The sequence below is a fragment of the Simochromis diagramma genome, unplaced genomic scaffold, assembly GCF_900408965.1.
Source record: "Simochromis diagramma unplaced genomic scaffold, fSimDia1.1 OVJJ01000323.1, whole genome shotgun sequence".
In the NCBI taxonomy this organism is placed as follows: Eukaryota; Metazoa; Chordata; class Actinopteri; order Cichliformes; family Cichlidae; genus Simochromis; species Simochromis diagramma.
Genome location: NW_024386770.1, coordinates 904790 through 1047475, shown reverse-complemented (window position 1 = coordinate 1047475; position 142686 = coordinate 904790). Strand labels below are relative to the sequence as shown.

The 142686-nt window shown below is 44.6% G+C and overlaps 9 protein-coding genes and 3 long non-coding RNA genes across 16 annotated transcripts; 7 read left to right on the top strand and 5 right to left on the bottom strand.

Moving 5' to 3' along the window:
• Positions 1–7542: 7542 nt before the first annotated feature.
• LOC120738049 (odorant receptor 131-2-like) lies at positions 7543–8782 on the bottom strand. Its single transcript, XM_040039083.1, has one exon. The coding sequence runs from the start codon at positions 8524–8526 to the stop codon at positions 7543–7545; it is 984 nt and encodes a 327-aa protein (XP_039895017.1). The 5' UTR covers positions 8527–8782.
• A 13054-nt stretch (positions 8783–21836) lies between these two features.
• Positions 21837–22730, top strand: LOC120737297 (odorant receptor 131-2-like). The gene has a single exon (XM_040037914.1). It carries the CDS (start codon positions 21854–21856, stop codon positions 22688–22690), a length of 837 nt encoding a protein of 278 aa, XP_039893848.1. The 5' UTR covers positions 21837–21853; the 3' UTR covers positions 22691–22730.
• Positions 22731–26078: 3348 nt separating this feature from the next.
• On the top strand, positions 26079–32013 carry LOC120737934. Its single transcript, XR_005696876.1, has 3 exons — positions 26079–26825; positions 30942–31476; positions 31967–32013. It is a non-coding gene; the product is annotated as an uncharacterized LOC120737934 (long non-coding RNA).
• A 4251-nt stretch (positions 32014–36264) lies between these two features.
• Positions 36265–37340, top strand: LOC120738038 (odorant receptor 131-2-like). The gene is made up of 2 exons (XM_040039061.1): positions 36265–36280; positions 36406–37340. Exons 1-2 carry the CDS (start codon positions 36265–36267, stop codon positions 37128–37130), a joined length of 741 nt encoding a protein of 246 aa, XP_039894995.1. The 3' UTR covers positions 37131–37340.
• Positions 37341–43555: 6215 nt separating this feature from the next.
• LOC120737290 (odorant receptor 131-2-like) lies at positions 43556–44551 on the top strand. Its single transcript, XM_040037906.1, has one exon. The coding sequence runs from the start codon at positions 43599–43601 to the stop codon at positions 44535–44537; it is 939 nt and encodes a 312-aa protein (XP_039893840.1). The 5' UTR covers positions 43556–43598; the 3' UTR covers positions 44538–44551.
• A 6354-nt stretch (positions 44552–50905) lies between these two features.
• LOC120738028 (odorant receptor 131-2-like) lies at positions 50906–52016 on the top strand. The gene has a single exon (XM_040039050.1). The coding sequence runs from the start codon at positions 51033–51035 to the stop codon at positions 52014–52016; it is 984 nt and encodes a 327-aa protein (XP_039894984.1). The 5' UTR covers positions 50906–51032.
• Positions 52017–52719: 703 nt separating this feature from the next.
• On the bottom strand, positions 52720–55049 carry LOC120737931. Its single transcript, XR_005696875.1, has 2 exons — positions 54995–55049; positions 52720–53174 (listed from the first exon to the last, which is right to left on the bottom strand). It is a non-coding gene; the product is annotated as an uncharacterized LOC120737931 (long non-coding RNA).
• Positions 55050–57966: 2917 nt separating this feature from the next.
• Positions 57967–59148, top strand: LOC120738021 (odorant receptor 131-2-like). The gene has a single exon (XM_040039037.1). The coding sequence runs from the start codon at positions 58189–58191 to the stop codon at positions 59146–59148; it is 960 nt and encodes a 319-aa protein (XP_039894971.1). The 5' UTR covers positions 57967–58188.
• An 8131-nt stretch (positions 59149–67279) lies between these two features.
• Positions 67280–90699, top strand: nup98 (nucleoporin 98 and 96 precursor). Of its 5 annotated transcripts, none has more exons than XM_040038830.1 (35): positions 67280–67449; positions 70053–70161; positions 70545–70640; positions 70946–71131; positions 71339–71481; positions 71583–71690; positions 71785–71965; positions 72052–72218; positions 73698–73835; positions 74767–74899; positions 74985–75077; positions 75196–75333; positions 75509–75642; positions 78358–78545; positions 78630–78746; positions 78891–79083; positions 79432–79531; positions 79620–79733; positions 79848–79986; positions 80754–80931; positions 81138–81299; positions 82767–83006; positions 83313–83445; positions 83556–83803; positions 84008–84192; positions 84438–84700; positions 84773–85042; positions 85166–85323; positions 85664–85804; positions 85969–86105; positions 87490–87711; positions 87986–88227; positions 88474–88628; positions 89058–89169; positions 89374–90699. In XM_040038830.1, the coding sequence occupies exons 2-35, from the start codon at positions 70083–70085 to the stop codon at positions 89568–89570; spliced, it is 5490 nt and encodes a 1829-aa protein (XP_039894764.1). In that variant the 5' UTR covers positions 67280–67449; positions 70053–70082; the 3' UTR covers positions 89571–90699. The 5 variants fall into 5 exon arrangements, with proteins under 5 accessions (XP_039894764.1, XP_039894757.1, XP_039894748.1 ...); XM_040038823.1 differs by having other exon boundaries at positions 74764–74899; positions 75199–75333; XM_040038814.1 differs by having other exon boundaries at positions 74764–74899.
• Positions 90700–91596: 897 nt separating this feature from the next.
• LOC120737924 lies at positions 91597–104054 on the bottom strand. The gene is made up of 6 exons (XM_040038863.1): positions 103910–104054; positions 96519–96807; positions 95745–95804; positions 93314–93342; positions 92017–92109; positions 91597–91911 (listed from the first exon to the last, which is right to left on the bottom strand). Exons 1-6 carry the CDS (start codon positions 103916–103918, stop codon positions 91654–91656), a joined length of 738 nt encoding a protein of 245 aa, XP_039894797.1. The 5' UTR covers positions 103919–104054; the 3' UTR covers positions 91597–91653.
• A 12735-nt stretch (positions 104055–116789) lies between these two features.
• LOC120737657 lies at positions 116790–134863 on the bottom strand. Its single transcript, XM_040038496.1, has 9 exons — positions 134569–134863; positions 128702–128990; positions 127928–127987; positions 123573–123601; positions 122281–122373; positions 119424–119444; positions 118902–119327; positions 117835–118065; positions 116790–117367 (listed from the first exon to the last, which is right to left on the bottom strand). Exons 2-9 carry the CDS (start codon positions 128988–128990, stop codon positions 117107–117109), a joined length of 1410 nt encoding a protein of 469 aa, XP_039894430.1. The 5' UTR covers positions 134569–134863; the 3' UTR covers positions 116790–117106.
• An 846-nt stretch (positions 134864–135709) lies between these two features.
• Positions 135710–136927, bottom strand: LOC120737875. The gene is made up of 2 exons (XR_005696860.1): positions 136825–136927; positions 135710–136456 (listed from the first exon to the last, which is right to left on the bottom strand). It is a non-coding gene; the product is annotated as an uncharacterized LOC120737875 (long non-coding RNA).
• Positions 136928–142686: the final 5759 nt, after the last annotated feature.

The following is a 142686-nucleotide window of genomic DNA, read 5'->3' as shown; positions in this document are numbered from 1 at the left end:
CTTCTCTGAGCTTCTCCCTCCTGACTGTGCCTTCTTTAGCTCACCTAGGCTCACTGGTAGAGGTGGTGGCTTAGCCTCGGTTTTTAAAAATAAACATGAAGCACGGCTGCTACCCTCCCCAACCTATTCCAGCTTTGAAGCTCCGCTATTGGAATTGACTGGCTCTCGGACTACTCTGTGTGTTGTGGCTTATCGTCCGCCTAAATATCATAAGATGTTTATCTCTGAATTTGCTGACTTTTTGGGATCCATTCTTTTTAAATATGATTCTGTTATTATTTCTGGTGATTTTAACATTCATGTCTGCTGTATGGATGACCAATTGGCTAAAGATTTTCTTGCACTGACTGACTCTTTTAATCTTATTCAGTGGGTGAATGAGCCTACCCATGTTAAAGGCCACACCCTTGATTTGGTTTTTTCATTTAATGTGGATATTTGCATTAAGGAAATTAGAAATGCTGGACTTTCTGATCATTCCCCAGTTATCTTCGATGTTGACCTGGGCAACACTGGACAATACTTAGAGGCTCCTCTTTACCCTACGCGTACTATTAATGCTGATACTGTGGTCAACTTTTCTACGTCTTTTGTGAACTCCCCATTTATTACGCTGGATTGTTTTACTCCACACACGCTTGAGAATTTTACTAATACTCTTTTAACTACCTGTTCCTCGATTCTTAGCATTGTTGAACCTATCAAAATGAAACGCCCCAGAACTTACTCACAATGTTGGTTAAATGATTCTGTTCGTGCTTTACGATGTATATGTCGGCGGGATGAGAGGAAGTGGAGGAATGATAGACCCCAGTCATCATATGACATTTTACGTATTAGCCGCTCGAAGTTCCAAACTGCTGCCAGAATGGCTAAAGCAGCTTTTCTCTCTAAAATTATTACCACTAATGGTGATAACCCTCGAATTCTATTTAAAATTTTTAACTCTGTGGTGAACCCCTGCCCCTCTATGCCACTGCCGTGCTCCCCGGGTCTTTGTGAAAAATTTTCAAACTATTTTTTAGATAAAGTTTTATCTCTTAAATCTACTCTTCCTTTGGTGACTGATAGTATGTCTATTCCTGATTGTTCTGCTACTCTTTATCAATTTGAACCCGTTTCACTCTCTACTCTGAAGCGTCTAATTGATAAACTGAACAATACTAATTCTGTACATGATGTTCTTCCATCCCGTATAGTCAAGGATTGTTTTAATGCAATTGGACCTTGTTTATTGTCCATATTGAACTTTTCCTTGCTTTCTGGCTATGTACCTTCAGCTCTCAAACATATATAATTCAACCTGTTCTAAAAAAAAGGAACCTTGATCATAGTGATTTTGCCAACTATAGTCCGATTTCTAAGCTTCCCTTCCTGGCTAAAATTCTTGAGAAGGTGGTTCTGCTTCAACTGCAGACCTTCCTGGATGAGAATAATATAAATGATAAATTTCAATCGGCCTTCAAACAACATCACAGCACTGAATCAGCGCTGCTTCGTGTTTTCAATGATCTTTTACTAATGGCTGACAATGGACGCCCCTCTGTCCTAGTGCTATTGGATCTTTCATCGGCATTTGACATGGTTGACCATAACATCCTATTGGCGAGACTAGAGCACACTGTAGGCATTAAGGGCGCTGCCTTGGATTGGTTTAAATCTTACCTCTCCAATCGGCTCTCTTCAGTACATTTGGCCACATCCTCTTCTTCGGCTGTACCTGTTTGCTGTGGTGTCCCCCAGGGATCTGTGTTAGGCCCTACCCTTTTCTCATTGTACATGCTTCCCTTAAGTGCTATCTTTGAGAAATACCACATTGCTTTTCACTATTATGCGGATGATATCCAGATCTATTTTGAGTTAAACGATGATCTTGCTCTGTCTTTGAATAGCTTTCGAGAATGCATGTGTGAGGTCAAGAAATGGCTTTTGGCAAATACTCTTATCCTTAATGATAAGAAAACTGAAATTATGATTTTTGGTAGTAATGCTCTTCGTGCCAAACTTCGGGATGCCTTTGGTTTTCTCACTAGTTCTTTCTCTGACACTGTTAGGAATCTGAGTGTCTTATTTGACAGCTCATTTAAACTTGATAAACAAGTGTCTGCTGTTGTCAGATCCAGTTTTTACCAGCTTCGCCTTATTTCTAAGGCCAGGCACTATATCCCGTATAAAGACCTAGAAAAGCTCATCCACGCCTTTGTAACGTCAAGGCTTGATTACTGTAATTCACTTTATTGTGGTCTCCACTCTTCCCTTTTACATAGATTACAGACAGTTCAGAATGCTGCAGCACGCATTCTAACTAAAACCAAGAAGTTTGCCCACATTACTCCTGTCCTTGCTGATCTGCACTGGTTGCCTGTCAAATATCGTATTCAATTTAAAATTTTGTTGTTTACTTTTAAAATTACCAATAACACTGCACCAAGCTATCTTAAGGAACTTTTAAACCCATATGCTCCTGCTAGGGCTTTAAGGTCATCCTCACAGTTACTGTTGGTTCAGCCCAGATCTCGACTGAAATCTAGAGGTGATCGATCGTTTGCTCTAGTTGCACCGGAGCTGTGGAACAATCTCCCGATTGGCATCCGGGCGTCTGATTCTATTCATTCTTTTAAATCACGGCTAAAAACATATCTTTTTAAACTTGCCTTTTCTACCAGTTAAATGCTGGCTTGCTTGCAGTGACCTATTGACCTATTGTATTGTATTGTATTAAATTCTCTGCTATCTTTCCATTATTGGTGTCTTTTATCATGGTGGTACAGTCTTACCTTGCTATAACCTATGTGCTGCAGTTTACTCTTATTGGTGGCTTTTATCTGTGAACATAATCCGTTACTTTTATGTATTTGATGTTAATGTGTGAACTGTTTTATTTTTTATTGTTTTATGTAAAGCACTTTGGTATGCCCAAGGCTTTTAAATGTGCTCTATAAATAAAGATTGTTGTTGTTGTTGTTGTTATTCTGGCGTTTCGGGCAAAATAAATGTATATTTAAAAAACGATTCAGGATTGTAATGAATCAATATTACGTTATCCAAGCTAGAATCGATTTTAATTGATGAATCAATCATCAAAACCCACCCCTAGTCTCCACCACACAAACGGTCACATAAAAGTGGCCTCATACCACAACAAGTTACTTTTATATACAAAATTCAGTAAAGCAAGCGTACCAGTGACCACCCACAGGTTTTTTGGGTTTTTTTGCTCACAGGTGGAGAGTGCTCTCGAGCGTTTTCCTTCCTTTTTACCGTTTCTTCCTGCAGTAAATATAAACAACGACAGTATTCAGGAAGAAAACCAAACATTGCAGATATTTTTATCATAACTCTGGTTTTACGTGGCCGATCAACACAATTTAAAAACTGGTATAAAGTCCACACTTTTTCCGTCAGTTGTTCCGTCTGTCCTGCTCACATCTCCAATGGTTGTACACGTTGTCATTAACGTGGCTTCACTCCACATCAGCTGCTTTGCTCACTAAAACACCGGTGTCGGCACATAAGGACGCTGTCATAGCCTGACAACGACGTTGATTAGCTGCGTATATATGAATGTGAATCACATCATTGGTTGGACTATGGGATAAGGTGGCATCGTTCTGATCCCATATGGGAGCAGCCAGTCACTGACTAACACTGCAAAACAGAATTGTTAAAGTTTTAATTTTAATTTCAATTCAGGTTAGATTTTTTTTGTGCGCAACACAGATTTTCTGTGCGCAGTGACTGTGCCAGCAGTGCGCAATTGCGCACGCGCGCAGCTTAGAGGGAACATTACTCAGCACCCCACAGTGTTATTGCCATCACCTGGCCAACAACACTCACAAGTGACCTAACCAAAGTAGCCAAATCCTCCACAACACTAAAGGTCACAGCACAAAACATTCACCTCATGAGGACCTCATTTGGCATCCACTAACATTGATATTTTAACAGTGCACATATGGTGTACACCCTATGCCATCTGTCAAGGGATTTCTTTAAATCAACCCGTAGTTCTTCAGCTAAGACACCTGAGTTAGAAAACACAAACACTGCAGTTGCCTTTACACGCGTGGGCAGTCACTCTGAGACCTGCGTCTCATCACTCTGCGCTCTTTATTTATACATGTCTGTATGTCTGTGTGTGTGTGTGTGTGTAAATAGCTTCTTATTCTAAGAACTGAGCTGAGGTTCCCCTTTTTCTAATTCTGTATGCTCTTACAAAAAGAGGAAGCTATCAGTTGTTTATCACACAAAAGTACATGTCAAAAGTCACGTAGACGTTTGCCTAGTGATTAAATAAAAGAATACATTTCATGAAGCTGATCACATTATATAAAAACAATATTCTTTTGACACCAACTTAAAAAGGCCTTCCTGCCTCAGCCATAAGACCATAATTCACAAATGGCCTCAAACCTCCTGTCAAGTGTGGTGCCACTGATTTACTGGTATGCAATTAAACTTTACCTACCTACTTTTCGGTGGCGTGCCAGGCTCAGGGGCACCTTTAAACGCCAAATCAAGAGTAGACAGCAGACCAGAGATACAGTCTCCTATCACACTCTGAAGCGTACCCCCACCCAGGATAACCACCAAACGCAACAAATTAAAACAACAAAGCAAAGCAACAAACAAGTGCTTCGAAGGAAGGGCAGCACAGCCACCCAGCTGAAAACACACTTACTAAAGGTGTCATGGTCCGCGGCCCGGTGTCCGAGGAGCTGATGGGATGCCCACGCCCACGGGTGTGGCAGTTAACTCCACACCTGCATCTCAGGCGATTATCAGGTGGACTATTTGATCCAGCCCAGCCAGCTGCTCCACGCCAGTCCGTTAGTCGTCTCACAGCGGTAACAGCTCGGCGTGTTTTTGAGCCACCTGCCTGTCTGGAGTTTGGATCGCCTCCGGTACCAATCACCTCTACTTTCCTGGTGCTCCCCCGCGGACCCTCACCCCTCCCTCCGGCTCCCACGGCCCCGCTTTGACTCCTCCCACAGTCCCGATTACTGCGTTCCTGCGTAACTCATCCCCGGTCCCTTGGTTTTTCTAGTTTCTCGCGTGTTTTCCTTTGACCCTTCCGGGACACCTTTAGTTGAAATAAAGTTTATTTTTCGTACTCCTGTGCGTGTTGTCTCTGCTTCTGGGTCCAGCTTGTGTACTGTACTTCGGTTCATGACAAAAGGGAGTTTGCCCAATTACAGTGAACACCATCACTCACCCACTTAAAAGTAAAACAAAAACTGATATTTAGTCTTCACAAAAATGTCCAAATGATCCTGGACGAGTCCCCACTTATATTACCACCTGGCTCAAAAGCCTCATCATAAATAAGGAGATGAACACCAGAATTTAGGTGAGAAGAGGTTTTAATCTTAAAATTCATTGCAAGTTGGTTAAAATGGCTGGTATTACCAAAGCAAGGGCTAGTGAGTCTCCCTAAAAGCCTGCCTCAGGTATCCTTTTATGCACACCCGACTAGGTGTGGTCAATTTGCAATAGCTGAACCCACTGGAGAGATTAGGGGCTGCAGAGGAACGTAACACCAGGATTTACTCTAACATGTTTTACTCAACAGTCCAGCAACAAGAAGCTCAGAGCCCCTGCCTGAAGTAGTGGGTGGGAAAACAGGATGATGAGTCACAGATGCATGATTAGTTTTAGGTGCATGGGCCAAAGGCGCGAGCCCGCAGTGCGCTCCACCCAGGCGGAGCAATGCAGGAGAGAGAGAGAGAGAGAGAAAGAGGAAAAAAGTCTGTCTGGGTCTTTGGTTGCTTATTAGGCTGGTGTGAAAAATTGCCACCACACCACTGTTTGTTTGTCAAACTTAGATTCAGGAGGAACAATGCGGTTTTTGTCTTGGGTCTAGATGCTGAGACCAGAGAGTTTCTCTCTGAGCTTTTTAGATTCAGAGAAGGCATTTTACTGCATCCCTCAGGGGATCCTTTGACGTGTCTTTTGGAAATATTGGGTATTAAAGCTGTTTTAGGTTATTAGCTCCCTAGAGAACCACAATGAGACCTTAGTTTGCATTGCTGGCAATAAGTCAGATTCATTCCTGGTGGGTATCAGCCAGTGCTGTCCCGTTGTGATTGTCATTCTGTTAATTATTTCCTTGTCTAGAATCCGGCCCAGGGGTAAATGGTGTTTAGCTTTGCGACCTCAGGATTTTGTCTCTGCTTTTTGCAGGTTGTTGACTTTCTTAAGCATGACCTCCAGTTTTATCTAGGGCAATTTCAAGCCAATGTAAAGCAGCTGGAATAGGAATTGGCACCTCTGGGTCTGAGGTCATGGTTCTCATTTGAAAAAGAGTAGAGTGTGTACTTTGTGATGGGAATGAGTTTCTATAGGACAGGGTTGTCCAATCCCAGTCCTCAAGAGCTACCTTCCTGCAGCTTTTAGATGTATCCTTGTTCCGATTCACCTGAATCAAATGAATGGCTTGTTATCAGGCCTTTGCCAAACTTGATGGCATGCTGAAGAGATAATTTGATTCAGCTGTGTTGGAGTAGGGATGCATCTTAAAGCTGCAGAATTGTAGCTCTCGAGGACTGGGATTGGACACCCCCACTCAGTTTTATTTAGGCACTACCAAATGACAACAACAGTTGGCTCAAGGCAATTCATATTGTAAGGTAAAGGCCTGACAATGATACAGTGAAAACATAAAAAGACGGGACTCTCCTCAGCTCTTTCTGGGACAGTGGCGCGGCTGCCCCTCTGTTAGTCTTCCTTGGTCTCTTGTGTTCTGGGGGCCTCTGGATGTCTGGAGTTTTGATCTCCTCCATACCTGCTTCATGCCCTGGAGGACGGGGCTGTGGCCCCCCCACACCCTCTAGGTGTGTAACCTGTAAGGCTGGGTTATTTAAGGTATGCTCACATGTTGACGCTATAATCTATGCCATTTTGCCAGCTGTAAATAAACAAAGTACAGCTATATATATATCACAAAGTCACAAAAATCACCTCAAGGCGATTTATGTAATGGGGTGAATACCATACAATATACAAAAAGTCTGTGATCAAACTATTTAAGACCTTTTGTTGATTGAAAATTCACCAAATTATTCAAGACTGATAGCAGAGAACAACTTTACCAACACAAAGCACCTTTAGTTTTCCAAAGTGCTGAATTTATTTGCACAACTTGGAACTGAAAGAAAACCCTCTAGGACACCTGCAGTAATTCCAAGGCTAAACTGCGGGTTTAGAAGTAGGACAGATGTAGGCCAATTACATCTAATTAAAAATTGCTGCAATTTCTTTGCCTGAGCAGTGCTTGAGATAGAGTGGCTGTACACAGATTACGGGGTTACACAAATGTGACGCTCTTTCCTGTTTTACCAAAGCATGTAATCATTTGAGAGAATTATAAAGAATTATGTTCCTTTAGTAAACAGCAGCAAACAATTCCTCACGTGTGTCATTTGACAACTGTATGGTTTTCAATAAAAATTCAAAAGTCAAGTCAGTAACAGAAGGAGTTATCCAGAATTGCAGTACGGTACTTTGAGGTTTGTATGCTTGCAAGCGTGGTGTATACTCTGACTAACACTCTACTTCGATCGCAGCCTTCAGTCTCGGCTGTATGACTGAGTATTTCAGTCGACAGCAAAGATAATATATGAGCACAGGTCTGATGCTTTGATCTCTGATACCATAAATCAGTGAACTCAGACATCTGGGGAAAAGGAAAATACAAACATAAAAAACATTCTGGATGCGCACAAACACTATCCTTGTTAAAACTCTTGCAAGTGCTGTGAGTAGTGGGTTACAAATGGTTGAAGAAAGACTGAGACCCAGCTGCACCAGATGTAGCAGCAGTGTGTTACAAGCCTTACGGGCTGAAGCTTTATCTGTGGAGGCCGACCTGGCTGCTACTATAACACCAATATAAGAGCATGTGATTGCCACACTTGCTGAAATAAACAGAACACATGTGAAGGCTTTGTCGTAATCATCAGACATAGACCCACCAGACATTGCTATTTCAGAGCAAAAGTCTTTCATCTGCAGACTATCAAGGGCTTCAAAAGGAAACTCTAACAGCAGAAGAACTCGAGTCAAGATATTTAGTGAACCGATGGCCCAGATCACAATGATGGCCACACCTGTGTTGGTGATAGTGATGATGCTAGCATGCCTCAGTGGGTAGCACACAGCGACATATCTCTCCAGAGACATCACCACCAACGTGACAGGAGAGACCACAGTCGTAAGATTGGCAAGCATGGTGAGAAAACCACATACAGGATATGTTAGTGTTATCCTACAAGCAGCAATAATATACAATAACTGACTCAGTGCCATCTGTACTGTGTCTGCAAACAGAAGGTTATACAGGAGAATGTATCGTGACGTCTCACAGAACAAAGCTTTGCTCCTTAAAGTAAAAAGCATGATTCCATTAATGCAGAGAAATAAACAACATGGCAGTGTAGTCAGAGTGGAAAATAAAACTCTTTCCAAAACCCCTTGATATTGCTGGTTAGCAGTAACATTGGTCAGAGACAGATTTGCAAGTAACATTTCAATAAAGAAATTCAGTTTTTAACATCTTCAGTGGAAATAAAACACAAAAAAGTATTCCAACATTTAAAACAGAAAGATCCACAGAGCTCTTTTCAGGTCATCCTCCTCCTGCAGGAAATTAATAGGTTAGAGGGCTGTGGCTGCTTTCAGCTAAACGGCACTGGACAGCAAGATTTTCTTACCCACACATTGTGTATATACGCTCTGTAGTCACACCTTTTCATGTGACTATCACATGTCTGCATTATTTTTTTCCAGTTTACTTACAACCCCCCCCCCCCCCCCCCCCCCGCCCCAAGGACATGATAACGTGAACATTATAGTATAGGAGTAATATATTAATAGCCTGTTAAGTTGATTCCATATTGTTTAAAGCATTTTCTTCTGACATTGCCATGAACATATTGAGCATGAGCATATTTGCACTGCACAAGACACTAAATAATGTGGATTGCACAACACTGGACATTATATCTCTTCATTTCCATTTAATACTTGTACAGCTGCTGTTATTGTGTGTATATTATATATATACATATACATACAGTGGGGCAAAAAAGTATTTAGTCAGCCACCGATTGTGCAAGTTCCCCCACTTAAAATGATGACAGAGGTCAGTAATTTGCACCAGAGGTACACTTCAACTGTGAGAGACAGAATGTGAAAAAAAAATCCATGAATCCACATGGTAGGATTTGTAAAGAATTTATTCGTAAATCAGGGTGGAAAATAAGTATTTGGTCAATAACAAAAATACAACTCAATACTTTGTAACATAACCTTTGTTGGCAATAACAGAGGTCAAACGTTTACTATAGGTCTTTACCAGGTTTGCACACACAGTAGCTGGTATTTTGGCCCATTCCTCCATGCAGATCTTCTCGAGAGCAGTGATGTTTTGGGGCTGTCGCCGAGCAACACGGACTTTCAACTCCCGCCACAGATTTTCTATGGGGTTGAGGTCTGGAGACTGGCTAGGCCACTCCAGGACTTTCAAATGCTTCTTACGGAGCCACTCCTTCGTTGCCCGGGCGGTGTGTTTCGGATCATTGTCAAGTTGGAAGACCCAGCCTCGTTTCATCTTCAAAGTTCTCACTGATGGAAGGAGGTTTTGGCTCAAAATCTCACGATACATGGCCCCATTCATTCTGTCCTTAACACGGATCAGTCGTCCTGTCCCCTTGGCAGAAAAACAGCCCCATAGCATGATGTTTCCACCCCCATGCTTCACAGTAGGTATGGTGTTCTTGGGATGCAACTCAGTATTCTTCTTCCTCCAAACACGACGAGTTGAGTTTATACCAAAAAGTTCTACTTTGGTTTCATCTGACCACGTGACATTCTCCCAATCCTCTGCTGTATCATCCATGTGCTCTCTGGCAAACTTCAGACGGGCCTGGACATGCACTGGCTTCAGCAGCGGAACACGTCTGGCACTGCGGGATTTGATTCCCTGCCGTTGTAGTGTGTTACTGATGGTGACCTTTGTTACTTTGGTCCCAGCTCTCTGCAGGTCATTCACCAGGTCCCCCCGTGTGGTTCTGGGATCTTTGCTCACCGTTCTCATGATCATTTTGACCCCACGGGATGAGATCTTGCGTGGAGCCCCAGATCGAGGGAGATTATCAGTGGTCTTGTATGTCTTCCATTTTCTGATGATTGCTCCCACAGTTCACACATCTCAACTCTGTGAAGTATCAGAAACTTATACTGTAAGATCGAGACTGATGAGATTGTGTTTACAGCCAACATTTTATTTATTTTATCGGTTATAGAGAGTAGCTTTTGTAACAGGCATTGGTGGTAATTGAGGTTTTTTAATGTCATCATATCTATTGAGAAAAGGATAGAGCACAGTTTTGGAAAAAGGATTACATTACTCACTGCCGTCTAATTGGCTTACTACACTTACATGTGATGCTGTCATGTGAATGGTGTGCGAGGACTGAGTTCTTAAAATGCATGTGGACGTGAGTAAATCCTGCAGAAGACTCCTGAGCAGATGGAACCAAGCACTGCTTGTTACCTGCTAACCACTGACAAAGCAGAACGTTTCTCTTTGGAATGTGAACTTATGTGACTGCGTACCAACATCCAAGCCGCTGCCCCTTTTTTCCATTCCCCGGATCCATCCGTGAAATCTAGCACCTAGTCATAGCACTCAGAGTTTCATGTTCACAGTTTGGCCTCACAGTTCTCAGTTCATAGCTTCCACAGTTCATAGCTTCCACAGTTCATAGCATTCATAGTTTCCTGCTTTGTAAGTTCACTAGGCACTGTAAATAAAGCACTGTGTTCACGCCCGTTGTGCCTCCCTCTGTGTCTGCATTTGAGTCCACACCCACAGCCTGGCCCTCTCGGCCGTACAGTAAGATCTGGCCACAATATGGACTCAGCAGACGCAGAGCGGACAGCCATTCAGAAACAAGGTGCCATCCTAGGTCACCACGAGCAATCCATTCAATATCTCCTGGCTTCACAGAAAGACCTTGGTGAGGGACAGGCTAAGATCTTTGCTGCCGTAGAGGCTCTACAAGCTAACCTCGCTCCCGTGCCGCGTCCTCCGTGCCGCGTCCTGCCCCCGAACCCGCGGCCCCCGCACAAAACACACAGCCATCCACTTTGACCCCCGCCTCGGCTTCCGTGCTCCAAAGTGGGCCGATTTTTCGCAACGCATCATCCCCGGAGCCCGAACCTTTTTCTGGGGATCCGGGGAGCTGCACGGAGTTCCTACTTCAGTGCGATCTGGTATTTGGCCGCTCACCACGCACCTTCATTGACGACGCCGCTCGGATTTCCTATTTCATAGGGAAATTACGGGATCGTGCTCTAAGATGGGCAGAAGCATACCTGTCAAGCCATCCCTTGCGAACCTGCTCTTATGATGACTTCCTGGGTGAGTTTAAAAAGACATTCGCTCATCCTGTCTCTGAGGGCAGTTCGGCCCGTAAGTTGTTAAAGCTGCGCCAGGGTCGCCGTAGTGTTGCTGATTACCTCATAGACTTTCGAACGGCCGCCGCGGAGACGGGGTGGCCGGATCACGCGTTGCAGGGAATATTTCTACAGTCCCTGAATGATAACATGAAAGATCAGCTTGCTTCACGGGATGAGCCCGCTACGTTTGAGGAGTTAGTCTCCCTTTCTCTCCGTATTGACAACAGGCTGAGAGAGAGGGAGAGGAACTACAAACTCCAACGTTCCCTCCTCCGTCCACTTCCGTGTTCGTTTGCGCCAGCTCCACCCATAATGCAGTCGCCTGTGTCAGTCGCCTCTCCCTCCGTCGTAGACGCGGCGCCGGAACCGATGCAGATTGGCTGCGCTCAGCTGCCTCCGGAAGAGAGGGAGCGTCGCTTTCGTGCACGCGCGTGTTTTTATTGCAGGTCAACAGAACATTTAATCGCAGCATGTCCTAAGAGAGGAAAAGGGCCAGCCCGCCAGTAGATTCGGGGATACGGGTGGGCGGTTCTCATAGTGATGATAAACCCCGTTTGCTTCTCACAGTCAGTTTAGTTGTCAACCGTGCCACGAACTCCTGTCAGGCCCTGGTCGACTCCGGTTCAGAGCAAAACCTAATCAGTTTTGACCACGCCACACGGTTAGGATTGCACCTTGTGCCGTTAGACCCGCCTATTTCAGCGAGAGCACTTAATAACCAGGTTTTTGCACAAATAACTCACCACACAGAGCCAGTGACTAATCACTTCAGGAAATCATAGGGAGGAGCTCACTTTCTTCGCCCTCTCATCGCCTGACACTCCCCTCACATTTGGCTACCCTTGGTTAAAGCTACACAATCCACACTTGGATTGGTCTGGACAAAAGATAATAAGCTGGAGTGTATTCTGCCATTCTAACTGTTTGATGTCGGCGTGTCCCCCGGGCCCCGAGGAGCCCTATGCGTTGGAAGAAACAACCCCCAATCTCACTGGTGTGCCCATGGAATATCACGATTTCAAAGAGATTTTTAGTAAGAGTAAGGCACAATCTTTGCCGCCTCACAGACCATATGACTGTGCCATAGACCTTCTCCCCGGTGCTCCTTTGCCCTCCAGTCGATTATACAACATATAGGCGACCGTGGCTCAGGGGGTTGGGAATCGCATCTGTAACCGGAAGGTCGCCGGTTCGATCCCTGGGCTCTCTGTCCTGGTCGTTGTGTCCCTGGGCAAGACACTTTACCCTACTTGCCTACTGGTGTTGGCCAGAGGGGCCGATGGCGCGATATGGCAGCCTCGCTTCTGTCAGTCTGCCCCAGGGCAGCTGTGGCTACAACCGTAGCTGCCTCCACCAGTGTATGAATGTGAGAGTGAATGAATAGTGGCATTGTAAAGCGCTTTGGGTGCCTTGAAAAGCGCTATATAGATCCAATCCATTATTATCTAAACCAGAACGTGTTGCTATGGAGAAGTACATCAGAGAGTCACTTGCTGCTGGAATAATTCGACCGTCGTCTTCACCTGTTGCTGCCGGATTCTTCTTTGTGGGTAAGAAGGATGGGTCGCTATGACCATGTATCGATTTCCGTGGCCTCAATGACATAACTATAAAGAATAAATACCCATTGCCACTCATCAGTTCTGTGTCAGAGTCCCTGCAAGGCGCCACTATCTTCACAAAGCTGGATCTTCGTAATGCTTATCATTTGGTACGCATTAGGCAAGGAGATGAGTGGAAGACGGCCTTTAACACGCCACTGGGCCACTTCGAGTACTTGGTCATGCCCTTTGGACTAACGAACGCCCCAGCCGTATTTCAAGCGTTGGTGAATGATGTTCTCAGGGACTTTCTGAACAGATTTGTGTTCATATATCTGGATGACATACTCGTCTTTTTCAGATCACTCCAGGAACATCACGCTCATGTCCGTGCTGTCATCCAGCGCTTATTGGAGAACAAACTGTACATAAAAGCAGAAAAGTGTGAGTTTCATGCATCGTCAGTCTCTTTTCTTGGTTATATCTTGGCAGGGGGGCAGCTGAAGACTGATCCAGCAAAGGTCAAGGCAGTCACAGAGTGGCCGGTACCCACATCCCGTAAGCTTCTCCAAAGATTCCTGGGCTTTGCCAACTTCTACAGGCGATTCGTCAGGAACTACAGTCAGGTAGCTGCACCTCTGACACGCCTCACGTCTACCAAGCACCCATTCACATGGTCTGCCGAAGCCGATAAAGCTTTCAACAAGCTAAAACAACTGTTTGCAACAGCTCCCGTGCTAATTCAGCCCGACACCAGCAAGCCCTTCATTGTAGAGGTAGATGCATCAGATGTTGGAGTGGGGGCAGTGTTGTCTCAACATACTAGTCCATCAGCAAAGTTACAACCCTGCGCTTTCTTCTCTCGTCGCTTGTCTCCGGCAGAGAGAAATTACGATGTTGGGGACCGTGAGCTGCTTGCTGTGAAACTGGCATTGGAGGAGTGGCGGCACCTGCTGGAGGGGGCTGAGCACCCATTCATAGTCTGGACAGACCATAAAAATTTAACATACCTACGGAATGCAAAGAGACTAAATACACGCCAAGCCCGTTGGTCACTGTTTTTTGCCCGTTTCAACTTTTCTATCTCATATCGCCCAGGTACCCGGAATGTTAAGCCAGATGCTCTCTCCCACCAGTTCGAAGCTGCCTCGGAGCAGTCAGGGGTACCCTCTATACTCCCTGCCAGCTGTCGTGTAGGGGCTGTCACATGGGAAGTAGACTCCGTCATTCAGCGGGCTCTACAAGCAGAACCTGATCCGGGCACCGGTCCAGCTAACAAGCGCTATGTACCCACAGCAGCCCGCTCCAAGGTTTTGGAATGGGTTCACACGGCCAAGTTCACAGGTCACCCGGGCCGAGGTAGGACAGCTATGCTACTGAAGAGACACTTTTGGTGGGAGACGTTGGATAGGGATGTACGTGAATACGTAGCTGCTTGCACAGTTTGTGCTCGTAATAAGTCCAGAAATCACCGCCCTTACGGACTGCTTCAACCACTAACCACTCCACACCGGCCATGGTCACATATTGCGTTGGATTTTGTTACAGGACTCCCAGACTCAGCAGGAAAGACTACCATACTTACCATAGTTGACAGATTTTCCAAGGCAGCACATTTCATAGCTCTAGATAAACTGCCCACTGCTTCAGAAACAGCTAAACTGTTGGTTGAACATGTTTTCAGACTCCATGGGATCCCTATGGAAATAGTGTCTGACAGGGGTCCCCAGTTTGCTTCTCAGGCCTGGGGAGCCTTTTGTACAGCCCTGGGGGCCAAGCCCTGTTTGAGCTCAGGCTACCATCCACAGACCAATGGCCAAACTGAGCGCCTAAACCAAGAACTCGAGACCACTCTTCGCTGCGTTACTGCCCATAATCCAGCCTCTTGGTCCACATTCTTACCGTGGGTTGAATATGCACATAACACACTCACCACCTCAGCCACAGGTCTTTCACCTTTTGAAGCATGCTTAGGTTACCAGCCACCTCTGTTCCCTGAGCAAGAAGCTGAGCTTGCTGTGCCTTCTGTCCAGCATCATCTGCAGCGTTGCCGCCGGGCCTGGACGCAGACTCGTGAGGTGCTGTTGCGTGCTGTGTCTCGCCAATGCCACTACGTCAACCAGCGGCGCACGGCGGCACCTACTTACTCTCCGGGGCAAAAGGTGTGGCTGGCGGCTAAGGACATCCCGCTCCAGGGAACCTCCCGCAAACTGTCTCCGCGCTATATTGGGCCTTTCAAGATTGACAGGCTAATCGGCCCTGCGGCAGTCAGGCTCACATTACCTGCATCGTTGCGGATCCATCCAGTGTCCCATGTTTCGCAGGTCAAGCCAGTGTTGTCTAGTCCTCTGTGCCCTCCTTCCAACCCCCCTCCTCCCGCCCAGCTCATCGATGGTTATCCTGCCTACTCGGTGCGGCGTATCCTGGACGTGCGGCGGAGGGGCAGGGGCCGGCAGTTTTTGGTGGACTGGGAGGGGTACGGGCCTGAGGAGCGTTCGTGGGTGTCTCCGTCTCTGATCTTGGACCCGGCGCTTGTTTCTGATTTTTACAGGTCTCGTCGCGTGTCCGGGTCGGCTCGGTCGCCGGGGGGGCGATCCTTGAGGAGGGGGTACTGTCATGGTCCGGGTGAGTACGGGGTTTTTCCACTCCGCTGGGCTCCACCTTCAGGCAGAGACTCCAATCAGCTTCCACACCTGGTTCCAATCAAGTCACCAGCATATAAGACCAGCATTCACAACAGACCTCTGCCAGATCTGACAAAACTATTCACAGCTTAAAGGCTTCTAATTTTGGTAAAAAGAAAAACAAAATCAGCCTATGATCAAAATGAGATTGCACTGTGTAGCAAAACTTTAACCACGCTTTTCTTAGCCACAGTTGCACTCCTTAGCTGAAGACTTTTGTTAAATGAAACTTTATAAGTGTCTGTGAAGGTTCTCAGTCATCCAGGTCATCGTAGTCAAAGGAGCTTGCAAAGAAAAGCGTCTGGACTTCTTTAAGTTACTTGAAGACGTTTCACCTCTCATCCGAGAAGCTTCTTCAGTTCTAAGGTCAAATGGTGGAGAGTCCCAGATATAAACCTAGTGGGAGTTTCCCCCCACAGAGGGACAAAAGGACCCCCTGATGATCCTCTAATCGCCTGAGCCAAGGTGTGAAACTGGGTGTGGGTCACAATCAGCCAGAGTTTCGGGTGAGTTCATTGTGAAACCTGACCCCACCTTATCATGCGAATTCCTGAGATCAGATGGCCCAGGATGTGAGTGGGCGTTAACGCGTCTGGGGAGGGATCTCAAAACTGGATTATAGATGGCAGAGAGTTGGTGTCGTAAACCACCGCCTCTGTTCAAAGATGGTCGCTCACAGTGGACATAGATGCTTCTTTCACTCCTCAGGCGTATTTAATGCTTCATTATAAGCCAGATTAGTCTTTAATAGGACTTTAAAATCAACATGAAATTGAAGAGACAAACACTGTAGTACTGAAGTATTATGTTCATTTTTTTTGATGTCCCTTAAAATCAGGTAAGGACATTCTTAATTGTCAGAAACCTTTTAAGAGCGCTCTGAACAAAGAACATGGCAAGGCAGGCAAAAATAATATGATGTATGACTTTCTGTAAATTCTGTAGCAGACAAGAATGATTACGTGAGCATCACTGCTGACAGTCACTACATGGTTACTGTCATACTGCTTAGCTTTTTTGCTCAATGATGGTGCCACCACAGCCACATTGCACTGAAGGAGGATTTCTCTAACCCAGATCTTAAACTACTGTGGTGGATGCATTTTAGCAAACAATTACTTTGGCTAGAGCGTCACATATGAGTCTTATGGTATCATAGTCATAATGTGTATTCATATTAATTTTAGGCACTTTAACTGCTGTGTCGCTTGAACTTCTGCAGTATTTAACTTTAAGGTGTTTCATAGAAAACTACACTATACATCAGCGGTCTCCAACCTTTTTTGCGCCACGCACCGGTTTATGCCCGACAATATTTTCACGGACCGGCCTTTGAGGTGTCGCGGATAAATACAACAAAATAAAACTAGTACCGGTACCGGAAAAAAGAAAATTTATTCATAACACACGTGAAAAGACCCAGGAAAACCGAGTAAACGATAAAAACGATAACAAAATAACGCTGAAAACCGATAAAAACCCTGAAAACTATACATTTCACACCTGAGCCTCAACTCTCGCGCCCCGGTACCAAACGACTCATGGACCGGTACCGGTCCAAGGCCCGGGGGTTGGGGACCGCTGCTATACATTACTTAATAATAAAATATACTGTAAGTATCCAAGCTTTTCATTTTTTTGCAAACTGTATTATAAATTAAGATCTTTAACATTTATTTATTTACTTCAAATTATTTATTATTGTTAACAAGTTCAGATCTTTAAGATGTAGGGAAAGTCTTCAGGAAAAGCAGTGAAGACTAAAGTTTTCTCCATTCGTACTTGTTTGTGCTTGTTAAACTTACACTTTGTCCTTAGGGATACACACAACACTCACTTCATTAAGCTTAATGATGCCAACGGGAGGCGTTATTACACCATTATTTACTGCCAACCTTAAAAAAGCAATTAAATAATTAATGTGCTTAAATGACTAATCAGGGGACTTTTATACCTCTGAGTATTTCATCAAGCTCAAAACAAAGTTTACAGAAGGAAAAAACAACATAATTATTTGGAAAGTTTAGTTGGAATCAAAGATTTACTCACAACTCTTACTCTCCATACTTGTTCCTTTCTTTTGTTAATATTGGTGTTTATAACCCTTTAGAATAAAACCTGAACATGTAACCTAACAAACAACACAACAACACTGCATAAAATATCTTGATCCACGCTCAATCGTCCATGTAAGCAAGTCCAAAAAGGTGGATTCCATTGATGTCGACGTAAACGCTACATTCAGATCAACAGAATCCACCTTTTGGGACTGCATAAAACAGATTTTGGAACATGTGGCATCCAGAGTTTAAAACTTATTAACTTACTTTACTTACTTTAGTCCAAAATATAAACCTTTCAAGAATAAAGTAAGGAATTAAAAATTGGTCAATTCAAACTGTCTCAGGTGTAACACTGTCTGTGAAGCTGAATTTAATATTAAAGTTTTAGAGCATGTTTAGTGTCACCTTCTGCCAGCACAGAGCATCAGCTAACTAGTGACAGAACCCATAAGTCAGGGGAAAATGAGGACACTAAATGTATTATTATTATTATTATTGTTATTATTATTATCAGGAAGTCCTAAAAACTCCCTGAAAAGCCTTCAGTTAATCCAAAATGCTGCAGCAAGAGTCCTGACAGGGACTAGAAAGAGAGAGCAGATTTCTCCTGTTTTGGCTTCCTGTTAAATCCAGAATTCAAAATCCTGCTCCTCACATACAAGTGTCACGGCGGGGTGCGCCGGTGTGTTTTTTGAAACAGGACCCAAAAGCAGATGTGGACGAGGTGTTGCAGGTTTAAACAGAAAGCGATCCTTTATTTGGATGATTGCAGGGGTTAAACAAGGAACCCTAAGCAAACTAAAAAAACACTAAGAAACAAATACTACAAAGTTCTATGACTATGACAATGGTGGGGATAACAGACGACCCAACAATGACATTCAGAAAACAGAGGACTTAAATACACACATGAGGTGATCAGGGGAAGTGGAGACACATGAGGAAACAGCTGACTAGGATAAACATAATGATGCACAGGCAAGAGTAAAACTAACCACATGAACACAGAACACAAGACCCTTTTCAAAATAAAACAGGAAACATGCAGACTTAGACACGACAACACAACTTAACAGGCCTAACACACATGACAGACTAGACAAGGAACCAAACATAACCACACAGACATGACGCATGAACCAGGGAAACTTAGTACAGGGGAGATGACACAACTAAGAAACAGGACTACACAGTAATCTAGAAATTAACTAGGTGAACTAAGCTAAGGCACAAATAAATACAAAAGATACATAAACTCAAACACTGGGTCGCTCGACCCAGGACCATGACAACAAGGTCTTAAATAATCAGGCCCCATCTTATCTCAATGACCTTGTAGTACCATATCACCCTGTTAGAGCACACTGCAGGCCTACAGTGGGGCAAAAAAGTATTTAGTCAGCCACCGATTGTGCAAGTTCCCCCACTTAAAATGATGACAGAGGTCAGTAATTTGCACCAGAGGTACACTTCAACTGTGAGAGACAGAATGTGAAAAAAAAATCCATGAATCCACATGGTAGGATTTGTAAAGAATTTATTCGTAAATCAGGGTGGAAAATAAGTATTTGGTCACCTCAAACAAGGAAAATCTCTGGCTCTCACAGACCTGTAACGTCTTCTGTAAGAAGCTTTTCTGTCCCCCACTCGTTACCTGTATGAATGGCACCTGTTTGAACTCATCATCTGTATAAAAGACACCTGTCCACAGCCTCAAACAGTCAGACTCCAAACTCCGCCATGGCCAAGACCAAAGAGCTTTCGAAGGACACCAGGAAAAGTATTGTAGACCTGCACCAGACTGGGAAGAGTGAATCTACAATAGGCAAGCAGCTTGGTGTGAAAAAATCAACTGTGGGAGCAATCATCAGAAAATGGAAGACATACAAGACCACTGATAATCTCCCTCGATCTGGGGCTCCACGCAAGATCTCATCCCGTGGGGTCAAAATGATCATGAGAACGGTGAGCAAAGATCCCAGAACCACACGGGGGGACCTGGTGAATGACCTGCAGAGAGCTGGGACCAAAGTAACAAAGGTCACCATCAGTAACACACTACAACGGCAGGGAATCAAATCCCGCAGTGCCAGACGTGTTCCGCTGCTGAAGCCAGTGCATGTCCAGGCCCGTCTGAAGTTTGCCAGAGAGCACATGGATGATACAGCAGAGGATTGGGAGAATGTCATGTGGTCAGATGAAACCAAAGTAGAACTTTTTGGTATAAACTCAACTCGTCGTGTTTGGAGGAAGAAGAATACTGAGTTGCATCCCAAGAACACCATACCTACTGTGAAGCATGGGGGTGGAAACATCATGCTATGGGGCTGTTTTTCTGCCAAGGGGACAGGACGACTGATCCGTGTTAAGGACAGAATGAATGGGGCCATGTATCGTGAGATTTTGAGCCAAAACCTCCTTCCATCAGTGAGAACTTTGAAGATGAAACGAGGCTGGGTCTTCCAACATGACAATGATCCAAAACACACCGCCCGGGCAACGAAGGAGTGGCTCCGTAAGAAGCACTTGAAAGTCCTGGAGTGGCCTAGCCAGTCTCCAGACCTCAACCCCATAGAAAATCTGTGGCGGGAGTTGAAAGTCCGTGTTGCTCGGCGACAGCCCCAAAACATCACTGCTCTCGAGAAGATCTGCATGGAGGAATGGGCCAAAATACCAGCTACTGTGTGTGCAAACCTGGTAAAGACCTATAGTAAACGTTTGACCTCTGTTATTGCCAACAAAGGTTATGTTACAAAGTATTGAGTTGTATTTTTGTTATTGACCAAATACTTATTTTCCACCCTGATTTACAAATAAATTCTTTACAAATCCTACCATGTGGATTCATGGATTTTTTTTTTTTCACATTCTGTCTCTCACAGTTGAAGTGTACCTCTGGTGCAAATTACTGACCTCTGTCATCATTTTAGGTGGGGGAACTTGCACAATCGGTGGCTGACTAAATACTTTTTTGCCCCACTGTACTTGTTGTTCCTAGAGTATTTCAAGGCCCTAAAAATTACCCAAAGTTGATGAACAGTATCCTGTTTAATTGAGAAATAGGTCATTTCAATTTTTTTACTTTGCTTTCATGGGGCATTGTGTATTGAATTTTGAGGTGGAAAAAAAAGAATTTAATCCTCTTTGGGATAAGGTGGTAACATGATACAATGTGGAACAAGTGAGACACCGTGAATACTGTACTATAACTTCCAGCTGTTGTGCATGAATCTACAAATTCCATAAAATGTAACAAAATAGCAATCACACAATAAATAAATAAAACTGCATATGGCATTTATTTTGAATTTCAAGTGAATGTCTACACTTATAAAAGAAAAAAAAACATCTAATAGTAATGTCATGTATACTCACGTTCTTCACAGTTTGCAGTAATGCTAGGAACCCTGGACTCTCAACTATCATTTGAATCACCATCTCAACTCTGTGAAGTATCAGAAACTTATACTGTAAGATCGAGACTGATGAGATTGTGTTTACAGCCAACATTTTATTTATTTTATCGGTTATAGAGAGTAGCTTTTGTAACAGGCATTGGTGGTAATTGAGGTCTTTTAATGTCATCATATCTATTGAGAAAAGGATAGATCACAGTTTTGGAAAAAGGATTACATTACTCACTGCCGTCTAATTGGCTTACTACACTTACATGTGATGCTGTCATGTGAATGGTGTGCGAGGACTGAGTTCTTAAAATGCATGTGGACGTGAGTAAATCCTGCAGAAGACTCCTGAGCAGATGGAACCAAGCACTGCTTGTTACCTGCTAACCACTGACAAAGCAGAACGTTTCTCTTTGGAATGTGAACTTAAAACTTATTGTTTCTTTGGGTTATAGCTGCAACAAAAAAACTTTTTTGTGTGTTAACTGACTTTTAGTTGAGAACGACTACATATCTAGATAAAATCCTTGGTCAGATCTTTAGGACTGTCATGTAAATGTGTGTCTAACATGTCCTACATCACTCCATCTAAGACTAACTTCACTGTTGGACTGCAGTACCGAGGGATACTGGAAGTCTTGTTATTTTCTGCTCCAATTACAACATCTTGCTGTGTGTTGCTCTTCATCAATGGGACCATGCTACACATCTTGAGGAGTAAAGCAGTGTTTCGTGAGACAGCCTGTTATGTTCTTCTTTATAATTTACTTTTTGCAGACACCATACAGATGGTCCTGAGTCAGTTATTGTACTTACTATCTGCTTGTAGAATCAGACTGACATATCCTGTTTGTGGCTTTCTTGTCATGCTTGCCAATCTCACAACTGGGATCTCTCCTCTCACACTGGTGGTGATGTCTCTGGAGAGATATGTAGCTGTGTGCTACCCTCTAAGGCATGCTAGCATCATCACCATCAGGAACACAGCACTAGCGATCATCATAGTTTGGGCCGTCAGTTCACTAAATGTTTTTATTCGACTGATTTTGCTGTTAAATTTTCAATTTGAAGACTTAGAGAGTCTCCAAATGAAAGACTTTTGCTCTAACACCCCTTTGTTGCTTGGCCCCATGTCTGATCATTATGACAAAGCTTACACTTGGGTTATTTTTGTATCTTCTGGTGTTGCAGTTACTTGCTCCTATATTGGTGTTATGATAGCAGCCAGGTCGGCCTCCACAGATAAAGCTTCAGCCCGTAAGGTTCGTAGCACACTGCTGCTGCACCTGATACAGTTAGGCCTCAGTCTGTCCTCAACTATTCATGACCCTTTGGTTACAGAGATCTCAAAAGTCCTTGACAGAGTAACATTTTTACGCATCTGTAGTATAATTTATGTGTCTATGATCCTTTCCCCCAGATGTTTGAGCCCACTTATCTATGGCATTAGAGACCAAACGATCAGAGGCATCCTCATGTACCATCTGTGCTGTCAAGTAAAACTGCCCAACAGTATAAAATTACTCAAACATTAAATTAATGTAATTTGGAATAATACTGTATATGTTGTTCTAAAGAAAAGCAGACTCTAGTGTATAAACAAAGCTAATGTTGAAGACAACCAAGCTGACATCATATTTCTGCTTTATACTATACTGTAAGTCTTTTCTTATTATTGCATAATAGTAATAAAAGCAAGGCAATGAAGCTGCTTTCTAAATTATGTCTGTTGTGTACATTCTGGACAACTAATATACAGTGGCTTGCAAAAGTATTCGGCCCCCTTGAACTTTTCCACATTTTGTCACATTACAGCCACAAACATGAATCAATGTTATTGGAATTCCAGGTGAAAGACCAACACAAAGTGGTGCACACGTGAGAAGTGGAACCAAAATCATACATGATTCCATACATGATTTTTTTCTACAAATAAATAACTGCAAAGTGGGGTGTGCGTAATTATTCAGCCCCCTGAGTCGATACTTTGTAGAACCACCTTTTGCTGCAGTTCCAGCTGCCAGTCTTTTAGGGTCTGTCTCTACCAGCTTTGCACATCTACAGACTGAAATCTTTGCCCGTTCTTCTTTGAATCAGCTCCAGCTCAGTCAGATTAGATGGGCAGCGTTTGTGAACAGCAGTTTTCACATCTTGCCACAGATTCAAGGTTTCAAGGTTTCAAGGTTCTTTATTTGTCACATGCATAGTTATACAAGTATAACACACAGTGAAATGTAGCCTGACACGCTCCTCGACATGTGCAAAAAATTGTGGGGGGGGGGTAGAGGAAGAACATTATATATATATATATAGTATATACATTGGGTGAATGTGCAGTAGTAGCAGCAAGCAGGTGAATTCTGTACATTAATATGAATAGACATCTGACTATTTTACAGGATAGACAATATAAACATATTTAAAATTAAAGGGATTTTAAATGTACATTGTTCCTTGGTTTAGTGTCTGGAAGAGTCCTGACTCAGTCAATTGTAGATGATGTGAGAGGGCGGGTGTGTGTGTTTAGGGCACGGATGGCTTGGGGATAGAAGCTCCTCTTGAGTCTCTCTGTCCTTGCCCGGAAGATGCGGAACCTTCTACCAGATTGCAGAAGTTGGAACAGTTTGTTGCCAGGATGGGACGGGTCCTTCAGTATCTGCGCTGCTCTAGTCCGGCATCTCCTGGTGTAGGTGTCCTGAAGCGGGGGGAGAGCAATCCTGCAGCAGCGTTCTGCTGTACGGATCACTCTCTGGAGAGCTTTTTGGTCCTTCACACAGCTGTTCCCAAACCACGATGTCATGTTCTGTGTGAGGATGCTCTCCACAGCGCCTGTATAGAAAATCCTGAGGATCTTTGGAGAGACCCTGAACTTCCTCAGTTGTCGTAGGTGATACAGGCGCTGCCTAGCCTTTTTGGTCTGGACCTGAATGTGGGCAGCCCATGTCAGGTCTGAGGAGATGTGAACACCAAGATACTTGAAGGACTGCACCCTCTCCACTGGAGCTCCATTGATGATAATGGGCTTGTAGTCTCTGTGCTGACCCCTTCTGAAGTCCACCACCAGCTCCTTGGTCTTGCCGACGTTCAGCTGGAGGTGGTTGTCCTGGCACCGTGATGCCAGATTCTTCACTTCATCCATGTAGGCCGCCTCATCGTTGTTGGAGATGGCACCCAACACCACTGTGTCGTCAGCAAACTTCACAATGGTGTTGGAGCCATGGGTGGCCACACAGTCTGAAGTGTAGAGGGAGTAGAGCAGTGGCAAGAGGACACATCCCTGAGGTGCTCCTGTGTTGATGGTGATGCTGTTGGAGAAGCACCTGCCCACCCTCACCACCTGAGTTCTGCCAGTGAGGAAGTCCAACACCCACTCACACAGACGGCTGTTAAGTCCCAGTTCCCTCAGCTTTGTGAACAGTCTGCAGGGCACTATTGTGTTAAACACTGAACTGTAATCAACAAACAGCATTCGCACATAGTTACCCTGTTTCTTGTCCACGTGGCTGAGAGTGGTGTGTAGGACGTGGGCGATGGCATCCTCTGTGGACAGTGTTGGGGAGTAACGGAATACATGTACCGCCGTTACGTATTTAAAATACAAAATATGAGTAACTGTATTCCGTTACAGTTACCGTTTAAAAAGGTGGTATTCAGAATACAGTTACTTTGTTGAAATAAATGGATTAGGAGGAGTTGGCCGTCCGACTGTGGTCTGGAGTGTGGGGCCTCCCTGCTGCTGCGGAGTCGGGGCGGTCTGCCTCTCCCCTGCCTCTGAACAGGCACTATGTAATAATCTAGAGATTTCAGACATGGCATCGCTTTTAGCTGCAGCCCTTGTAACAGCACAAGCTGCAAAGTAAAAAAATCCCTGTTCACACTCAGGGGACTCATTCAGAACTCTAGATTTAACAGGTAAAGAACTGTCAGCCCAGACTCGATTTCCAGCCAAATCATTTCCCAAAATCACATGTACATCCTTAAGTAGCAAAGCAGGACGATCACCATTGCTGATATCATCATCCACAAAACTGCATGACAGCCTGACTTTATGCAATGGGGCACAGATAGTGGTTAAACCCATGCCTTGAACAAGCACACACTCACCAGTATCCGTGTCCTTTGAAGATGGCAACACGGAAGCTAAGATAAAAGAATCCTTCACTCCTGTGTCACGCAAAATCTTTACAGGAACTTTATGAACCCATCGGTGTCCCATCGGACACAAAATCCTCAAACCCTGAATATCTCTCTGATTTAGATTTAGTCAAAACTAGGGTTTCCTGAGAGACTACTGAAATTTCCCGCGCAGGAATGGTAAGAGCCGCAGGCTTAACCTGTTTACCTGTGCGCGCCAACAAGGGACATTGTGTTTTCCAGTGTCCATTGGCATGGCAATAGTTGCAAGCGTGACCATAACTACTGGACATCACACCACAATTGGCCTTCGCAGGAACCGATGACATAAACTTAGCTTGACCAAAAGCTTTAACAGGAGCACCAAGTGAAAAACTGTTCCTACCAAAATGCCCTTTATGTGCTAAGACATATTCATCTGCCAGTTTAGCAGCATCAGAAACTATTGTCACTTCCCTTTTCAGCAATATAAGTGGCAACCTCATGAGGAACAGAATCTTTAATCTGCTGCAATACCATTAATTCACACAGATCCTGGAAAGCAGTCAATCCCAAGGCAGAACACCATCTGTTGAAGTGTTTAGTTAATTCCCTCGCGAACTCTACATGCGACTGCTTACCAGGCTTTCTCCATGATCTGAAACATTGACGGTAAGCTTCTGGTACCAACTCATATGCTTTCAGAACTGCATCTTTAACAGTAGCAAAACCCTGACAATCAATTGCACTGAGTGCTGAATAAGCTTCCTGGGCCTTTCCAGTCAAAACAGACTGTAACATAATGTTAGAGATTTTCTACATTATTCAATATAACCAAAATCTCTATAATACAATATAATCAAGTAAGCCTTATATTCTAACCAAGTATGCCTTATATTGTATGTGTGTTCATATAGTTTCACACGGGCAACGCTTATTGTTAAAGAGAACATAATGCATTCCTTACTTAAGTGTTTAAGATGTTTTGACAAGTCATGATATACTTTGTATTTCTCACCTCAGTATGTGATGTCAGATAAGCATGATATACTTCTATGTTGTTATTTTCAGTATATGTGTGCAAAGTTAGATAAGCTGAGGTAATGCCTGACCTCTCCTCTGACAGTTAAAAAGAGGAAGTACTATGTAACCCATTTTTGCCTTATAAATAAAGCCAGAAGCCTGTGCTCGTGGTGTTTTGTCTTCTCAGAGCATTCACCCGCATGTGCGTGTTCTCAGAGACGCTCACCCGTGTACACGTTTTTAAACTCTCTGACTTGGTCTACAGTGTGTCATTTTCTCCCTTATTGTGTTTGAACAAATGTCAACCCCTGACATTTAATTGGTCCTTCGTAGCCGGAGAACTAACTGTTATTTTTAACGTCTAGTTTTCTACAGACGGTCTTCATCGATCCTGACGTCGTGTTGCCTGCGCTGGAAAAAACCTGTGCACAGTAAAGGAGAAAAACCGGGACCATTCGATCTCCGGTCAGCGTCTTATACAGGCCCCACGGCGCCAGGACCAGATGAGCCGGATCCAAAACGCAGCGCCACAAGGTGAATATGAAACACTGCATTCCATCAAGCGCTAAATTACGTTGATATTGAGATTTTCCTCTAAAATAGTGTGTAAACCTGGTGAGCGCCGACAGATCTCAGTGTCCAAGAGGGACTAGGAGACAACAGGCAAGAGCGAGATTCTAGAAATCGCTATTAAAAGTTCCGGTTGCTCGGAGGTAGCAGCTGAACGGAACGAGTTCCGGTCACTCGAGGAGTGGCTGCAACGGAACAGTTAGAAGGTTGCACAACGAAAAATACGGAAAATCTCAATAAAAATTATAAAAACGCGCTCTGTTTGTGTTAACAAAGAGGAGTGAGTTGTCATTTACGACCCAATACGCGGTCGAACCACTTCTCTCACAGTTGTTTTCCTGTGTACACTCACGTACTGGTTAAAGTGGGATCGATTAGGTTGTGCGTCATCACGTAAAATCAATAACCGCTCACTCGAGTAGCCAGTGAGTAGAAGCCTGTTATTGATAACCCGCCCACTTTTGGCATACCAGAGACAGTGTCACAGTTCTGACGTAATTAGTTTAAAATGGGTAACTCTAAAACTAAAGTAAAATTAACAGCAGATGAAGAATGGTTAGAAAAAAACTGTTCAAATGCAGGAATAGTCAGTGTAAAAAGGTGGAGAAATCCACATAAAATATATTGTCCAGCTTGGCAAGGCAAATGCACCCCTGATTCAATAAATGCTTTAAAAGCCGCTTTGCAAAAGGAGCTGTATGAGGGAAAAAGTCAGAAGAAAAAAGCAAAAAGTAGGACAAAGAAGGGACGAGAGATATTAAACACTATAATTGTGGAAGAAACGGGCATTTTGCTCGAGATTGCAGAAGTGTAATTCAGGAGCAGGAAAGTAAGGATAACAGACGTAGGCGACGTAATGAATGACTAGCACGAGAGGAAGGAAGTGAAACAGATGAAGCGGAAGTTTACAATATAGAACAACTGCCGCTAGGGTCAGAAGCCAAACCAACAGTTGTAGTATATGTGAAAGGTGTGCCGTTAAAAAATTCCTTTGAGACACAGGAGCTTGTAAAACTGTTTTAACTGTAGAAGTCCCAAATGTAACTTTTTCAAAAGACACTTTAATTGTGAAATCAGCCTCAGGACATGTGACATTGCAACATCTAACTGTTCCCCTCTTTATGTCACATAGAGAAAGTGGTCGTGGCTGCAAAAATCAGTGCATCTATGACCCATCATGTCCACTAAATTTGTTAGGAAGAGATGCTTTAACAAAATTAAAAATAGGAGTAATTCCTGAAGAAAGTGGCATGCAAGCCAGACTCCTACTCTCTGAAAGTCAGAGCCAAACTGAAGACATTTTTGTTTGTGAAGGTTTAGGTGAGCCAAATTATTACTGGACCTTGGACCTGCCACAGCTTGAACCTTTAGAGGCCAAAGCTAATGTGTACCTACCTGAGCACTCACACAGGCAGGACCCAGCAAAATATCACAACACCTTGTGGTATAAACATGTCCCAGGCCCAGACAAAATTTATGATCAATAAGTGCACAGACTAGGACCGCAAAAACTAGTCCTACAACATCTGTATGTAACACAGAGTGGCAATGCAGTGTGCTCAGTGCTACAGACAGATGCAGTGCAGCGCATAAACAAAATGATGAACCCTCATGTATCTGTTGCACGCAATGACCAAACGCCCTGGCAGGAGTTAGGTAAAGTGCTAAGATCTGTAGAAATGGACAGATATGACAAAACAGAGTGTGAGGGCTGGCAAAAAGGCCGTAGAACAGGGTGCATGAGACTCGCGCTGTGTTGGCCGGTGACAGCCACACCGGCTACACATTTAGCCACAACAGAGCAAGACGAATGACAAGTGTTAACAGTTGAAACACATCCTGAACTAGGAAAGTTACCACAAACATTATGGTCTCAAGGACCCACAGATGTAGGCCTAATAAAAGAAGCAGATCCAGTAGTGGTGAAAACTACAACCACATATAGGCCTGTAAAACCACAATATCCCTTGAGTGCAGAGGCGAGAGAAGGAATTGGACCAGTCATAGCAGATATGCAAAAAGCAGGTATTCTCGTGAAAACTAATGAAGCAACGTGTAATACACCAATTTTTCCAGTAAAAAGGGCTAATACAGGAAAATATCGACTAGTTCATGATCTAAGAGCAATAAACGAGGTAACAGAGCAAATACCTCCAGTGGTTGCAAACCCACACACAATTTTAAATCAAGTAACTCCAAAAGAACAGTGGTTCTCTGTAATAGACTTGTCCAATGCTTTCTTTTCCGTACCTCTGCACCCTGACTCACAGAAGCTATTCGGATTCACCTTTGACAACCAAAAGTATACTTATACAAGGTTGCCTCAGGGATTCCAAAATAGCCCCACTCTCTATGCAGAGGCTTTGAGAAAATCAATGTCATCTTGTTCCCTCCCTGCTCCAGGGCAATTCTTGCTGTATGTAGATGATATATTGATTACAGGCCATACACAAGATGAATGCAAAGAAAACACACTGACAGTTTTGCAACATCTGGCAGAGCAAGGCCATAAAGTGTCACAGCACAAACTACAGTTGTGGAGCAAGGAAGTAACATACCTTGGCCACAAACTGACAGGAAAAGGCAGGCAGCTGTTAAACAGCAGAAAAGTAGCTGTACAAAACGCTCCTAAGCCAATTACCAAGCAACAAATGATGAGTTATTTAGGTCTGTGCAATTTCTGTAGATGCTGGATTCCAGAGTACGCACTCTTGGCTCAGCCACTACAGAACCTCATTTATGGTAAAGACCTAGCATTAAAAGACAAAATCCAATGGACCCCAGAAGCAGAAAAAGCTTTTACTGATTTAAAAATAGCATTGCAGACATGTACCGTCTTAGCATTACCAGACTATGAAAAACCTTTTGTTCTCCATGTTGATGGTGCAGGAGGGTACATGAAAGCAGTCTTAACTCAAGCTTTTGGAGAAAAACAACGTCCATTAGCTTTCTACTCATGCAAACTTGACTCTGTAGCTGCTGGATTACCTACCTGTGTTCAGGCATGCGCAGCAGCAGCAGAGGCAGTTAAAAAATGTGCAGACATTGTTTTGGGACATAAATTGATCATCAAAGTCCCACACGCTGTGACCTCTATTTTGCTCCAAGCAAATCTCTCTTTCCTCACACATGCCAGACAACTTTCTTATGTGGGGATTTTACTTTCGCAATCACACATCACAATAGAGAAGTGTTCCCAGCTGAACCCAAGCACACTTTTGCCGACCCCTGTAGATGGAGAACAACATTGCTGTATTAAAAAATTAGAGGAAGACACAAAACCTCGCACTGATATACATAGTTCTCCAAACCCCAGTTTCAGTAATGTTTTTGTGGACGGCTCAGCGTCAAAAGACATCTACGGTAGAAATTGTGTGGGTTACGCGGTCACAACTGTTGATACAGTGGTAGAAGCGAAAGCTCTCAGTTCCTCAAATTCTGCACAGAGCGCAGAATTGACCGCAGTCATTAGAGCATGTACACTGTACAAAGGTCAAAGTGTCAACATACATACAGACAGTCAATATGTCTATTCAGCAGTTCACCATTTCGCAAAGATATGGCATAACAGAGGAATGACAACGTCCTCAGGCAACCCAGTTCAACATGCAACCCTTCTAAAAAAGCTATTAGAAGTAATAACGTTGCCAAAAGAATTAGCACTATGCAAATGTGCAGCTCATCAAAAGGATGACACAGAAATAACTAGAGGAAATAACTTTGCTGATAAAGCAGCCAAAGCAGCTGCAGAAAAACACATTGATGTTTTAACAACAGAAACCATAGATTTAATACCATTAGAAATACTAGAAGATGCACAAAAGACAGCATCACTAAGTGAACAAAAATCTTGGTTGAAAGATGGAGCAGAATTAAAAAATAATCTCATGATGTGAAATGGCAAACCAGTTCTTCCAAAATTTTTGCATAAAACCCCACTTTAGTGACACATTCAAAAACTCACGTGTCAAGAGGTGGGATGATTCATATACTTAATAAACAATCCTACACAAAAAATTTTGAAAGATCAGCATAAGGAAGTGAGACTAAGCAATCAACTGCCGAGTGATCTCTCTCCAGTCTCTTGCAGGTTGAACCCCGGTGATTGGATTCTGATTAAAGTCCTCCAGCGGAAAAACTGGAGTGCTCCCAGGTGGGAAGGTCCCTTCCAGGTGTTACTTACTACACCCACAGCTTGTAAGATAGCCGAACGACTTTCGTGGATACATCAAAGTCACGTGAAGAAAGTGTTTGCACCACAATAAGACGCCGGTTCCCCTAGCTTCCAGGTGTTCCATTGGTGGAGGAAGGGCTGATTGGGTATATCCCGCCTCTTTACTTTGCCGGTGGTCTACTCACGGGAAGTTTTAGGGGTACCAGGTCATCCTGAAGAACAAACACATAATAAAGACTGACCTATCCCACCGAAGAGCAGAACCAATAATAACACCAGGGACGCCTGAATAAAATCTCAACAAGATGACTGAGGAAAACAACCTGATGATCCCAGAATCAACACCAGCCCCAGCCCTAAAGCTGTTGTGCTTGGGCGCTTGTGACATTCTTTGGTTCTGATGTACCAGATGACTTCAAGCTCTGGACCAAGAGCCAGAAGGTAGTACACGCTCTGTTTCCTTGGACAGGAGTAGGAAAACATGCACTACGTATAGAAACGTTAGATTATCGCTTTGGACTATTTTTGAATGCTTCTGCCCGCATTGACAAATCACAGAATGAAGAAATTGATGCAATCCGCATCACTGTCATGCAACACCGAGTAGCTTTGGACATTGTTCTTGCAGAGAAAGGAGGTCTCTGTGTATTGTTCAACAAGACATGTTGCACCTACATACCTGACAACATACACTCATTAAACATGACAAATGCTTTGAATGTTCTGAAACAACTGAGAGACGCTCAGCAACAGGACTACGAGACTGATGAGCAAAGCTGGTGGGACTGGTTGCTGAGCGGCTCCTGGAAATCTTTGCTGATTAAAGGCCTGTTGGCCCTATGTACTATGATGCTTTTGTTTTGCATTTTTGTTGCTTGCATTATTCCTTGTCTGAGAAGCATGGTGATGAGTATGTTTAACCGTACTTTAGGAAATTATGTCCTGATCCAGAGAAATATGGAAGATGCCCATCGCCAGTATGATATGCTAAATATGGAAGACAGAGTGGAGAATCCCTATTATAGTCTTCACAGAGCTGCTATTTAAGTATTTCACCAAATGCTGTTTAGATACTTCACTGAATGACATGCAAGTTGAAAATGTGATTTAACAAGTGACTATGCATTGATGTAAACCTGTGAAATATATTAACAACAGGAGGGAAATGTTAGAGATTTTCTACATTATTCATTATAACCAAAATCTCTATAATACAATATAATCAAGTAAGCCTTATATTCTAACCAAGTATGCCTTATATTGTATGTGTGTTCATATAGTTTCACACGGGCAACGCTTATTGTTAAAGAGAACATAATGCATTCCTTACTTAAGTGTTTAAGATGTTTTGACAAGTCATGATATACTTTGTATTTCTCACCTCAGTATGTGATGTCAGATAAGCATGATATACTTCTATGTTGTTATTTTCAGTATATGTGTGCAAAGTTAGATAAGCTGAGGTAATGCCTGACCTCTCCTCTGACAGTTAAAAAGAGGAAGTACTATGTAACCCATTTTTGCCTTATAAATAAAGCCAGAAGCCTGTGCTCGTGGTGTTTTGTCTTCTCAGAGCATTCACCCGCATGTGCGTGTTCTCAGAGACGCTCACCCGTGTACACGTTTTTAAACTCTCTGACTTGGTCTACAGTGTGTCATTTTCTCCCTTATTGTGTTTGAACAAATGTCAACCCCTGACACATAATTACACGGTCAGCTTCTGGCCATCCTCTCAATTTGGCAACACGTTCAAAAAGTGAGAAAAAGGCATCTGGTTCTCTTTCATTAAAATTTAGGCACCAAACACAAATTATGCACAATATCAAAAGTTTTACGTCCTTGTGGAGAAGACTCTTCAGCCTCAACACCACCTGATAACTTGCCTGCCTTGATCAGGTCTAGCCGATACTGCTCTAGTTCCATTTTTTCCTTTTCTAAAGAATGGCTCAGACATTCTTTTTCAATGCTCAGCTTGTCTCTTTCCATTTATAAGAGCAACAACTCCTTTTGCTGCTCAAAAGACAAAGCAACTGTAGTTGATGTCATGATCCTGGGTCATGTTGACCCAGCATTCTCAGTTTTCGTGTGTTTTTGTATTTTGTTCTTTATTTATGCCATGGTTCCTAGGTTGTTCTGTTAAGATGTTGCTTACTTGATCTCCCCTCACAACTTTACCCCCTGTGTGCCCCTCTGTGTATCTGTGAGTCCTCGTTTCCCCTCCTTGTGTTTTATTCCATGTTTTCCCCAGCACGTTATGTCTGTGCTCTCCCCGTGCTCTCTCTCTCCCCCTGGTCTGCCTCTGTGTGCTTCCTGTTTTACTTTGATAGTCTCCCATTAGTGTGTCTGCCGTGTCTCGTTATGGTTATCAGTGTCACCTGTGTTCCCCGTGTGCTCCCACTTCCCTCGTTAACCCTCTTTGTATTTATGTCCATGTCTCCCTCCGTTCAGTGTCACGTTGTCAATGTCTCTTCCCTGAACCTGTGTGCCTTTCTCTGTGTTCCCTCAGTGGATTACATTCTGCCCTAAATTAATCAAACACTGAATGTCCAGTTCATTAGCACAGCACTTCATTCGACTTCTCAGTTTCCATTCCTGGAGAAACCCAAAGTGAGTCCTGTGTCTCTAATCTAGCAAAGTATACACTAGTGATGGGTAGATGAGGCCTCGTGAAGCGTTTCAGCACATTCCCCAAACTGTACCGATACTTTGTCGACACAGTTTTGCTGTTTTGCTCCATACTGACACCTGCTGGACCTTAAATATCATTGCAGCCAACTTACTTACTGTTTTTTGGTTTCTTTTTTGTGTCCCGTTTGGATCTATAGCCATCAGAATTGTTGTCTTAAGGCCAAGAAAGATGCCAAGCGGATTTATTTTACCAAGTGGATCATCATGGCCTTGCCATATTGGCCCATTTGATTGACCTTTATTATAATTATGAATTTATTTTATTTTCGGTTGCTACAAACGGGACAGACATGACTGGGGGATAGGACAGGGAGAGAGAATGAAAGAAAGAGAGGGAGAGAAAGAAAACCAAAGGGGAGAAGAGACGGTGAGAAAGGGGAGAAGAAAGAAAAACAAACAAAACACCTGGATCACCTGTATGGAGAAAAAAACACAGAAGAGAAAGCAAACAAAAAAAGAGCAACATAATAAAAACAGCACCATCACAATAAACTAGCTAGCAGTAGATATCAGTAGATACTAAATATTAAACGATATTGTGCAGCACGCAAGATAGACAGCGCACAATGTGCTTTGAGGCAGCAGCCAAGAAAGCTGTAGTCCGCGTCTGTGAATACCCGTGTGTACACCTGTGTGCATACCTGTGTGGATCAGCATGCTTGTATTCCAAAGGTTTCTCCATGTAACGATCTGCTAGGGAGTGTGGGGAGCCACAGCCCCGTCCACCAGGGCATGAAGCAGGTATGGAGGAGATCCAGGCCCCAGATATCCATCCAATATTGTGAATGACATTAAGTGAAAATTAAAATGAAAGTATTGTGAATATAATATTACCCATTTAAATGTAATTGACTCAGAGTTTATAAATTTCTATTCAGAAAAATAAGTTTATTCAATGTTTTTGCATTAAGTCTACTGGTTGACAGTCCTTTATTATAAAATTCAGGACTGCCTGGTCCAGAAGCTTGATACATGCGTTGGTGTGTCAGTGTTGGACCCATCACTAGTATACACCTAGCGTTTTGCTTGAGCCAGTTAACACTGAGCCAGTTAGTATTTCCCGGCAGATACTATGCTTTCCTTCTAGGACAGTTTTGTTTCCATGTCAAACAGGGAATATTCAGAAACATTGCATTTCCGAGCTAGACAGCGTGGGTCAGGATATTGTCGCTGAACCCAGTGTTTTCTGTGACCTAAATGTTTCTCAGCACTATACAGATGTCTATGATTTTGGTGTGTGTGAAGCTGACCAACAAGCTAGCGAAATTATCACTTCTGATTTTCGAAGTGACTTTCATGTTTTTACATCTGTGGACTATGTAGCTCCTGGGTCCGAGCCTGCTAGCATCCTGTTCCCATGAACTGTTTAATTTCCCAGTCAGATCCTATTAACGTTGTTCAGCTCACACCACTGGAGAGTAGGGATGGGTATCGTTTAGGTTTTATCCGATACCGGTGCCAAATCGGTACTTTTGAAACGGTGCCGGTGCTTAAACGGTGCTCAAACCGGTGCTTAAAGAATGGAGAACACAAAATTGGTCCAAAAACCTCTCATGTTCAGCTGTTTTTTTGTAAAAAGATAACAATGTTAGCCTTTTCTGCAGCTATAGGGCATATATGGTATCACTCTTGGCTGGAAGCAGTGCTTAAACAATGGAAAAAACACAAACTTTGTCCAAAAACCTCTCATGTTTAACTGTTTCCACTTTTTCTTTGGTCATTTTAGCCTTTTTGGCCAGGGTGAAGGGAGTATCTGCCATCAAACAAGAGGACAGCCGCATGTAGCTATGATGATGTTTGCTAGTTCACCTTACCTGCATTAATGTAATAACGTGGTTAGCCTACTTAACGTAAATTACACACGAACAACATTAAGCTACTCACGCAGAGAAGAACGGCTGCTGCTGCATCATCATCCTCATCATTTCTGCTACACTGGCAGGGCTAGGGGCCAGGACTCTCCTCTTCGTGTTTTTGGGGGATGTTGCTAACTCCGGGTCTGATAACAGGCAACCCACCCGCAGTAGATGTGCCCGGTGTGAGGTCTCGCAGCAAGCTATCATACGGCGCATTTCTCGGCTTTTAAAAAAAAAAAACGCTATGCGTCGCCAGGTGTTTCATCGGATTCGAGGTGTTACCTCCTTTGACAGTATCACAGTATCAGCTTAAAACTTGTTGCAGGCTGCTGAGTTTGCATCTTTTGCTGTGAAGTACAGCCAGACTTTGACCGCTTCGCCTTGGGCATTTTTAATCTGTAGCTCTGCTCTGAAAGAACGTACGTACCTGGACCCGCCTACTATCCTCGGAAACGTAAAATGATTGGCTAGAAGTGTATCACAGCTCAGGAAAAAAAAGCACCGAAATAAAGCACCGAAATGTGCGCTGCTTTTCGGTCTGGTTACTACCGTTTATGTCAGAACCGGACACCGGTACCCATCCCTACTGGAGAGTATTGTTGATGTTGCTGTACCTGTGGATGGTGCAGCCCCCCAGCCAGTATATGCTGAGGCTGCCTGTGTTAAGACTCCAGCTTCCATAACCATGCATGGGTTGAAGAGTACAAGCCCAGAGTCTGTCTGTTCAGAAACTGTTTCTGTTTTTCCTCGTGGACTCTTTCAAACTGTGCATTTGATGCCTGCTAAAGTTAGGAGCAACAAGGTTTTGTCTGCTATACATAAACAGGCAAAAGAATTTGGTTTGAGCACTGCAGAGCTGGTTCTGCATATCCTGTATGTGCTTTTCTTGTGGGCTTCACTCATCTCACAGCTGTGATATCTCCTCTCACGCTGGTTGTGATGCCTCTTGAGAGATATGTTGCTGTGTGCTACCCACTGAGACATGCAACCATCATCACCATCAGAAACACAGGGACAGCTATCACTGTGATTTGGGCCATCAGTTTTTTAAACATTATTATTCGTACTCTGTTGTTTTTATCACTATTTGAAGAGCTGGGTGATTTAGAGGTGAAAGGCTTTTGTGGTGACATCGCTATTCTGCTCGGGACAAAGTCTGATCATTTTGACAAAGCTTTCACTTGTATTGTGGTTGTGGCTGCTGGTGTGGCAGTCATTTTCTCTTACATTGGTGTGATTGTAGCAGCCAGGTCAGCCTCCACAGACAAAGCCTTGGCCTTTAAAGCTCGTAACACACTGCTCTTGAATCTGATGCAGCTGTTCCTCAGCCTCTCCTCAACTATTTACAACCCATTACTCGTGCCTCTTTTAATGATTGTTACAAGGATAGTACTTGTTCGCATTCAAAATGCTTTTTATCTGTTTTTTATTATCGTACCCAGGTGTCTGACTTCTCTCATTTATGGACTAAGAGATCAGACTATCAGACCTGTCCTCATATATCATCTGTGCTGTCAATTGAAATGCCCAGTGGTAGAAGACAAGGGATGACATGTTTAGTTTGCATGGAGGCCTTTGTTGGTCTGCATATTTGAGTCTCGTGATTTAAAGCAACAGTTTTCATTTTTTCAAACAACAAATGAACGATAGGTATTATTGTTCAACGAAGCATAGATAGCTGTAGCCATTTTTTACCACATTTTCCAAGTCTGCTTGAGGCGCTTACCGAATCAGAATCAGAATACTTTATTGATCCCTAGGGGAAATTATTTATCGTTACAGTGCTCCATTATAAACAAACAGTAAAAAGACAGTAAAAAAAGACAGACAATACACAACTAAGAATAGCACCATATATACAGTGGGGCAAAAAAGTATTTAGTCAGCCACCGATTGTGCAAGTTCCCCCACTTAAAATGATGACAGAGGTCAGTAATTTGCACCAGAGGTACACTTCAACTGTGAGAGACAGAATGTGAAAAAAAAATCCATGAATCCACATGGTAGGATTTGTAAAGAATTTATTCGTAAATCAGGGTGGAAAATAAGTATTTGGTCACCTCAAACAAGGAAAATCTCTGGCTCTCACAGACCTGTAACGTCTTCTGTAAGAAGCTTTTCTGTCCCCCACTCGTTACCTGTATGAATGGCACCTGTTTGAACTCATCATCTGTATAAAAGACACCTGTCCACAGCCTCAAACAGTCAGACTCCAAACTCCGCCATGGCCAAGACCAAAGAGCTTTCGAAGGACACCAGGAAAAGTATTGTAGACCTGCACCAGACTGGGAAGAGTGAATCTACAATAGGCAAGCAGCTTGGTGTGAAAAAATCAACTGTGGGAGCAATCATCAGAAAATGGAAGACATACAAGACCACTGATAATCTCCCTCGATCTGGGGCTCCACGCAAGATCTCATCCCGTGGGGTCAAAATGATCATGAGAACGGTGAGCAAAGATCCCAGAACCACACGGGGGGACCTGGTGAATGACCTGCAGAGAGCTGGGACCAAAGTAACAAAGGTCACCATCAGTAACACACTACAACGGCAGGGAATCAAATCCCGCAGTGCCAGACGTGTTCCGCTGCTGAAGCCAGTGCATGTCCAGGCCCGTCTGAAGTTTGCCAGAGAGCACATGGATGATACAGCAGAGGATTGGGAGAATGTCATGTGGTCAGATGAAACCAAAGTAGAACTTTTTGGTATAAACTCAACTCGTCGTGTTTGGAGGAAGAAGAATACTGAGTTGCATCCCAAGAACACCATACCTACTGTGAAGCATGGGGGTGGAAACATCATGCTATGGGGCTGTTTTTCTGCCAAGGGGACAGGACGACTGATCCGTGTTAAGGACAGAATGAATGGGGGCCATGTATCGTGAGATTTTGAGCCAAAACCTCCTTCCATCAGTGAGAACTTTGAAGATGAAACGAGGCTGGGTCTTCCAACATGACAATGATCCAAAACACACCGCCCGGGCAACAAAGGAGTGGCTCCGTAAGAAGCATTTGAAAGTCCTGGAGTGGCCTAGCCAGTCTCCAGACCTCAACCCCATAGAAAATCTGTGGCGGGAGTTGAAAGTCCGTGTTGCTCAGCGACAGCCCCAAAACATCACTGCTCTCGAGAAGATCTGCATGGAGGAATGGGCCAAAATACCAGCTACTGTGTGTGCAAACCTGGTAAAGACCTATAGTAAACGTTTGACCTCTGTTATTGCCAACAAAGGTTATGTTACAAAGTATTGAGTTGTATTTTTGTTATTGACCAAATACTTATTTTCCACCCTGATTTACGAATAAATTCTTTACAAATCCTACCATGTGGATTCATGGATTTTTTTTCACATTCTGTCTCTCACAGTTGAAGTGTACCTCTGGTGCAAATTACTGACCTCTGTCATCATTTTAGGTGGGGGAACTTGCACAATCGGTGGCTGACTAAATACTTTTTTGCCCCACTGTATATCCATAAAGTCACTTATTAGTAAATAGTTGAAAAGGGAAGAACATGTCCAAAAAGGGTGTAGCTGTTGCAGTATACAGTGTGTTAAGTGGATGAGTTGCACAGGCAGGAAAGATTTCCTGTGTCGTTCAGTGGTGCATCATGGGTAATCTCAGTCTCTCACTGAACGAGCTCCTGTGACTGACCAGCGTGTCATGGAGTGGGTGGGAGGTGTTATCCAACATTGTCTTTATCTTGGACAACATCCAGAGAAAAGGACACTAAAGAAACTGATGGACATTATGGACAATGCTGGGCATCCTCTGCACACGGCCATTAACAACCAGAAGAGTCTGTTCAGTGACAGGTTGCTTCTCCCCAAGACAAGAACTAACAGACTTAAAAACTCCTTTGTCCCACACGCCATCAGACTGTTTAACTCCTCTCTGGAGGGGAGAGGGAGGGGAGACAGGAGGACAAAGGAGGGGGGACAACTAAGCCGTAGTGCCTCTTCACCTCACAATACTTCACCACAATACTTTTGTAAATAGTCAACAGTGCAATAGACTCCATACTTGAAATGTGCAATTCACTTGTATTTTTATTTTTATTCCTATTTATTCTATTTATCCCCTTCGTATATTTTATTTATATTTGTCTCTGTATTTATATGTGTGTGTGTGTGTGTGTGTGTGTGTGTGTGTGTGTGTGTACATATATATATAATATTCTGTAACTGTAACTTCTGTCGGTGCTGTGCTTTTGGAAACCGAATTTCCCAGAGGAACCCACCCGAGGGATTAATAAAGTTTTATCTTATCTCATCTTATCTTATCCGCCTCTCCGACACCACCTTGAGGGAGTCCAGCTCCATCCCCACAACATTACTGGCATTATGGATTAGTTTATTAAGTCTGTTGGCATCTGCGACCCTCAGCCTGCTCCCCCAGCATGCAACAGCATAGAGGATCGCACTGGCCACAACAGACTCGTAGAAAATCCTCAGCATTTTCTGGCAGATGTTGAAGGACCTCAGTCGCCTCAAAAAATAGAGACGACTCTGGCCCTTCCTGTAAAGTGCTGTGGTGTTTTTAGCCCAGTCCAGTTTATTGTCAATGTGAACTCCAAGGTATTTATAGTCCTCCACAATGTCAACACTGACCCCCCGACCACAGCCCGGTACTCTGTCTCATCATCCCTGCTGATGCATCCAACCACCGCGGAGTCATCAGAAAACTTCTGAAGATGGAGGTCTCTGTGCAGTGGCTGAAGTCTGTGGTGTAGAGGGTGAAGAGGAAGGGGGAGAGGACAGTCCCCTGTGGTGCCCCTGTGTTGCTGATCACCTTGTCAGACACACACTGTGGGAGACGTACATATTGTGGTCTTCCTGTCAGGTAATCAACAATCCAGGACACCAGAGAAGCATCCACCTGCATCGCTGCTAACTTATCACCCAGGAGGGTCGGCCTGATGGTGTTGAAAGCACTAGAAAAGTCAACAAACAGGACCCTCACAGTGCTCGCCGGCTGGTCCAGATGGGTGTAGACACAATTGAGCAGGTAGATGATGGCGTCCTCAGTTCCGAGACGAGGCTGATAAGTGAACTGAAGGGGATCCAGATGTGGTCTTACTATGGGTCACAGCTGGTCCAGGATGAGCCTTTCCAGGGTCTTCATGATGTGGGAGGTCAGTGCCACGGGCCTGTAATCCCGGGGGCCGCTGGGGCGTGGCGTCTTTGGTACAGGGACGAGGGACGATGTCTTCCACAGCACTGTGACCCTCTGCAGACTATTGATATTTTTGTACTCCACTTCCTGTCTCCAGTCAAATATTTTGTATAAATTCTATTTGTTTATGCCACTGTGGGAGCCAGTTTTGAGACAATTTTACACGAGGTTCACTAAGATACTCATCATAAATACAACCTTAATGATTACATGTAAAATATTCAGGCTGCTTATTGTCATCGTTATGATTAAAACTTTTTGTTTGGGGGCATTTTCCACTCTCCTGTTGTTTTTTCAAGTTGATGTCTATTTGTTATACCAGAAAGATTTCTCGGTGGGTCTTCCACTTGCAGATAACCTGGGCAAACGGTGAAGCTCCGTTGTTTGAAATTTCCCACACAGCAGTTTTATGTGAGAGATGTATTGTTGTATTATTAATGAATAATGAATTATTAATCTGTTGTCTTGTTGTTATGCACCTTTTACTGTTACTTGCTGCTGATTGCTATTACGGCAGGTTGTTCTTGATTTGTAATAATGTCTATAATAGTTTTCCCACTATATCAATTTTCAAAACACAGAGTGACAAACTGCTTTCAATAAAAACACACATTTAAAAAGTATATATTTACCAGATATAAAAACTGATAGTCGAAAGTACAGTCTTTCGGGTCTTTTCTTAATGACATGCTGACATGTCACAGTGGCCACGGGCCGATAGCTAGATCGGACTCGATTGCAGATAACCACAACAGAGACGGCTCAACGTTTTGCAGTGTTTATTATTTAGTCAACAAGTGAATATGTGGCAGGGTGTCGCTAATGATGTAACCGTGTGACAGTGGGGGTGAACGGGGGTCTAGCAGGTTGCGACAGGAATGGAGCGGTTGCGTTGGTGACCAGCGTGAACCTCGCTTTGAGGGAGAGGCAGCGATAGTCCAGGGGAGTAGTGGAGAGGCTGGCAGACCTGAGTTCCACTGTGTCCAAGGTGGTGAGTGAGGCTGGAGGGCAGGCAGGTGAGGGTCCTTGTATTTTTCCTGAATATGAAGATGATCCACGGAGAGCTGAGGGTGATAGCAAAGAAGGTCCAGGGAATCTGAAGCGCATGAAACCAAAGTTAACAAGGAAAAAGTGGCACGAGCGTAAAAAGCCGTAGAGTCAATACCAATGTGAGGTCGTTGATGAACTGGAGGTGAAGGAGAGTCTGAGGGGGCCTTAAACCCTCAACCTGATTGCCCCGAATCAGTCTGAGGTGTGCAGGACTGCAGCAGGGATGATGGCTCCGCCCAGGGGTGGAGAGCAAGGAACTCAGGTGCCTGATGGAATTTTCCAGTCGAGTCTCCAGATCCTGACACATACATGCAATTGTTGTTAACTATGGTCCAAAAAATATTTGCGCAGTATTTGAAAATGACATGAAAACTGATTTTCTGTAGTTGATTTAAACAAAACCACAAATCTGATGAGATTAGTGTGGCTGGTCTAAATTTTAGGCCCCGCAAATGTTGGGTGTGGAGAGGCAAAAAAATGTCGATTTTTAGCTGCAATGGATACTGCCACATTTGGTGGAGTGGTGATGATTTGATTCTTGTTTTGCAGCCACAGGAAATTGGCAACTTCCAGGTATTGAGTTAACCACAAGTTTCTCAGTATACTAAAGTGGAAATGTAAAATACGCAGTCATCTGTCTGCCTGCAGAAGCTTAGCCCGTAGTGGGGCACGTAGCAGAACAATGATCCCAAGCAAGCAGCAAATATCCAACAGAATGTATGAAAAAGAAAAGATTCAAAAAGTTGCTATGACCCATCCAAGCTCTAGACCTCAACCTGACTTAATTGAGATGGTATGTGTAGCTGAAAGCCACAAACCTCAATGAAGTGAAGCAATGCTGTAAAGACCATCAGGCCAAGACATTATGCTCAGCAGCATGATACAGTAGAAGAAACTATAATAAAATATAAAAAAATAAAAAAAATTTTTTTTAAAAAAAAAATAGAAAAATAGTAACGAGCAAAATATTAGAGAGACATGGTAAAAGAGAAAAGATGACTAAATATATATGTATCTATAAATATAAATATATGTACACTAGTGATTAAATAAGAAAATCTTGAAAAGAAATATGACGGGAGGGCAGATGGGATATTGCACAGGAATGAGCAGCAGAAAATTACAGTATTGCACTTTTAAATATAAATATCAATGACAATAAAGTGAAGTGACCAGAGCAGATTAAACAGAGTACTTGTGAAGCTGCAGGGTAGCTTCTGAGTGCTGTGTTGTGTGTGTTTAAGTGTTGTGGTTGAGGTGTCGTATGGCTTGGTGGTAAAAACTAAGAACGGTGGTAAGAACTGAAAATAAAATAAACAAATAATAATAACAAAGTTCAATCAAATGGACCAAGGCCGTGATGATCCACAAGTAAATCTGTTGGGCATCTTCCTTGGCCTTCAGACAGAAATTCTGATGGCTAAAGAACCAAACGGGATGGGCAAAAACAAAGAAGAATGTTTGCATTGCTCATTAGTGATCAGTGTCGTGTGACACTGCAACTGAGTGTCACATGACACTGTAAGGTTGCGAGGACAGAACTAATAAATTGTATGCAATGTCAGACCAACTCTGTAGAAGAGCTCTGCCAACAGTGGGCAAACACAGATCCTGACCTGATGACTGCCAGTAGAAGGAACAGTAAAATCTTTTTGTGGGACTGGGATTTTTATCAACCACCAGGCTTTTGTGAGACATTTTAATGTTTTTTTCTCCTTTATGAATACAGCAATTATTGGGATTCTGTGCTACATTGACTTCAACAGATTTATGTTTTACATGTCATAAATTTTCTGCAATGTCAAATGTATCTCAGTCTTACACTAACATGTCTATTGAAGTGCAGTATCAGGACCTACTGAGGGTAATTATTGTTTCCACTCTGTCAACAGTTCCATCTTTTATTTTTCTCTTCCTTAATGGGACCATGTTGTTCACACTGAGGAGTAAGCCGGTGTTTCGTGACACTCCCCGTTACATTCTTCTGTATAACCTCCTTTTTGCAGACACTGTGCAGCTGGCACAGAGTCAGGTTCTTTTCCTGCTCTCTATTTTTAGAGTAAAATTGCCGTATCCTGTATGTGTATGTCTCAGCTTGTTGGCCAATCTCACCACTGGGATCTCCCCTCTCACCCTTTCGGTGATGCCTCTGGAGAGATATGTAGCTGTGTGCTACCCACTGAGGTATCCTGCCATCATCACCATCAGAAACACAGAGGCTGCTATCGTTGTGATTTGGATTATCAGTTCACTAAATAATCTCACTCGACTCGTCTTTTTTTTCCCATTTGAAGTGTTGAAAAACCTGCAGATGAAAGACAGTTGTTCTAAAATAGCTCTGTTACTCGGAACAAGGTCTGATCAATATGACACCGCTTTCACATGTTTAGTGTTTGTATCAGCTGGTGTGGCAGTCGTTTTTTCTTATATCGGTGTGATATTAGCTGCCAGGTTGGCCTCTGCAAACAAAGCTTTAGCACGTAAAGCTCGAAACACACTACTGCTGAATATGATGCAGCTGTGCCTGAGTCTCTCCTCTACTATTAATAACCCTTTGCTCGCTGCCCTTTCAAGAGCTGTAACAATGACAATATTTTCATGGGTTCAGAATGTATTTTATTTGTGCTTTATTATCTTACCCAGATGCCTGAGTTCTCTAGTCTATGGGCTAAGAGATCAGACCATCAGACCTGTCCTCATGTACCACCTATGCTGTCATCAGAAACGAAGTCAGTAACTTGCAATATTTCACCTGGAATCTGAAATGGTTTAATAAAAGTAAGCCTCAGATTATCTGCTGGGTTTCTGCAAGATGTATGTTACGACCCGGCTCTGCTAGGCGACAGCGGATGTAACATGGGCGATCGTGGCTCAAGAGTTGGGAGTTCGCCTTGTAATCGGAAGGTTGCCGGTTCGAGCCCCGGCTTGGACAGTCTCGGTCGTTGTGTCCTTGGGCAAGACACTTCACCCGTTGCCTACTGGTGGTGGTCAGAGGGCCCGGTGGCGCCAGTGTCCGGCAGCCTCGCCTCTGTCAGTGCGCCCCAGGGTGGCTGTGGCTACAATGTAGCTTGCCATCACCAGTGTGTGAATGTGTGTGTGAATGGGTGGATGACTGGATGTGTAAAGCGCTTTGGGGTCCTTAGGGACTAGTAAAAAAAAAAAAAAAGCGCTATATAAATACAGGCCATTTAACATAAATGAGCCCAGAGACCAGGAGGTTAGATAAAAAGAAAAACATGAGGTTTATTAACACAACTGAAAACCGTTAGTGAAACAACTCACTAGGCAATAGAGGGATTTTAGACAAACATAACAAACAACTCAAGTAACACTACTAACACCAGTAGAACACTATTCATCTAAACATCTCACGGGAGGCAACTCAAAACAAAGGCTCAAATGGCAAAGGCAGGAGGGACAGTCTACACAGTCTGTTCGAATCAACAAGTCCCTCCTCGAATGAAGAATCCTCAGCCTTTTATATTCTCAGGTAATTGCGGGCAGCTGTGTCATTGGTATGTCGTACTCAAGGCTCCTGCAGCAGCCAATGGTGTGAGTGGTCTGACACGCTCGGATCTGCATGAAGTTGGGGCGGGCATAGGTCCGGGCCAGCCAATCCCCCGTGAGTCCTGGAGCACTTTGATTTCCATAGAGGAAGGCGGGGCCACCTGAGGCCAGAGGCCGTAACAATGTATACCGCTCATATTAAACTGATCCAGACTGGAGTACACTGTTAATTATTTTCAAATATAAAATTTCAGCTTTTCGCCAAACTCTTCCTTGTTCTTGATCCTGCTGCTGATCGGAAAATTAAAGTCATTGCCGAAGTAAACTGTCACATACCTCGACTTCGACTCAGACCAATGACTAACCTTTTTTTTTTTTCAGAATTAGTGTTTCCATCATACCACCGGGCCTAATATAGACATTTGCTATATATAGACAGTTTTCACCTCCATAACACCATCATGCTTAACAAGCATGATTTAAACACTTGCCATTTTCATGAGGGACATCATCAGGTGTCACTCCCATCATGTGTTGTGTCACTCTTTCCAACCAACGCAGAGCGATACTGAGGATACAAATATATCTACACTCCCCACTCCCAGTTCAACAGTCACTTATATTTTTCCACTCAGCTAATCATTCCCCTTGGCCAACCCGTACTCCAGAGATGTGAGATGCACATTCTGCCTAATCACATTTTCATATATAAAGCTGGAGGAGAAATCATAGAACCGTTAGAAACCAATTTGAATTTGTGTGTACACCTTCAAATTCAAGATATGAATCATATCTATATTTTATCATCTGAGAAGAAATCTCCTTCATCAAAGAAGTGAAAACACAAGGAAGAGAGGGTGCATGACTGGCACCTGGATAAAATCTCATCCTATACTGCCTTACCTCAACCCTGATCTTCTGAAGTCATCGCATGACAAGGTTGAATTCAGAGGTCAAATCCAAGCTAACATTGTGCCAGCTAATGTTATGCACCCCCAAAAAATTCATTTAAAAAAATCACACTTTCCCTCTGCAAACAGATGGATTACGTTCTCACATCGAATGGGAGTCCATTCACCAAGTGTCCAAATCCAACAATGTTAAAGCCACTACAAATGCTAGCTAAGTCCTGCAAAAACAGGAGCATGTGCGACCATGTCTGAAGCGATGTTGGTGCTGTTCCTTCTTTTGTCTTTTGTGGTGAAGAGAGAGCTGTGCATGAAAGCGAAGCAGTCAATTTAGTCATTGATGTGCCTACCCTCGCCTATGGTCACAAGCTCTGGTAGTGGCAGAAAGAAGGAGATCACATCGACAAAGAGCAGGAACATGTTTTCTCCAAAAGGCAGCTGGGCTGTCTCCTAGAGATAGGTGAGAAGTTACAGAGGAGCACAGAGAAGAGCTACTACTTCTCCCAAATACATTTGTTGTCATTTACATTCTTTTAAATCATAATCACAACACAAACTACCCAAATGATCCCGATCAAAAGTTTACATACCCTGGTGATTGGCCCTGATAACTTGGGCACAACTTCACACAAAAGGGTTAGAAAGGCTATTAAAGGTAACCATCTTAACCTGTGATCTGTTTGCTTGTAAATAGTGAGTGTGTATAAAAAGTGACTTTCTGGACTCTGGCCCCCTGATAGACCCTTGCATTTTCATCCAGTCTTTCACTGATAGTTTTGGGGTTCTAAGTCATGCGAAAAGCAAAAGATTTGTCAAAGGGTCTGCAGGAAAAGGTAGTTGAACTCTATAAAACAGGAAAGATATAAGAGAAAATAGCAAAGGAATTGAGAAGGCCAATCAGCAGTGTTCAAACTCTGATTAAGAAGTGGAAAATTAGGGGTTCTGTTGAAACCAAACCATGGTTAGGTAGACCAACTAAAATTTCAGCCACAGAAAAATTGTTCAGCATGCAAGTAAACAGCCACAAATAACTTTGTGGGAAATACAAGACTCTCTGAAAAATAAAAATAAAAAGTGGTGTGGCTGAAAAAGAGGAACTTGTACTTGTACCATATAAGGAATGTTTGTATCAAAACTGTGTGACGTGTAAAGTACCAAAATAACACCTATATGTGAGACGTTCTTAGATTCTAATGTTAGAGATTCTGCAACTGGCGTTTGGGCTGTGCATGGGTCTCTCTCTTCCGGAAGATGATTTAATAAAAAGAGATATAAAATGTTTTGACCACTCTGAGACGTCTGAGACGGGTTTTCTCTGTTCTATGATGGGGACAAAAGAATCGGGGTTTAATACTAGCCCTCCACCTCTGCCCAAGGTCCTAGGGGTGCTAAAAAAGGTACATTCCAGTGGAAGAAATTCCGATAGAGAGACGGACTCACCGGGGCAAATCCAGGTTTCTGTCAGGAATAGGAAGTCCCGCTCGGATGAGAGAAAAAATCATTCAAGACAAAGGACTTGTTCGCCAGCGATCTGGTATTAAGCACAGCCATCTGGATCGTAGTCATCTCATTGTTGTTCGGAGCACGCCTCAGCAGGCGTAAGTTGCTATGGTTCACGCCACCTCCACGAGCCCGCATCCAGCTTCTAGTAGGTAGATGATCGGCCGGCAACTCTGAGTGAGCATGTTGTCCGACCTGGCGGGTCCATCGATGACAGAATAGTCTGATGGTGTGCTGGTCATGAGAAGAAAATAGGGGTTGAAAGATATCCGAAATGGCATGGTGGTTGATTACTCCATGTAATTTTAAGTAGGCTTTGATGCGAGTCCGGACGCTGCTCCGCTTTCCCCGTCGTCTAGAGCGTTTCTTAACGGGGAGGAAAAAAGGCAAGCAGCGTACGCATGCAGTCGTGTCTGGGGAAAACGGGGTGAAATTTCCCGGTTTCTAGTACGGGTTTGCTGATTGATGCTTCAGAGGTCGGAGATCGAACAGTGTTTGACGATCATAAACAATTAGTGTGGTAACATCCAGGAAACATATGGAAAATAAAATAGCCAACAACAGATAGAACTTGGGGAAGCGGAGACGGCTTGCCGTGCATACTGGCGCCATCTTGGTTTCATTCAAACCTAAAAGTATGTCTAAACAACAGTTTTTCAGTAACTTTCCACTAGAACATGGTCCCCTGTCATCTACTTTCTCCCAGGCTAGCATGAGCGAAAGTCTACAGCATTCTACCCCCCAAGGACACGTAGTTTAATGCCTTTATTTTCAGGGCCGTGTCCACTTAATACTACCCTATATGGTTATATGGCATTTTAGTTAATATAAAGCATAGAATTGTAGAATTGAGGCACTTCAAATAATTTTATCCCAACAGTGCCCACTCCAGGTCGGGGACAAGTTTCTGCCCCAAGTGGAGGAGTTTAAGTAACTCGGGGTCTTGTTCATGAGTGACAGGAGAAGGGAGCGGGAGATTGACAGATGGATTGGTGCAGCGGCCGCAGCAATGTGGACGCTGTACCGGTCCATTGTGGTGAAAAGAGAGCTGAGTGTGAAAGCGATCTACGTCCCTACCCTCACCTATGGTCACGAGCTGTGGGTAGTGACCGAAAGAACGAGATCGCGGATACAAGCGTCGGAAATGGGCTTCCTCCGAAGGGTGGCTGGCCTCTGCCTTAGAGATAGGGTGAGAAGTTCGGCCATTCGGGAGGGGCTCAGAGTAGAGGCAAGGCAGACCCAGGACACGCTGGATAGATTATATCTCTCGGCTGGCCTGGGAACGCCTTGGAGGAGGTGGCTGGGGAGAGGGAGGTCTGGGCTTCTCTGGTTGGTCAGCTTCCCCTCGTGACCCGCCCGCAGATAAGCGGAAGAAAATGGATGGATGGATGGATGGATGGATGGATGGATGGAGGTGCGGCAAAAGCAAAAGCACGATCCCCTCTAGTCTTCCATCGGGACATTGGTTGCACTAAGAGCCACTGACTAGAGGATCTAAGTGCTCTCTTGTGGGTGTATAGGTCAAGGAGGTTGATTAAGTAGCTGGGTGCCAAGTTATTTAAAAATTTAAAATAACTTTAAAATTTAAAAGTGTAATATGATCATGTCTTCTGGTGCCGCTTAAAAGACATGCTGTGGCATTTTGGACTAGTTGCAGGCGTTGGATGTAGGAAAGTTGAAGGCCTAGATAAAGAGAATTGCAATAGTCCAATTTCGAAGTAATAAGAGCATGAATGAGCTTTTCTAGGTCTTTATGTTGTATATAGGGTTTGCCTTGGAAATTTGGCGTAGTTGGTAAAAGCTGGTTTTCACCACTGCAGACACTTGCTTGTCTAATTTGAGGGAACTATCCAGCACTACTCCAAGGTTTCTAACAGTAAAGGAAAGATGACTGGTATAGGATCCCAGGATATCCGATAGCTGTTCCACGGGGATGTGACTGTCAAAAATGCTAATTTCTGTTTTGTTTTCATTAAGGGTGAGAGAGTTGTGCAGTAGCAAGTCTTTAACATCACACAGGCAGTTTAACAAAAGCAATAGAAGGGACTGGAGATCCAAATTCAGGGGGAAATAGATTTGGATATCATCTGCATAGCAATGGAAGGCAATATTATGTTTCCATGAAAATTTATCCAACAGCGAGGGAGGATAAGAAGGACAGACGCAACAACATTGTCATCCCCTATGTAGCCGGTGTATCAGAAAAACTCAGGAGAGTTTTCTCCAAGCATGACATCCCGGTGCATTTCAGACCCAGCAACACGCTCAGACAAAAACTGGTTCATCCCAAAGACAAAACACCAAAACACAGACTTAACAATGTGGTGTTTGCTGTACAGTGCAGCGAGGAATGCCCAGACCTCTACATCGGAGAGACCAAACAGCCACTTCACAAGCGCATGGCACAACATAGAAGAGCCACCTCCACAGGACAAGACTCAGCAGTCCATCTGCATCTAAAGGTCAAAGGTCACTCTTTCGAGGATGCCAATGTTCACATTTTGGACAGAGAGGACAGATGGTTTGAAAGAGGAGTGAAAGAAGCATCTATGTCCACTGTGAGCGACCATCTTTGAACAGAGGCGGGGTTTACGACACCAACTGTCTGCCATCTATAATCCAGTTTTGAGTTCCCTCCCCAGACGCCTTAACGCCCATTCACATCCTGGGCCATCTGACCTCAGGAATTCACATGATAGGGTGGAGCCAGGTTTCACAATGAGCTCACCCGAAACCCTGGCTGATTGTGACCCACACCCAGTTTCACACCTCGGCTCAGGCGATTAGAGGATCATCAGGGGGTCCACTGACCCTCTTTGGGGGGAAACTCCCACTAAGTTTAAATCTGGGACTCTCCACCAGTGAACTGAAGAAGCTTCTCGGATGAGAGGTGAAACGTCTTCAAGCAACTTAAAGAATTCCAGATGCTTTTCTTTCCAAGCTCCTTTGACTTTAAACAATATGGAATCAACTTAACAGGCTATTAATATATTACTCCTATACTATAATGTTCACGTTATCATGTCCTTGGGGCGGGGAGGGGGGTTGTAAGGAAACTGGAAAAAAATAATGCAGACATGTGATAGTCACATGAAAAGGTGTGACTACAGAGCGTATATACACAATGTGTGGGTAAGAAAATCTTGCTGTCCAGTGCCGTTTAGCTGAAAGCAGCCACAGCCCTCTAACCTATTAATTTCCTGCAGGAGGAGGATGACCTGAAAAGAGCTCTGTGGATCTTTCTGTTTTAAATGTTGGAATACTTTTTTGTGTTTTATTTCCACTGAAGATGTTAAAAACTGAATTTCTTTATTGAAATGTTACTTGCAAATCTGTCTCTGACCAATGTTACTGCTAACCAGCAGTATCAAGGGGTTTTGGAAAGAGTTTTATTTTCCACTCTGACTACACTGCCATGTTGTTTATTTCTCTGCATTAATGGAATCATGCTTTTTACTTTAAGGAGCAAAGCTTTGTTCTGTGAGACGTCGCGATACATTCTCCTGTATAACCTTCTGTTTGCAGACACAGTACAGATGGCACTGAGTCAGTTATTGTATATTATTGCTGCTTGTAGGATAACACTAACATATCCTGTATGTGGTTTTCTCACCATGCTTGCCAATCTTACGACTGTGGTCTCTCCTGTCACGTTGGTGGTGATGTCTCTGGAGAGATATGTCGCTGTGTGCTACCCACTGAGGCATGCTAGCATCATCACTATCACCAACACAGGTGTGGCCATCATTGTGATCTGGGCCATCGGTTCACTAAATATCTTGACTCGAGTTCTTCTGCTGTTAGAGTTTCCTTTTGAAGCCCTTGATAGTCTGCAGATGAAAGACTTTTGCTCTGAAATAGCAATGTCTGGTGGGTCTATGTCTGATGATTACGACAAAGCCTTCACATGTGCTCTGTTTATTTCAGCAAGTGTGGCAATCACATGCTCTTATATTGGTGTTATAGTAGCAGCCAGGTCGGCCTCCACAGATAAAGCTTCAGCCCGTAAGGCTTGTAACACACTGCTGCTACATCTGGTGCAGCTGGGTCTCAGTCTTTCTTCAACCATTTGTAACCCACTACTCACAGCACTTGCAAGAGTTTTAACAAGGATAGTGTTTGTGCGCATCCACAATGTTTTTTATGTTTGTATTTTCCTTTTCCCCAGATGTCTGAGTTCACTGATTTATGGTATCAGAGATCAAAGCATCAGACCTGTGCTCATATATTATCTTTGCTGTCGACTGAAATACTCAGTCATACAGCCGAGACTGAAGGCTGCGATCGAAGTAGAGTGTTAGTCAGAGTATACACCACGCTTACAAGCATACAAACCTCAAAGTACCGTACTGCAATTCTGGATAACTCCTTCTGTTACTGACTTGACTTTTGAATTTTTATTGAAAACCATACAGTTGTCAAATGACACACGTGAGGAATTGTTTGCTGCTGTTTACTAAAGGAACATAATTCTTTATAATTCTCTCAAATGATTACATGCTTTGGTAAAACAGGAAAGAGCGTCACATTTGTGTAACCCCGTAATCTGTGTACAGCCACTCTATCTCAAGCACTGCTCAGGCAAAGAAATTGCAGCAATTTTTAATTAGATGTAATTGGCCTACATCTGTCCTACTTCTAAACCCGCAGTTTAGCCTTGGAATTACTGCAGGTGTCCTAGAGGGTTTTCTTTCAGTTCCAAGTTGTGCAAATAAATTCAGCACTTTGGAAAACTAAAGGTGCTTTGTGTTGGTAAAGTTGTTCTCTGCTATCAGTCTTGAATAATTTGGTGAATTTTCAATCAACAAAAAGTCTTAAATAGTTTGATCACAGACTTTTTGTATATTGTATGGTATTCACCCCATTACATAAATCTCCTTGAGGTGACTTTTGTGACTTTGTGATATATATATAGCTGTACTTTGTTTATTTACAGCTGGCAAAATGGCATAGATTATAGCGTCAACATGTGAGCATACCTTAAATAACCCAGCCTTACAGGTCTGCAGTTGAAAGCTTTTATTCAGGCAGCAGTGTGAGGTGAAGGATTCTCTGCAAGATACATGTAGATGTCACCAAACAGGGGCTGTGGGACAGTTGCAGAGCATGATGTCCCATCATCACACTGTAAACAAAACATCCACCAGGCTTGTTTGTTGGCAAAATTGATGATTCTCCTATCAGGGATCAGTAGCCTGTGTTAACCTGTGGTATAAGCAGCAGTCACTGAAATATTACTGTTTCAGATAAGAAATCTAGCACATAAAAGCCAGGGTGGGAGGGATCTCTGCAAACTGACTTAGCTCTGCAAGTGTGAAGCTCAACAAAAATCATCTCCCAGCTGGGAGATAGAAAACGCTGTCTGGGTCTTGCTGGACGTTGCTGGTCAGAGTCCACACATTAGCAGAGTGCTTCTTGGTCCCACTGACCCATGTGGACAGTGACTGTGGAGAACTGTTCTGGAAAACAGAGAAGAGAATTAAAATAACAAAAAGCCAAACAGGATTTCCACAAAGACTCTCTTGGAATCAGCAATCAAAAAATCACTGGTTCATATTAAATATGAACAGGTTCCTTAAATGTACGCAGTTCAGATCTGATTTAATTTAATTTCCTTCACACAGCACATTCGTCCAGGCTGACAGGTAAACATAGAATTAATCTCAGGTAACATGACTCATAGTAGAGTTTCAGTAAGAAAGATTGCAGGCTCTAATATTATTACCACACAATCCAAGGACACACCAACAGCTCAGATTTGTAGAACTATTTAAACAAATGTCTTCTGAATATTCAATTCAGGTTCACAGTGGGAGGGGGGGGGGTCGTGGAATTTTTTAAATAAAGTCTGCAACACAGAAAGAGCTGTGATCAAGCTATTTATTACTGCGCCAACACACATCAAACATCACAGTTCAGTCATGTCAGCGCTGCCACAGAAGTGGTGCTCCTGCTCCTTTATGCATTCCAAGGAAGAGGGAGGAAGTTACAAACTGATCACACCACACTTCATGTGTCTCGCTATGAAACCTAACGGATCAATGGTTGTGCTGTTTTGTGGCCTTATCAGCACCTGTAAAGGGAGTTGTTTTCTCAAACTGCTGACGCTGAAGTAAGTTCATCTAGTTTTAGAAACTTTCACTGAACAGTAACAGTGTCACAACTAAGCATATGCATAAGCACTTAAATACTTTAAATGAGAATAACAGAACATTTCTATTAAAAAGGCTAGAGCCTGTCCCAGTAGTCATAGGTAGAGCACATCTGGACAGGTCACCAGTCTGTCAGAGGACTAACACAGAGACAGACATCAGAGTAACAAATCTATTTAAAATTAATGTAAGTTTGCTGCAGCTGTATGTATGAACATGTGTTTCTCTGCTCACAGTCCACCTCTCAGGAACCTGCAGTTCACTTTTAGTCAACTTTAAACAGACCTCACAAAAGGCTGATGTGGCTGGATCAGTAGTCTGATTTAAGTACGATACCTTTGGCCAGGGATTAATCTGGTGCATCGCTTCACTGAAGTCTTACGTATTTTCCCCACACCTGAATAAAAAATACTGATATATACAAATAACAGCTTCAGCTGATGCAGCCTGACTCAATCCTAGATGTTCAGCACACAGAGACACAGAGGTGCCGTTTAAAGTTTAGTGATAACCTGAGTCACTGATCATTTACAGTATTACAGAGTCTGGCAGTCTTTGCATGATGTCCACGTCACTGTACGTTTCTAGCTGACTCTCAGGTGTGACAGGTGTGCCAGCAGGAAAGAGTAATAATAACCTGCATCCTGAGGTTTGTCATGCAGGATTAAAGGAGCCAGGCTTTGTTCACACAGCTAGGATTGTATTTTACACTGACCCTGGGTCAGTATAAGTATCATACAGTTTAAACGAAGCACTGAAACTTGCACATATTTATTACAGATGCACTGAAGCTAATCGAGATATTTGCTGTCAATCTGTGGCTGCGATTAAACACTTTACTGGAAACTTTATTAACTAGTAACTTCATCAGTCATGACAGAAGCTAATATTTCTGTGCTAACATCGTTTAACCAGTAACAGCTTTCCTCCAATATAAGCTAACGTTTACACCGTAACTTTAAGCTAGCACCATAAAGACGGTAAAACACGTAATAACATCTACAAATGCATCTTAAAGCTGTTATATTAGCACTCGGTGTATTACTAACATAACCACATTAACATTGCTGACACTCGCTGACTTTTAATAGTCATTCTATAAATGCTGTCCGTTTAAATGGTCTTACCTGTAAACACTGCATATCCACCGGATTCCAGCCAGAGTGGGTTCTGGAGTCTTCCACGCTCCTGTTACTGATCCTCCATCTGGATGGATGATAACAACCTTCTGAACAATCTAGCAGGAGATGGCCCATATCTATGGGACTGATTTGTGCTAATAACGCCCATTGTATGGACTGATAACAGCCGAAGTGGGTGAATTGTCACTACCCGATCCGTACCGGAAACCCGATCGGTACCCCGCATGCGCAAATCTTACGTCACTTCCTCTCTTTGCCAACATTGCGACATTCAATATATTTGAATGATACGGTTAGCGCCCAGTTAGCTCCTAGCATTTCTCAACAGCTCTGCCTCCTTTTCGACTGCCCGGGACATTCAAACAATGGATAATCCGTATACAAAGAAATTCATGCTTTTCTCCTCAACAGAGAGCGCCCCCGATTGAGCAACAGCACCGTAAAATAAGAAGAATGGCGCCTAATTACAGAGTTAATAATGCAGACTTTGTAATATCTCACGTGTAGATTCATCAGCCAGATTAAGTGTTTACTGACAATTGACAGTGATAGCGCACATCATCATCACTATTCCAACAATCCTCTCCTCACAGACAAGCATAAACACACTCGACTATCGCTAAATCAGATTTACCACACGTTTGTAATGACGATAATTCAGTTTATAATAGGGTTTATTCGCTCGGTCAGCAGGTGGCGGTATCCTCGTACACAGGGGAGTAAACTGCCATTAAACGAACAGAAGAAGAAGAAAACATCTGCACATGCGCGGTACGGATCAGGTAGACCCGATTTGTACGGTCAGACTTTACACATGCGCAGTAAGGATCGGAGAGTCCTGATCCGTAACTTTCTTTTTATTTTTCGTTTTTGTCTACATTGTACTGAAATGCTTCATTATTGCAAACATTTTAAGATATACTTGTTATTCTTAACATCTTAACAGATAGTCAAAGGAGCTTGCAAAGAAAAGCATCTGGACTTCTTTAAGTTGCTTGAAGACGTTTCACCTCTCATCCGAGAAGCTTCTTCAGTTCTAAGGTCAAATGGTGGAGAGTCCCAGATATAAACCTAGTGGGAGTTTCCCCCCACAGAGGGACAAAAGGACCCCCTGATGATCCTCTAATCGCCTGAGCCAAGGTGTGAAATTGGGTGTGGGTCCCAATCAGCCAGAGTTTCGGGTGTGTTCATTGTGAAACCTGGCCCCACCTTATCATGCGAATTCCTGAGGTCAGATGGCCCAGGGTGTGAGTGGGCGTTAAGGCGTCTGGGAAGGGATCTCAGAACTGGATTATAGATGGCAGAGAGTTGGTGTCGTAAACCCCCACCTCTGTTCAAAGATGGTCGCTCACAGTGGACATAGATGTCTTCTTTCACTCCTCTTTCAAACCATCTGTCCTCTCTGTCCAAAATGTGAACATTGGCATCCTCGAAAGAGTGTCCTTTATCCTTAAGATGCAGATGGACTGCTGAGTCTTGTCCTGTGGAGGTGGCTCTTCTGTGTTGTGCCATGCGCTTGTGAAGTGGCTGTTTGGTCTCTCCAATGTAGAGGTCTGAGCATTCCTCGCTGCACTGTACAGCATACACCACATTGTTAACAATGTACAGTATGCACTGTACCGCGGTACAGTATGCACTGTACAGCATACACCACATTGTTAACAATGTGGTGTATGCTGTACAGTGCAGCGAGGAATGCTCAGACCTCTACATTGGAGAGACCAAACAGCCACTTCACAAGCGCATGGCACAACACAGAAGAGCCACCTCCACAGGACAAGACTCAGCAGTCCATCTGCATCTTAAGGATAAAGGACACTCTTTCGAGGATGCCAATGTTCACATTTTGGACAGAGAGGACAGATGGTTTGAAAGAGGAGTGAAAGAAGACATCTATGTCCACTGTGAGCGACCATCTTTGAACAGAGGTGGGGGTTTACGACACCAACTCTCTGCCATCTATAATCCAGTTCTGAGATCCCTTCCCAGACGCCTTAACGCCCACTCACATCCTGGGCCATCTGACCTCAGGAATTCGCATGATAAGGTGGGGCCAGGTTTCACAATGAACACACCCGAAACTCTGGCTGATTGGGACCCACACCCAATTTCACACCTTGGCCCAGGCGATTAGAGGATCATCAGGGGGTCCTTTTGTCCCTCTGTGGGGGGTCACTCCCACTAGGTTTATATCTGGGACTCTCCACCATTTGACCTTAGAACTGAAGAAGCTTCTCAGATGAGAGGTGAAACGTCTTCAAGCAACTTAAAGAAGTCCAGACGCTTTTCTTTGCAAGCTCCTTTGACTACGATGACCTGGATGACTGAGAACCTTCACAGACATCTTAACAGATACTCTGACCCATAACTATCGTAAAACGCTACGACCGGAAGTAGAAACCTTTCGCGCATGCGGGATACCGATCGGGTTTCCGGTACGGATCGGGTAGTGACATGAATGAAGTCACCCAGTAGCTAGCTGTGCCATTACCCAGCATACACCACTCCCTCCATAAATGCAATAAACGATACAAAAGTAACAGCCTATAATTAATTTATCTGCTGTATCTGCTGTTTCTCAGGTAGTTGCTTACATTATATAATTTACTGTGTTCAGTATACGTCACTACAATGTGATTTCGGAAATATATAAATACAACAGGACAACAGGCTCTTCCACGCAATCTCTTGTCGTCAATAAGCAAAGTTTAGGGAGCTCTATAGTACCCAATGAGAGGACCCTGCACGCCAATTCCCGACGCGAGGGGGGTACCCTGCGCGTCGAGAAGTGAAGCAGAGGGAGCCTGACCATGCGTCACACGTTTGACGAGTTGGGAGTGAGAACGTGTTGGTGTGGCACTGAGGGGCCATGTTCACATGTGGAGAGACTGTGTGAACCAATCAGTCAGTGTGATAAATTAGATTACATCATCTGTTACTGGCCTGCTAACCATGCTGACAAATAACTGTGTCACATGAGCTCTGTGTTGTAAAGGAAATAATATATATGACATTCAAATGCAGGCAAACCTGGCAGACCAGCCCTCCATAGGACCAAGCACAGACTAAAGCCTGATAATTACCTGCACGGGTAAACAACTGGAGTTTTAAACCAGAATTTATAAGGATAGAAACTTATTGCATTCTTCTTGTCTAATGATATCAATGTTTCTTTTGATATGTCTGATATATCTCAGACCAACATCTCTGTTGGACTGCATGACCTAGAAAGAGGTTTGCTCTCCTCCCTGACTACATTACCATGCTGTGTTTTCTTCTGCATTAATGTGATCATGTTGTTCACCTTGAGGAGTAAATCAGTGTTTCGTGAAACCTGCCGTTACATTCTCCTGTATAACCTCGTTCTTGCAGACACGCTACAGATGGCAGTGAGCCAGATACTATACATGATGTCTATTTGTAGAATAACGTTACCTTATCCTGTCTGTGGTATTCTTGTCATGTTTGCTAATCTCACCAATGAAATCTCTCCTCTCACTCTGGTGCTGATGTCTCTGGAGCGATATGTAGCTGTGTGTTACCCACTCAGGCACGCTACTATCATCACCATCAGAAACACAGAGGTGGCCATTATTACGATTTGGATCTTTTGTTCACTGAATATTCTCATTCGAGTTCTGCTGCTGTTAGAATTTCCATTTGAAGAGCTGCAGAGTCTGCAGTTGAAAAGATATGTTTGTAATACATTTCTCATGTTTCTCACACCTGTATCTCATGAGTATGACAAAGCTTACACTTGCTTTCTGTTTGTGTCAGCTTTTGTTGGAGTCACTTGCTCCTATATAGGTGTTATGTTGGCAGCTAGATCGGCCTCCACAGACAAAGCTTCAGCCCGGAAGGCTCGTAACACCCTGCTGCTACATCTGGTGCAGCTCGGCTTCAGCCTCTCTTCAACTGTGAACAATGCATTACTTTTACTCACCTCAAAAACAGTTTCAAATAGAGTGTCTGTGCTCATACAGAATGCTCTTTACGTCCTTCTTTTTATTCTCCCCAGATGTCTGAGTGCACTTATTTATGGTCTCAGAGACCAGACCATCAGACCCATCCTTGTTTATAATCTATGTTGTCAACTGAAACTTTTAGCTGTCACGGCGGAGGCTAAGATTTACCCTTAGAGTACATTTGGAAAGAAGCAATGAATGTTTCTGTACGCTCATTAAACTCTGTCACACTGTCTACTAAGTGACTATCCTAAATTAACTAGAAGCTCCTCCTCCTGTTTTTTTCCTTTTAAGAATAACATGTTGTTTTTTACAGTAGTTCTTTAGAATCCAGCGATACAAGCCTGTCCTTGTTATAATTTTAATAATCCTCCATTAGTTGCAGTCAGAATGGATGGATGGTGATCTATCTATTTCTTTCCACTTATCCAGCTCAGGGTTGAGGGGCCTGTAACCTTTCCCAGCTTTGGTGGGATATGAGGCAGAGTACACCCTCAACAGATGATCAGTCTATCGCAGGACGAACAGAAACCTAATATGTATGTCTTTGGACTGTGGGAAGTGGGATTCAAACCGGGATCTTCTTGCTCTGAGGAAGCAGTGCTAACCCTGTCAGTCACAATAATTTGAAAAGTAAATGTTAAAGTTTCTTTGGTGTCTGTGAACTTAATACAAAAATGTGTGGTGTAACAGTGAATTTCACATACAAGCGTACAGTGCAAACACCATTTGAAATTAGGAGTCACCCTCTTAACCCTTTCCTCTTGTTGTGCTTCAGGATTTCTTCAGTATTTGGCTTCAGTTTTCAAGGACAGTACATTCACTGAGGAGGCTGTTTGGTTACAGTGAAGGCAGGATTTGTTTTGCTTTATTTCTGTTTAATCAAATTTAATTTTTAGAACAGGTCTGTGTAAGTGTGACGTCGTGGTTTCATGGCTGTTACTAACTCTCTTATTTACAGTTCTGCAGCTCTTACTGATTAAATATGTTGCTATCAAACAATATTCTGAGGCTCACAACTGTAATAACACAACACAGCTACAGTATAAAATATATTATAGTACATGATAAAAAAAACTATCAAAGTAAAGTAAAAATACTAGTCTCCATCCATTAATCTTCTTCTGCATATCCTGATTAATCAACCAAAGACCCAAGAAGACTTTGCCTCCACCCCAGCTGTAAAACTCAGAAACAGTCTTATTTGTTATCATCTATTGTCCACCTGGGCCTCACACAGAGTTTTTGTCTTAGTTAGACCCTACAATAATACATACAGAGAAAACCCCAAAAATCATATGACCCCTATGAGCAGCACTTTGGCGACAGTGGGAAGGAAAAACTCCCTTTTAACAGGAAGAAACCTCCAGCAGAACCAGGCTCAGGGAGGGGCGGGGCCATCTGCTGTGATTGGTTGGGGTGAGAGAAGGAAGACAGGATAAAGACATGCTGTGGAAGAGAGACATGATGATCCCGTACGCTGTTATGGCCTACAGGGCGACCAAGCACAGTGCTACAGGTTTCACCCCAAACTTCATGATGTTCGGCCAAGAACTGAATGAGCCAGTGGACCTTTTCGCAGCTTTACCTCCCAATCCAGACAACCAACCCTCAGCTCCAGAGTATGTGCAACAGATGCACAAGCGGCTAGAGCTGGCCCACCTCATCACCAGGGAAGCCTTGCTTGAGTCAGTCACGCACGCAAAGAGACAATATGACAATAACTGTTGCCACACACATTACAAGATTGGAGATCCTGTGTCGTATCTCATCAAAGGAACACGTCACCTCAAGAACAATGTCAAAAAGTTTCTTCCATCGTATGAAGGACCATTCATTGTCCTGGGGCATTTGGATGACCTAGTTTATCGGATCCCGAGGTCTAAAGAACCCAAGGTCTAAAGTGAAAGTTGTCCACCATGACGACCTAGAGCATTATCGCTGCCGTGAGCCCCTGGACAATACCTGGGTCCTGGATCGAGCTCATCATTGGTCACCTACGGAGGTCCCACCACCAACTTTAGAGGATCACCCAGCAGACCGTGATCTGGGTCTGCACAGTCTGCTCTCCACTGCAGCTGGCAATGTCCCCAGCTTCTCTCAGCCATCCATCTCAGTTGCAGCCGATCCCGCTCCGGTTGTGCTTGTCCCATTGTCCCCTTTCCATGTAGACCATGAGAATGGTGAGGGTGCGGTGGCTGAGCCAGGCCTTCTGGGCCAGCAGTTTCAACGACCAACTTGTCGGCGCAGAGCACCAGACCGGTATGGTGTGTGGGTCACTGAGCTCGATTTATCTACTATGGACAATTCCAAGTAGGACTGAAGATTCAGTTCGAGTTTTAAATCATTTCATTCTCCTGCAGTCTTAGCTACAACGGTTTAAGAGGGCTGTATCTTTTTTAAGAAAAAAAAGTAACTGAAAAACCTAAGGGGCTATCTACATGCACTTGTCCATTTGTATTTGTTCCTTCCTAGATGGTAGGATAAGTTAGTTATTCCCGGTCACCATGTAATAGTTACAATTGTGTAATTTCTTTCCTACTTTACGGCACTTGAAATGCTTTATTTTGTACATGTATGTACACCGTAGTTGAGCTAATGTTTTCTATGTCACTGGTGCACTAGTTAAAACTATGCCCACCTTATATGCAGTAATGGCTAACACATTTATCTCCCCTTGCGTCTCCCGACCACGGTCACGGGACCAACGGTGAGGAATGGTTAACAATGGGGTGGCTGTAGTTTAGGAGGTCGAGCAGGTCATTGGTGTTACGACCCCTGTCTGCTCCAGTCTGCATGTCAGATATCCTTAAGCAAGATGTTAACGCCAAGTGTCTCTCTGATGCATCCATCAGAATGTGAATGTTAGATAGAAAGCATGGAAAAGGTGCTTGTATGAAGAATCAGTCCATTTACCAAAGAGAAAGCCTTCTTCAGACAAAACCGGCTTCAGTTCATTGTTGGCTCTGGAGGTGTCACAGATTCATGCACCGTCTCTGTGGAACGGAGTACAACTGCTGCATGCAATCTGCTTAGCCACCAGCAGATGGCGCTACTTCTCCATCGATTCCTCAAACACAGACTTATCTTCTCTTATTGAGCAGGTTGTGCTGCTGATTTGTTTCCTGGGCTGCTTGAACCTCTGGTCACCTCGTCAGTGTCTCCCTAACAAAACAAGAATAAAAACAAAAACTAATCAAAAACCAAGATATCTGAAGCTCTGTGGTGAGAAACCCTGTGTTTCAAGTTAGAGTTCCTTATGTGGTGTGCATCAGAGAAGAGGATGACCTAAAGACTGTCTAACACTACTCTTAAGCATTTTTAGCACCTTGTTGGTGACACCTCTGCTCTGTTTCTGGCTTTTGTTAATAAAATCATCAGAAAGTTCCTGAACCACTCCAATGTTGGATAACACCTCCCACCCACTCCATGACATGCTGGTCAGTCACAGGAGCTCGTTCAGTGAGAGACTGAGATTACCCATGATGCACCACCGAACGACACAGGAAATCTTTCCTGCCTGTGGCTCCCTGTACAACGCATCCACTTAACACACTGGTTACTGCTACAACTACACGTTTCTTTTCCAGCTATTTATTTATGAGTGACTTATGTATGTATGTATATATATGTATATATTGTACTATTCTTAGTTAGCGTATTGTCTGTCTTGTCTTAATGTTGGTTTATGTTGGTTTATAATGGAGCACTGTAACAAAAAACAATTTCCCCCAGGGATCAACAAAGTATTCTGATTCTGATTCATCTTTGTCCACCTCAGTCACATCCTGATTTCCCTCCAGATCCTCTCTGATCACGAGCAGCATGAGTACTCCAGCCTACATTGGCTACAGCTGCACTCACTGCTAATTTACCTCTGTTGTTCCAAAGCAGGGGGTCTCAAACAAAAATTAGCTGTGGGCTCTGCTGGCACTGTTATCTCATGCGAGGGCCACTTTAGTGTTCAAGCAGTAGGAAAAACAAACAAACAAGAAAACACCCACAAATATTTCAGAAAATGTAGTGTTTTTTATAAAATTTCAAATATTGTATAACATGAAAAAAGTTCAAATCTGAACTCAATTTTTTTTCCTCCGTCTTAACTGAAGCCTTTCATTGAACTACCAAATAAACACACGGGCCATCTCTGTCTGTCCACACACGTGGCAGCACTTCTGCTATGGGGATCAGACTCTGCTTTCAGTCTGTGTAAGTATCAGGAGCAACGAGCGACCACGGCGTGGTGCCCTGGGAAAACAGAGCACCTCGGACTTCCTGCTGGGAGCAGGACTTCACACCAGACTTCAGAGCTGCCTGGTTCTCGATGATTCTGGATTTTTGAGAGTGTGGTGTTTGATTGTTATGATATCCGTAAGCATTTATGGTCCAGCTTCTTAAATGCTTCTATTAAAATGTCCATCTCAGTCCAAGTCGACTGTATTATCGACTGCTTCTCTCAATGACTATCGCCCTGTAGCCCTCACCTCAGTAGTGATGAAGTGCTTTGAACGCCTGGTCAGAGACTTCATCATTTCTTCACTACCAGACACACTGGACCCACTACAGTTCGCTTACCGTCCAAATCGTTCCACAGACGATGCCATCTCTCATCTCCTCCACACATCACTCACTTGGACACTAGAAGGGGGAATTATGTTAAAATGCTCTTCATAGACTACAGCTCTGCATTTAATACCATAATTCCCTCCACACTCACCACCAAGCTGGAGCATCTGGGACTCAGCTCATCTATGTGTCTGTGGATCTCCAACTTCCTAACTGGCAGACCACAGGCAGTAAGGATGGGCGGACATGTCTCAGCCTCCACCACTCTCAGCACTGGAGCCCCCCAGGGGTGTGTTCTGAGCCCCCTGCTGTACTCTTTGTACACATATGACTGTGTGGCCACTACCAGCTCCACCACCATCATCAAGTTTGCTGACGACACCGTCGTGGTGGGCCTGATCTCTGATAACAACGAGACGGCCTACCTGAAGGAGATTAGGAATCTGGAGAACTGGTGCCAGAGGAACAACCTCCTTCTAAACGTCAGTAAGACAAAGGAGCTGATAGTGGACTTCAGCACTAAGCAGGAGAGGAACTACCAGACCCCTGTCATCAACGAGTGCCCAGTGGAGAGAGTGGACAGCTTCAAGTATCTCGGAGTTCACATCACGCAGGACCTGTCATGGTCCTGTCACATCAACACCGTGGTGAAAAAGGCCCGTCAGCGTCTCTACCACCTCAGACGCTTGAGAGACTTCCAACTGCCCTCCAAGGTGCTCAGGAACTTTTACTCGTGCACCATAGAGAGCATCCTGACGGGAAACATCTTAACCTGGTTCGGGAACAGCACCATGCAGGACAGACGAGCTCTACAGAGGGTCGTGCGGTCAGCTGAGCGCACCATCCGCTCCGAGCTCCCTGACCTGCACTCAATCTACAGCAGGCGGTGCTGGACCAAGGCCAGGAAGATCGTGAAGGACCTCAGCCATCCCAACAACGGACTGTTCTCTCTGTTGAGGTCAGGAAAGCGATTCCGCTCCCTGAAGACCAACACAGAGAGACTGAGGAGGAGCTTCTTCCCGCAGGCGATACGGTCTCTCAATCACACCACCACACAGTACTGACCCACACATACAGTTCTTACACACACACTGGACTTTCTGGACATTGTTTTCACTTCATCACTTAAATCACTTTAAGCATATTTGCACTGCACAAGACATAATGTGGATTGCACAACACTGGTCACTATATTCTTCATTTCCAGTTAATACTTGTACAGCTGCTGTTATTGTGTATATATTTATTTATTTATTTATTTATATTTCTTCATACATTCTTATATAGTTCTATATTGTGTATTTTGTTGTACAGTTATTTTATTTTCAACTTTAATTTATATATTTTATCTTATTCTTTCCCAGTTAAATTTACCCTTCATTCTAAATTGTGTTGTACAGTTATTTCATTTTTTATATTCTTATATTTTATTCCTTCCTAGTTAAATTTACACTTTTTAATTTTTCATATTTATTTCCTATCTTATTCATAGCCCTTTCCTTTTTTTTTCTTTAGGTCACGAGCAGTTGTCCAAGCATTTCACTGCATATCGTACTGCGTATGACTGTGTACGTGACAAATAAAATTTGAATTTGAATTTATTAACTGACTCTGACGGAGCCTTTTCCTCTCTGACTGCAGCAGCTGTTACATCCTCCTCACACTGCTCTCACTCAGGTCTCTGGAGTGTGTTACTGAGGCGTGCCACCACCATCGGTATGGTTTGGTTCTGCAGATGAACAAATACGTCTGTTTCTCTCATACATCCTTACATTCGGTGTGTCTGCTGGTATTGTGTTAGACAGCCCGGCCTCCACAGACACAGCTTTGGCCCTGAATCCTCACTGCTGAGCTTCAGCCTTTCTTCAACTGTGAACCGTTTTTTACCTCAAAAACAGTTTCAAGAAGAGTGTCTGTGCTCGTGCAGAATGCTTCTACGTGTCTTATCGTTCTTTGCAGAGCTCTGAGCAGCCTTATCTATGAGCTCAGAGACCAGAGCATCAGACTCATCCTGAAGGCTGAGTGAAGGCTGAGGTCTGCCCTCAGGACATCAGGCCGATAGATACTTCTTGTTGTTGCTGTTACTTTTAAGAACAGTGTGCCCAGCTGTAGTTTTTCATGTCCAAATCCACAAACTGGTAGACAGTGCAGCTGTGTTTCTCCTGTTTCCGTGTCCACCTGCAGTCAGCCTGGTTTAATATGAACTTCGCTGTAGATTTTATCGAGACATGCAAAATAAAAACAAATCATTTCAAAACATTTCTGCACTAAGATAAGATAAGATGACCTTTATTAGTCCCACAGGTGGGAAATTTGTTTTGTTACAGCAAAAGTGCAAAGTTATGTAGCAGAAATTAGAAAACACTGGAATGCAATAAAATAAAATAAAATAAAATACTATATACAATAGAATAAAATAGAAATACAAATGCTATATACCACTGAGTAAGAAAATACAAAAGTACAACTTCGTCAGAAGAATTGCACATATAGCAGTCTTATTGCACGTGTGAGGGTTTGATCTGAAGAGACTATGTGACAAACAAACTGAGGACCTCATTGTGGAACTGATTATCATTTTTTCTAAACACAGCGTCTCTGTGGCCTTTAAACCCCAAAACACACTCTGCCAAAATTCGGTCCACCCCAAGGATCGGGTCCCCTGACACAAACAAATCATATTAATGATCAAGGAGCTGACCTCACTGCGCATTGTTCATTCAGTGGTGCTAGTTTCAGTCATTATGCAAATGTCTTGTTTATAAGGTTGGAAACCTGCAGTCAGCTGAGACTGTAGAAGTCACCTGATGATGAAACGTTTCTCCCACTGAAAACGTCTAGATCAGGGGTCCCCAATCCCAGTCCACGGGGGCCGGTGTCCCTGCAGGTTTTAGATGTGTCCTTGATCCATCACAGCTGATTTAAAAGGATAAATTGCCTTCTCAACATGTCTTGAAGTTCTCCAGAGGCCTGGTAATGAACTAATCATGTGATTCAGGTGTGTTGACCCAGGGTGAGATCTAAAACCTGCAGGGACTGGGATTGAGGACCCCTGGTCTAGATGAACCTTTTGGGCTGTCCACGTTTAATGGAGTGACAATAAAGAAAAGTATCTATTTCAAACTTGTTCCTGATGTCTCTCATCCCCAGAGACCGACGTTGTTCCTTTTCAGGTTTCTGCAGGAGGATATTCACTAAACCTGGAGTGTTTTCAACTAAAAGCGATGCTGCTGTTAGTTTCAGAACCTCAGACTGATGGTGAGGGAAACAGAGACCTCCAAAATAAATATAAAAAGTATATATAGCATTAGAATATCGTTGCTGTTCCTTTTTTCGTACATAAACAGGCTTCGCGTTACTGTCTGTTGCTTCACCGCCGACGGCTGCCTTTGAGGCCTTCAGACACAAAAACAGTTATTTGTATTGATCTTTAATCTTCTCTCAGCATGAAAGAGGTGGCAAAATGTTTTCAGCCAATGCTGCACCACCGATTTATATGAATATCATATTTAACGCGTTATCGGTGGGGAATTACTCCCATTGCTTCATTGCTGAGTTCGTGATCGGACAGACTTCCTGTGTATCGTTGAATAAATATAGACAGGTTGCGATTTCATGTTTTTTTTATAAAAAAAATACATATAGATATAATACTATTTAATTATTTTCATGTGTACCAAACGGCGACGTTTGGATTTTGTTTTTAGGCGCTATTTGCAGCGTCATCGTGACGTTTGACGTATGAAAGTGCGTGCTGACGCTGCGTGGGGCCGTTTTCCCTCCTCGTTGACAAAGCTGTGCGGTGGATGTTGAGCTAAAGCGCTTCCATCGCTGAACTTTCTGACTCTGTAGCTTGGTCAGTGTGGACGGAAGGCAAACAGAGAGGCGGGTGTCACATTGGTGTTAAAGGTCAGTGTCTTTTAAAACGTTTCTTTTGTCTGTCTTCGTTTTGTTTTGCTATCGTTCACTTAGCCGCAAAGCTAGCTAGCTGCTTAGCATTAGCTTGACGCAGGTAACTCGTAACAGCGATTAAACTGCGCGCCTGTAAACATCCAGGACAACGGTGAGTTTGTAACGGGCTAATCTAAACCTTTACACCGTCCTCTTCACCGGGCGACGCGGCTGTTTGGTAGCTCGGTGTGTGTCGGCTATATTCACGGAGCTAACTTGTTGTTAGCGGGAGCGGAAATAATGCTACATGACTTCACCTGCGGTTTGGAGCTGGTTTGGTCTGGCTCGGACTCGCCCGGTTAGGAGCCGGAATAGCACCTACTGTAAACCCGCCCAGTTTTTCCAACATTAACGTTTGTGTTTCGGATGTTTGTGACTAACCGGCGGATCAGCTCGGTTAGCCGCACGTGGAGGCGAATCGAGGTCGGCGAGAAATGACCGATAGCGTGATAATGTGCTCACAGAAGTCATTAAAACAAGGGTATGGGTAAACGCGTGCAGTTTCCGTCAGCTGGGGTCATTTTGTACCCGTGAAGCATTTAAAGAATTCCACCTTAAATGCTTCCTGACTGTGGATTCGTGGAGCGAGATGAAGATCGGAGGTTTGACTCGTGGGTTCATGTGTCTGTTTCCATCCCTGACAAAGAGAATAAATGAAAAACATGATTTGAAACAAAACAACAAACCACAGCTGGAATCAACACCTGGCATTTCTTGTGTGTAAGAGGGTCATGTCACAGATGAACCACAGTAAAAACAAGGTGCGAATATTGAATGAGTGAAGGTATAAAAGTCAGTAAATGTGTGATTTTCAGTGTCTGTAGCAGAAATGCTGTTGCATGTTCGAACATGTAGAAAGAGCTCAGAGTTAATTATCCAACACAAAGATTTGTTTTTCATCTAAAACGCATCAGAGCCGATGTGTCGTGTGTCAAATGTACTCAGAGGAGATCGAGAGCTCCAGAACACCTAACCTGCACAAAAGATGCTTTAGAACAGGAAGTGCAGTGATTTCTAATCAGGAGTGAGAGCAGTCGTTGTCCTCGTGTTCTCAAGTATACACAAGAAGACTTCATCGTAACACTGTAGTCACAGGCCTAAATCACAGGATTGTGAGTACTGTTGTAATTAAATTCCTTCCCACAAACACTTGCTGAAGGGCACTCCTGCACACAGAAGCAGCGTTTGCACTGATGAGCAACAACAGGACAGAGCTGAACACCACCTGATGGTGTTCCTCCTTCCCTTATTGTAATGAGACGTAAAAGCTGTAGAGCTTTTGGTCCAAGCTTTGCAGCGGCTGAGTGTAAGTGTGTTCCTGTTGTAGAGAGTAACACTGCAAATGCTGCGTCCCGCTGTTCTTCTGCCTGTAACAGTTGCTGCCTGTGCAGTTTAACAGCTGGATGGAGCTTCTGGTCTGAACCAGTGAGAGTGCAGTGTCATGGTTGGACACGCTCCTCTGTCGTCACGTCTGGGTTAAAAACAGAGCTCGGCATTTCCTCTGGTTCCGGCTCCTCCCACCATCCAAAGACGTGACACTATGAGTCATGCTCATTGGCTCTTCTAAAGTCCTCTGTGGATGTGAGGCTGAAGCCAAAGTTCTGTTTGTAAATGTGGTTTCTCAGAGCAGAAGCTGATACCGAACATGTCTGTGAAGGTTCTCAGTCATCCAGGTCATCGTAGTCAAAGGAGCTTGCAAAGAAAAGCGTCTGGACTTCTTTAAGTTACTTGAAGACGTTTCACCTCTCATCCGAGACGCTTCTTCAGTTCTAAGGTCAAATGGTGGAGAGTCCCAGATATAAACCTAGTGGGAGTTTCCCCCCACAGAGGGACAAAAGGACCCCCTGATGATCCTCTAATCGCCTGAGCCAAGGTGTGAAACTGGGTGTGGGTCCCAATCAGCCAGAGTTTCAGGTGAGCTCATTGTGAAGCCTGGCCCCACCTTATCATGTGATTTTCTGAGGTCAGAGGGCCCAGGATGTGAGTGGGCGTTAAGGCGTCTGGGGAGGGAACTCAAAACTGGATTATAGATGGCAGAGAGTTGGTGTCGTAAACCCCGCCTCTGTTCAAAGATGGTCGCTCACAGTGGACATAGATGCTTCTTTCACTCCTCTTTCAAACCATCTGTCCTCTCTGTCCAAAATGTGAACATTGGCATCCTCGAAAGAGTGTCCTTTATCCTTAAGATGCAGATGGACTGCTGAGTCTTGTCCTGTGGAGGTGGCTGATACCGAACATTTAATTTGAGTGACGTCAGAGAAGCTTTCCTCCTGCTGTTCAGAAGGTTTTTCCTCAGCTGGGACACTAAAGTGTCTTTAAGGCATGATCTACGGTCAGTGTGTTACCTGCAGCAGTAAACCACACCCCTAAACAGACATACAAGCTAAACCTGAAAGATCCAGTGTGGGTTTAAGTGAAGCTGTTGCTCTCCATCAGACACCATCCACAAACACGGCAGCAGAAAACAGAAGCTGCACATCTGCTGCTGCCTCGATCGGTTAGTCGGCGGGACTGAAGATAAACGTTTGATCTAAACTGTACGGTGGTGTTTGTGTCCACAGAGACTTATGCTGTCCTGCTAGCAGGGCAAGATGTTCAACAAATCATTTGGGACTCCCTTCGGTGGCGGGGCGGGAGGATTTGGCACCTCGTCCACCTTCGGTCAGCAAAGTAAGTGAATTTCTTTTTGTACAGGAGCGTGAGCTCGATGCCTCGGGCGAGTCAGAAATGCCAAATATCCAAACTAATGTGGAAGAAATGATGAGAGCAGCACATCATTAGGATTTACACACACACACACACACACACACACACACACACACACACACAGTTTTATTACGCTTCAGCTTGAATTCCTGAAGCGTAATAGAGATTCAAATTGTCAAAAACAAAAGTGAAACGTCAGGAGACAGTTGATGTTTTCACTATTAGCAGACTGAGGCGAGGGCCCGCGATAACGCAGAGACTAAATATCTCACAGATAGAAAAACACAGTTCCCTCTGATAGAGGTGGACATGAATCATCGTGTCTTCATCTGGTCTCTTTTCTCCAGACACGGGCTTTGGGACGGCGGGAGGCTTCGGCACGTCTGCGTTCGGGGCGACGACAAACACTGGAGGACTGTTTGGATCCACGCAGAGTAAACCAGGTTTGTGTTTCATTCAGCAAAAATGTTTGTGGTGCTTCAGTGTGCATAGATGAGATTTTCCAACAACATCTGAACGCAGCTCGGCGCTGTCTCCGATGGATTCATGTGGTTTTTCAGTTTTGCTTTGTTGATGCGTGATGGGCTGCAGGACTGCAGAGAAACTGTCGGTTCAAAGCTTCCTTTCTGCTCTCGGCCCGTTCTGTACAAATCCAGTAAAATGATCCTTCAGAGGCGGTTTAGTCATGAGGGGCGTGTCTAAAGAAGGAAAACTCGTAAGTGCTGACCTGTCCGTGTTGCTCCTTCAGGTGGGCTCTTTGGGTCCAGCACGTTCAGCCAGCCGGCAACTTCCTCCACCAGCACCGGCTTCGGTTTCGGCGCAGCGAGCGGCACCTCCACCAGCCTGTTTGGCAACACTGGCACAGGCACCACCGGCGGACTCTTCTCCCAGCAGAACAATGCTTTCGGTGCCAAGCAAGCCACCTCGTTTGGAAGTGAGAACCCTCCAAACCCTCACTCTCGTTTTTATTAAAAACGATAAATCGCCGCAGCGACGACAACGAGAAAATCAGAAACCTTAAAGAACAAAAAGCATGTTTACAGTTTGATGTAAATATGAGAAAAATGACGTTGTTGTGTTTGAAGCAGCTGCTCCGACTCTCCTTCTGTTCGGCCCGTAATGACGTGAACTCTCTCTTCAGGCTTCGGGACGAGCACCAGCAGCAGCGGCGGCCTCTTCGGCTCCACCAACACCACCTCCAACCCGTTCGGCGGGGCTACGTCCCTGTTTGGAGGTTCGGGGTTCTCCGCCACTCAGCAGCCGGGAACGACCGTGAAGTTCAACGTGAGTGACTATTCTTCCCCTTTAATCGTCTTTCTGCTCCTCAGACACTAAACGTCTCACTGTTTTTATGCTCTGTGTTAAATTTGTTTTCCCTCCTTCAGCCTCCGACAGGAAGTGACACAATGGTGAAGGCGGGCGTGACAACGAGCATCAATACGAAGCACCAGTGCATCACTGCCATGAAGGAGTACGAGAACAAGTCTCTGGAGGTCCGTTTTCACTCGGCTGGCCGCGGCTCTTAAACGCAGCCACTAAAAACTCAGTTTTGTTGTTTGACGATGTTGTTTCTTCCTCTCCCTGCAGGAGTTGAGGCTGGAGGACTACCAGGCGGGCAGGAAAGGCCCAACCAACCCGATGGCCCCGGGAACCGGCAGTCTTTTCGGCCAGGCCACGGCCACGTCCAGCGCCACCACCGGCCTCTTCGGATCCTCGGCTCCCAACAGCAGCTTCTCCTTCGGCCAGAACAAGAGCACCTTCGGAGGGCGTAAGTAGCTGTGACGTAGAGCCCACAAACAATAAGAAGTGTTGATGAGAGCAAGTGAAGTGACGTGCGTGTCTCTGTCTGTTCAGCAACTACCGGCAGTTTTGGCGCGACCACAGGCGGCCTGTTCAGTCAGCAGACCCAGCAGCAGGCCGGCAGCCTCTTCAAGCCCTTTGGTGCGACCACCACCGCCCAGAGCACCGGCTTCTCCTTTGGAAACACCAACACGATAGGACAGGCCAACACCAGCAGCATGGTGAGACTAGCTCCGCTTCACTGTTTCTGACACATCAGGTTGAGTTTGATTGCTGCTCATTTTCACACAATTTCACTCCTGCAGCCACAAAAAGTAAAGACTTGCAGGTGGAAACCAGCAGACTCGGCTTCACTTTGATTCAGTTTCGTTTAGCAGCCAAAGCACACGCTGTCGTCCAGTGATGGGAATAACGGCGTTACTTTTTTCAGTAACAAGTAATCTAACAAATTACTATTTCTATCGTTACAACGGCGTTACTGTTACTAACAAGAAAATGCAGCGCGGTCACGTTACCGTTTTTCAACAAACAGACGGTTGAAGCTGTGTTCAGCTGGTTCAGCATCTTATATCAGCTGCAGGGAAGTAGCTGTAAGTAGTCTGGACGCTACAGCTTTAAGCAGCTGCGCGCTCCTGCGATCACTTTCTGCCCGACGACCACTTTTTGGCACAACAGCTGGAGCTCAGGGGGCAAAACAATCACATGCTGTTAGACTGAGGAAGAATAAAGTAGTCGTGGTAAGCCAATCACATGACCACTTCAAGATGACAAAGCAACACGGTGACTTATACCAGTTTATAAACTGTGTTGATCGGCCACATAAAACCAGAGTCGTGATAAAAAATATATACGCGAGTTTTTCCTCAATAGTTTCGTCACGTTTCTCTAAGGACAGCGCAGCGAGACCTCTCCGCTTATGAGCAAAATAAACAAAACAAAAACAGCCCGTTGGTGGAAAAATGCACCATGTCGACCAATCAGAACATGATATGGCAACATGACATTTTGTGTGGCATCCTGTTGAATGCAGAACAGCTGATTGTTCTGTAAATAGATTGAAATGGTTTAAAAAAAAAAAAAAAAAAAAAAAAGTCAAAGGTAAATGGCTGCAAATAACTTTGTTTGCAAAACGTGTGGATATGATTTTAAAACTGACGATTTATATTTGCATTTTAAGTTATGAAATATGATCAATAAACATGTTTGTGGTTGTTACAGTAGAAAAAAAATAACCTTTTCTACTTGGATTTTATGTTTGTCTGATTTTAGATCAATTGTGTTAGTACAGTCTGTCAAAATGAAAACATGACTGTAAATTCAGACACGTGAGGCTGTGCTGAAAAGGATGAGACCAAACAAAGTAAATAGTTTTTAAAGGTGAAACGTGGAGGAAACATCAAAACTAGTCAAAAATGGCCGATTACACCCGGGACCCCAGAGGGTTAAACTTTTTTTTTTTTTTTTAAAGTAACGCAATAGTTACTTTACAACTAATTAATTACTTTTAGAATCTTGTAACTCAGTTACTTTTTTGAAGAAGTAACTAGTAGCTATAATGAATTTTTCAAAGTAACTTGCCCAACACTGCTGTCGTCTCAGTTTGACTTTCAGCTGCCTCTGCGTTGGTGCGGCGCAGCATGTTTTCTCTTGACTCTGAAGCTGTTTGAAGTCACAGTGAGGTTGTTTGGATGTTTCTTCAGGGTTTGTTTGGGAACACGGCGGCGTCTCAGTCGGGCGGCTTGTTCGGCTCAGCTCAGACCAGCACCGCCACTGGTTTCGGGACAGCCACGGGCCTGTTCGGCCAAACCAACACTGGATTTGGGAATGTCGGCACTCAGGTTGGGATCAGAGCAGACCCATTATTGTCCAGTTGTGAATTATTTTTGTGTGTGTGTGTGTGTGTGTGTGCGCGCGCGCGCCCCCGGCGCGCAGCAGCTCCTCCCCTCATCAGATGTTTCCTCATCAAACTCTTGTTTGTGATGGCAAACAACTCTGTGTCCATACAGTTTGAAGTGAAGCACAGACAGATTTCAGTCTGAAGGACACGGCGCTTCGTTCGTGTCCGGCCTGTGTGCGTTTTACGATTGTGTGCTCTGCTGTTTGTGAGGACAGTTTGATATAAAGAAGCAACGACTTATTCTTTATTCTATAAAAGCAGGGAAAGAGATGGATGATCAAATGCAGCAGGACGTGTGCTGCAGAGTTTCAACCACATTTACAACTAAAGAGAAGCTCGATAACATAGATTTGAATGTCTTTACTGGCAGAAGTTAGCAAGTCTTTTAAAAACCAACACGTTTAAGCATCATCCAGGAGCAGAGCTGCTGTTACTGGTGTGGATTAACAATCTGTGAACTCTGACCTGTTAACGGTAAAATAAATCAGCGATTATGGTGTTTCATAGTGAAGTGACAGGAGGACAAAACTGTAAAAAAATAACTTATCATTTACGGATTTGTTTAAAGCTGGGTTGCAGCTCAGTGTGAGAGTCTTACCCTGCACCCTCGCTGTTAGCTTCCTCCACGCTGTTAGCGCCAAACATCCCAAACCACGAGGTTAAAGCAGAGTTAACGGGTGCGCCTGTTTTCAGGAGGATGCCTTTAATGACTCGAGAACAAATATCCCAGAGCACGCGGGGAAGCTCGTGTATTTCCAGGCAGATGCTTCTTTGAGCACTCGGAGCTCTTTTGTAGTCCTGAGGCTGAGTTTAAGTTTGAGTGATAAGTTTTAGGTCCTTTACGTATCCTGTGACTTTGGCTTCTGCAGCAGAGTTTATTCGGTAACAAGACAGCCGGGTTCGGCACCACCACCACCAGTGCCCCGTCCTTCGGCACCACCACCGGCCTTTTTGGGAACAAGCCCACCCTCACTCTGGGAACCGGAACCAACACCTCCACCTTCGGTAAGTCAGCTGAAAATATGTGACGATGTCAAAGTTTCTGCGCCTCCGGCTCTTCAGCTCGTCCTGTTTGATTGTCTGGCTGCAGGTTTCGGTGCAAACCCTGCTGGAGGAGGACTGTTTGGGAACAAGTCCACCACTGGAGCGCTGGGGACCGGACTGGGAACCAGCTTCGGAACAGGTAACAGACCCAGCAACGGTACCCAGTAACCGCCTCGTTGCTTTAACTAGGACACTCACCTCTGCTCAGTCAGCCAGAAAAAACTAAACAGTCAGTTTGTCCACGTCTGTGTGTCCAGCAGTCGGCCCCGGGCAGACACTGTTTGGCAACACCCAGAACAAACTGGGCACCGCGCTGGGAACGATGGGAACGTTCGGAACAACTGGATTCAACAGTGGAACGAGCACCCTGGGATTCGGAGCGACGCAGCCCGTCGGTGAGCGGCCACATGTTTTAGAGATGAGGACAGATTGATGCTGTTAAAACGTCATCATTTAGTTTGTTCATGTTTGTTTTATGCTGCTGGCAAAAATGTGACTCAAACTGCCCTCCGGCTGCTGTTTCACGTCCCCACGGGCACACGTGGAGCGTTAACATCTTCTCATTTCCAGCCCTCACAGATCCCAATGCAGCGGCTGCCCAGCAGGCCATGCTCCAGCAGCAGCTCAGCGTGCTGGCGTACTCGCCATACGGAGACTCGCCGCTCTTCAGAAACCCGCTCTCAGACCCCAAGAAGAAGGAGGAGGTAAGGGTGGCGTAGCCGATGAGCTCCAGCTGCTCATGTGCGAAGTTATTTTTAAATTCTATCGAGATCCAAAGATGAGGATTTGCTTTCAGTTTTAACTTCACAGCAAAGAATCCGTCAAACTCGAGCTTCTGCCCCGCAGTAGGCTACGTCCACACTAACCCAGACAAATTTGAAAGCGGTGTTTTCATTTGAAAACGTTCCAAGTCCACACTTTTCAGTCGTTTTCACAGAGTTGTGCGTCCACATCGAAATGGCCAAAAACGCTGACGTTCCAGTGAAACGTAAGAAGATTCGACCTGCCTCATTTCTGTCTGCCGCTTATTTACTTTCCGGCTCTTTGAAAGTTTTTTAAATGGACTAACAATGAGGTGGAGTTGTTGCTGCAAGTAACACAAAAGTACGAAGTTGCAAAGTGAGTGAGAATTAAAGAATTTGAAGAAAAGCTCTCTGGAGCACGTGCAGACTGATGTTGATCTTTAACAGGGCCGTCAAAACTGAGAGCAAACAAAACAACTGCTGTGTAATGCCCTCCGCTGTCTTAGTTTGTCACATGACTGCATCACATGACTAAAATGTGTCATTATTTTCGAGAAGGTTCCGGGTTTGCTGTCCACACTGCAATGCAAACACAGCGTTTTCAAATGTATTCGCTTCGGAGAGCATCTTCAAAACGCCTCAGTGTGGACGGGAGGCAAAAACTTAGAGAAAAAGATGTATCAACCAAAAACATATTAGTGGGAGTAGGGCTGCCACCAGTCAACTATCAAAATCGTCTACGACTAATTTAATAGTCGACACGCCGTTTGAAGCTTTGTAAGATCCCAAAAGACGCAGGAAAAGGTAGCAGGATTTAAGAGTGTAATAACGGACTGAAACAGAAGATGGCAGAACAGGCGTTTCCCCGCAGCACGCCGTGTAATAAATGCTCACAAAGGAAACGGCGCCGTTACAACTTATGTCTAAAAATGTATCGTTTCATGCATCGGTTAAAACACTCGACTCAGCTACACGACGCCCAGCTGGAAACACTTCACACAAGTCGAGCTGCCCGAGATTCACAGACTTTACAGAAAATGTTACATTTTTGTGATTTATATCGTTATCGGACGATAGATGTCTGATATCGGGATATGAGATTTTGGTCATATCGCACAGCCTACCTATTTTAATTAACTCTTCCTGTCTATTAGTGCCTCCCTTCTGTCTGTACTTAAAATGATTTGTGTTGTTTCTCTGTATTACTGTGAAGCACGTTGGTGAGCCTTCAGGTTTTTACATGTGCTATATAAATAAAACTGTATTGTATACCATAATTCTTGCACTATAAGGTAGGGCTGTGCTGTTCTAACGTTTGAGTCTAAGGTTTATTTTTTAGCACCTGACGGTCTCAACAGGATCTTGAGCTTTATTGTGAAAGGTTTATGTGGAACATAAACAAGCGGACATGCGATGCTGTTACCGTTGTTGTTGCTAACGACAACTCATAAAAACAGGCGCTTGTCCGTCCGTAGTGTGGTGATATTAAATATAAGAGAAAGAGAGAACTTTAATAAATTAATATAGCCACTACAGTGACATCAGAACCATGAAAAAATATTGCTGTAAACAGTTTATTTTGTGACACCACGAAACAAACGACAGCGTAAAATTAAACTATAAACGTTTTTATATCGTCATCAGATGTATATCGTTATATCGTACAGCCCTACTATAAGGCGCACTTAAAATCCTTTAATTTTCTCAGAAGTCGACAGTGCGCCTTATGTATGAATTCTGGTTGTGCTTACTGACCTTGAACCGATTTTATGTGGTACATGGTGCACAGCAATCAGTCAAAATGTTTTAGTACAACTTTGGTAAGCTACGAAGCCGCACCACTTGATGGATTGTTGGAGCATTAGGGCTACCGTAGTCTGGAGCCTCGCTGAGTAATCTGGGTCCTAAACTCCGTCTCTTCTGGTCCCAAAGTCAAACGAACATTGTGGCATCACTAAGAGTTAAAAACTGTCTAAATTCTTTCATCTTTGACAAAATGATCAGCGTTCTGCTCTACCAGGTGTAACATCCAGGCATCCATGAAAACAGGATTTATTACATTTAACAGAGTTAGAAGTTAGCAGGGAGTTAGCTCGCTAGTTTCCACCTAAGCATGATATAGCATGTTCTGACTGAGAGATTTATGAAAAATTCAAACGTACAGCTCTGTTATCACTTCCAACATAAATGAAGACAGAAAACGAAACAGCAGTGACGTTTGTAGGGTTACTGAAGTTGGGCTAGCTGGTAGATAATGATGTGCTACGTGACCGCTAGCGACACAGCTATGTTAGCATAATATAAACACGCTAACTTTTTTCCACTCGATAAAAGTTAACGTGAGTGTTCTCGGTGGTCAGGGACAAATACAGTCGCATGGCAGGATGCTGTAAAAGGACCAAACTTCAGTCAGGAGAACAACTGAGACAATCCATGATGACACCATCAACTTGTTATTGTGGTATAGTAAAAATCTCTGTTTAGTTTGTACCGCCCACCCCTAGTTTCTTTTTCTGCCGTCACGGCGGTTTCACTTCCTCGCTGTCGGTACCTCGTCTAAACAAACCATTGGGAGGCTCCGCCCCTCACCGGTGATGGGAACGTAGAATTTATTATATAAAGTAATACAAAGCTGTGAGTTAACTTGTAATCTGCATCTCTTCTTTGTTCTGACAGCGCCTGAAACCGACCAATCCGACGGCTCAGAAGGCTCTGACCACGCCCACTCACTACAAGCTGACTCCGCGTCCTGCGACCAGGGTGCGGCCCAAAGCGCTGACGTCTTCCGGAGCCTCCAAGTCGCAGCTTTTTGACGGCCTGGATGACGACGAGCCGTCGCTCACCAACGGAGCCTTCGTGCCGAGGTACACCTCCGCTCGCCACGCAGCGGCAAAGTTAAATATGACCGTGCGCATGCCGACAGGTAACGCTGTCCGTTTCCTCCACAGGAAGAGCATCAAGAAGCTCGTGCTGAAGAACCTGAACAACAGTCAGTACAGCAGTCCTCTGAACAAGGAGAGCGACGACCTTGCCTCGCCGTCAGAGTACCCACAGAACGGACACAGGTCTCGCCACGTTCCTATTGGCTGTCACGTCTCTGAGAGCCAAAAGTGTAACATGACCGTAGAAACCGCAGCGCTGATTCAGGCGTGAGCCGCTTTGACGTTTCCTTTCTCTCTCCTCCCCTCGCCATGTTCTCCTATTTGCAGCCCCGTGGAGGAGGAAGAGGAGCAGCTGAGGAGGGTGGCGGGCCCCGGCAGGCGGGCCGACGACGACCCGGAGGTCACCCAGTTCTACGTCAACCCCATCGCCAAGCCAATCCCACAGGGCCGCGCCCACTCCAGCCTGCAGGACACCATCAGCGACCTGAACATGCACAAAGGCTCGAGGAACGGCCTCGAGGTCAGAACCAGAACAAACATCACCGCCTCCCCAAGCGTGTCGTCGCTAGCAGAGAACGAGCGCCACAATAACGTAGTTACGATATCGGACGGTGAACTAGCAGCTGTGAGATTTAACCACGAACACGAAACTAACCGCCGATTTAAGCTGAGCTGCAGAATCAGCGGCACAAATAAATCCGTGTTCGAGTCCCGAACATCAGCTGAACAAATTAGAAACATTAATCCCGTTTTGCAGCTCCTCGTTTTCTTCACTGCTTCTGAACTTTTACATTTTCCTGCCACCTAGTGGCCCGAGGCGGCACAGCACGCTAGAATCACGGCTAATTCTGAGCTTTTTGTTTTTCAGCTGAGCAACGATGACGTGTCTGCGTCCTTCGGCGAGGAGTCTCTGCAGGAGGAGCGAGAGGAGGAGCAGCAGCTGTCCCAGCAGTCTCCGCACCCTGCAGGTAACTGAGCGTGCTCGCTGATTTCAGCTTCCGTCCGCATTTCCTTCGCTGGACGGTAAAAGACGCGCGTTTGCTTTCCTGTTTTCAGGCATCGTTCTGAATCGTGTGGGCTACTACACCATCCCCTCCATGGACGAGCTCGCCGACATGGTGGACGAAAACGGGGAGTGCATCGTGGAGAACTTCACCATCGGCAGGAAAGGTACCGCCTGCGCACGTGTGATGTCATACTTCAGTCGTACGCTAACAGGTTTGAGCTGAAGTCGGCTCTGATTGGACAGCTGTCTCACCGCTCTTCACCGATCTGCTTTTCCAGGTTACGGCTCCATCTTCTTCCCCGGCGAGGTGAACGTGTCGGGACTGAACCTCGACGAAATCGTCCACTTCAGACGCAAAGAGGTCATCGTGTACCCGGACGACAAGAGCAAGCCGCCGGAGGGGGAGGGGCTTAACAGGTGAGCGACAGGAGATGACGGGAAACCTTACAAACCAAAACGAACGTCTCAAAGGAAAAAAGATTTCAGTTTAAAAACAAGCTAACTTACAGGATTCGTTCACCTCATTTTTCTAAAACTAAGGACGGCGCTCACTGCTGGCCAGCGAGAAGAAAAAGAATTTAGCATATCGACCAATCACAAAATGATATGGCAACATGTGACATCTGGTTGTTTAGGAAGAGGAGGAAGTTTAGGGGAGAGAGTTTTGAGAGGTGTTGTTCAGCGTGTGAATGTGTAGTTAGTGTTTCGTTGTGTAGTTATTGTTTCGACGTGCACAACAAAGCAGTTGGCAGCACCGCGCACTGAGGCGACTGCTGAATGTCACAGTTCTGCCAAAAAGCCACCGAAGGCAGATTATGATGTAAACACTGCCTCCAGGTGGGAAACAGGAAGTGATGTGCTCTTCTGTCCTGTGACGCTTTCATGGAGTGGCACAAATCACGTGTGTGGCAGAACACGGAGTTGTTCTATAAATAGGTTTAAATGGTTCAAACACTTTAACTGCGTTTTTAGATAAATGGATTTGTGGAACTTGTTTGCAGTTTTTAAAATTTCTGTTTGCATTTGTTAAAATGAAAAATAATACCAAAGGAAGCGAACAGTTTTTAAAGGTAAAATCAAAAGTAGTCAAAAACGTGTGATTATACCCTCGACCCCAGAGGGTTAATCGACCTGTGGCGTTCTGCCTCCGCTTCCTGTCCTGATGTGGATCTGTGTTTTCGCAGGCGCGCAGAGGTGACTCTGGACGGCGTTTGGCCGAACGACAAGACGGCCTGCACCCAGATCAGGAGCCCCGAGCGTCTGAGCGACATGAACTACGAGGGCCGGCTGGAGAAGGCGTCGCGCAAGCAGGGAGCTCGCTTCCTGGAGTACCGACCTGAGACCGGGTCCTGGGTGTTCGAGGTCAGTTTATGTGATTAAAGCACGCTCACTGCCCGCTGCTGTGGAGTGACACCTGATGAACATCAACACCGTCCTCGTTTACGTTCGTTGATGTTTGAATGTTTTCAGCGGGTTCAGATCCACAACACTTAGATAAAAATGATGGAGTCACTTCTGTTTGTGTGGGTCTCAGGTGTATCTGACTCCTCCCCCTCTTTATTCCTCAGGTGGCGCACTTCTCCAAGTACGGCCTGCAGGACTCGGACGAAGACGAGGACGTCCCGCCGAAAGCCGAAGCCAAGAAGCTGAAGACGCTGACGCTCCCTCCCTCCCGGCTGCAGCAGCAACAGCTTCCCCCCTCTCAGCAGCAGGTGGCGCCACAGGCTCAGGTAGAGCAGCCCGCGCCCTCCCACACTCACCCTCCTCCTCCTCACTGAGGCCACTGATTAAAGGAGCGTTTCACCCAATGGTGTGCTTGCAGGTCGATTTTAACCAGACGTTTTCAGTCTTTTATTTTTTTTTTAAGTTTGAAGCTTTTTGATTTTGATCATTTTCACTCGGAGCAGCTGTGCAGCGTCAGCGCGCTGCCTGATGTGGAACCAGTTCCACCAGTGGCTCTAGAAAGTCACCACTGATTCGATGCAGATTACACATGACCCTGATCTCGCATATTAATCATTTGGGAAATGTTGGACAAAGGCAGAACTGGCTCCGTGGCGCCACCGGCGAGCGTGTGACGTTTTCCGTTTTAAATCCTTTTACTGTCAGACGTCGGTGATTTATGAGTGAAGGAGTTGTGTGACATAAAGGTCAAAGGTCAGGAACAGAGCGCTCAATAAGGAGCCGACTTTGAGCTGCTGTAATGAAGTCTGAGAATAACGAGACGCATCCAGGAGTTTTACAGGATTAACGAAGGAAGTTCAGCGTTAACGATGACAGAGGAGCGAAGAACGTCGAGACAGAATCCAAAATATTTATATTCAAAGCAAAAAACTCACGTTTTTCTTTTACCAATAAACTGAGAAACAAGAACAGACGCATCTCTACAAACGGCGTTCTTCATGTTCAGCGAGCGCTGCGGTAGTCCGAGAGGTTTGCTTGATTCTCCGAGAGTCGGAAACAGACGACAGGCTTATCACCTGTGAGGGTCGCGAGGTGAAAGGTCGGGTCAGCCTTACAACCAGAAGCCGTGAAGTAGAAGAAAAAAAGGGGCGTTTCAGGGTCAGAGTTCTTTGGAGGGGCGCCCGGGGGTCCAATCGCCTCTCACTCATCTACACAAACGTTTTGCTGTTTTGTGTTTTTGTGATGTTTAGACGCTGACAGACTGTTTGATCTTTGTAAACAAACTCTGTTTATGTTATGAGGGAGATTTTTATAGAAACCTGATTGAATTTGTGACAAAATGTAACATTTCCTCGTTGAAATTAATGAAAACAAATAAAGTTAATGAAGACATTTGAACTTTGGTCTGTAAACTTTGTGTGAAGATGGTCGTTACTCCAGAGAGAAGCTCAGCTGTGATTGGCTGATGAAGAGGAGAACCCGCCTGTTTTATTCCCGCCTGGTTTGACAAAATGTTTTTTGGGCTGTTTGTCGGTGAGCGCTCTGCTCGATTCAGATTTTATTGGAACACGACCGAACACGGAACAAGAAGAGACGTGCAAACGTTTTGTCCAGGATCCGACATGAAGGTGTGTTAAAGTAGCAAAACCACAGGTAACACATAGAGGCGGGGCCATCAGGTGGCACGATCTCTGAACTCCGCCCACATCGTCTATAAAGGGCACGCTCTGTAAACTCTGAATATGAAAACTGTGAGAAACTGCAAAATCACTGCCATGTCTGTTTGCCTTCAGGCCATCGCCATCATGGAGCACCAGGGCGGCGCCATCGAGCTCGACAGCGACATGGCTGACATCACCCAGAGCTTCCCAACAGAGAGCATGCTGGGAGGAGAGGAAGACGGCGACCTGCTGGCGGGGGAGACGGACACGACGATCTCCAAGCTCGGCGGTCTGGCCTCCTCAGAGCTCGACGGCGTATCTGCATCCGGCCACATAGCCTCTACACTGGGGATCAACCCACACACGCTCCAGGTACAGCTATGAGCTCCGCCCACAGGAAGTGCATCACAAGGCCTGTTTGTTTGTTTTTTTTAAAGACCAAATGGTGAATAATGCATTTAACATTATGCATTATAACATTATCATACATAATGTTATATAAATGAATGTGTGACTGGCAGGAAATGGTTTTAGAGTCACGTGGCGAGCCGCTCTGACCTTCTTTAGCAAACATGTTTAAACGAGGCTACATCAGGGGGTTACCGAGGCAACCCGAGCCTTTTACTTCACTACTTCACTCTGCAGTTTGTCTGTTCAGTAAAATCGTCTCGTCTTCAGATCATGAAGGCGTCTCTGTTTGCTGAGGACGACGATGACACCGACATGTTCCACGATCACGCGGCGATGAAGGTTTCCGCGGATGTCTCGTCTCCTCGCCTCGTCCTGCCGGCCGCTCAGGGCCGACCCTCTGGTATGAAACGCCCGCTCGCGCCCTCACACGATGTTTCTCATCAGTCTGTTAACAGTTTGAGGCTTCAGTAAAAATGGCGGCGACGTAATCAAACTTCTGTCTCTCTGCAGCCGGCGGTCTCCTTCAGGCTCGATTCACCTCGGGCCTCTCTCAGCTGTCAGACTCTCCCCGCCCTCTCCTTCCTCCATCACGGCCGTCTCCAGCCGGCGTTGAAGCCCCCCGCTCTCTGCAGTGGGCGGGGCCTGGCCCGTCCCCCTTCACGCTGCCCTCCCGGACTCCGGAGCCTTCATTTAGGACGGTTGGCGTTCGGCGGCTCGGCGGCCCCGTCCCCCTCAAAGAGTCGATCACTCACGGGAAGGTTGGTGCTCAGGAGGTCGGCGTTTCCTCTGAAAACACCTCGAGTGCTCAAAGTGACGGTCACGTGTCACTGAGTCCTGTTAACGCTTAGAAATCCAGTTTAGAGGTCAGAGGTCAGAGTCTGTAAAGCATCATGTGAACGGCAGGTTCTCCGAGAGGAGACAAGTTCTCCCCCTAAGCTCAAAGTCGGGCCGCTGTTTTTCAGGGAGGTTTACTCATGGACACCGGGCTGTTCGCCGTGCGCTCCTTCCGGGTCGGGTGGGGTCCCGGCTGGACGCTCGCACACTGCGGCAGCCGGCTGAGCTCGCCAACGTCCAAGCAGTTCGAGCACCAAGAACTGACGGCAAAGACTGACTTCAGCTTCCTGCCGAAACCTGCCAGGAGCAAACCGTAAGAGCCACGAACACGCCGCACGCCAACACATCAGCCAGGCTGCGTCTATAGTTACCATGACAATATGGCTCTAAGGTTAACCGTACAGGCACATTTTCATCTGCCTGTATGGTTCACCTTGATGTAATGTGCCGTTGATCTTAAATGGTTTTACTTCCACGGCGCGCCCTCCTCCTCGCCGGCGAGGAGGGGCGCGCCCTCCACAGATCAGCTCCATTAAACTGCTTGATTTGGTTCTGCAGACTCACAGAAAGCCCCTACAAGGTAGTGGTGGAGCAGGTGGTGGGTCTGGAGCCTCCCAGAGGGAAAACCATTGAAGAAGAGGAAGATGAAGAGAGCCAGGCGGTGCTGCAGCGCCCCCTGGAGATCTGCCTGAAGCACAGCATCGTGGAGGTCCCCGACAGCTCCGCTTGCCCTGCGGTGCGACCACAGCCCGGCGTGGCGGCGCTGCACGAGTATGCCGAGTGGATCGCCGAGCTGAAAGACAGACGAGGCGACACTGAGCGTAAGTGATGACATCACAGCTGAAAGACGATGCGTTGGTGTTGACGCCGGTTTAAACGCTCTCTCTCTGCAGCGCTGCTGGGGTACTGGGCCGAGGTCTGGACTCTGTGCGAGGCGCTGTGGGGCCGGCTGGGCCCCTCGGATCAGGAGGCCGAGGTGCTCAGCGAGTACGAGCAGCAGCTGGAGAGGAGGCGGAGCTTCTCGGCCTGGCTGTCCCGCGGTGCCTCCCACAGGGTGGAGGAGGAGGTGGCTTTGGCCGGGAAGGATCGCCATGTCGACGCAGTTTTCAGCTACCTGACGGGAAACCGCATCAGCGAGGCGTGCCGACTCGCCCAGAAGGAAGGTGAGGTTCACTCGCTGAAACAGGAAGTAGCAGCGATGAGTCATGAATGTGGCGCTCAGTAGACACGGCGACATGTTTTCCAGTCTGTAATGAAACCTCCGACTGAACTGTTTGTCCGTCCAGGAGACCACCGTCTGTCCCTGCTGCTGTCTCAGGCCGTGGGCTCGCAGTACTGCAGGGACCTTCTCGCCCTTCAGCTCGCCGATTGGCACCGCATGCAGACCGACTGCTACCTGCCCGAGGAGCGACTCCGCATCTTCGCTCTGCTCGCCGGGAAACCGGTATGACGCCATGACCAGAGTCTATAAAGCTAATGTCACACATGCAGTATCTTCTTCTGTGGTGTTAGAGGTCGTCAGCTAACGACCTGAATTAGTGCCACCTTCCGCTGGTTTTGGCGCATCACGTCCTACCAGGAAAGAATCAACAGCGTGTAAAACAAGAAATATTTTCACGAGCTTCTCTCGTGGTTATTGTTCAGTGACTTCAGTCGTTGCATCCATGTTAATAATGCTTATAAATCATAACGCTGACGTCAGGGTGAAATCAGGGCCTGCAGAGATCTGCACAACCTCCACTCAGTCTTCAGCTGTGGTTGGATGCTGACGGTGTTCTCTGCAGGTGTGGCAGTCCACCGACTCTTTGGTGAACGTGTGCGGCGAGCTGGACTGGAAGCGCTGCGTGGCCGTCCACCTCTGGTTCATGCTGCCCCCGACTGCCTCTGTGGCCGACGCCCTCGCCAGATACGAAGCCGCCTTTCAGGTGAGCCGCCGCTGATTTTCTTTGACTTCATTTCTGACTGTCGAGCGTTCAGGTTACATTTACACTCGTAAAACTTCGTCTCAGTGTTCAGCAGAGGGCGACGGGTGTAGCTAGTGACCTGCTTGTGTTCGTGCTGATCGGTGATCGTTGTTTCTGTCCTGCAGGGCTTGTGTGAGGCAGGGAAGTACGCCTGTGCACCCCTGCCTCCATACCTGGAGGCGGAGCAGCCAGATCTGGAGGAGGCGTCCAAACGGCCGCTGTACGACCTCTGCTTCCACCTGCTCAAACTCTACAGCGACAGGTAACCAGGCTTCAGCCGCTGGTTGGGTAAAACGTGCAGAGCGCTACTTTAACGCTAGGGCTGCTCGATTATGGCAAAAATGATAATCACGATTATTTTCACTGAAATTGAGATCTCGATTATTTGACGATATTTATTTAACCCTTTAAGACCTACTATAGAACCAAGTCCGCCAGAGATTATATTATTTTTTTTACATGTTGTAGTGCCATTTGTGGGAGCATTTCAAGTTGCTATACAACTGTTATAGCCCATATTTTAATAATATGTCTGCATTAAGTCCATAGTAACTACATTAATTGCAAAAAAGTGCAATAAACTACAAAAAAATTGAAAATCGTTTTTGTTTTTTTTACATATTTTTCTACTTGGAGAAATTTAAGAGGCTTATCCCTCAAAACTTTAAATACAAAAAAGTTGCAAAAAATAGTTTACAACAAGAAATTTATTTTGAGTGTCTTCATAGTTTTATTTTGGAGATACAGCAATTTTTATATACTGCAGGAAAAACAAAAAAACAATCCTATGATGCAAATTTGCAAAGAAAACAGCATGTGCATCAAAATAAACTATTTCCAGCAGTGAAGTTTGAGTTCTAAGCATCCCAGAAACTATTCAGAAAAGTCAAACATGACCAGTATAGGCTTTTAAGGCCTACAAGTAAAAAACTACATTTCCGCGAAAATGACGTCACTTCCGGTTTCGGCCAGGAAATGGCGGACATGTGATAGTTCGCGCTGACGACTTTTTCAATGTGGGAAGTGTTATGAACAGCTGATCGGATCGGCAAAGCGTGTTTCTGGAATATTATGTTTTTGTTCCTGCAAGCGCTTTTTATGCAATTTTTGCAAAGCTTTATGTGGAAGGAAACCGTGACCGAGGACAAGCTGATGGCATAAGATGTAAGTACAACTCCTCCGGTTTCATATGCAAAACAAAATATTGCGCTAGCTTACACGGTCCAGGTTCTACAGGGATTTAAAAATAGTTACACAACACGGAGCGTGCTGCTCTGACCGGCTTTAAAGGGTTAACAATGACTTTAAAAAATAATATAAAATAGTGTGCAACACCACTGAAGTTTTTTTTTACCTCTCTTTTCAACCAACAGCAGTCACTCTCCTCTCCAAATAACTTCTGCTTAGCTTTCCGAGCTTCCCTCGGGTCCTCTTAATCAGCGGTCTCCAACCTTTTTTGCGCCATGGACGGTTTATGCCCGACAATATTTTCATGGACCGGCCTTTAAGGTGTCGCGGATAAATGAGGGAGGGGCTAATAATCGGCTCAGTCATTTTTAATGATCGTTGAAAGCCCAGATCGTAATCGTGATTAAAATTCGATTAATTGAGCAGCCCTATTTAACGCTTCTCCTGTCGCCCTGCAGACACTACGGCCTGCAGCAGCTGCTGGAGCCTCTCGCCGTCACCTGGGAGCGCCTGGACTACCGCCTGAGCTGGCACCTGTGGGGCGTCCTGCAGGCGCTGCACTACACCCACCTGAGCGCCCCACGGCAGGGCCTCCTCCACGCCAGCTACGCCGCGCAGCTGGAGAGCGCCGGCCTGTGGCACATGGCCGTCTTCATCCTGCTGCACATCCCCGAGCACACGTACGTTCACCGCGCCGCCAGCACGGCGTTTCTTCAGCAGCTCGGCTCTGAGCCAAACAGGGCTCAGGTTGTTTTACGACTCGGAGCTTTGAATCCTCGAGTCTCATGGAAACAGCTGACGGCTCTCAGCTGTAGGCGTGTTGGCTCGGTGATCTTCAGTAACAGTCGAGTTGAACGTGATCGTTGCGCTCCGGCCCGCTTTGTTCTGAAGGCCGTCCTCACTTTAGATCTCAGCTCGTTGTTTCCTGTCTGATCTTCTTCTCTGCGTCTTCAGTCAGAGGGAGCGAGCTGTGAGGGAGATGCTGGCGCTGCACTGCCCCCTGCAGGAGACGGAGGACTCGGTCCGCAGGGAGCGCTTCCTGACCGAGCAGCTGCTGATCCCGGAGCGGTGGATCCACGAGGCCAAGGCCACCCGAGCCCACCGCGACGGCGACAGACACCAGCAGGCCCTGCACCTGTACCGAGCCCGATACTGGAACCAGTGCCACCGCCTGCTGATCCAGCACCTGGCCTCAGGTAGACGCGCCTGTTTGCACACGCGGTCTGAACCACGTCCTGCAGAAGAGTCAAAAACTTCAGGCTCCTCTGATCTGAATAATTAGCATCATTACATCATTACATGGTTACGTTAGAGAGAATTAAAGTTCCGGTTGGTTCAAAAACACGATGAGCCAACAAGTGCTGAGGCGCTCGAGTCCACACATCACGCTATGTTTCATGTGTGAGATCAGTTTGTTGAATCTCGCTCTCTCTCTCTCTCAGACTGCATCATCAACGATAACCACGACTACCTCCTGGAGTTCCTGGAGGGTCTGGCGCTCCCCGAGCACTGCGCCACCATCCAGGACTGGGACACAGCAGGGGGCGTTTACCTCGACTACATCCGAGTCATAAAGACTCTGCAGGACATCCAGCAGGTACCAAACACCTCTGAGTGTTTCTGATGCTCAGCTCGATGAGGGCGACTGTTCTTTGACAGGAAAAGTACTTCATTATGATATTTATTGAAGTAGAAGCACAAACTTAGTAGTTATAATTCTAAAGTCGTAGAAACACGTTTTCAGCTCAGGTTTTTCTTTTCCTCACGTCTCTGGCGCCTGCGGCGTTCACACGAGGCGATGTGATCGCAGCTCGAGCTCATTCCTGGTCGTCTGCATTAGAGCGATGAACACGAGCAGCATCGAGTCTCTGCTTCACGCAGCACGCCGTGGTTTCATCCAACAGTGTTTGGAGAATCTGGAGTAAATCTGAAAGCAGGCTGTGAATGCTGTAAAGTCTTCACGTGTTTGTGTAACTGTTTTGTCCTCACGCCGAGTTTGATCTCGTGTTTCCGTCCTCGCTGTCAGATGGAAAACGCCGGCTACGAGCTGGAGCGTCTCTACACCGATGTGACGTCTCTCTGCAGCAGGATCGAGCTCCTGCCCTGCCGCACCGCTAAAGACCGCCTCGCCCAATCAGGTAAGAGAACAACTGCATCTTTGTCCTGATTGGCTGATGTCAGACGGAGGGGAGGAGTGTGTGACTGAAACTGTCCAGGCTCGCAGTAGCTGACACACACACACCTCTCTAACAGAAACGAGCAGTTTAAAGTCTGAACAGCTTCCGCAGCTACATCAGGTGATCTAACAAAGCCCCGCCCCCTGGTCCCCTCCCTTTCTGCAGAAATGGCGAAGCGCGTGGCGAACATCCTGCGTGCGGTGCTGAGCCTGCAGCAGGGCGATACGGCCGACTCCCTCAGCATCCCGCTCGCCCAGCTGGCGCCGCACATCAGCCGCCTGCCGATGCCCGAGGACTACACGCTGGAGGAGCTGCGAGGCCTCACGCAGTCGTACCTGCGACAGCTCATCGTCAGCCAATGAGAGCGCAGAGCGGGACGAGAAGCTTCGGCTGCTCAAACGCCTCGAAACTGACACCATAAAAGATGAGGCGAGCAGTGTGTGACCTTTAACCCCACGCCTGTCAGTCTTTTAGCTTGTGCTCAGATTTAAAACCAAACAGGAAGTGACACGAGATTTGCAGCGACATCAAGGAAGCAATCAGAGAAAAAAGGTTCAAATACTTCCTGAGTGATCATCAGAATTTCTTCTTCCTCACTTTATCTTCAATGAAATAAAACGACCTCGAGCTCAAACGTGATGAAGGGCTGCTGCAGGTTTGACCCGCCCACCAGAGGCCGCTCCACCGCTGACGTTCCTCTGCAGGAGTCTTCAGTTTAATCGTTCGGGGTATTTGTTCTTTTGCATTCTTTCATTAGCTTCTCCTGAAACATCAGGATCATTTGATCCGACTCAAACCTGCTGACTTAAAGCTGACGAGTAAATATTAATAAACAGGAAACCGGGGGAAGAAACGGGAGCAGTTCAGAGTAAACAAAGCTCAATCTTTAACTTCCAGAAACAGCTGTCTCCTCCTCTTTGTGTTGGACTCGACTCGTTTGACCTCTGACCTTCAGAGAGCGGGTCGACGTGGTGTTTCCCCCTCGGTGGGTTTACAAGCGGCTGTCTGTGTGTGATCACAGAGCAGGCGGCGGTGGATGTGTAAAATGTTGACGCTCTATTTTTGTAGGTGTGTTTCTGTGTGGATGTAACTCAGATCGTTAGTGTCGCAGCTTTAAAGTCAAGAGTTTCCTCCCAAAGCGAGCCGCCGGCCCGAGGTTTCACTGTAATTATTTAAATATTGTATATTTTTGGAAATCAAACGGGAACATCAGGTCGTTTTTATCCCTCGATTATTATCAGATCGGATGCAAAGTCTTTGGAAGTGAAACTCTGCTTACTCATTTATTTTTCTGTTGTAGATGAACGCCAGCGATGTTTTTGGGTTTTTTTTTTTTTTTCCAAAGTGAAATCGGTTGGACTGTTTGAAACTGTCGTTCACTCAGCGATGCTGCAGTGTGTGTGTGTGTGTGTGTGTGTGTGTGTGTGTGTGTGTGTGTCTCTGCTTGTTTTCCTCATGTTTGATATTTTAATAAAGTCAAGTAGAAATAAACAGGTTGTTTCACATTATTGTTTTTTGAACTCTGGATCAACTAAAGCTAGCTGGGAATAAACGTTCTAACAAAGCTAGCTTAAAAACAAACCAGCAGACACACGGGGTGAAGCTGCTTCACCTGCACAGGTGGTTTAATCTGTGCCAGAGCTCCAGCTTGACCTCACTGAGAATATTCAGCCTGTTCATCTCACTCATGAGTGTCAGACTGACATCCTCGGTGGGAGGACACACCACTCGGTCTTTATTCGGTCTGTGTCAGGACACTCGGTTTCTGTCATCAGCGTTTTATTTGAGTGCTTCAAGTCAAAGTTGCATCCGGGTGAACGGCAGAACCCAAAGTTTGAGGAGCGTCGAGGTCACTGGTTCAAACCACAGTTTTGAGGACCTGCGGTGGTGAATGTCATGTGTGGAGCTACCAGGACTTTAGAAGACTAACATTTCACTGTGTTGAGTAAAGTGACGGGGCGTGACAGGCCCAGAACTCTAGCCTCATTAGTAAACTGCGCGGTATTTCTGGAAGTTGTACCTCTAACCAATCATGGACTTTCCACAACCCCCAAAACCACAAAGACTCCCCACAGTCCCAGGAAGTAAGGATTTACCCTCACCTCGATAATGCTGCTAAGCTAAGCTGCCTCCACAGGCTCGTATTTCTTTTTAAAGCCAGAGGACCATCATGTGCTGAACTGCTGAAGTTCCTGACAATGACGTATAATTTACATAGACGCCATAAAGGTGCTCGTCTGAGCACTAATGAAGCTGGGGCCGCCTCCAACCATACCATGATTTTGGAGTTGGACTGCAGCTGGTTCTGTCTGAATCATGTCTGCTGGGATTACGGTCTGTGGTTGGTCATGTGATGGCACCTCTGGTTTGTGGGGTTATTCTTCAAACTTCAGATTAAACCAGCTTTATTGTTTCACACAGGAAGCATGTACAAACAAGTTATTTTTAAAACTTTTGAACTTTTTGAATATCTATAATGCGATTGTTTTGCATTTTAGCCTCGGCTGAGATTGGCATGGCACGACTGATTCTGCCTTCAACCCCGTCCTTCATGTCATAGCCGAGGATCTCTGCCAGTTTTTGAGTTGACACGTAGAACTCCTGCTCCTTCTTCACCTCCACCTTAACCCGAGCGTAGTTTTTAGTGATGGCTGAGACAGATTTGATTTCAATTCTCTCGCTGTGGATCTGTCCGCTCTGAACCTGCGCAAAGATAAGAAGCTGTATGTTTAATATTTATCACAGCCAGTGTTTTAGTCAGTGTTGTTGAGGCTGGTTCAGTTCCATACAGTGACTTTCAGCCGCTACCTTTGAAGTTTCAGCAGCTGGAGTTGCTTCTGGGGCTGGATCGCTGGAACCGGTCTTCTTCCTTTTGGGCTCCAGTGGTTCAACAAGCGCAACCTGAACAAACCACCATCACAAAGCTTAAAGATGAGCTGGCAGATCATGGCAGTTTGAATAAACGGAACATTTGGGTTTCTGGTGTCTGTCAGACATTTAAACCAGAATGACGTTTGAGTGGAAAACCAATCGAGCACTTTGTGAATTAATTTAATATCAAACAGTCAGCAGTTAAACCAGCAGCAGTCAGATCTCAGCAGCTGCTGCGGTTTACAGAGGCAGGGGTCAGGGTTCTGGTTTGGACCCAGTCTGACTTTTGAGCTGTTCATGGTTTGAACGTTAAATCTGTCGTCCAGCCACATTCACCTTACTGTGCTCGATTAATCTGAAAACATGACGCCGTCGTCATCAGACTGGCATCATTCACACTTTATAACACAAACTGATCAAAATCGGCGTTCAAGTTAAAGCCTTACACAGTGATTATGAGGACATCCTGTATCATATCAAACAAATCTGGTTTATCTTTTGGGGCAGTTTTTGCCTTTTACCAGATATGACTGCAAGGAGCCGACGGCAAAGGGCTGCAGGTTTGAATCCAACCCAGATGGCTGCATTCAACCTGTGGTAAACACTCACATGCTCACACTGAGCTAAACTGGCACTCGGACTAGTTTGTTTAAATATTAAAGCATGAAAATGTATTCCTGCAATTTTAAAAAGGTCCTCCCAGGTAAGAATATTGGAATGAGGAGGGCTCTAAAGCTGACCTCTTTAAGGTTTATACGAGAGTGTATTCACTGGTTGAGCAGGAACATCCAAACAAATGAAAACACAAGATCATGTGCAGGATAATAAAACGGGCAGTGAAAAGAAAATATAACCTGAATAATAGATGGTTATCACAGTCAGGTCCAACAATATTTTTAACACAATCTCTTAATTTCAGGGACTCAAAAGTATTTGGACAAATTAAATGACTGACAATAAAATGTTCGTTTCTCATACTTGGTGGAAAACCTGATGACAGCCTGAAGTCTTGAACTCATCACCGTATCCTGGGTTTCCTCTTTGTTCATGCTCTGCCAGTGTTACTGCAGCAGCTCTCAGTTGCTGTTTGTTTGTGGGCCTTTCTGTCTGAAGTTTAGTCTTCAAGTGAAATTCTCAGTTGGGTTAAGACCAGCTGATTGACTTGGCCATTCAAGAATGTTCCACATCTTTGCTCTAACAGAATGGTCTATCTGGATGATGATTTGCCTCTTACCTTGTCACGCTGGAAGCTTTTCCGCTGACCTTTAAAAGAAGAAACTGTGTTACTTTGGTTTGAGGTGAAACTTCTAAAAGACAAATGAGTTTCTGTTGTTTTCAAGGTTCTTTATTTGTCACATGTATAGTTATACAAGTATAACACACAGTGAAATGTAGCCTGACACGCTCCTCGACATGTGCAAAAAAATTGGGGGGGGTGTAGAGGAAAAAACATATATATATATATATACACACACACACACACACACACACACACACACACACACACACACACACACACACACACACACACACTGGGTGAATGTGCAGTAGTAGCAGCAAGCAGGTGAATTCTGTACATTAATATGAATATACATCTGACTATTTTACAGGATAGACAATATAAACATATTTAAAATTAAAGGAATTGAAATGTACATTGTGCCTTGGTTTAGTGTCTGGAAGAGTCCTGTCTCAGTCAATTATAGATGATGTGAGAGGGCGGGTGTGTGTGTTTAGGGCACGGATGGCTTGGGGATAGAAGCTCCTCTTGAGTCTCTCTGTCCTTGCCCGGAAGATGCGGAACCTTCTACCAGATTGCAGAAGTTGGAACAGTTTGTTGCCAGGATGGGACGGGTCCTTCAGTATCTGCGCTGCTCTAGTCCGGCATCTCCTGGTGTAGGTGTCCTGAAGCGGGGGGAGAGCAATCCTGCAGCAGCGTTCTGCTGTACGGATCACTCTCTGGAGAGCTTTTTGGTCCTTCACACAGCTGTTCCCAAACCACGATGTCATGTTCTGTGTGAGGATGCTCTCCACAGCGCCTGTATAGAAAATCCTGAGGACCTTTGGAGAGACCCTGAACTTCCTCAGTTGTCGTAGGTGATACAGGCGCTGCCTAGCCTTTTTGGTCTGGACCTGAATGTGGGCAGCCCATGTCAGGTCTGAGGAGATGTGGACACCAAGATACTTGAAGGACTGCACCCTCTCCACTGGAGCTCCATTGATGATGATGGGCTTGTAGTCTCTGTGCTGACCCCTTCTGAAGTCCACCACCAGCTCCTTGGTCTTGCTGACGTTCAGCTGGAGGTGGTTGTCCTGGCACCACGATGCCAGATTCTTCACTTCATCCATGTAGGCCGCCTCATCGTTGTTGGAGATGGCACCCAACACCACTGTGTCGTCAGCAAACTTCACAATGGTGTTGGAGCCATGGGTGGCCACACAGTCTGAAGTGTAGAGGGAGTAGAGCAGTGGCGAGAGGACACATCCCTGAGGTGCTCCTGTGTTGATGGTGATGCTGTTGGAGAAGCACCTGCCCACCCTCACCACCTGAGTTCTGCCAGTGAGGAAGTCCAACACCCATGCACACAGATGGCTGTTAAGTCCCAGATCCCTCAGCTTTGTGAACAGTCTGCAGGGCACTATTGTGTTAAACGCTTTAATGTAATTAGCTCGTCAAGAGCCTGTGGAGGAGTTCACTGGCCATGGCCCAGAGCTCGTCAAGACCAGAGGTCGTCAGTGGTTCCCGAACTTTTTTTTGCTAGGCCCCCCTTTGTTTTACAAAATAACACGTTAGTAACACGCTGTGCGCCACGTTATTGTTTACATGAGATGAATTTCTACAATGACAGAGACAAAATACTGTTACTGTTAATCTGACTGTCTGCAGGTTTTACACGCAGTTACTGTCCCTCCATTTACAAAGGCAGAGGCGTCATGGTGTGATTATTTTACGTGTAGTTGTTTTTTCCTGTGTAATAATATTCAACATTGCTGTTTTCAAAAAATGCCTCTCTGTGCAAAATGGGTTTAAAAACATAAACAGCTGTGGGATCCTGTTTGTCCGTGATTTGAACCGAGGGAACAAACCGTGGCAGGATCAGCCTGATGTTATTTGTATCCTTCTGTAACTTTACTGTATAAAGAGCAAACATCTCCAACATGTCAGGAGTAGTGAGTCATTACAACAAGTGTTTGTGAACTAAAAATCAAGAATGTGGGATCCTGTTTGTCCGTGATTTGAAGAGCCCAGCGCTGCTACCGACGCAGGGAAAACCAATCCTGCAGGGAGACCTACCTCTGCACCTGTGCAGGTGAAGCCAAAGGACAGATTTGCTTCACCATGTTTTCTAGTCTTTGGCTTAGAATGAAGTTGGTTTGGAAACATATTCAGTGATGCTTCATCTCCTGCTCTGCGTTTGTGTGGGAGCCCCGTCAAAAACCTGTCCATGATGCTAGCAGTGTCCAAGCGTTGTTTTTCTTTTTCCCCTTTTCATACCGCGCCCCCCACCCCCCACCCCCCCACCCCCTGCAATGGCTCTGCGCACCCCACTTTGGGATAGGTGATGGTAGAATGTTTATCTCATGAACGCTCCAAAGCACATTGAAAGGTGGAAGTTTCAGACCACAGCAGACCCACTGTGACCCCTTTACGTGTTGTTACGTACCGAATTCAAGCTTCTTGTCTGCTGATTTTGAATCCCTTTCACTGTGTTTCCTCTTCTTCCCTGAAATTGACATTTTAAAAAGTTGAACACAGATTTTAAGGGTTGTATATGCTAACAGATGGTTTTCACTGAATAATAATTCAAGATTTAGACTGTTTGCTCTGCATCTTTAATTTGACTTTTGTCAAGATACCCAAGTTATATAAAATGTATTTAAATACATAAAGTTTGCTTTGGTTTGGATTTCCTGTTGAGAAATGTGTGACACGCAACAAATTATTACAGTGACATCCCTAAATGACTTGACTGTTGTCATATAATCCAAAGGGGAGCCTATGGATTATATAAACCTATCAAGTTTAGCATAAAATTATATGCCATCCATCAATCTGTCATCTTCAGTTTATCCTTATCAGCATCGCAGAGGAACTGGAGCCTATCCCAGCTAACATGGTACTAGAGGTAGGACACACCTCTCACACTCACATTTGTAATTTAGGTTTTTGCTTTTTTTGTGGTGGGTGTGGTTTGTGGCTCAGCTGCAGGTGAGGGGTGGAGCAGTGGGTTCAGGGTGTGGTGTCAGGAGAGGCTGACTCACACACCTGACCCCCACCATCTAATCATGTCTCCGCTGAGTTAAAAAAAAGCACTGAATAAAATATCAGGCTTCAATGGTTAGTTCAAGCGATAACATTGTAAGTCAAAGTTAATTTCCAAGCTCAAAACCTGTTTCTAGAAGCCTGGCATAAAGAATACTTAACTATGTGAACTCACCCTCAGTTTTTGGTCCATTCTTCAGTTGTTCAACGAAGGGGAGCAGCAGGTTCTGGACTGCATGATCCCTCCGTGGAATCTGATCCATTGCATCTCTGATTTTGCAAATAGATTTTTTCAGTCCGTGGTGCTCAATGATTTTTTGGGGCAGCTGTTCTCTGAACTTAGCAGTCTTCCTCTGTTTGGGGATTTGCACTATTTCCAACATTTTGTCGTACTGTGGGTTGTCTAGCTGCTTCAGAATGGCTGTCAGAGCTGTTTTCCACTCATTCATTGAAATTGGCCACATCTGAAAGAGAAATAGTGCCTCTCTTACTCTACCACCTTTATCTGACAGATATGATAACTGGGTATTTATATCAAGATTTGACATTATAGATAGATAGATAGATAGATCGATCTCTCCTCTGTGCACTGGCAATGCAGCAGGCCCACCACTTGCAGGAGGGGTCGTTTGGTGCATTGTGGACTGGGTTGCAGTCATAGGCAGAGTTTCAGTTGAGGTTGATTCGAGTAATGACTAAGATGAATCCTAGGTGAGTCATGTCATACCAGGAGGAGGTCCTGGGACAAACCCAGAACATGCCGGAGAGACGATATTTCTCAGATGGCTTAAGAACATGTTGGTAACCTTTCTCAGCATAGTGTGCAGTGTAAGTAGCAGGCCAAAAAAAGCAGATTAACACTGTCTGAAAGTCATGTCTTTATGAAATATGAAAGAATTTGACAGTAGAAATACAGATACAGTCCTGATCAAAAGTTTAAGACCAATTGAAAAATGCATATTTTTCGTGGTTGGATCTTAACAACAAGAAGAAATGGGAGTGAAACAAAACATTTTTTGAGCATGCAGTTAATTGACAACAACATTTAAACTGAAACAGGTTGGATTACAGCTGATAAAAAGTTTAGGATCACATGTCTTTAAAAGGCCAAATCTGCAAAAATGTGGAGTCATTGTCATTTCCTGTCAGGTAGTCACTGTTTTTAATCAGGACAACCCTACAGTACACAATGCTGCAGGACAAGGGACTTCTTTCAGGAGCATAACATCACTCTTTTGGACCATCCTGCATGTTCTCCTGATCTAAATCAAACTGAGAACCTTTGGGGATGGAAGGCAAGGGAAATTTACAAAAATGGAAAACACAGTTCCAGACAGTAGATGTCCTTCGTGTGGACGTCTTCATCCCTTGGAGAAATGTTCCCACTCGTCTCATGGAAACGTTTGCATCAAGCATGCCACAACAAATTTTTGAAGTGATCTACAATAACGGTGGAGCTGCTCATTACTGAGTTCCTGTTTTGAACTTTGATTTCTGGGGGTTTACTGGGTTTTTGGGAGGTGTGGTCCTAAACTTTTGATCAGCTGTAAAACAGTCTGTTTAAACACATTGAGAGTCATATATCATATCATTTCAAACAGGGGTGATCCAGTAATGCTGCACTGGTGAATTAGACTAACTATTCACTTTAGCTAGAGTTATTAAGTTAGCTAAAGTGTTGGGATGCTGTGTAAGACATAAATCAAGCTAAAATACAATGGTCTGGACATTCTTTTGCATGTTTCCCTACTGTAGGGGTCTCTGCAAGCATGTGGGGCTCTGAGAGGGTCCAAGATGACAACTTTGGAAATCTACTAAAAACAGTTGATCATATTTGTCAAAGCTGAACCCAGGGCAAACTAAGCTAAATTAGCCTTTTTAGCTAACAACTACAAGAAGCATAACAGTTACTGTTAGGTTATCATTTGTTTACATTTGTTTACAAGCCTTGTGCCTTGCTTGTATTTTGCTTGCTGCAAAATAAACAAAATTTATTAATTTTGTTGCTTTAATTAATTAATTAAAGCAACAAAAAAACCCGGCTCTTTTTAGTGAGCCGGGCCAAAAGAGCCGGTTCTCTAAAACGAGCCGGAAATCCCATCACTACCGAATGTTTGACCCAAAACACTGAATTTAAGAACTGAAATTGAATGGTGAGAAGTGAAACTGAAAGCATAATTAAATGTAAAGAAGGATGGAATACAATTTCAAATTAATTCAATTTCATAATGTAAAATTCAGTTTCAATTTAGTGATGATCATTTTTAAACCAATAAATTGAATTTCAAATTAGGCTAATTCAAATTCAGTTTTAAAAAGCATTTACTCAAGTTACAATTCAGATTCAATCTGAGCAATTCAAATTCAAATTTAACTTATTCAAATTCAGTTTCGGATGGCACAAAGTTCTGGGGCCCGTTCTTCGTACGTCGCTTACTACATCCAAGATCAAATGACACATCCAAGACCAAATCATCACGCTAACCGTGAGCTCGCTAATCCGGTTCTCCGAACACACCTGCTGTTGACGATTAGTACAGCTGGATGAAGTAATGTGAGATCACTGGGTGTCGTAAAAGGGGCTACGCATCGATAGTAGAAACATTGATCGGCAACCCTCTGATTGGTCGGCGAAAATGCCGAAGGAGCGCGCTTGGCTCGGTATTTTTCGGCAGCAGAGCAAGAACCCTTGAGTGAGGGATTTCAGGAGTTTCAGAGTTTAATCAGAACGCAAGGGAACACTGCAAAGGCTGCAAAAGCAAGGAGAGAGGGCTGGCAGAAAGTTGCTGACAAATTAAACTCGTAAGTAATTTAATAATAACAATAATAATGGAGTGGATTGATATAGCGCTTTTCAAGGCACCCAAAGCGCTTTACAATGCCACTATTCATTCACTGTCTCATTCACACACTGGTGGAGGCAGCTACGGTTGTAGCCACAGCTGCCCTGGGGCAGACTGAGAGAAGCCAGGCTGCCATATCGCGCCATCGGCCCCTCTGGCCAACACCAGTAGGCGGTAGGGTAGATTTATCATATCACACTATATTATCCAATATTATATTACATTATGTTATATTATATCCCCTTACACATTAGAGCCACAACAGGACCCACTAGAACATGGGAACAAGTAAAAGTGAAATATAAGAATATTCTACAGAATGGTAATATTTATCACTTATATTGCTTTTCGTCTCTTGGAAAGAGACCCTGGAATACTCTGTTTGTTTGTTCATAACAGCAACCAAGAAAAGGGCAGAGCAACAAAAGACAGGTGGTGGTCCTGCACCCCCTCGTCAACAAGTTGGTTAAGTAAATAATACCCACACGGGAAAATCGATATCTCTCTATGAGCACACTGTCGCGCTGAGCTAAAGGATCCTGTCTATCCCACAATATACGCTGGATTCTGAGGACTCTCCTTATCAATCTTGCACCTTCCACAATGGGTGGCTCGCGTATACGGACAGGACATGGCTGCGACAGGCTTCCCAAATCCACCTTCGCTTTTATAGCCGTGGTCTCTCATCTTGATTACACAAAGTAATTTGCAATTACTACTCTGAAATATGAATTACATCTGTAATAATCACATACATGTAATAGAATGTTAATAGTACATTTCCCTTTTTTTAGGAAATGACCTGTATGTATCTGTGTGACATCAATAAAAGGATCAAGTACTGCATTATCTTTAGTTACATTGATGTTACACTCAACAAAAATATAAACGCAACACCTTTGTTACTGCTCCCATTCCCCATGGGATGGACGTAGAGACCTAAAATTCATTCCAGATACACAATATAACCATCCCTCCCAAACAGTGGTCACAAATCAGTCCAAATGTGTGGTAGTGGGCACATCTGCTATATTGAGATAATCCATCCCACCTCACAGGTGTGCCACATCAGGATGCTGATCTGACATCATGAGTAGTGCACAGGTGTACCTCAGACTGCCCACAACAAAAGGCCACCCTGGAATGTGCAGTTTTGTCTCACAGCAAAATGCCACAGATGCCACAAGCAATGAGGGAGCGTGCAATTGGCATGCTGACAGCAGGAATGTCAACCAGATCTGTCGCCCGTGCATTGAATGTTCATTTCTCAACCATAAGCCGTCTCCACAGGCGTTTCAGAGAATATGGCAGCACATCCAACCGGCCTCACAACCGCAGACCTCGTGTAACCACACCAGCCCAGGACCTCCACATCCAGCAGGTTCACCTCCAAGATCGTCTGAGACCAGCCACCCAGACAGCTGCTGGAACAATTGGTTTGCACAACCAAACAATTTCTGCACAAACTGTCAGAAACCGTCTCAGGGACGCTCAACTGCATGCCCGTCGTCCTCATCGGGGTCTTGACCTGACTCCAGCTCGTCGCCGTAACAGACTTGTGTGGGCAAATGCTCACATTCGATGGCATCTGGCACGTTGGAGAGGTGTGCGCTTCACGGATGAATCATGGTTCACATTGTTCAGGGCAGATGGCAGCTGAGAATGTCCCAGTTCTTGCATGGCCAGCATACTCACCGGACATGTCACCCATTGAGCATGTTCGGGATGTGCTTGACCGGCGTATACGACAGCGTGTACCAGTTCCCACGAATATCCAACAACCTCGCACAGCCATTGAAGTGGAGTGGACCAATATTCCACAGGCCACAATTGACAATCTGATAGACTCCATGCGACGATGTGTTGCACTGCATGAGGCAAATGGTGGTCACACCAGATACTGACCGGTTCTGGGTCCCCAGACCCCCAATAGCGCAAAAAACTGCACATTCCAGGGTGGCCTTTTGTTGTGGGCAGTCTGAGGTACACCTGTGCACTACTCATGATGTCAGATCAGCATCCTGATGTGGCACACCTGTGAGGTGGGATGGATTATCTCAATATAGCAGATGTGCCCACTACCACACATTTGGACTGATTTGTGACCACTGTTTGGGAGGGATGGTTATATTGTGTATCTGGAATGAATTTTAGGTCTCCACGTCCATCCCATGGGGAATGGGAGCAGTAACAAAGGTGTTGCGTTTATATTTTTGTTGAGTGTATTTATTTATGGTGAAACAGTGGTGGAATATCACTGTTGCTTTCGTATAAATGAAGCGGACATACCTGCGTGGCCGCGATCTAATCCTGTTTACATAAAGTAAGCCTGCTCCCGAGCAGGTTTACGCTTACGGCTCTGTTGCTATGGCAGCAAGTCCCGGATGAGCTTCGGGGAACCGAACGATCCAAGATCACGCGAAATCGTCAACAATCAAATCCAGCTAACCTACTTAGCGAGGTACGAACAACGGGCCCCTGGCCATAGCGGAAAACAGGATTTAACCTCTGAAACAAATGCTTCCCAAGGGAAAACTATCAATCGTATCTAGAAAATTCTTTCACCTTGAGCGGCAGGAACCTCTAGTGTATCAAATACTGAATTTTCATGTTTGTAGAGTTCATGCTGACCATATAAAGCAGCCTTCCCCTCTGATTTTCAGCCGAAATTAGTTAGAGTTAACATTATTGTCTATGAGAGACTTGGATGAAGGAGGCTGTGCTTTGATGGCATTTGTGAGAAAACCTTAAAACACATCTCAATGAGAATAACACTGGATGAAAGAAGATAACGATAGCTACGTTTTAATGTCTATATTATACATATAGGGCAAAAGGTTTGGGTGGGAAAAAAAGCAGGAGACATTTTTCTTTATATTCTTCACACGATCTGATATCGTCATGTTGGTGTTGTTCCCAGGTCAACATAGTAAATGTTGTTCCAGGATCAACATTGCAAGTGACCAATCAGAATGTTGTGATGTCATACTTTTGCGACTTCGGGAAAAACCGCCATAAAACAAAAAACTGTACTTAAGCTGCGAGAAACCGCCTCTGTCCGCCGATCAACGGACCCTGACCCTTTAATAAACGCTAAGCAGAACTGATATTGTCCTTGCAACATTAGAATTTCATAAATGCACGAATGGCTTGGCGCGCCAAAGAATAACGTCACAACAAAGTGATTGGTCACTTGCAATGTTGAACCCAGAACAACATTTACTATGTTGTTCCAGGAACAACACCAACACGACGATATCAGATCATCAATATTCTCCACCCTCAGGTATTACAGCAGGTCATGTGATCATTCAGTGGTGGTAAAATTCCCAGAAAAATCGAATTCTTCATTAAACATAAACTGCTCTTATGAAAAAGAAACATAAAAGATATCAAAACACAGATTTAGTCAATAAAAGTCCGAAGTCTTGTGACCCGTATAAAGTTTAAATGATGTTTCTGCAATAAAATATGCCTGAGTGGTAGGGCTGCAAGCTGGTCTGGGTTTGTGCCTTCTTTTAGACGTTTTGCAATTCAAATGAATGGGGAAACTTCCTTAGTTCGTTGTTTGTATGGATCTGTGCGTACGTGTGTGTGTGTCTGTCAGACTGAAAACAGAGACATTAAATTGGCTTAGATGAATTGAAATGTGGGAGAATCAACAACAAACAGGCAAATGGTTTCAGTTCTAATCATCCAATCAGAAATGATCATTCTAAAATCAACTGATTTTAACTCTCCAACCTATTTCCTGAAGAGAAAGAGAAAACTACCCCAACAGTGAGATCTTAAGAGATCCACAGCCTGTGGTTCTTCAATGGGGTGTCACAGGGTCCCCAGGGGAAAAAAATTGTAACTGTAAAACAATAAAATAAATATTATTCTGTAGCAATTACACTAGAATATCCAGCAATGTCCCTGCCTACAATTAAACACATTCACTTACTGAAAATCATCTGCTGTGGCAAATGGGTGCAAGCCTTTGACCACAAACTGAGTCACTGCTCGGTGACATTCGTCTATCCTGGCCTGAAAGGAGACGCTACCGGTAGACTGCAGCGAGAACTGCCAGCATCAACAAGAACCGGTTTTCGATACCCATCCCTACTTCCCATACATTTAAATTCACCAACTGAAAATAACTGCCAACAGCTTTCAGTTGGACTGAAGTAAATACTGACAACATGACTGCCAGGTCAGTTGTGAACAGGATCTATCAGGTTGTAAGGAGGGCAAATCAGAAGCATGAAAAGTCCTGTTACATTGGCACACTTAATAAAAACACCGGCTCACTTTTAGCCCTGACCGTGGCACACAGTTTTGCCTCTTTTATCTCTTTGTATGTCACATCTCCTGGTGATTAATACAACAGCAGCACTGCCTCTCGTGCGTTTGTGTTTAGGCGCACAGTTTGAAGGTTTGCAGGGACGTGAAACAATAGCTCCCCTCAAATGTGTTGAACCGAAAGTAACAAGCCTGTTTTAAAATGTGAGGAGTAGAAAGTACATATATTTGTTTAAACATGTAGTAAAAGTAAAATACTCAAGTACAGACAGTAACAAAGTATTTGTACTTTGTTACCTCCCACCTCTGGTCACCACAAAAAAGACAGAATCCCACTGTCACAGTGACCTGAGTTGGGCTGCCCTGTGAAACTAAAGTTAAAGGAATAATGTGAAGTTATTCAGATGTTCCGATGTTTCTCCTTATCTGTTCCACTCACCTCTGCCATGCTGTTCTCCTCTCTATATATTTTCTTCCTCCTTTGTTACTCACAGAGATCCACTTCAGCTGCTGTCGTGTTTAGATTTGTTTAAACAAAGTCAAACATGCCACTTACAAAGGGAGAGGGTGGAGTCGGGAACATATTGCCACTGGCCTGAGGGCCTCAAACAGTTTCCTGGTAACAAGCTACATCTCTGCTAGAAGCTCCCTAGATCATTACAGCTGGCCGGTACCACCGTAAGTAAAGTTCTGCACCCTTCAATGCGCCAGACTGCCCGAGTGACGAGCAGCACGAGGCAGATACGAGATTACTCTATGACCCCTCGTATGTTAGTCTGGAACGGAGGGTCGAGGAAAAGCAGCAGGTGATGTTAGTGTGACACAAGTACATCATAAATATACTGTTAGATGCTAAACGTTAAACACTTCAATTAAATTGAATGTGCTAGATGTGAGAAACTGTCTGGAACAAAAATGAGAAAAACCGGACAAGTTGTTTGAGGAGTTCTGCTCTAACACTGCATGCAGAGTGTGAACAGCTGGAGCTTCGTCTTATTTCTGCACAAGAAGACCTTTAAAACTTGTTTAACCTCCTAGGACCTGCGTCCACACATGTGGACATCACATTTTGGGTTGTCTAGACCAAAATACTAAATCTTCCTCTACAAGGGCCTGATATCCACTTACGAGGACATTATACAGCTACTGTTCTATCGAAATTTAAAATGAATGGTTCATATGTGGACCTCGTTTTTATCAGAAACAAAAATCAGGTAAAGAAAATCTGGTAATCTGGTTCTTTGTTTTTACATTCATCAGGTCCCAGTCAATCCAAAAAGCAAAGAGAAATTAAAAGTGCATGCCATGAAAGAGTTCGGGTCTTAGGAGGTTAAGTGTACACTTTCCAACGATAATAAATCTGACAACAAGTTGCAATCAGACAAAATCAGAACATTTAATCAGAAAAAATGCATTAAAGAAAGACTGGCTTTGATTTTCAGGCTGAAGTAGATGCCTTCATATGGATGCATTACAGCTGTGTAAGAATTTGTATTAAAAATATGATTTTAATGATTTATATGCTCCCGAGTAGCTTCATCTGTGTTATTCTAGTGATAATATCGCTAAGATTTAATTTAAAGTCTTCAAAATCATAAGAAGTAAAGAACCAAATATTTTTAGCCAAAATACATAAAGTACCATAGTACTGAAATATTTAAACTGCATAAACTGTCAGCCATGAAGTACCTTGATACATTTAAGTTTCATATAATGACTGGTCCTCTCCATGCTCTCAGCTGCTTCTCAGGAGGCAGATTTGACTTTTTATTCCAATGGATACGTTCCCAACACCAGGTGATGTAGTCACAGGAATCCCTGAGCTTCCAGGACTGATGATGATTATGAATATTCTGCTCAAACCAGAAAATAAACCAAAAAAAATCATTTGCAAGAAACACATGTAGCCCAGATGAAAAAAAAATCATATTTATTCTCTTTATATTAACTGTCCACATCAACAAAACGTCGTATTTCCTATGACCAATGAATGCACCTCGCTCAGCGACCAATCAGAGCCTACCCAGGCCGCATTGACCCTGTCAGCCAGGAAGTGAGGTGAAGGTGCATGGTGCTCCCGGGTTTTCTCATCTCAGCAAGAGGAGTGGAGGCATCTGCTACTCAAACTGAGAAATCCACGGACAAAAGAGAGGAAAAACTCAGGATTGAGAGGAAGGAAAGCCAGCCTACTTACCTGCTGGAAGTCCGGAGTCGAGTGGCTGGATGAAGGAGAGAGGCAACGTCGGTAAGACGAGTGTTATTCTGATTGGAAAAAAACTTGTAGAGACTTACCGTCGCGATCATGCTAATGCTAGCTCTGTGTCTCACAGGCTAACCACTCACCTTTCATCCGGAGAGCTGCTGCAATTCCAACACCAGTGTGTGTTGGGCTTTTGTTTTTTTTGTTTTTTTTGTTTTGTTTTTTTTTTGTCCCGTTTGGATCTATAGCCATCAGAATTGTTGTCTTGAGGCCAAGAAAGATGCCAAGCGGATTTATTTTACCAAGTGGATCATCATGGCCTTGCCATATTGGTCCATTTGATTGACCTTTATTATAATTATGAATTTATTTTATTTTCAGTTGCAAATGGGACAGACATGACTGTGGGATAGGACAGGGGGAAAGAATGAAAGAAAGAGAGGGAGAGAAAGAAAGAAAACCAAAGGGGAGAAGAGACGGTGAGAAGGGGGGGAAGAGAGAAAAAAACAAACAAACAAAAAAAAAAAAACTCCTGGGTCACCTGTATGGAGAAAAAAAAACAGAGGAGACAGCAAACAACAAAGAGCAACATAATAAGAGGAAAAAAAAGCACCATCACAATAAACTAGCTAGCCATAGATATCAATAGTTACTAAATAATAAATGATATTGTGCAACACGCAAGATAGACAGCGCACAGTGTGCTTTGAGGCAGCAGCCAAGAAAGCTGTAGTCCGCGTCTGTGAATACCCATGTGTACACCTGTGTGCATACCTGTGTGGATCAGCATGCTTGCATTCCAAAGGTTTCTCCATGTAATGATCTGCTAGGGAGTGTGGGGAGCCATAGCCCCGTCCCCCAGGGTATGAAGCAGGTATGGAGGAGATCAAAACTCCAGACATCCAGAGGCCCCCAGAACACAAGAGACCAAGGAAGACCCACAGAGGGGCAGCCGCGCCACTGTCCCAGTAAGAGCTGAGGAGAGTCCCAGATGAGGGCTCACTCAGCAGCCGCGGAGCAGAAGCCAGGGGGAGTTGCAGTGACGCGCCCGTGAGCTCCGCCGGCAGCCAGCTGTGCCTGAGTGACCGAGCCCCAGGCCGAGAGGCCGGGGGCACCCCACCTCCGAAATGGCCCGAGCGAGCCCCAATAAGCGGCCGCCAAGGAGTGAGCCGGTGTGTACCCGGACGCCCACCCCCAGATACAAAGAACCACCAACGCACCGACACCTGAGGGAGTCCGCCACCGGCAGGGGAAGTGGTGGTGAGTGGAGATAGGCCTCCAAACCTTGGAGGGCCCGAGATGTCCCCAGAGAGGTGGCGTCTGGTACCCAACCTGACATATAGACACAAACATACAGGCACACACAGACACAAACATCCATTCCCACCCTCATGCTCTCATGTGCACTTCACACTCAACCGACGTGGAGACAGACATAAAGAGACGCTGTACACACGATCACACTCCCCAAGCGTACTCTACAAACCGGGTCTAGGTACCCTTGCCCCTGGAGGGGGGAACTGCACCCAGACCCAGGTGGTGTTACCCTTTTCCCTGCGGTGGGGAGAGGCAGACCGCCCTGACTCCGCAGCAGCAGGGAGGCCCCAGACCGCAGCCGGACGGCCAACTCCTCCTCCTAGACCCCCGCTCCAGCAGGCCGCAGAGAACGGGGGTGAGAGAAGACTCCAAACCTCCCTCCACCCGCTCATTGTAGTGTTGATGCATGTGTGTTCTAAGGTGCAATTAAAACCCAGGAGGGCATGGAGCTACCTGCCAGAGAGCAGCAGGTAAGCGCATAACCCCTCCTGCTAGCCCTCAATGTCTACGTGTATTTAACATTGAGAGTTGGGCAACGATGCCAGGGGTGAGGTGTACACCCTGATGGTAACTTGGACTCCGTGTATTGTGCCCACCCCCAAGATCCTATATGTATGTGTAATGAGGGTGTGAGTAATGTGAATGTCTAAGTTGTGGGATAAAATTGAGGCAGAGGCAGCCAGAAGGGGACAGAGGGGGAGGTAGCCTCCTCTGCACCCTGGTGACATACCCCTACTCCAAGGCCCTGCATGTGTGGGTGGTTGTGGTGGAGCGGGAGGAGGGAGGCAGCTGGAGATGGGGAGGGAAGGAAGGGAGGGGCAGGTGATCCCTCCCTGGGGCCAGCTCCCCCGCTGACCCCAGTAGGCACTCCCATACTCCGCGACCCGCCAGGGAAAAGGGGGCCCAGGCCCATCCAGACCGGGGCCCAGCGCAGCAGCGCCCCCCGGCCCCACAGAGCCCGGGACAGTCCACCCAACCCCACCACAGAGAAAACTGCACCCACCCCACCATCCACTCATCTTCCAGACTACATAAGACAATAAACACCCAGGCTGAGATCTTCCTCCACCTCTCCTGTATCTCCCCCTCCTGCAGAGAGTTCCTGAGGGGAGGAAAGCTCCTGCAAGGTGTGACAATCTTCCCCACCGGTTGAAGAGCCCCCCAGGTGGCTCGACACACCGGCGGCACCCTGCGCCAGGGATGGGCCCCCATGCACCCACCCGCCCACAACCCCGGCAACACACAAACCAGGACCCAAGGCCCCGAGGCCCAGCCAGGGTCCCGGCCCAGAGATGGAGCGCCCCCAGACCCTCACGCCCATCCCGGACCCACCCAGGGGCAGCCAGGCTACCAGGTCAGTAACCCACGTCCATCAGCACAGACCCTCCCCTAGCCCCGCTGCACGCAGCCACGAGGAAACAGTCAGAAAAGAGCCCCCAACCGGACATGACCGCTACCCCGGGTTGAGCCCCCCAAGGAAGATGCCTCCGGGGAACCCCCCGACGCCATAAGCCTGTCCCTACCCCCACACCAATCACAACATTGAAGGCGGGACCAAACTATGACCCCCCACCCTCACTAGGTGATGGAGCCGATCAAAGGAGCCCAGAGCAATTGATCTGATGTGGTGGCAGAGGCTGTATCAAGACTAATGTAATCTAATAGATAATTTCTATATTGGTTAGAATTAAGATTGTTTTTATTTTTCCAGTTCATGAGGACAGTTTTCTTGGCTATGCATAGGGCAGTGAAAACCATATGGGCTATATTCTTTTCTGAAGTGACATTATCTAAGCTGCCCAACAAACACACTAAGGGGGAAGTTGGAATGTTACATTTCAGACACTTCGATAAGTCTTCACATATCTCGCGCCAAAACTTCTGCACTGGTGGACAGAACCAAAGAGCGTGAATGTAATTGTCTGGTGTATTGCTTTGACAGTGTGAGCAGTTGTTGGAAGATGTAAAGCCCATCTTGAACATCCGATGACCTGTATAGTGCACTCTATGTAGTATTTTGTATTGTATTAATTGCAGACTGGGATTTTTAATCAATTTAAAAGTTTTTAAGCAAATCTGAGACCAGAAGTTTTGGTCTAAACTGACTGATAAATCTGCTTCCCACTTTGCAATAGGAAGGGATATTGATTTATCTAATTTAGAAAGTGTTCTGTATATTTTAGATAATAATTTGGGGGATTTAAGAGTAAGGAAATGTGCCGCACTTGGTGGTGTTTGTAATTCAACTTGACTGAGGTTAAATTTCTTTTTTATTATGGATTTAATTTGTTGATATTCTAAAAAAAATTTCTTGTTGATCCCATATTGTGCAACTAGTCTGTCAAATGGGATAAATTCTGTTCCCTCTAATATATGTTCTAAGTATTTAATTCCTTTACAACTCCATTCTGGGAAATTAATCATATTATTGTTTTGTAATATGTCAGGGTTGTTCCAGATAGGTGTACGTTTACATGGGATTAATGAAGACTCCGTTATTTTTAGAAACTCCCACCATGCTGTCAGAGAGAAGCTGATGTTGATACTTATAAAGCATTCATGTCTTTTGATGTCTGAGCTAATAAATGGTAGGTCTGAAATCTCTAGATCCTTGCATAGTGCCTGTTCAACATCTAGCCAGGGCTCATCTAGGAAGGTATGTTTTGACCATTCTGAGATGAACTGAAGCCTGTTGGCTAAGAAGTATTGGTGAAAATTAGGCAGGTCTAATCCTCCTCTATCCTTGGTTCTTTGTAGCGTTTTTAAGCTGATACGCGGGGGTTTATCTTTCCAAAGGAATTTGGAAATATATGAATCCAGAGATCTGAACCAATCTTGTGATGGTTTGTTAGGGATCATCAAAAATAAGTAATTTATTTTTGGCAAGATCATCATTTTTATAGTGGCGACCCTTCCCATGAGTGATATGGGTAAAGATTTCCATCTAGTCAGATCGCCTTCTACTTTCTTTAGAAGTGGGATGTGATTTAATTTAGTTAAGTCTGAAAGCTTAGGAGAAACATTAATACCTAAATATTTAATATTTCCGGATTGCAGTGGGGCAGAGGAAGAATTATGGAAGGAGCAGTTAATGGGGAGAACTGTAGATTTTGGCCAGTTAATTGAATAATCTGAAACTCTTGAAAACCAGTTTATTAGAGTAATTACCTCAGAGAGGTTGGTTTGTGTGTTTTGCAGAAAAAGCAACACATCATCCACATAGAGACTGATTTTATGTTCTATGTTCTTACATTTTATGCCCTTAATTGTTGTAGCCTGTCTAAATGCTGCTGCTAGAGGTTCGATAAAAATTGCAAAAAGTGAAGGGGAGAGTGGGCATCCCTGCCTGGTGCCCCTCAGGAGACAGAAGCTGGAGGATGTCTGGTCATTTGTTCTGATACGAGCTGTTGGGGAATTGTATAATATTCTTAGCCAGTTTATGAAAGAGTTTCCGAAACCAAATTTGTGTAAAGTTGCGAATAAAAATTTCCAGTTAACTCTGTCAAATGCTTTTTCTGCATCTAGAGATAATATTATGGTTTCAACGTTTTTATTGTATGAGTAGTCTATTAAATTAAGTAATCTACGAGTGTTTGTTGAGGAGTGCCGACCTTTTATGAAACCAGTTTGGTCAGGATGAATTAAGAGGGGGGTTATTTTCTCTAATCTCTTTGAGAGAGCTTTGCAGATTATTTTAAGGTCTACATTTAAAAGAGAAATTGGACGATAGCTTGAGGGAAATAAAGGGTCTTTGCCTGGTTTTAGCAGGAGACTAATGTTGGCAGAATTCATATTTGGTGGTAGTCTGCCATTTTCCTCGATTTCCTGCAACATTCCGTGGAATATTGGTGCCAGAATTGTCCAGAATTCTTTGTAGAATTCTGCAGGGAAGCCGTCTGGACCTGGAGCCTTATTATTGGGCATACTTATCAGGGCTTCCTGGAATTCACTTGGCGTCAGTGGCGAATCCAGTTCCATTGCTTGACTGTCTAGTAATTTTGGGAGAGTTACGTTGTCAAGAAACTGATCAATTTCGTTTTTAGATGGGTTTATTTGTGGTGAGTATAAAGTTTCATAGAAATCCCTAAAAATGTTGTTTATTCTTCCAGGGTCATATATTGTGTTCCCCGATAAAACCTTAGCAGGACATATAGTTGTTTTTTCTTTCTTTATTTTTAACTGGTTAGCAAGAAATCGACCTGATTTGTTACTGTGTTCAAAATTCTGCAAGCGAAGTCTTTGTACAAGGAATTGTGTTTTTTTATTAATAGTTTCATTTAATTCTAGTTTTGTCTTGCATATTTTGTTCAATGTTTCCTGATCTTGGTCGCACGCGTAGGCTTCTTCTAGTGATTTGATGGTTTTTTCTAATTCCTGAATATTTTTGTTTTCTTCTTTCTTTTTGTGTGATGAGAAAGAAATTATTTTACCTCTCATCACAGCTTTCCCTGCTTCCCATAGAACAGAAGCAGATATTCCGGGAGTGTCATTAAAGTCTAAATATGAAGTCCATTCCTTTTTAAAATATTTAATAAAGTCTTCATCTTTAAGCAGTGATGTATTAAATCTCCAGTTTTTACTTGGCGTAGTATTATTCTTGTGCATTAGTGTTAAAGATACAGGAGCATGATCGCTGACAGCTATAGGGTGAATCTCAGTGTCTGAAATGTCACTCAGCAGTGAGCTGCTGACCAGAAAATAATCCAGACGAGAGTAAGAGTGATGGACATGCGAGAAAAAAGTATATTCCTTGCTGTTGGGGTGAAGGGAGCGCCATGCATCGCGAAGGCCAAAGTCGCTCATATACTGTTTGATTATATTTGTGGATTGCCAATTGCGCTGAGTTCCTGTTGTGTTGAGCCTATCCATTTCTTCATTTAGTCCAAGGTTGAGGTCACCGCCAAGAATGAGTGTGCAATCGAGGTGTTCAGAGAGTGAACTAAAGAATCCGTGGAAGAATGAGGGATCATCAACATTTGGACCATATATACTTACAATACATAGTTTTTTGTTCAATATTGATAGTTTAATAATTAGAAATCTACCCTCTGGATCTATAACTGTATCGAGTACTGTAAAATTAACATTTTTATGTATTAAAATTGCTACTCCCCGTTGTCTAGAATTATAACAGGCTGCAAACACGTTAGGAAACTCAGGTGTTTTAAGTTCGTTTAAACCTGTGACAGGTCTGTGAGTTTCTTGTAAGAAAACAACATCTGCCTGTAGTTTTTTAAGCTGGTTAAATATCTTTAACCTCTTTCCTCTGGTGCCAGCTCCATTTACATTCCATGTGACAAACCTCAGCATGCCCATAATTGTGTGTGTATGTCTAATGATGTAAGCTGGGTGTTTCGTTTAGACGGGTGGAGAGAATGTGGAAACATCCCTTGTTTGTAAATAGAAAGAGAAAAAAAAGTGTGGTGAGAGGCTCCATAAGTCTGACTATGTGTGTGAATATTCACTAATATGAACAAGCGTGGCTTGTGTTATGTGTCCTGCAAGTCTGTGCGTGCTGTGAGGCTGTTGTGAATGTGCTGCCGTTGAGCGGATGTGTTTGCGTGATCGTGGTGTGAAAATATGGAGAAATAGAGGGTGTTGTTTGTAGGTGAGTGGGGAAGTAGGTGATCACAGCAGTGAAAGACAAGAGAAAGAAAGAAACCACATGAACTGTGAGCAACAACAAAAAAAAAGAAACGAAACGGAAACATTCCAATTAAAGTAATGACGGAGGGTGACGGTGTTATATCTGCTATGACATCATACTGATATTACTAGGTTAAACAAATGTTAAAGGAGAAAGTGTGAATGAATAAGAAAAGAGTGTAGCGGTTTCTTATCTGGAGTGCAGTCAATATAACCACGGTGTGGTGCCGGGGTCGCGGTATAGCTGTCCGTCCACGTAGAGCCGGTCCACAGCGATGACAGCACGGGAGCCTTTCTGGATAAAGCTACGTCAAACTGGGAACAGGACCTTGCGTCGTTCCAGGATCTCTTTGGGGAACTGGTCGTTCACGCTGAAGTCCGTTCCTTTCAGCTCTCTGCCGCGACTCTTCACCTGTTCCTTCTGTTTGAATTGCCCGAATTTGGCCACAATAGGCCGTGGTCTCCCGGTCCGCGACCGAACGCCCCCCAAGCGATGTACTCTATCGAAGTTGATGTTCTTTACGGTGTCCTCCGGCAGCTTCAGGTGGATTTTGATGAAGCTTTTCACCGTTGCCTCCGCATCCTCTCCGGTAGATTCTGGAATACCAGAGAACACAAGATTATCTCTCATGCTACGGGCTTGTAGATCGATAACGGACTCTTTTATTTTTTTATTTTCAATGTTTAGCTGGGTCACGTTATCGGTGAGAGATTTGACCGACTCCCGTAGCGTGGCATTTTCAGCGGCAAGCGTTTCCACCTGCTGCTGGCTGAATTCCAGGGATTCTCTCAGAGATTTAAATTCCCGGTGTAAAATCTCCACCAGGGCCAGCCTCGCATCGAAACTGGACAATCGCTTGTCGATTGACTCCAGGATGTCTGCGATGTCTTTGCCGGCAGGCGATGTTGTACCGGGGGAGTCTGCCGTGCGACATCTCTTCGATGACGGCGTCTCAATTTTGGTCGGGGAGTATGTACTCTGGGCCTTCTTCATTACTAAATCTTGAAAACAGCGGTCGATGTAATCTTGGAGAGCGTCTAAACTCTCCCCGTTGTCCTCCAGGGTGTTAGAGATGATAGAACAGATGTTGTTAGTTATATGACAATCGATTAGTATATTTGGTAATACTGAAGCTTGAAAAACCTTTGTTAAACTCTATGCTACCATTTGCTTTTTTTTTTTTTTTTAAATTCCGCCAAATCTCCGGCGTCTGACGTCACCTACAACATGGGTCGCTTACCTTACTCGTTTCTTACCGTCCTCTTTATGGGAAATAAATATTTAAATAAAAACAAGCTGCTGATTATTTCACATTTTACTTGTGAGCAACGGCACATTTAAATCTTACAAATATAGTTATTTGGCTTATATCGTGATAGATATCGTTATCGCCTGAAATGAAAAAAACATATCGTGATATGAAAAAATCTTATATCGCCCAGCTCTACCGTGTCCGCTTGCTACGCGGCCGACCTCCGGACCAGCTTCGCCGTTGCCGCTGGATGTTCGGGCGGCCACCAGAATGGACGCTCCCCCGTTGCTTGGCCAGGCCGAGTCTCGCCCCAGTTCGCGGGGGGATGGGGTGGTGGAGTATGTTCGGCCAGATTGCTCCCCGGCCTCAATCGGGCGATGGGGGTATGTGGTGGGGCGTGGTCTGCGGACGCACCTGCACGGCATCCGCAATCACGCCCGCCGTGTTAAAACATGGGGACTCAGGAGTTGGGGTGTGTGTGGTGTGACGTGAATCAAATAAAGTTGGCTCTGAACGTTGCTCCGTGGTCCCGCCGTGCCTTATTCATGCCACAGATAGATAGATAGATAGATAGATAGATAGAAATCTGTGTGTGAGTAACCTACCAGCGTCAGTCTTTTTCATCTGTGAGTCTGAATCAGTTTCACTCTGTTTCCTCTTCTTTTCTGAAAAACAAATGAACACAGTGATTGTCAAATGATTCAAACTGAGATCAAATGCTGTAGTTTTAAAGTCAAGTGTTCCCCTCTCCTGCTTGTTGGAGGCTCGTAGTTGCTCCAGATGTTTTCATGTCTCTTTTCCTATAGAGCGTGCTGCTGCTGTGATGCAGATGTCGTCTGGATGGACCTGTGGGGCCTTCACAGATGTCCTCGTTACCTCTGCTATGTGCACTAATGGCTCCGCCCCCCACGCCTTGTGTAAATGTTGATCTTAAATTTCTTTACCATTTTCCCCTGTGGGTCTTTTTTTATTTAAATTTAGTGTTTAAATTATTTTCAAACCAGTGTCTTTCATTTTTTCTTGAATCATTTTAGAATAAAATTGTTTGTGCTCATCAAACCTTAAAATTTCCTTCTTCCTCCTAGCGTTATTCCTGCACTGTGGGGTCCGCTTTTCTGCAAAGCCACCTCCATTTAAGGACGTTGTTCAGGTTGCCACCAATCTTCCTTACGTCGTCTTTGATTTGGTCCATCCATCGCCTTCTTGGTCTGCCTCTTGGTCGCCAGCCTTGGGGCCTGAGTCGCAGCGCTGTTCTTGCCATCGAGTTCTCGTCACTTCTGACCACATGCCCATACCATCGCAGTCACGCTCCTTGCATCTTCCCCGTGATGCCTAGCTGCTTTCGGATGTCGATGTTCATGACGTGGTCACATCGTGTTAGGCCCAGGCACCATCGTAGCATCCGCATTTCCATTGTGTGGAGGGCCTCTTCGTGCCTTGCGGTGGGCACCCAACACTCTGATCCATAAAGAGCCACTTCTTCCGTATCCAACTTCTACGATTTAGAAATGAATGCATAGATTCTAATTGTAATGCATATAAATATTGCAATATTGCACATTATATTTTCTGTTATCTACCTTTGTTGGCCTCATCCTCTCTGTCCTTTAGTCTGTCCATGCTGGGCTGCAGGTGTTTGTGGACTGCATTATCCCTCTTTGGTGAGTAATCCATTACCTCACTGACTTTCAGATTTTAAATCTGAGTTAAAGTTATCTGTTCACACTGAGCTTTTTTTTTTTTTTTTGAAAAAAGAAGCAAAAGAAGAATTCTTTGAACTAGATGAATTTTACAGCTGTACAACGATGATAAAATATTCATAGAATACTCACTTTTACTTGTTTTCTGCTGTAGTTTTGTCCTGCTGACAGATTTGGTTATTTACAGGGGAGTGAGTGAGGGAATTATCTACAACAATGAGGGAACACTGTTTACAAACACGGAAAACTATGGTTAACACGGCAGACCATGAACACAGGACACATGAACTTGAATGGCGCGGACAGGATTATGCAACAGAGTTCTAGGGCAGAGCTCTAGACTAACTTTTTGCGACGGTTGCACTGGTGCGCCTAACTTTTTTTTCTTCGGCGCACCCAAATTTTTCAACCGCATCGCTTAACACCGCAGTTTTACATGTGTACTTTTTTGGGGGGGGGGAACTTGCTGTCCATATAAACAATATTGATCAATATCAATCAATAAAGTTACGTTGAAACCAAGCACACCATTGTTGTTCTTGTGACATTACCAATAAGTCTGATGTGTCACATGGCCCTCTTCCTATTGAAAAAAACAGAAGTTGTATCCAATATGGCCGACTTCTAAATGGCCACCATGGTCACCGCCCATCTTGAGGAGTTTGCCCCCTCACATATACTAATGTGCCACAAACAGGACTTTAGTATCACCAACCATTCCCATGTTATTACGCTGTATCCATATAAGTGGCCCACCCTGTAGGTTGAATATTTCTTTGACGGCTTCACTCTCCTCTAGTTTTGCTCCTTTACTGTTTGTCCTACAGTTTACGTTATAACTGCATCTTTGTATTTTGAATGTTGTCTTTTTTAGTGTTTACTTCCTGACTAATCTCAAAACAACTAAAGGAGGAAGCTTAACACACAGCAAGACTGAGATAAAGGATGGTAATGATATTTCATGGTGGAAAATCCACGGTGTGCCGGCACCATGAGGAGACTCCATGGAAGCAGAGAGCTGGGAAAGAGTCACACAACAGAGCTGAGCTCACTGCCTCTGAGCCCCACGAGTGCTCGCCCTGCTTTCTGTCTGCACGAGGATCTGTGTCACTTTACTGCTGACTGTTGCTTTTCCTGTGACAGGAAATCAGACACAGGAGGATTTTGTAAACAGATTTACAGAACAAACAGTTAAATCAGAGCTTTTTTTATTCCAACATAAACATTCCATCATCCTCAACATCAGAGCCATTAGTTATGATTAATTATGAGAATCTACTGCATTACAGCACTGACAACATGAATATAAACATACAGTTCTTACACACAGGAAAAAAGAGGACAAGAAAAATCAGAATAACCAGTTAGGAAAGAAGAAAGAAACAGCACACATTTCATGATTCGGAATATAAAACTGATTCAAGAGAGATTTACATTTTTTATTGAAACTCAAAATCTGCTCAAATGTCATGAATCCAGTTCAGACTCTGCAGCCGCAGCCTGAACACTGGAACTCATCTTTACTTCTCCTTCGCTTTAATCTTCATGATCTTGTTTCCCTTTATTTCTACATCTGCTGAGAACGGCATTTTCTCCAGCAGTCTGTCCTCAAAGTCGCCCTCCAGTCTGACACTAAACGCTTTTGCCAGCAGGGATGAAGTCACCACAAAGGACTGCACCTCTCCGCTGCCGATCTGTGCATCCACCTCTGTTTCAGTCTTCTTGGCGTCTTTGATCCCAATGATCTCGATTGTGACGTTCTCGACTGTGGAACTTTGAACCTGCAAAACACCAGATTGACCGTAGAGATCAGGACATGTTGAACCAATAAAACTGAAGAACTGTTTATTTAAAAAAGTGAGCAATGATGATTTCATAGTGAGTCTCATCCTGCAGAAGAACTTCAAATCCACCATCTTGTCCTGCAGCAGACAGTCCTGGTTCTGCTCAGGTAACAGCACATGAACGTGTTCTGGAGTCACACTCCAGCTCACAGAGCAGAGCAAAGACTGATGTCACCAGCTGGAGTCCAAGATGGTGGAGATGAGTCTGTCGGACCACAGGGAGACCCTCACAGTGAACCACCTGGTGGGGACACTTAGAACAGGTACGGCTGGATTAACTAGAGAGCAGAGACTCAACAACAGTGAGGAAATGTTCCAGTAGGAGATCAAAGCTGACAGTCTCTGCTTTGAATCAATACCAAATATAAAACACATTTCAAACTGAAGCCAGAATCAGAAATTACCTTAAAAATTCTGGTGAAATCTGTTGAGTTCAGCGATACTGAATCATTGTAGTGATTTGTCTCTACATTGACCACCCTGACAGAGTCTCCAGGTGATTTTCCTCTGAGCTGTTTGATGTCTTCGCCCCACAAAGTGATCCAGATGGAGCCTGTGCCGTCCTCAAGTTGGAACTCTCGCTTGTCTTTCTTTCTCCGTTTGTTCTTCAGTTTGACGGTTTCAACAGAGCCGATCTGAACAAACCAACAACACAACATGACAATAGCTCAGAGACCAACAACTCTCCTGTGCATGTTTATTTCTGCTGTGAAGTTTGGAATCACAAATTCAGCCTCAAGCTGCTGTTAGAGGAACTTTAGCTGTTGCCACTGTGATGGCTTCATTGCTCGGCGCCAGAGTTTGACTCATGTAATAACAAGAAGAACCTCCATCTAGGACTGGGCGATATAGTTTTTAAAAAAATATCGATATATTTTTCTATGAGATATAAGATGTGACAATATCGTTTATATCGATATAGTCTATGTTACGTTATAAAAGAGGATTTCAAACTCCAGGCTGTCAGTCACGCAGTAGAAGTTGGGAACAGAGCAGCTGTGAAATCTTTGTTATTATGCTCAGCGTCTGTTAGTTTACAGTTTGACTGCACAGTTGGGAGCTCTTTGTCATGCAAAAAAACATTGTTTTATTTATGGAGCATTATTATTTAATAAATGCTCATAATTTATTTTTGAGTAATTTTTCATGTGCATCTACGCTGTATGTTAATAAAAGTGCCTGTGTGACATCTGGGACACAGCTGTGACTAAACTCTTTTTATTCTTACTTTATGGCTTAAAAAAAAAAGAAGATCGAGATATATCGTATATCGCCATCCAGCTAAAAAATATCGAGATATGAATTTTGGGTCATATCACCCAGTCCTACCTCCGTCCATTTCACTCAAAGACTATTAAAGGTTAGTTTAAAGGTTGATGTCATCAGAGTTTCACAGCCTTCAGCAGGACACTAAGCTAAACATGACGAGCGCCCTCACAGCTTCACTGCAGCATATTCAGGTCACACTTACCTCTCTTACTGTTCCTTCAACACTCACTAATGTCTTCTCCGCTGATCCGATGGCCTGTTCGATGGAGCAAACTGGAGTCTGGGAATAACCGAACATCTGAGCTTCCATCTCCACATTCTCAGGAACATCAATAGCTGCTGTCTTTGATATGACGCACTTGGTGGTCACTTTCATGACAACATTTTTGTCCATGATGACATTTCTGAACAGGTAGCAGCTCTTCTCCTGGAAATGCTGATAGCGCTCTCTTCCATACACCATCACTTTAATGCTGCCTGTTTCATCAGCCACTCCCAGGTAAAAGAAAAACTTCTTCTCCTTTTTATTGGTTTCATATGTACGCAGAACAGATTTCGCCAGAACTTTGCCAGCTATGACTTTGTTTCCAAGGTCACCGCTGATCTTTACATCACGGATGGATTTCCTCTGCAGGCAGATGGAGAGTCAGCTCGCAGACAAGCTTACATCACAAAACAAGTCAGATGCTGTGATCATCCAATGAAAACTCAAAAATTCACTCACCCATGAAGGGATTTTTATCTCCTGAAAAGAAAGAGTTAAACCAGGGGTGTCAAACTCAAATATACAGTGGGCCAAAATTCAAAACTGGAACAAAGTCGCGGGCTAAAATTAATATTTATTGAAAAAAATCTTCCTCCAGATATAACAAGGAACCTTTTCTTACAAACTCAAATAAGTTTTGCTGAAAAACTGAATATGGAATAAGCAACGCTTAATACTGAACGATATATAACTTATATAACTTAATATTGCACACATGCAAAATTGAAATTCCAATTAAATAACATATCACTGGAATGCATTTCTTAAATAAAAATTGTATTTGCAGCCTTCTGATTTAAATTTTAGCAGTAAACTTTTTCCCCAGGCTAATAATAAAAGTAAAAATAAAATAACAATAATAAACCACTTAACTAATAAAAATATCATTAAACGTGAAACCATTCAAGCCCATGTCTGGGAGTAGCAAGACAAATTGCACAAAGAAAATGGTAATTATAGCTCAGTTTGCTACACACTGATCTACTCTGATGCGTCCAAGCCAGATACCTGGCATCTCTTCTTGGATGCTAGTTCCTCAATGTCTGGGCTCAGGCTCTGAGCTGAGGAAATCCTCAGGATCGAGTGAAGGTGTTCATCGTTCAGACGTCTCCTGTGAGATGTTTTGGCCATCTTCATTGAGGAGAATAGTTGCTCACATAGGTAATTGCTGCCGAACAAGGACTGCACCTGAGCAGCGTGGGTGCGGAGCCCAGGCATTGTGTCAGGGATGAAATGTGGAAATTGTGAAGCGCCCACAGCTTCATACTTTGATTTCAGCGTGTCACTACACTGGAGTTCAATCAGCTCCATTTGGAGGTTTGTTGGTGCTTTTGCCACGTCAACTGCAAAAGGATTACTGAGCAGTTCAAATCGACATTTCTGGGCGTCAAAGTCGGCAAACCGCTCTCCTTGTGCGCATGCGCGAACCAGTGTGCAGCCTGTTACAGTCGCTCCTGCTTTTTTCTTAGTTTAGCTCTTTTTTCTTACGTATTCTTTTTTTTCTGACTTGTATTTTCCTCCGTTTTCTATCTCTTACTCAATCATGTGGATTGAGAGAGTTTTTGTTCTTCTGGTGGCCGTGGAACTGTTACTTTTATCAAGGAACGGGACCGCGGCACATCTCCTACACTCACGGACTGTTTACTCCAGAGATCAGCTGATCGCCCTGATGCCGGCCGGCTCGCTGGCCAGGCCCACAGAAGTACCAGCTGAAATTTGGAGGAAAACACATCGGGGATGCAGAGGTCAAGGACAGAAGAGAAGAAAGAAGGAGATGGTGAGACAGCGGAGGCTCGAAGCGAGGAGGAGGTTTAAACCGTGTCTGCCGTCTATCGTGATGGGAAATGTGCGATCGTTGGCAAATAAAATCGATGAGCTCTCAGCACTGGTACGGAGTCAGAGGGAATACCGAGAGTGTAGCCTGATGTGTTTCACCGAATCATGGCTGCACCAGGACATTCCCGATGAGAATGCTTCCGTGGAAGGCTTCCACACTGTTCGGGCGGATACGGACAGCATCGCTAGCGGTAAGCGGAAAGGAGGTGGGCTTGCTGTTTTAGTTAACAACCGGTGGTGTAACCCTGCCAACATAACAATCAAAGAAAGGATTTGTTGCCCGGACACTGAACTGTGCTGTTGGACTCAGGCCGTATTATTTACCCAGGGAATTCTCTCACGCCATCTTGGTGGCTGTTTATGTTCCTCCCTCTGCTAACCCCACAGCTGCATGTGACACTATCCACTCTGCCATAGCTCGGCTACAGACTCAGCGCCCGAGTGCCTTTATTGTGATCTCGGGTGACTTCAACCATGTATCACTGGACAATACACTACCAACATTCAGACAATATGTGGACTGTCCCACCAGGGGAGAGAAAACTTTAGACTTACTGTATGCTAACGTCAAGGATGCATACAGCTCCTCCTCCCTCCCCCCACTTGGTAGGTCAGATCATAACCTGATTCACCTCACCCCCCGCTATGTGCCAATTGTGAGGAGGGAACCTGTGACCACCAGGACCGTTAGGAGGTGGTCAGAGGAGGCCTTAGCAGAACTACAGGGCTGTTTCGAGGTGACCGACTGGGAAACACTCTGTGAGCCTCACGGCGAGGACATCAATGGGCTTACTGAGTGTATCACAGACTACATAACTTTCTGCACCGACTCCATTGTTCCAGCTCAGACTGTTCATTGTTACCCAAATAACAAGCCGTGGGTGACTAAGGACATCAAAGCCCTCCTCAACAAGAAGAAGAGGGCTTTCAGAGGGGGCAACAAAGAGGAGGTGAGGAAGATCCAGGTGTTACTAAAGGACAAGATCAGAGAGGCTAAGGACAATTACAGGAGGAAGCTGGAGTGGAAACTCCAGCAGAACAGCATGAGAGAGGTGTGGAGGGGCATGAAGACCATCACTGGATTCAGGCCAACCAACAGCAGGGGAGCTGAGGGAGGTGAGAATAGAGCCAATGAGTTGAATCCGTTTTTCAATAGATTCGACACCACAGTGTCTGCTCACACCCCCACAACCTCACCTGTAGTCAGCCTGGAATCCAGAGCCACACCACTGTGCCAGCCTCTCTCTTCACATGGCGCTGTTGCCTCCTGTGAGAGTCCTGACACCCCTCCCCCACCCATCACCTTCACTCAATACCAGGTAGAGATGCAAATGAGGAGACTTCACTCAGGCAAGTCTGCTGGACCAGACGGAGTGAGTCCCCTCGTCCTCAAGACCTGTGCCCCCCAGCTGTGTTGTTGTGTTGTTGTTGAGTGTTGTTGAGGCTGGTTCAGTTCCATACAGTGACTTTCAGCCGCTACCTTTGAAGTTTCAGCAGCTGGAGTTGCTTCTGGGGCTGGATCGCTGGAACCGGTCTTCTTCCTTTTGGGCTCCAGTGGTCCAACAAGCGCAACCTGAACAAACCACCATCACAAAGCTTAAAGATGAGCTGGCAGATCATGGCAGTTTGAATAAACGGAACATTTGGGTTTCTGGTGTCTGTCAGACATTTAAACCAGAATGACGTTTGAGTGGAAAACCAATCGAGCACTTTGTGGATGAATTTAATATCAAACAGTCAGCAGTTAAACCAGCAGCAGTCAGATCTCAGCAGCTGCTGCGGTTTACAGAGGCAGGGGTCAGGGTTCTGGTTTGGACCCAGTCTGACTTTTGAGCTGTTCATGGTTTGAACGTTAAATCTGTCGTCCAGCCACATTCACCTTACTGTGCTCGATTAATCTGAAAACATGACGCCGTCGTCATCAGACTGGCATCATTCACACTTTATAACACAAACTGATCAAAATCGGCGTTCAAGTTAAAGCCTTACACAGTGATTAAGAGGACATCCTGTATCATATCAAACAAATCTGGTTTATCTTTTGGGGCAGTTTTTGCCTTTTACCAGATATGACTGCAAGGAGCCGACGGCAAAGGGCTGCAGGTTTGAATCCAACCCAGATGGCTGCATTCAACCTCTGTGGTAAACAGTTCACACTGAGCTAAACTGGCCCTCGGACTAGTTTGTTTAAATATTAAAGCATGAAAATGTATTCCTGCAATTTTAAAAAGGTCCTCCCAGGTAAGAATATTGGAATGAGGAGGGCTCTAAAGCTGACCTCTTTAAGGTTTATACGAGAGTGTATTCACTGGTTGAGCAGGAACATCCAAACAAATGAAAACACAAGCTCATGTGCAGGGTAATAAAACGGGCAGTGAAAAGAAAATATAACCTGAATAATAGATGGTTACCACAGTCAGGTCCAAAAATATTTTTAACACAATCTCTTAATTTCAGGGACTCAAAAGTATTTGGACAAATTAAATGACTGACAATAAAATGTTCGTTTCTCATACTTGGTGGAAAACCTGATGACAGCCTGAAGTCTTGAACTCATCACCGTATCCTGGGTTTCCTCTTTGTTCATGCTCTGCCAGTGTTACTGCAGCAGCTCTCAGTTGCTGTTTGTTTGTGGGCCTTTCTGTCTGAAGTTTAGTCTTCAAGTGAAATTCTCAGTTGGGTTAAGACCAGCTGATTGACTTGGCCATTCAAGAATATTCCACATCTTTGCTCTAACAGAATGGTCTATCTGGATGATGATTTGCCTCTTACCTTGTCACGCTGGAAGCTTTTCCGCTGACCTTTAAAAGAAGAAACTGTGTTACTTTTGGTTTGAGGTGAAACTTGTAAAAGACAAATGAGTTTCTGTTGTTTTCAAGGTTCAAGGTTCAAGGTTCTTTATTATTTGTCACATGTATAGTTATACAAGTATAACACACAGTGAAATGTAGCCTGGCACGCTCCTCGGCATGTGCAAAAAAAATTGGGGGGGGGGGGGGGGGTGTAGAGGAAGAACATTATATATATATATATATATGTGCCAAGTGAAGATGCACATGGGTCAATACATCAGCGGGACACAGAAAGGAATTGGCAAAAATACCAGAGGCGCAAAACACCAGCTACTGGTAGACAGAACAGTCAGCCGAGACTGCAAGACCAGACTGACCAACCTGTGCACTGCCTGGATTGATTACAAGAAGGCCTATGACTCAATGCCCCACAGCTGGATACTGGAATGCCTAGAATTGTACAAGATCAATGGGACCCTAAGAGCCTTCATCAGGAACTCAATGGGGATGTGGCGTACAACACTAGAGGCCAACTCCAAGCCCATAGCACAAGTCACCATCAAGTGCGGGATCTACCAAGGAGATGCTCTGTCCCCACTGCTGTTCTGCATAGGCCTGAACCCCCTCAGTGAGATCATTAACAAGACTGGCTACGGATACCGACTACGGAACGGAGCAGTTGTCAGCCACCTCCTGTACATGGATGACATCAAACTGTATGCCAAGAGTGAACGAGACATCGATTCACTGATCCACACTACCAGGCTATACAGCAATGACATTGGAATGTCGTTCGGACTGGAGAAGTGTAGTCGGATGGTAACAAAGAGAGGGAAGGTAGTCAGAACTGAGGGGATTGAACTACCAGAAGGCAACATTGCAGACATAGAGGACAGTTACAAGTACCTGGGGATCCCGCAGGCAAATGGGAACCATGAAGAGGCCGCTAGGAAGGCTGCAACCACCAAGTACCTGCAGAGGGTCAGGCAAGTCCTGAGGAGTCAGCTGAATGGTAAGAACAAGATCCGGGCCATCAACACGTACGCCCTGCCCGTGATCAGGTACCCTGCTGGGGTAATAGGCTGGCCAAAGGAGGAGATAGAAGCCACTGACATAAAGACAAGAAAGCTCCTTACCATGCATGGAGGGTTTCACCCCAAGTCCAGCACCCTGAGGCTGTACGCTAAGCGGAAGGAAGGGGGCCGGGGACTGGTGAGTGTCAGCACCACAGTCCAGGATGAGACAACGAACATCCAAGAATACATTGGGAAGATGGCCCCAACTGACCGAGTGCTCAGTGAATACCTCAGGCAGCAGAAACCCAAGAAAGAGGAGGGAGATGAGGAACCATCATGGAAGGACAGGCCCCTGCACGGTATGTACCACCGGCAGATAGAGGAGGTGGCTGATATCCAGAAATCCTACCAGTGGCTGGACAAAGCTGGACTGAAAGACAGCACAGAGGCACTAATCATGGCAGCACAAGAACAAGCTCTGAGTACAAGATCCGTAGAGGCTGGGGTCTATCACACCAGGCAAGACCCCAGGTGCAGGCTGTGTAAAGAGGCCCCAGAGACAATCCAGCACATAACAGCAGGGTGCAAGATGCTAGCAGGCAAGGCATACATGGAACGCCATAACCAAGTGGCCGGCATAGTGTACAGGAACATCTGTGCCGAGTATAACCTGGAAGTCCCGAGGTCAAAATGGGAGATGCCCCCAAGGGTGGTGGAGAATGACCGAGCTAAGATCCTGTGGGACTTCCAGATACAGACGGACAAAATGGTGGTGGCTAACCAACCGGACATAGTGGTGGTAGACAAACAGAAGAAGACGGCCGTAGTGATCGATGTAGCGGTTCCGAATGACAGCAATATCAGGAAGAAGGAACACGAGAAGCTGGAGAAATACCAAGGGCTCAGAGAAGAGCTCGAGAGGATGTGGAGGGTGAAGGTAACGGTGGTCCCCGTGGTAATCGGAGCACTAGGTGCGGTGACTCCCAAGCTAGGCGAGTGGCTCCAGCAGATCCCGGGAATAACATCGGAGATCTCTGTCCAGAAGAGCGCAGTCCTGGGAACAGCTAAGATACTGCGCAGGACCCTCAAGCTCCCAGGCCTCTGGTAGAGGACCCGAGCTTGAAGGATAAACCGCCTGCAGGGGCGTGCTGGGTGTTTTTTTATATATATATATATATATGTAGTATATACATTGGGTGAATGTGCAGTAGTAGCAGCCAGCAGGTAAATTCTGTACATTAATATGAATAGATATCTGACTATTTTACAGGATAGACAATATAAACATATTTAAAATTAAAGGAATTGAAATGTACATTGTTCCTTGGTTTAGTGTCTGGAAGAGTCCTGTCTCAGTCAATTATAGATGATGTGAGAGGGCGGGTGTGTGTGTGTTTAGGGGACGGATGGCTTGGGGATAGAAGCTCCTCTTGAGTCTCTCTGTCCTTGCCCGGAAAATGCGGAACCTTCTACCAGATTGCAGAAGTTGGAACAGTTTGTTGCCAGGATGGGACGGGTCCTTCAGTATCTGCTCTAGTCCGGCATCTCCTGGTGTAGGTGTCCTGAAGCGGGGGGAGAGCAATCCTGCAGCAGCGTTCTGCTGTACGGATCACTCTCTGGAGAGCTTTTTGGTCCTTCACACAGCTGTTCCCGAACCACAATGTCATGTTCTGTGTGAGGATGCTCTCCACAGCGCCTGTATAGAAAATCCTGAGGATCTTTGGAGAGACCCTGAACTTCCTCAGTTGTCGTAGGTGATACAGGCGCTGCCTAGCCTTTTTGGTCTGGACCTGAATGTGGGCAGCCCATGTCAGGTCTGAGGAGATGTGGACACCAAGATACTTGAAGGACTGCACCCTCTCCACTGGAGCTCCATTGATGATAATGAGCTTGTAGTCTCTGTGCTGACCCCTTCTGAAGTCCACCACCAGCTCCTTGGTCTTGCTGACGTTCAGCTGGAGGTGGTTGTCCTGGCACCACGATGCCAGATTCTTCACTTCATCCATGTAGGCCGCCTCATCGTTGTTGGAGATGGCACCCAACACCACTGTGTCGTCAGCAAACTTCACAATGGTGTTGGAGCCATGGGTGGCCACACAGTCTGAAGTGTAGAGGGAGTAGAGCAGTGGCGAGAGGACACATCCCTGAGGTGCTCCTGTGTTGATGGTGATGCTGTTGGAGAAGCACCTGCCCACTCTCACCACCTGAGTTCTGCCAGTGAGGAAGTCCAACACCCATGCACACAGATGGCTGTTAAGTCCCAGATCCCTCAGCTTTGTGAACAGTCTGCAGGGCACTATTGTGTTAAACGCTTTAATGTAATTAGCTCGTCAAGAGCCTGTGGAGGAGTTCACTGGCCATGGCCCAGAGCTCGTCAAGACCAGAGGTCGTCAGTGGTTCCCGAACTTTTTTTTGCTAGGCCCCCCTTTGTTTTACAAAGTAACACGTTAGTAACACGCTGTGCGCCACGTTATTGTTTACATGAGATGAATTTCTACAATGACAGAGACAAAATACTGTTACTGTTAATCTGACTGTCTGCAGGTTTTACACGCAGTTACTGTCCCTCCATTTACAAAGGCAGAGGCGTCACGCTGTGATTATTTTACGTGTAGTTGTTTTTTCCTGTGTAATAATATTCAACATTGCTGTTTTCAAAAAATGCCTCTCTGTGCAAAATGGGTTCAAAAACATAAACAGCTGTGGGATCCTGTAAGTCTGTGATTTGAACCGAGGGAACAAACGGTGGCAGGATCAGCCTGATGTTATTTGTATCCTGCTGTAACTTTACTGTATAAAGAGCAAACATCTCCAACATGTCAGGAGTAGTTAGTCATTACAACAAGTGTTTGTGAACTAAAAATCAAGAATGTGGGATCCTGTTTGTCCGTGATTTGAAGAGCCCAGCGCTGCTCCTGACGCAGGGAAAACCAATCCTGCAGGGAGACCTACCTCTGCACCTGTGCAGGTGAAGCCAAAGGACAGATTTGCTTCACCATATTTTCTAGTCTTTGGCTTAGAATGAAGTTGGTTTGGAAACATATTCAGCGATGCTTCATCTCCTGCTCTGCGTTTGTGTGGGAGCCCCGTCAAAAACCTGTCCATGATGCTAGCAGTGTCCAAGCGTTGTTTTTCTTTTTCCCCTTTTCATACCGCGCCCCCCCCACCCCCCCCCACCCCCTGCAATGGCTCTGCGCACCCCACTTTGGGATAGGTGATGGTAGAATGTTTATCTCATGAACGCTCCAAAGCACATTGAAAGGTGGAAGTTTCAGACCACAGCAGACCCACTGTGACCCCTTTACGTGTTGTTACGTACCGAATTCAAGCTTCTTGTCTGCTGATTTTGAATCCCTTTCACTGTGTTTCCTCTTCTTCCCTGAAATTGACATTTTAAAAAGTTGAACACAGATTTTAAGGGTTGTATATGCTAACAGATGGTTTTCACTGAATAATAATTCAAGATTTAGACTGTTTGCTCTGCATCTTTAATTTGACTTTTGTCAAGATACCCAAGTTATATAAAATGTATTTAAATACATAAAGTTTGCTTTGGTTTGGATTTCCTGTTGAGAAATGTGTGACACGCAACAAATTATTACAGTGACATCCCTAAATGACTTGACTGTTGTCACATAATCCAAAGGGGAGCCTATGGATTATATAAACCTATCAAGTTTAGCATAAAATTATATGCCATCCATCAATCTGTCATCTTCAGTTTATCCTTATCAGCATCGCAGAGGAACTGGAGCCTGTCCCAGCTAACATGGTACTAGAGGTAGGACACACCTCTCACACTCACATTTGTAATTTAGGTTTTTGCTTTTTTTGTGGTGGGTGTGGTTTGTGGCTCAGCTGCAGGTGAGGGGTGGAGCAGTGGGTTCAGGGTGTGGTGTCAGGAGAGGCTGACTCACACACCTGACCCCCACCATCTAATCATGTCTCCGCTGAGTTAAAAAAAAGCACTGAATAAAATATCAGGCTTCAATGGTTAGTTCAAGCGATAACATTGTAAGTCAAAGTTAATTTCCAAGCTCAAAACCTGTTTCTAGAAGCCTGGCATAAAGAATACTTAACTATGTGAACTCACCCTCAGTTTTTGGTCCATTCTTCAGTTGTTCAACGAAGGGGAGCAGCAGGTTCTGGACTGCATGATCCCTCCGTGGAATCTGATCCATTGCATCTCTGATTTTGCAAATAGATTTTTTCAGTCCGTGGTGCTCAATGATTTTTTGGGGCAGCTGTTCTCTGAACTTAGCAGTCTTCCTCTGTTTGGGGATTTGCACTATTTCCAACATTTTGTCGTACTGTGGGTTGTCTAGCTGCTTCAGAATGGCTGTCAGAGCTGTTTTCCACTCATTCATTGAAATTGGCCACATCTGAAAGAGAAATAGTGCCTCTCTTACTCTACCACCTTTATCTGACAGATATGATAACTGGGTATTTATATCAAGATTTGACATTATAGATAGATAGATAGATAGATCGATCTCTCCTCTGTGCACTGGCAATGCAGCAGGCCCACCACTTGCAGGAGGGGTCGTTTGGTGCATTGTGGACTGGGTTGCAGTCATAGGCAGAGTTTCAGTTGAGGTTGATTCGAGTAATGACTAAGATGAATCCTAGGTGAGTCATGTCATACCAGGAGGAGGTCCTGGGACAAACCCAGAACATGCCGGAGAGACGATATTTCTCAGATGGCTTAAGAACATGTTGGTAACCTTTCTCAGCATAGTGTGCAGTGTAAGTAGCAGGCCAAAAAAAGCAGATTAACACTGTCTGAAAGTCATGTCTTTATGAAATATGAAAGAATTTGACAGTAGAAATACAGATACAGTCCTGATCAAAAGTTTAAGACCAATTGAAAAATGCATATTTTTCGTGGTTGGATCTTAACAACAAGAAGAAATGGGAGTGAAACAAAACATTTTTTGAGCATGCAGTTAATTGACAACAACATTTAAACTGAAACAGGTTGGATTACAGCTGATAAAAAGTTTAGGATCACATGTCTTTAAAAGGCCAAATCTGCAAAAATGTGGAGTCATTGTCATTTCCTGTCAGGTAGTCACTGTTTTTAATCAGGACAACCCTACAGTACACAATGCTGCAGGACAAGGGACTTCTTTCAGGAGCATAACATCACTCTTTTGGACCATCCTGCATGTTCTCCTGATCTAAATCAAACTGAGAACCTTTGGGGATGGAAGGCAAGGGAAATTTACAAAAATGGAAAACACAGTTCCAGACAGTAGATGTCCTTCGTGTGGACGTCTTCATCCCTTGGAGAAATGTTCCCACTCGTCTCATGGAAACGTTTGCATCAAGCATGCCACAACAAATTTTTGAAGTGATCTACAATAACGGTGGAGCTGCTCATTACTGAGTTCCTGTTTTGAACTTTGATTTCTGGGGGTTTACTGGGTTTTTGGGAGGTGTGGTCCTAAACTTTTGATCAGCTGTAAAACAGTCTGTTTAAACACATTGAGAGTCATATATCATATCATTTCAAACAGGGGTGATCCAGTAATGCTGCACTGGTGAATTAGACTAACTATTCACTTTAGCTAGAGTTATTAAGTTAGCTAAAGTGTTGGGATGCTGTGTAAGACATAAATCAAGCTAAAATACAATGGTCTGGACATTCTTTTGCATGTTTCCCTACTGTAGGGGTCTCTGCAAGCATGTGGGGCTCTGAGAGGGTCCAAGATGACAACTTTGGAAATCTACTAAAAACAGTTGATCATATTTGTCAAAGCTGAACCCAGGGCAAACTAAGCTAAATTAGCCTTTTTAGCTAACAACTACAAGAAGCATAACAGTTACTGTTAGGTTATCATTTGTTTACATTTGTTTACAAGCCTTGTGCCTTGCTTGTATTTTGCTTGCTGCAAAATAAACAAAATTTATTAATTTTGTTGCTTTAATTAATTAATTAAAGCAACAAAAAAACCCGGCTCTTTTTAGTGAGCCGGGCCAAAAGAGCCGGTTCTCTAAAACGAGCCGGAAATCCCATCACTACCGAATGTTTGACCCAAAACACTGAATTTAAGAACTGAAATTGAATGGTGAGAAGTGAAACTGAAAGCATAATTAAATGTAAAGAAGGATGGAATACAATTTCAAATTAATTCAATTTCATAATGTAAAATTCAGTTTCAATTTAGTGATGATCATTTTTAAACCAATAAATTGAATTTCAAATTAGGCTAATTCAAATTCAGTTTTAAAAAGCATTTACTCAAGTTACAATTCAGATTCAATCTGAGCAATTCAAATTCAAATTTAACTTATTCAAATTCAGTTTCGGATGGCACAAAGTTCTGGGGCCCGTTCTTCGTACGTCGCTTACTACATCCAAGATCAAATGACACATCCAAGACCAAATCATCGCGCTAACCGTGAGCTCGCTAATCCGGTTCCCCGAACACACCTGCTGTTGACGATTAGTACAGCTGGATGAAGTAATGTGAGATCACTGGGTGTCGTAAAAGGGGCTACGCATCGATAGTAGAAACATTGATCGGCAACCCTCTGATTGGTCGGCGAAAATGCCGAAGGAGCGCGCTCGGCTCGGTATTTTTCGGCAGCAGAGCAAGAACCCTTGAGTGAGGGATTTCAGGAGTTTCAGAGTTTAATCAGAACGCAAGGGAACACTGCAAAGGCTGCAAAAGCAAGAAGAGAGGGCTGGCAGAAAGTTGCCGACAAATTAAACTTGTAAGTAATTTAATAATAACAATAATAATGGAGTGGATTGATATAGCGCTTTTCAAGGCACCCAAAGCGCATGACAATACCACTATTCAGTCACTCTCACATTCACACACTGGTGGAAGCAGCTACGGTTGTAGCCACAGCTGCCCTGGGGCAGACTGACAGAAGCGAGGCTGCCATATCGCGCCATCGGCCCCTCTGGCCAACACCAGTAGGCGGTAGGGTAGATTTATTATATCACACTATATTATCCAATATTATATTACATTATATTATATTATGTTATATTATATCCCCTTACACATTAGAGCCACAACAGGACCCACTAGAACATGGGAACAAGTAAAAGTGAAATATAAGAATATTCTACAGAATGGTAATATTTATCACTTATATTGCTTTTAGTCTCTTGGAAAGAGACCCTGGAATAATCTGTTTGTTTGTTCATAACAGCAACCAAGAAAAGGGCAGAGCAAAAAAAGACAGGTGGTGGTCCTGCACCCCCTCGTCAACAAGTTGGTTAAGTAAATAATACCCTCACGGGAATATCGATATCTCTCTATGAGCACACTGTCGCGCTGAGCTAAAGGATCCTGTCTGTCCCGCAATATACGCTGAATTCTGAAAACTCTCCTTATCAATCTTGCACCTTCTGCAATGGGTGGCTCGCGTAAACGGACAGGACATGGCTGCGACAGACTTCCCAAATCCACCTTCGCTTTTATAGCCGTGGTCTCTCATCTTGATTACACGAAGTGATTTACAATTACTACTCTGAAATATGAATTACATCTGGAATAATCACATACATGTAATAGAATGTTAATAGTACATTTCCCTTTTTTAGGAAATGACCTGTATGTATTTGTGTGACATCAATAAATGGATCAAGTACTGCATTATCTTTAGTTACATTGATGTTACACTCAACAAAAATATAAACGCAACACCTTTGTTACTGCTCCCATTCCCCATGGGATGGACGTAGAGACCTAAAATTCATTCCAGATACACAATATAACCATCCCTCCCAAACAGTGGTAACAAATCAGTCCAAATGTGTGGTAGTGGGCACATCTGCTATATTGAGATAATCCATCCCACCTCACAGGTGTGCCACATCAGGATGCTGATCTGACATCATGAGTAGTGCACAGGTGTACCTCAGACTGCCCACAACAAAAGGCCACCCTGGAATGTGCAGTTTTGTCTCACAGCAAAATGCCACAGATGCCACAAGCAATGAGGGAGCGTGCAATTGGCATGCTGACAGCAGGAATGTCAACCAGATCTGTCGCCCGTGCATTGAATGTTCATTTCTCAACCATAAGCCGTCTCCACAGGCGTTTCAGAGAATATGGCAGCACATCCAACCGGCCTCACAACCGCAGACCTCGTGTAACCACACCAGCCCAGGACCTCCACATCCAGCAGGTTCACCTCCAAGATCGTCTGAGACCAGCCACCCAGACAGCTGCTGGAACAATTGGTTTGCACAACCAAACAATTTCTGCACAAACTGTCAGAAACCGTCTCAGGGACGCTCAACTGCATGCCCGTCGTCCTCATCGGGGTCTTGACCTGACTCCAGCTCGTCGCCGTAACAGACTTGTGTGGGCAAATGCTCACATTCGATGGCGTCTGGCACGTTGGAGAGGTGTGCGCTTCACGGATGAATCATGGTTCACATTGTTCAGGGCAGATGGCAGCTGAGAATGTCCCAGTTCTTGCATGGCCAGCATACTCACCGGACATGTCACCCATTGAGCATGTTCGGGATGTGCTTGACCGGCGTATACGACAGCGTGTACCAGTTCCCACGAATATCCAACAACCTCGCACAGCCATTGAAGTGGAGTGGACCAATATTCCACAGGCCACAATTGACAATCTGATAGACTCCATGCGACGATGTGTTGCACTGCATGAGGCAAATGGTGGTCACACCAGATACTGACCGGTTCTGGGTCCCCAGACCCCCAATAGCGCAAAAAACTGCACATTCCAGGGTGGCCTTTTGTTGTGGGCAGTCTGAGGTACACCTGTGCACTACTCATGATGTCAGATCAGCATCCTGATGTGGCACACCTGTGAGGTGGGATGGATTATCTCAATATAGCAGATGTGCCCACTACCACACATTTGGACTGATTTGTGACCACTGTTTGGGAGGGATGGTTATATTGTGTATCTGGAATGAATTTTAAGTCTCTACGTCCATCCCATGGGGAATGGGAGCAGTAACAAAGGTGTTGCGTTTATATTTTTGTTGAGTGTATTTATTTATGGTGAAACAGTGGTGGAATATCGCTGTTGCTTTCGTATAAATGAAGCGGACATACCTGCGTGGCCGCGATCTAATCCTGTTTACATAAAGTAAGCCTGCTCCCGAGCAGGTTTACGCTTACGGCTCTGTTGCTTATTCTGTAGCAATTACACTAGAATATCCAGCAATGTCCCTGCCTACAATTAAACACATCCACTTACTGAAAATCATCTGCTGTGGCAAATGGGTGCAAGCCTTTGACCACAAACTGAGTCACTGCTCGGTGACATTCGTCTATCCTGGCCTGAAAGGAGACGCTACTGGTAGACTGCAGCGAGAACTGCCAGCATCAACAAGAACCGGTTTTCGATACCCATCCCTACTTCCCATACATTTAAATTCACCAACTGAAAATAACTGCCAACAGCTTTCAGTTGGACTGAAGTAAATACTGACGACATGACTGCCAGGTCAGTTGTGAACAGGATCTATCAGGTTGTAAGGAGGGCAAATCAGAAGCATGAAAAGTCCTGTTACATTGGCACACCTAATAAAAACACCGGCTCACTTTTAGCCCTGACTGTGGCACACAGTTTTGCCTCTTTTATCTCTTTGTATGTCACATCTCCTGGTGATTAATACAACAGCAGCACTGCCTCTCGTGCGTTTGTGTTTAGGCGCACAGTTTGAAGGTTTGCAGGGACGTGAAACAATAGCTCCCCTCAAATGTGTTGAACCGAAAGTAACAAGCCTGTTTTAAAATGTGAGGAGTAGAAAGTACATATATTTGTTTAAACATGTAGTAAAAGTAAAATACTCAAGTACAGACAGTAACCTCCCACCTCTGGTCACCACAAAAAAGACAGAATCCCACTGTCACAGTGACCTGAGTTGGGCTGCCCTGCGAAACTAAAGTTAAAGGAATAATGTGAAGTTATTTAGATGTTCAGATGTTTCTCCTTATCTGTTCCACTCACCTCTGCCCTGCTTTTCTCCTCTCTATATATTTTCTTCCTCCTTTGTTACTCACAGAGATCCACTTCAGCTGCTGTCGTGTTTAGATTTGTTTAAACAAAGTCAAACATGCCACTTACAAAGGGAGAGGGTGGAGTCGGGAACATACTGCCACTGGCCTGAGGGCCTCAAACAGTTTCCTGGTACCAAGCTACATCTCTGCTAGAAGCTCCCTAGATCATTACAGCTGGCCGGTACCACCGTAAGTAAAGTTCTGCACCCTTCAATGCGCCAGACTGCCCGAGTGACGAGCAGCACGAGGCAGATACGAGATTACTCTATGACCCCTCGTATGTTAGTCTGGAACGGAGGGTCGAGGCAAAGCAGCAGGTGATGTTAGTGTGACACAAGTACATCATAAATATACTGTTAGATGCTAAACGTTAAACACTTCAATTAAATTGAATGTGCTAGATGTGAGAAACTGTCTGGAACAAAAATGAGAAAAACCGGACAAGTTGTTTGAGGAGTTCTGCTCTAACACTGCATGCAGAGTGTGAACAGCTGGAGCTTCGTCTTATTTCTGCACAAGAAGACCTTTAAAACTTGTTTAACCTCCTAGGACCTGCGTCCACACATGTGGACATCACATTTTGGGTTGTCTAGACCAAAATACTAAATCTTCCTCTACAAGGGCCTGATATCCACTTACGAGGACATTATACAGCTACTGTTCTATCGAAATTTAAAATGAATGGTTCATATGTGGACCTCGTTTTTATCAGAAACAAATATCAGGTAAAGAAAATCTGGTAATCTGGTTCTTTGTTTTTACATTCATCAGGTCCCAGTCAATCCAAAAAGCAAAGAGAAATTAAAAGTGCATGCCATGAAAGAGTTCGGGTCTTAGGAGGTTAAGTGTACACTTTCCAACGATAATAAATCTGACAACAAGTTGCAATCAGACAAAATCAGAACATTTAATCAGAAAACATGCATTAAAGAAAGACTGGCTTTGATTTTCAGGCTGAAGTAGATGCCTTCATATGGATGCATTACAGCTGTGTAAGAATTTGTATTAAAAATATGATTTTAATGATTTATATGCTCCCGAGTAGCTTCATCTGTGTTATTCTAGTGATAATATCGCTAAGATTTAATTTAAAGTCTTCAAAATCATAAGAAGTAAAGAACCAAATATTTTTAGCCAAAATACATAAAGTACCATAGTACTGAAATATTTAAACTGCATAAACTGTCAGCCATGAAGTACCTTGATACATTTAAGTTTCATATAATGACTGGTCCTCTCCATGCTCTCAGCTGCTTCTCAGGAGGCAGATTTGACTTTTTATTCCAATGGATACGTTCCCAACACCAGGTGATGTAGTCACAGGAATCCCTGAGCTTCCAGGACTGATGATGATTATGAATATTCTGCTCAAACCAGAAAATAAACCAAAAAAAATCATTTGCAAGAAACACAGAAAGAAAGAATAACTGACATCATATAATCAGAAATGTCCTCTACGTTAAATGACAGATTTAAGGAATCATATTAAAAATATTCAGTTAAAAAACAACTTTTGTAAAAATAGATGAATCATGTGGCTGCAGCCCAGCCTGAACAGTGGACGCCATCTTTGCTTCTATCTGATGGATTTCATTTTCATGATCTTGTTTTCTTTGATTGCCAAATCTGCTGAGAAAGGACATTTTATCTAGCAGCCTGTCCTCAAAGCCGCCCCCCAGGCTGACACCCAACGCTCCTGCCAGCAGGGACGAAGCCACCTCAAACTGCTGCACCTTATTTGTATGGCTGAGCTCCGCCTCCAGCTCAGTCTGCGTCGCGCTGGCTCTTATGATCCCGATAATCTTGATGGTGACGCTCTGGACTGCAGCACTCTGAACCTGCACACAAATATCAGGACAGGCTGAGAATCTCATAAACAGCTAAAAAGCTAAACAGGTCGACAGGTAGCCCGACATTTAGAACCACAGAGAGCTCACGAGGCATGACTGGTTCAGAAAAACCTCAAACTGTGATAAAGACCAGGACCAGATTCTTCCTGAGTGTTGCTTTTAAGTAAATGACAGAGAAATATGACTGGCTGCCTTCAGCAAGTCTCTAATGACCTGCTGGTTAGGAGAAAATAAACTTTCAGAATAAGAGCGTGGGGGGTTAAGCAGTGTTATACAGAGCTGAGAGAGTTATCAAAGATACCTGTGTTACTGCAGTCTGTGTGTCATACGCTGCCCAGATTAAAATCAGCAGCTACCTTTTGGATTTTGGTAGAATCTGTTGAGTTCAGCGATACTGAATCCCAGAAGTGATTTGGTCTTTACTTTGGTCACCCTGGCAATGTCTCCACATGATCTCCAAAAGTTGATTCTGTTCATCTGGACGTAGCGTTTTGTGGGAGAAACGTTTCGCCATCATCATGTGACGTCTTCAGTCTCAACTGACTGCAGGTTTCAATCTTATAAACAGTACATTTGCATAATGACTGAAACCAGCCCACTGAAGGAGCAATGGGCTGGGAGGTCAGTTCCTTAATCTTAATTATGCAAATTCTCATGACCATTGATCAACAACCACTGACCAATGTCCATGAGTCCCATTCACAGAGAGCTGGGGAATGGCTGCAATCACAGCATTGTAAGATGGTGACAGATGTACCCTTAGGCCCCCTCCTCGATTCAGAGATGGTCTTTGGATTTTGTTGAAAAGGTGAGAGATGTCATTATGGAGGGAGATGAAACCATGGTCTCGTACAACGTTACATCTCTCTTCACCTGCATCCCAGTCACGGAAGCGTTGGAGGTAGTCCGTAAGAGATTACAGGATGACCCCAAGCTCCGCAACAGGACCGCTCTCTGCATCGACTAGGTGTGTTTGCTTTTGGAGCTGTGTCTTCATTCCACCTACTTCACATACAAGGGTCAGTACTACAGGCAGAAACATGGGTGTGCCGTGGGCTCCCCAGTTTCACCCATCGTGGCCAAATTTGTACATGGAAGAAGTGGAAAAGAAGGCTTTGCTATCCTACCCTGGAACACCACCAAGCCATTGGTTCAGATATGTGGATGACACCTACGTGATAATCAAATCTCAGGACGTGCCACAATTCACGGGTCACATTAACTCGGTGGACCGACACATCAAATTCACCAGGGAGGATATGAAAAGTGGCAGCTTAGCCTTCTTAGACTGTGAGATTTCCATCAGTAATGGGGGACATCTAAAAGCTGACGTGTACCGTAAACCTACACAAACAGATCATTATCTAAGGTTTGACACTCTTCATCCACAAACTGAGCGTCATCAGGATGCTACAACACAGAGCGAACACCATCCCCCCTGACACAGCGGCCAGGGAGGCAGAGGAACATCAAGAAGGCCCTGAGTAAATGTGGTTATCCCAGCCGGACTTTAGTCAAAGGCGGGAAGGCGCCTAAAGAAAGCTCCAGCCGATCCAGGAGAGAAGGACGACCGCTGCTCAAGCGAAAACCTGCAGTGAACCCGTACGTGTCAGGAGTATCAGAGCAGCTGAGACGCATTTTCTCTAAACACCGGGTCTCTGTGGCTTTTAAACCCCAAAACACGCTGCGCCAAAAATTGGTCCACCCCAAGGATCGGGTCCCCGACACAAACAGAGTAACATGGTGTACGCTGTTAAGTGCAGGAGGATTGGCAGGATTTATACATCAGGGGAAACAAACAACCTCTGGCTAAGAGGATGGCACAACACAGAAGAGCCACCTCATCAGGCCAGGACTCTGCAGTCTGTTTACACCTACAGGCCAGTGGACACTCTTTCAATGATGACGATGTAACATCCTGGACAGGGAGGAACGCTGGTTTGAGGGCGGAGTCAAGGAGGCCATTTACGTGAAAAGGGAAAGACCATCTCTGAATCGAGGAGGGGCCTAAGGGTACATCTGTCACCATCTTACAATGCTGTGATTGCAGCCATTCCCCAACTCTCTGTGAATGGGACTCATGGTTATTGATCTGTGGTCTTTGATCAGTAGGTTTTGGTCAATGGTCATGAGAATTTGCATAATTATGATGAAGGGACTGACCTCCCAGCCCATTGTCCCTTCAGTGGGCTGGTCATTATCCAAATGTACTGTTTCTAAGATTTGGGGAAACCTGCAGTCAGCTGAGACTGAAGACGTCACCTGATGATGACGAAACGTCTCTCCCACAAAACGCTACGTCCAGATGAACAGAATCAACTTTTGGAGATCATGTGGAGACATTGCCGGGGTGACCAAAGTAAAGACCAATCACTTCTGGGATTCAGTACTGCTGAACTCAACAGATTTCACCAGAATTTTTAAGGTAATTTCTGATTCTGGCTTCAGTTTGAAATGTGTTTTATATTTGGTATTGATTCAAAGCAGAGACTGTCAGCTTTGACCTCCTACTGGAACATTTCCTCACTGTTGTTGAGTCTCTACTCTCTAGTTAATCCAGCCGTACCTGTTCTAAGTGTCCCCACCAGGTGGTTCACTGTGAGGGTCTCCCTGTGGTCCGACAGACTCATCTCCACCATCTTGGACTCCAGCTGGTGACATCAGTCTTTGCTCTGCTCTGTGAGCTGGAGGGTGACTCCAGAACATGTTCATGTGCTGTTACCTGAGCAGAACCAGGACTGTCTGCTGCAGGACAAGATGGTGGATTTGGAGTTCTTCTGCAGGATGAGACTCACTATGAAATCATCATTGCTCACTTTTTTAAATAAACAGTTCTTCAGTTTTATTGGTTCAACATGTCCTGATCTCTACGGTCAATCTGGTGTTTTGCAGGTTCAAAGTGCCACAGTCGAGAACGTCACAATCGAGATCATTGGGATCAAAGACGCCAAGAAGACTGAAACAGAGGTGGATGCACAGATCGGCAGCGGAGAGGTGCAGTCCTTTGTGGCGACTTCATCCCTGCTGGCAAAAGCGTTTGGTGTCAGACTGGAGGGCGACTTTGAGGACAGACTGCTGGAGAAAATGCCGTTCTCAGCAGATGTAGAAATAAAGGGAAACAAGATCATGAAGATTGAAGCGAAGGAGAAGTAAAGATGAGTTCCAGTGTTCAGGCTGCGGCTGCAGAGAGTCTGAACTGGATTCATGACATTTGAAAAATTTGAGTAGATTTTGAGTTTCAATAAAAAATGTAAATCTCTCTTGAATCAGTTTTATATTCCGAATCATGAAATGTGTGCTGTTTCTTTCTTCTTTCCTAACTGGTTATTCTGATTTTTCTTGTCATCTTTTTTCCTGTGTGTAAGAACTGTACATTTATATTCATGTTGTCAGTGCTGTAATGCAGTAGATTCTCATAATTAATCATAACTAATGGCTCTGATGTTGAGGATGATGGAATGTTTATGTTGGAATAAAAAAGGCTCTGATTTAACTGTTTCTTCTGTAAATCTGTTTACAAAATCCTCCTGTGTCTGATTTCCTGTCACAGGAAAAGCAACAGTCAGCAGTAAAGTGACACAGATCCTCGTGCAGACAGAAAGCAGGGCGAGCACTCGTGGGGCTCAGAGGCAGTGAGCTCAGCTCTGTTGTGTGACTCTTTCCCAGCTCTCTGCTTCCATGGAGTCTCCTCATGGTGCCGGCCCACCGTGGCTTTTCCACCATGAAATATCATTACCATCCTTTATCTCAGTCTCGCTGTGTGTTAAGCTTCCTCCTTTAGTTGTTTTGAGATTAGTCAGGAAGTAAACACTAAAAAAGACAATATTCAAAATACAAACATGCAGTTATAACGTAAACTGTGGGACAAACAGTAAAGGAGCAAAACTAGAGGAGAGTGAAGCCGTCAAAGAAATATTCAACCTACAGGGTGGGCCATTTATATGGATACAGCGTAATAACATGGGAATGGTTGTTGATGTTAAAGTCCTGTTTGTGGCACATTAGTATATGTGAGGGGGCAAACTCCTCAAGATGGGTGGTGACCATGGTGGCCATTTAGAAGTCGGCCATCTTGGATACAACTTCTGTTTTTTCAATAGGAAGAGGGTCATGTGACACATCAAACTTATTGGTAATGTCACAAGAAAAACAATGGTGTGCTTGGTTTCAACGTAACTTTATTCTTTCATGAGTTATTTACAAGTTTCTGACCACTTATAAAATGTGTTCAATGTGCTGCCCATTGTGTTGGATTGTCAATGCAACCCTCTTCCCCCACTCTTCACACACTGATAGCAACACCGCAGGAGAAATGCCAGCACAGGCATCCAGTATCTGTAGTTTCAGGTGCTGCACATCTCGTATCTTCACACCATAGACAATTGCCTTCAGACGACCCCAAAGATAAAAGTCTAAGGGGGTCCGACCTTGGGGGCCATTCAACTGGCCCACGACGACCAATCCACTTTCCAGGAAACTGTTTATCTAGTGATGCTCGAACCTGGCACCCATAATGTGGTGGTGCACCATCCAGCTGGAAAAACTCAGGGAACGTGCCAGCTTCAGTGTACAAAGAGGGAAACACATCATCATGTAGCAATTTCAAATATCCAGTGGCCTTGAGGTTTCCATTGATGAAGAATGGACCCACTAGCGTTGTGCCCCATATACCACACCAAACCATCACTTTTGTTGGTCCAACAGTCTTGGAGGGATCCATCCAATGTGGGTTAGTGTCAGACCAATAGCGGTGGTTTTGTTTGTTAACTTCACCATTCACATAAAAGTTTGCCTCATCACTGAACAAAATCTTCTGCGTGAACTGAGGGTCCTGTTCCAATTTTTGTTTTGCCCATTCTGCAAATTCTGTGCACCGATCTGGGTCATCCTCGCTGAGATGCTGCAGTAGCTGGAGTTTGTAAGGGTGCCATTTGTGAGTAGCTAATATCCGCCGACTAATGCCACTCTCCAGTGACATGCGGTGAGTGCTACGCTGTGGGCTCCGCTTGCTGCCTTTTATTGGAAAAAACAGTTACAATAGTTTACACAAGTTTGCACAAACACCTCCCCTCGTAAAACCCCCCTTGGTTACAAAGACAAGGTACTGTGTGTGTATGTGTGTGTGTGTGTGTGTGAAAGCATGTGCAAGAACTTGTGCGTGTGTGTATGTGAGAATGTGTGTGTCATGGGGGTGCGTTTGTGTGACCTCCTGATCACAACTGTTTCTAACAACATCCTTGGTCATAAAGGGGGTAATCTCCCCCACACCCAATATATGGTTCAATTCCTGTATTGGTTCACCATACACAACACAGTGAAACCATAAAAAGGGCAGGAAGCTTACCAAATATCAAACAAACCTTCACAAGGGATGTGCCTGTGATAAAATACTACAGCCTCCCCCCAGAACCTCGAGAGGCTGGGGAGGGGGACAAAGGAATGCCTTGATCACAGAGTTTGTGACCCACACCTGTTTTCACAGAGTTCTTTCAATCAGCCACGGTTTCGGGTTTTTTCACACCTTGGCTCATGTGATTAGGTAGAGGATCATCAGGGGTCCTTTTGTCCCTCTTTGGGGGGAAACTCCTTCTGGGTTTAAATCTGGGACTCTCCACCATTTGACCTTAGAACTGAAGAAGCTTCTCGGATGAGAGGTGAAACGTCTTCAAGTAACTTAAAGAAGTCCAGACGCTTTTCTTTCCAAGCTCCTTAGACTACGATGACCTGGATGACTGAGAACCTTCACAGACATTTTCTTGTGCCCACATTTTGGCAAATCCAACACTGAACCAGTTTCACGAAACTTAGCAAGCAGTTTGCTGACTGTAGCATGGGAGATGGGTGGTCTCGTAGGGTGTCTTACATTGAAATCTGCTGCAATGACCCGGTTACTGCGTTCACCAGATATCAACACGATTTCGATCCGCTCCTCATGTGTTAACCTCTTCGACATGTCAATGGCTGTGAACAAAGAGAAACTTGTAAATAACTCATGAAAGAATAAAGTTACGTTGAAACCAAGCACACCATTGTTGTTCTTGTGACAAATTTTTCAACCGCATTACTTAACACCGCAGTTTTATATGTGCACTTTTTGGGGGGGGGAATTGCTGTCCATATAGACAATATTGATCAATATCAATCAATAAAGTTACATTGAAACCAAGCACACCATTGTTGTTCTTGTGACATTACCAATAAGTTTGATGTGTCACATG

Coding starts and splice junctions, on each gene's coding strand:
- LOC120738049 (XM_040039083.1), bottom strand. CDS start 8,526: ATGTTACTTGCAAATCTGTCTCTGACCAATGTTACTGCTAACCAGCAA.
- LOC120737297 (XM_040037914.1), top strand. CDS start 21,854: ATGCTACACATCTTGAGGAGTAAAGCAGTGTTTCGTGAGACAGCCTGT.
- LOC120737290 (XM_040037906.1), top strand. CDS start 43,599: ATGTCAAATGTATCTCAGTCTTACACTAACATGTCTATTGAAGTGCAG.
- LOC120738028 (XM_040039050.1), top strand. CDS start 51,033: ATGTTACTTGCAAATCTGTCTCTGACCAATGTTACTGCTAACCAGCAG.
- LOC120738021 (XM_040039037.1), top strand. CDS start 58,189: ATGTCTGATATATCTCAGACCAACATCTCTGTTGGACTGCATGACCTA.
- nup98 (XM_040038814.1), top strand. CDS start 70,083: ATGTTCAACAAATCATTTGGGACTCCCTTCGGTGGCGGGGCGGGAGGA. Junction 75,334..75,508: donor CGGAGCGACGCAGCCCGTCG/GTGAGCGGCCAC, acceptor TCTCATTTCCAG/CCCTCACAGATCCCAATGCA. Junction 75,643..78,357: donor ACCCCAAGAAGAAGGAGGAG/GTAAGGGTGGCG, acceptor TTGTTCTGACAG/CGCCTGAAACCGACCAATCC.
- LOC120737924 (XM_040038863.1), bottom strand. Junction 95,805..96,518: donor GAATGGACCAAAAACTGAGG/GTGAGTTCACAT, acceptor TGTCAATTTCAG/GGAAGAAGAGGAAACACAGT. Junction 93,343..95,744: donor AGACAAGAAGCTTGAATTCG/GTACGTAACAAC, acceptor CTTCTTTTAAAG/GTCAGCGGAAAAGCTTCCAG.
- LOC120737657 (XM_040038496.1), bottom strand. CDS start 128,990: ATGTGGCCAATTTCAATGAATGAGTGGAAAACAGCTCTGACAGCCATT. Junction 127,988..128,701: donor GAATGGACCAAAAACTGAGG/GTGAGTTCACAT, acceptor TGTCAATTTCAG/GGAAGAAGAGGAAACACAGT. Junction 117,368..117,834: donor ATTTCACCAGAATTTTTAAG/GTAATTTCTGAT, acceptor GGTGTTTTGCAG/GTTCAAAGTTCCACAGTCGA.